The sequence below is a fragment of the Centrocercus urophasianus genome, unplaced genomic scaffold, assembly GCF_019232065.1.
Source record: "Centrocercus urophasianus isolate 14NV4802_14NV808 unplaced genomic scaffold, USGS_Curo_1.0 seq_19, whole genome shotgun sequence".
NCBI lineage: Eukaryota > Metazoa > Chordata > Aves > Galliformes > Phasianidae > Centrocercus > Centrocercus urophasianus.
The window spans coordinates 15,931,732-16,075,910 of record NW_024884744.1 but is presented as its reverse complement, the minus strand read 5'-3'; the positions used below and the strand labels follow the sequence as shown (position 1 = coordinate 16,075,910).

The 144,179-nt window shown below is 43.6% G+C and overlaps 1 protein-coding gene across 3 annotated transcripts; it reads right to left on the bottom strand.

The window, feature by feature from the left end:
* Window positions 1-80,913: 80,913 nt before the first annotated feature.
* On the bottom strand, window positions 80,914-142,839 carry PAX3 (paired box 3). 3 transcript variants are annotated; one of them, XM_042820826.1, is made up of 9 exons: window positions 142,740-142,839; window positions 142,306-142,541; window positions 141,291-141,417; window positions 140,864-140,998; window positions 103,981-104,186; window positions 95,052-95,217; window positions 93,708-93,922; window positions 81,473-81,719; window positions 80,914-80,959 (listed from the first exon to the last, which is right to left on the bottom strand). In XM_042820826.1, the coding sequence occupies exons 1-9, from the start codon at window positions 142,822-142,824 to the stop codon at window positions 80,925-80,927; spliced, it is 1,452 nt and encodes a 483-aa protein (XP_042676760.1). In that variant the 5' UTR covers window positions 142,825-142,839; the 3' UTR covers window positions 80,914-80,924. The 3 variants fall into 3 exon arrangements, with proteins under 3 accessions (XP_042676760.1, XP_042676761.1, XP_042676762.1); XM_042820827.1 differs by having other exon boundaries at window positions 141,291-141,420; window positions 142,740-142,824; XM_042820828.1 differs by having other exon boundaries at window positions 103,981-104,180; window positions 141,291-141,420; window positions 142,740-142,824.
* Between the last annotated feature and the right edge of the window lie 1,340 nt (window positions 142,840-144,179).

The window sequence follows — 144,179 nt, the reverse complement described above, 5'->3', positions numbered from 1 at the left end:
AGGACAGAGCTGCTAACAAGTTCAGTCCATAGCAGAAGACCACATGTATTGCGCCTTCTCAGTCTTGCCCCTTCCCTCCCAGGTCTCCTCCTTCTGAGATCCCACTGATCCCCAGGCCAAGGAGCTCCTTCCCATCAGGGATGCTGCCTGTCTGCACCACCAAGCTGCCAGAAACTCGAGCCAGGAGCCAGCAGAGGAGTCACAGAGCTGTGTGCCCAGTGGGGCCTTTCTGCTGCTTGCAAGCTCAGGAAGCCTCCTACCTTTTTATTACTTACAGCATTACAAGCAGTCTTGCAAGAGGGGCTTAACCTCAATACACATCATCTATCCATGCCAGAGGATTTAGTAGTCTGATTTTTTAATAACTTTATCAATATAGATGCATATTAAAGCCTTCTTGAGCATATACATTTTTATCTTGTGAAGTAAATCAGCCTTGGGAGCAGACAATAGACAAATAATTCTTTTTAATCCGCATCATTTCAAGTTCTCATAAGTTCTTATAAATAGCACAACCAAAACATCACTGTAGTTTAAGGGAATTTAATCTCTGAGTATTTCCCAAAGACACCTGGCATTTAAAGGACCCCACACATCACATCCAGAGCTCCCAGCATTACTAGCAGGTCAGAACACTTATTAGAAGGACACCCCAGACATGGCGCCCCACCCGTGGCTGTCAGGTCAGAACGAATGTCAGGGTTGCTCAACCCACTGTACCAAAGTGCTTCAGATCACTCAGCATCAGTTCGGAAGCATGTCGGTCAATTCAGCGCGTGAGGGAGTCCTACTTTTAACTAGCCTGAAATCCTTGGTTCTGAGGACTTGGTAGGAACAAAGAAAGCTTTTAGCATCATGGAACTATCCATCAGGACACCAAGGAGGTGCCCATCGCTTGCTCCTAGGCAGCACACAGCACCCCGCCACGAGGTACACAAACTGCAGAGCAGCAGGGAGAAGCAGCCTCCTGGTGCAACCGTCCTGCTCCCCGAGCAAACTGTGCCCCACCTGCCCTGGGAGGACAGGCAACGGCAGATCGTGTTTGGAGGACGACCAAAGAACACCACGTCTCTGTTCACAGCTCTTCTCTGGAGCCAGCTGTACCAAGCCAGAACTCACATTTCAATCTGTTAGGGCCATTTTTCCCTTTCTGACAATGAAAGCTAATATGAAGACTTTTATTAGCCCTTTGGAGCCAACAAGTCCAGAGATCTCAGTGTTACGACAGGCACAAGATGCATTAGTGTGTCTATATGGATTGAGAGCAGGCAGTGAGGTCTCGTGACTATCAAGAATCAGGAAACCTAGCCACAAGGGTTTCTTTAACCCTTTTTATTAAAGCCCAAATTCATTCCATACTGCATTTTCCAGTAAAGCAAGCACAATACTGCCACCAAACATGACCATAAAATGGAAAAAAGTAAAACAAATGACATTTCTCTTGTGGGTTCCCTTTCTGGACTACAGTTTCGCACAAACTCAAATTTTCGTGAACACAAAAACTAACAACAGCTTATAGAGAACAAGGCAAAACCAGAATTCATTCTGGTGATCATGTTATTGAAATAGTATGCAAATGGACCTACAACAAAACAGTGAGTACAACCTCATAACAAGAACGACATTTCCTTGGTAAGGCCTGGAACAAAAATAAAGGTACAGTATGGCAAAGATCAGAAACTCCAGAGAAAGCTGTGGCATGCACGTTTAAGTGAAAACTGATGTGCTGCATGGGGACACTGAAATAAAGCATCATACAGAGCTATTGGTGCTGCTCTCAATCAAGCCAGTAGCAATATTCCTAATTATTTTAGTGGCAACAGGTTTGTACCCATGGGGAACTCCATCCAGACTCTAAATTTCACATGTACTAAAAATAAAAATACACATATATTTGAAGAGCTCATTTTTGCCGGCGAGCTTTCAAGAGTAGCTTAATTAATCAGAACCTTACAACAGGTTCCTCATCACAAAACAGAAAAAATGAGCGTCAAATACACAATAAATTACATCAAAAAAGCAAAAAAATACAAGTCCAAGGCAGCTTCTACAAGATCAGCTCACACAGCAAAGCTACCACAGCAAATGTCTATGGAGTTTTTCTAGTAGGTTAACTCTGGGTGATAATAAAGTCTCAAAATTAGGCTGCGCAGGCAGGTGTAATCATTACCAAGACTGATAGACTGTAAAGCACCAGCGTTCGAATGTTAATTTAAATCTCTGGTAGAATTCATATTAAAAGACATATTAGGTGGTCCCAGTTAGACTGCTGTGAACTTTCCATTATATAAGTAGTCTATAAAGTATTTTCCAGCAGACTGTTTGCTGTCTTAATTATACAGCGTGATATATAATCTATATCATTGGCAGTTCATTCTCTCCCTGGCAATTTTCCAGCAGTAAAATAACAAACCCTTTGTATGTTTTCAAGTCGATAAATAGCTCAAAAATAATAAAAGATCTTTTACTTTAAAGGCCCGTTTCTCCTTTTCTGTTTGTTTTTCTTTTTTAAAAAAAAGCTTTTTAGTCCAAAAGAGATTAAATAAGCACCAAAAGTCAACAGCTTTAAGTCTATTAAACCTAGAAAAGAAAACTCCACGATTAGAAAATAGGTTTTCTAGGTTTTGTGCTTAAATTGTTCGGGTTCAAAGGACAGCGAATTCATCAAGGAAGCCACTGATAAAAATTGCTGGGGCCCTTAACACAAAAGCTGATTTGAGGTTCGCACTGCGAGCGCTGACCTCCCTCAGGGAACGGCCGTTTCTCGGCAGGCAGCGCTGAGGCACGGAGCAGAGCCCAGAGCCGGGTAGGCAGGGAGCAGAGCTGGCAACTGCAGCTCCTCTTGCAGCTGCGTTTGGATTTGCACAGTGTGTAAATACACATGCATCATCAATATTCTAATTAAATCTCCCCCCAAAATTATACTACCGCAATTCCTGGCAGATTGATGGCTAAAGTACCGCACCTGGAAAGACTACAAGATGGCTTTGATGGCTCAGTACTTTTCAGGGCCACCAGAATAACGCCATTAGTGATAATGGGATACTCGAGCCACCGCGACAGCCGGTCAGTGGCCCCATCACAGTTATCAGGTATTTACAGCCGCTCTTGTTCCACAGAGACACAGGGATGATCGGAATAAAATGACAATAGCGACAGCATTAATAATGATGGAAGAACAGAACCATGCCCCACACCAGGCCGTGCGATGGAGGGCAGCCACGCTCCTGCCACGGTGCTGAGCAGAGGATGCTCTGGTGGCCACAAATGGAGGAAGGGAGGAAGGAAGAAATGCCCCATGCCAGATCAAAAGCATACAGAATGGCAGCTCCACCTGGTTCTTGGGCCACTCTCCGTTCACAGCTCTGGGTCTGCCTGACTTCAGAGCTCTGTCAGGACGTGCCTCTCCAAAATGTCAGATGATCTGCCAGAGCAAGCTCTTGGAGAAGCAAGCACAACTCACTGTCACACAATCACTACAGAGACAGAAAACCTTGCTCCTGGTGAAGGTGCAAGTATACCCAGAACATGCAAACATGATTACTTAAAAACATTTGTGACACTCTTCTAGGGTAACATAATAATACACGCCAAATGCAAGTAGCATTTGTTCTCCATGCAGGAGGTAAGAAACACCCTGGAAGGCTTTTCAATCCTATATCCCAAAGCACCTAACAAAAAGAAAAATCACTGTTCCTCCTTTTACAGGTGAGTACACAGCAGTGTAATGGCCTTATCAAGATCCAACACAAACCTAAAGGAGAGCTGGAAATAGAACCCCATTTCCCAAGCCTAGCAAAATGTTTTCCAAAGCACACAGTTCTCTCAGATTTCATTAAGAAAGAAAAAAAAACCTGCAGAACACTATTAGAACTGTGTAAGGCTATCCCTAATTCCACATCTTCTCACATCCTTTAGAGCCTTCCCATGGGTGATAACAGTCCTAGACCAGCCACAGGAGGTGAAATACATATGCTTAATTCAGAAATTTCTTTCAGCTTAACTAACTGCACTCTGATTTCACAGGGTGTGAACAATTTTAAAGAGCTGGGGATTCTCCTTGTGTTACGTGAATTATTTACCACAGTGGTGCCACAGGCTCTATTTTTGAAGAGAAACTTCAGGTCACTGTCCTTAAATTACATCTATCAAAAAACAGGACTTAGACAAGGAGCAGAAGGGCACAGCAAGGTGTGCATATCCCTTGGCTCAGGTCAGCTCAGGGATGTACCTGCACCTCCAGGCATTAGTTACAGAAACCACAAAGCATCTCATGGAGGAAAACACTCTAAAATTATATTTTTTTCAAGAGGTTTGTAGTTTTCTCCTTTGCCTGGAAGAAAACCATACAGTGAATGACAGCAAAAAAAAGAAACAAGAAGGTTCACTAAATGCAGGACTGTCACAGTTTTTTCCACATACGCATCCAAACCATACTCATTCATCAGCAATCAGCCATCCTTCTTCAAAAGAAAACTGCTCTGTAGCTAACGTTTCCTTCTGCTGTCCTTGCTCATTAGCAGAGGTGTCCCATTTCTCCCAGTAAATTCAACAGAAGAGCCCGAGTCACAAGTACTCCCGAAGGAGTAGGATCTTCCCAAGGCACCCAAAGGAGCAGAGCAACACTGCTGAAAAGACAAACAGACACACATGGCTGCAGCCACATCCTAACTGTGAGAGGCACTTCCCATAAATGACTCGATTCCCTTCAGAGAAGCCGCTACAATGCACGTCGATGTAAACGAGACCAGAAGCGGCCTGACATTGAACAACAGAACACCCAGTTGGAATTAGTTTTTCTGGTTTCCTTCTGGGAGTATAATTTTGCATTATACATAATCGTTAAATAGCGTTTTACATCTTCTTTATCTTTTTAAAAATTCTTATACAGCTTTATAGCCAAGAAAAACAAAAAAAATAGGAAGGATATCTAGACTGAAGATACCTCTGGAATTACTTTGAAAAATATTTTTTTTATCTTTTCTGTATCACAAAAAAAACCCTTTATCTTAAAGCAAGTACATTCAGGTGATGAATCACTGCCTTAGCTGAGATTTTGCAGTCCATGATTGAGTCATAAAGGAGAATAAAGCTGAGAACTGAACCAGGGGAGCCGACAGTTGAGAGGACTGGGACATCAGCAGTCGGCTCTGGGCAAAAAAACACCAACACAGCACAAAGGATAAAAGAACAATTATCAAGGCCAAATAAAGGCAGTCAGCTCTGACAGTCCAACCCCATGAGACTGGATATAACCTTTTTTTTTTTTTTAATGCGTCATTCTAATCTGATATTGACAAAGATTTTTATGTCCTCTGATCTCTTCCCCTGAAAAAGACTGATGCTCTTTTTAAATTAAAGCTTCGTGTTTCACATCTCTATATTTTTCAGGAAACAGAAATTTTTCTTCTTCAAAAGCTTCCCACAGGTTTTGTATTGCCCCAGATTTCAACTTTCCCAGCACTTGAGCAAAGATCATGTATAACAGACTTTTTTCCTGTTTAAGTGATGTTTTAAGAATTGAAGGTCTGTCTTCTTCTTTGGGGGTTTAAATTTTATATTTATGCCTTCTCAGCCCTAGGCCTTCTCATTTCCCAATTTATTTTTCCACTTACTTCAAGCCATCAACCTATCTCTGCCATTAGCTCTGATTTATAACGCCTAGGAACACAATCCAATCATGAATCTTTCTTGGGAATGCCATCGTGGCATGAGAAAAGCACCCCATTTAGTACTCTTTCTAGGGTAGAAAACATGAAGTTTCCAGGGCTATCAAAAACATGAGAGGCTCTTTTGTCTAATATTCCCATTCCGACCCTTGCAATGCATCAGCTTGGCAGAGGGCAGGCCCATCAGGCACTTACAGGTAGGGAGGAAAGGGATTTCCTGTCTCGCAAAACTAAGATTTCAAACACTCCCTTTCCACAACCGGATTCAACTGAGACCTTGCAAACTTTTTCCCTAAAAGAAGAGAAGGACCAGTTTACAAATCAGTCAGAAGCCAAGGTAAGGGAGATCTGGAATTCAAACTCGCAGCCTGAACCAGGCAGAGCAGGTCTCAGTGTTGCAGTTCAGACACACATCTCACCTGGGTCATCCAGAGGTCTCTGTGCAGCTATCCTCTCCAATTTCCATTCTCGCATTAAGAAATCTTTCAATTTCCTATTTCTTACTGTGAGCAAATACACAAAAAAACAAACCCTAACTTTTTCACCTATACTTCTCCCATGAGGATTCTACATCATGCTTGTGGTCGGCCTATGCTTTTGTTATGTATTTCATGTGAGGGCTGTAGAGAAAAACTTTTCATCTTCCAATTTCAAACAATGCGGAGAGAGGCTGGAAAGCATTGTCCCACTTTACCTCAAAGCTTGCAAAACTGGAACTGCAAACAAAGAGAACTGGATTTATTTATTCAGTCAATTTCACGATCTCACTTGTGTTATTGCTTACTTTTTCCCATCTTTATCAGTTGTCCACTTCTGCTGTAAATCTGCTAAACAGAGTGGAGGAGGGCTGTAAAATGATCTTATGATTTATTACACTGCTTTTGCAGGATGAGGTTCTGTGATGCAGAATGCAGAAGATTCCTGTGGAAACATGAGCCCTCTTTGGTCATTTTGATCTTTTCAGCTAAAACTTTCTGAAGTTACATTAAGTGACACAGGAGCCTAACCCCTCTATCCTGCAGTGGAACTCATGCCTACTGTTGATGTTGCTTTTGAAAATAGGATATAGAGTGCAGATATATATGATGCTACATAAAGATATCAAGTACAATTCACTTAGAAGTTGTTAGAACACTTCTGCAGTGTAGTTTTATAGCCAAGAGTCACTATTTCAGTCTGAATACTTTGGCAATTTTGTATAGGAAGTGTCCTATCTTTCTGCGCAGTTTCATACTGTGTTCTCCTGAATACCAATGAAAATTCATCTTGGACACTGTAGTGCAAAGAAGAGCAGATTAATATATACTGATATGCCACTTGTCATAAAAAGTCTTGCCAGCAGTTCTCACACATCTCTCCTCTATTGTTTTGTCTAATCAATAATAAGACTTATCTCTGACTTTAACATGAAAATGGAAAAGAGGGAACACTTACCCATCTTGTAAAACACAGCGCTCTTCTGAGAAATGTTTGGCAGATACTGCTTCTTACAGTAACACTTTACTTTAATGGTACTTTAATGCTGAATTGACAGTGGAAATCCCATAGAAATGTTCAAGGCATCCACATTAATGCTAAATAAAAGTCATTATGATTTTAGAGATACGCCAGGACAGAAATATCTAACCTGGCAGACACCCTGATTGCACGAGGGGGAGATGCTTGCTAACCTCTGGAAACAGCTGCCAGCCGTAGAGATGCAATGATCTCTTACATGTATACAGAACTTTCCTCACAAAAGTCCTCAGCCCTCCCTAACAGACTGCTTTGTGTTTCCTATTAAAATCAAAGTTGCTCTTGGGTCACTTCTGGGGCGGAGGGGCAGCAGACAGGCAGGCAGCAGGAACATGATACATAAACAGCACTGGTGGTAACAGAGATGTCTTGCTGAGGACGAGCTCTGCAAAGGATCCTTCGGTCACCTCACAGCAGCCAGAAGAAATCGTGCTGTAGCAAACTAATTTCTTATCTTAAATGTGCAAGAGAGAAGCACAGCATAAAACTTACTGAGATTTGGGACGGGATGCAAACAGTGAGTTTAAATCACTGATAGCTTGAATCCCTTACTAGAACACAGAAACCCTGAGCCAGTTGCTGAACTTACTCCCCACTCCTGTCTGCCACAGCATGAGGGCAAAATGAGCCCATTCCTGCGGCTGCTGTACTCCAGCAGGGGCACGCATCTGCCCAACAATACCAAACGGAATCACTCTTTCACAGCCTTGGATACAGGAGAGATGCAGCAACATACCAGTATGGTTACTACCATTGGAAACAACAGCAACAACAACATCAAAAAAAAGCATTTTACAGACAGTGAACTAAGCCACAAAGAGCAAGTCTAGCATCACTAACTGGCAGGCTGTCTTCTATAGGCATTTTTCCCTCCCTTCCCTCCAACATCCCTTCACGTGGGACCAGACAAAAGTTGTGGTTCTCCAATTTGTATTTTCATCTCCCAAAGCCAAATGTAGTTTCCAAGATGAGAAAGTCTAAATCTAACAACATGGGCATGTAGCTATGTAGGAGAGTCCTACCTCTGGGGGCAAAGATTGGATTTGATCCTGAAGCAGGAAAGTAATCTTTCTTTCAAATGCCTATTCTTAAAAAGCTGGCTGTGTATGATCTACATTCAATTGCACTTTCAATTCTCTTCATCTCCTTTTCTTCATTTAAAGTGCTGTCTCAAGCCAACCCTCAACAAACCATCAATTTGCTGAATGAGCTGTGCCAAAATCACCAGTGAAAAGCAGAAAAGCCCCAAGTGCTCAGAGCCATCAACCTCATGTTTCAGGGCCTCGTGGGCAGAGAGCAGCTTGGTGTGGGATCTGCCACAATTTCCCTGCTCACGCAGAGCTCCTGTGTTGAGCCTGCTGGACATTCAGAGCTCAGATAAGTGAGAAAAGTTTCTATGTTGAGATGGAGAGAATTACTCAGGAAACGTGGGCATGTGTAGCCCTTACCTCAGAATCTATGCCCTCAGTATTTCTGATCATTGGCTGCTACAAAACCGGCAGGAAAATACTGCCAACTTTAAAGATTTGAGCGGCTCAATTAAGTCATTTCCATTTCACATAATAAAGCTCAAATGTAATTAATAAAAAAGATGTGGCAATCTCTGCAATAATATTTCATATTTACTGTTGGAGAAACAATCACTTAAAAAGGTTAACTGGGCTCTAAAGGTGCAATGGAAAAGAATAAATTCTGAGGCAAGTTCAAATTCAGTTATGGGCTGCAGCACAGTTCAGGCCACGTCAGTAAGGCGAGACAGCCTCCTCGTGTGCAATAACTACAGAGACAGTTTCTCCATCTGCAAAAGAGATAATGGTGTTGACCTTCTTCATGTATTCCTATGACATCTACCAAAGACTACATAACAAATAATTCCATCTCAGACTAGAATCCCATGAAGTTTCTATGCAAGAGTGCAATTGGAAAATAATCTTTTTCTCTCCCAGCATAAAGGCTATTCTTGACAGCACCACAAGAAATTCGGGGAGGAAGACATCCTAGTTGAAAACTTAGGCAATCTCTGTTAAACAACAGCAGGATCTGAAAACCAAGCAACAGCAAGGGGTGTTACCATCATCACCAGCGCTGAACTGGTTTCATTTCCCGAGATGAGCCTAACTAACATTTTACCCATTTACATAGTTAGCAAATGCTTACATTTTAAAACTGAATCTTACAGAAGAAGTTGAGTATTCTTTTCTACGACCATGGAAGCCTCTGGCAGGTAACACAAGAGCTGTGCCTCCTACCATGCAGATAAAAGAGCGGGGGCCAGAATATCTTCATTTTGCATTTTATGAGTTGAAAATTACCAGCAGAAAACTGGGACAAAGATCATTAAAAATACATCCCAAAGGCAACATGTGCAATGCATTTCTATTAGAAGTGTAGGGTGTTTAGACACTGTGAGGCAAGCTGAATCTACCTACTGGCAGCTGCACTGTTAAATCAACAGGAAACAAACCTCCCAAATCACTTTATTTTTGCTGCGTCTTCTTCCAGCCCATAAGATTTCTTCCCTAAATTTCAGACAGAGGAGGTTTAGAAGCTTAAGGAGGAAACAGATTTGCTAAGAACTTGACTACTGCTGCTTTGAGAAGAGAAGCCATGAGCAAAGAAGAAGAGGAAAATAAGGCACACTAAGTAAGCATACTTGGAATAGCGCGATCCTAAAACACAGTTCTTACATTACAGGACTGTATGACTCTCTTCCAGCTTCCTTGGATTATTTGGCCTGAATTTGATAGCTTAATAGCACAGAATACAAAAGCTCATATATAAAAGCACCGCCAATTGAAAAGTACAGAAATTCATGCCTAGTCATTCCTTTCTAACATCAGCTACATTCTTGCAGAAGGTAGCGTTAAATCTGCCACAAGAAGGTCAAAACCACACAAAGAAGATAAATCACAGCATCGCTATGTGGACCTGTCTAAAGGTTAAGGATCTAAAGGACAAGCAGATACTCTAAAATATAAACAGCCCCTAGGGGATAATTATTTAAGCAACTCCATTTGAGCAGTCCTGAACAGATGGTTTAGTAGGTATATCGACTATTGCTGTGTTTTGTGAAACTATCTATTCCCACTGAGACTGGGAACAAATGATACTGTAGACATGTAGCTGGTTATATCTCTAATCCTGTACTGCCTAGCAATATCTACTGACCCAGAAATATATTCCCAGATGTACCATCTCCCAGAGGCAGTAGCTCCTTAAAGAAACATCAGATAATGTCCTGCAGGTATGAATTCTGAGCAGATCAGCCACAAAACAGGTCGTTCAGTGGAATTTCCTAGCCACTCAAAATATTAGCAACTGCTGCACAGTTCATGCACCTGAAAAAATAGTGAAACTGCTGGCACTATATAAAAGATTCACCAAGTTTACACTTGGCTGCGAATGCAGGGCTCGCTGCTGTGGATGTTGGCTAATGGTCCGAGCTTCTTCAAGCACAAATCCTTTTGCATTTCTTCCAAACAGCACGCTTATGCAGTGTATTTCACCTGAACTCTTTCCAGGTGCCCAACAACTCACTGGCAGGGAGCGCAACTGCTCTGAAAGCACACGGGACAGCAAAGTTCTCCCTGCTAAGCCTGTGGAAGGGATGGAATCTACAGCTGTATGGCGGCCAGACCAGATCTGTGTCACTGACTTCCCACTGTCTTACATCAGCAGTGAGTAGCAAATTGGGTTACACTTATGTGCCCAGCAGAACAAGCAGTGATGCTTCCCACTAGTCAGCTGGTTAAATAGGACATGCAGTAGCTGCGCTGGGTGGGAGCTCAGAAGCTGCTGGCTCAGAGAACTCTCAGTGGAATTGCAGCTCTTTGGTGTGATCTCAAAGACAGCCTGTGGTAATCTCTGCAGTTCAGCCCTACAATACTTTCCTAGGATCAGCTCTTTTAGAGTCACTAATTCCTGTGAAGTTCCAACCATTTGCTCTTTTGCTCCTCTTCATCTATTCTTCAGGTATGCAAAAGAAGCTCCTTCCCAGCACAGCCACCAGTGATAACTTACCTCCCCTCTGTCATAATGGCATCTTTCCTAAGGGAATGTTTTGAGAAATGTTGTCCCTGTGAGATCTGAGGTTTGGACGTGCAGTGAGGACCTTTGGACATCTGGGCTGTACAGAGGACCGCCAGGAGCCGGCAAGATCTACCAGCACATGGAGAGACCAGCTGCACCAGCACACCTGATCCTTCCCAGAAGCAGTGGATTTACTGTGTGTGTCATCCAGAGGATTGATGTGAACACAGAGAGCTGGCATGCCCCAGAAGTACTGCGCAGTGCACATGGAAACCATGTGTGTGCGAGGTGGAAGCAAAGCTGTCATTCCCTAAAGGTCAGTGTGCTACATCATGCAGCACATGCTCAAGACGGCACATAGCAATGCCAGGGCTCAGCCCTGCACCTCCTCCTCACGTACCCAGCTGCGAGGCAGTCACAGATGCATATTAGTGAGGCAGAAAGCCATCCAGCCCTGAGGAGAGGCAGCAAGCTGCAGCCACCTGCCCCATAAGTCACTGGGTCAAGTTGCCAGACAGCAAAGCTGGACATCCTTCCCTCCCAAGACAAGCCTTGCTGCTACCAGCAGCTGTCACAGCCCCAGTGTGGCACTTACGACAGGCCTGGAACTGCAAGGTCCCCCCAAGCTCCTGGCAGTTTGAGGAGCCAGCAGTGGGGCCTCTGACCAAAAGGGAACATGTGTCCCCTGATGAAGCAAGGGACAGGGGAGTGAGCAGGGATGCATTTACACCTCAGCATGCCAAAATGTCACCACGGGGGGGCAAGGAAACTGAAATAGTGATATAAGAGCAATTGTCCAGACATTACTTTGGATTAGAGCAGGAGAAGAGAGAAGAATTCACAAGTGGAATTCCCAACACTGACACTGGCCGCCCAGCAGAGCTGTGCAAATGCAGTTCTCCATCCTTGCGGATCCCCAGAAGTGGCTCCGGGCCCCCTGCTCTGCTGGGGTTGGGTCAGGTGGCCTCCACAACTGTTCTGAGATCCTGTGAACATAAAGTGTCTCCAGAAGGCACCCACATAACCAACAGAAGATGAAGAGATATCTCATGTGATTTAGTGCTAGCAAACAGCAGCATGAAAGTATATCCCATTCCATATTTGGGCTCCTCGGTTTCAGATTCAGGGTATATTCAAAGCTCAAGATTTAGGTCTCAAAACACTATATCAGATACTTGGGTCTGGTATTGCAAAAACTGGGCTCCACGTGGGCTGCAATCGGTGTTCTATGCAGAGGGAATTTCACCACTCCTGTGCTTTTATCACCTTACCCCAGAGAGAGACTATCCTTCTTCTTTTCTAAGCCTAAGCAAGAAAATGGCTGCTAAAAAATTCAGAACCCCTGACAATTTGGACAATCTTCCACTAATCTTCTCTTCAGGGTGCCCACAATCCTTTAAAGCATGACAAGCTGACAGAGGGAGCTCTTTTATGGTCTCTCAGTACTGTATCTTTATAAACTGGGCTCTTCTGTATGCAGCAGAAAACCTGGGATGGCAGAAGTCGGACAAAGCAAGGTGGAAACAGGCACTTTTAACGGTGTCTGAGGAGGCCACCAGATGAAAGGAAAAGATCTGGACCCAATAATATGATTCTTTACATACAGAGGGAAAAGCAGCTACAAGAATTTATTCAAAAATGATCCCCCATGCCTCCTAATCTACCTATGCAGGGTTACAAAAAAAAATTGGCACTCAAATCATTGCTGCAAAAACAGCTCAGCAGAGAACACAGCCCTGCCTTCATCGCCAGGTTAGTTGTTATTTGCAGGGCAGCCAAACCGATGTGCCGTTGGCACGTGCGGAACGTTGCAGCTCCAGGCAGCGCTGGGTGAAGTGGGGTTGAGCAAATTGTACGGCTGCATGTGCAACAACAACTGAGTTAATTCCCCCCCCCCTTTTTTTTTTGTAATTTAATTTCATCTCTGTTTATATAATGCCACCCTGACTGCTTCCAAAGTGCTACCGGGGGGAGAACATGCTCCAACACCAGCCACCACCAAGCTCATTATAAGCTCTAACTCGGCTGGATACGCTCCACAGATCAGCAGCATACATGTCAGATGCACCTTCTAAGAAACCAGCTCTGAAACATTTCCAAATGTAAACTTTACACTGTTTAATTTTTTCTTTCTTTTTTTTTTTTTTTTTAACTGGAACATCTGATATTTAGTGAGTGTAAAGACATCACAATGGTGAATTCACTGCCTGGCACGTGGTATTCTAACTTCTAAAGATGACCAACATCCCCCAAGAAGAAAAAGGCATCCGAACCAGGAAGTTCTCTCAGCACTCTCAGTGTAAAAATGGGAATAATCATGAGAGCACTTGGAGGATCAAAAGCAAGATTTGAGATTCTATGCAAAACACGGAAGTTCAATTGTATGGCTAAAAACACATTTTTAAGTATTACTGCATACTGTACAATACATAGGAGAGCAGAGAAATTTTACAGCTTAATGAAATTGCTTTCAAATGAACTATTACATGAACACTAATAGCATTCCTATTTACCAAACTTACATATTGCATTACAATGGGCTCAAAAAAAAAAGATGTCTGAAAATGAAACCCCTCAATTAATAAAACAATTTCTAAAACTATTCAGTTATGGTTTCTTTTTAAATCATGGCAATACTTCTGAAGTCAGTCAGTGTGCACACATGCAGCTCTGCTACACTCCTGAGACAGCAGGATTGCAGGGAGCACCAATGCTTAAAGAAGGCTCCTTTTAAAAAAGACTGTCGTCCAGAAGCTGCCTACTGATGCTATTTCATCCTTCTTAACAATTATCAAAGATGAAAAGAGAAACTGACTAAACAAATAGGCTTTGAAGCACCCTTTCATCTATTTAAGAAACGGTTGCAATCCTATTGCCATCATTTTGCAGTGTTTTATAGCTTCCTGCAATTTTAAGTAAAAAATCTATCTGCTTGGAGCAAGGTATAGGTATTTCCAAATTAGAAATACCTGAAAGTTCATCTCCCTCCTTTTTGTATAGCTCTCAGCAATCACAGCAGGGTCTCATTTGCTGCACTGCAGGGTGCTTTGGGGACTGCCCGGGGCTGCAGTGCAGCAGGACAGGCCTTGGGAGCATCGATGGGGCAGTCAGTCCCAGCGCCTGCACCGCAAGTGAAACAAGGGTAAGGCCTCCTGTTCTGTGCTACAGGATGAGCAGCCACTAAAGAACTATCAATCAGACTGGCAGTACTCAGCATGCCTGCACGTGGGCAAAGACACGAGTGGATTAACCGAGCCAAACATGCTTTTGAATGGGAAAGCACACAGAGCACTGCTGCTCATCAGAGAGGAATAAAAACAGAAATACATTACTTCTGTTTGTCTTTGTCTGGGGAACTGCTTGGATGGGATTTTGGGAAATGAGTATTGCTGCACACACAAGCATTTAGTAGTGGAAAAAAGGGAAATAAAATTGGTTATATAAAAAAAATAATCTTACTGCCTTCTCCTCATCCCTATCATTGCTAAATGGAGGAAGACTCGATAGGAATCCTGATGTTTGCACTAAAGCATCTGCATGGAGCTGGGAGTGAAGAAGGGAGAAGAAACGACAGAAAGGAAAGAAAAGCCAGTGCAGACTCAGGAGCTGCTGTGCAATTGCAGCTCACAGCAGCCTGCCCGGGACATGCAAGGAGCGCCCGCTGTGACAGCTGCCCTGTGCACCTCCAAGGCAGGGTTTGGAGCCAGGCGACGATGGGCTGCGGCAGCAGCACGGCGCTCCTGTTTATGCAGCCCCATATTTAAATGCTCTGTTGAAAGGAGGCTTTTGTTTTGAATGCTCCTGTCAGTGCTTGCTTTTAACAGGAAATCAATATATCATTTGTTTTCTAGAAAGTAGACACCTGTCCTTCAGGACTCGCTCAGCTAAGTTTAGCGCTGGAGGAAAATTGAGCAGTTTTGACCTAACTTCTCTCTCTCTGTGAATGTCATTCTCTTTACCCAGGGGACGTGAGATGAGTGAAAAGCAAAAGGAATGAACATAGGGGTATAAGTTATACCTAATACTACCTATGGATGAATTACCAGCTCTTAAATTCTTGGAGTGATGCTGGCAATGCAGAAATTCCAGGGCAAGTTAAAAGCAATTAAAAAAAGATAAGAGAAACTTGATCCTTTCCTCTTGTGTTTGGCTTTTGGACCAGCAGCATGAGGAACGAGAGGGCTGGTGAGGCTGGGGCCTCACGCTTTTCCCTACAGGTGGGCACAGACCAGGTTTGGCAAGAACTTGGCAGTGGGAGGGCTGGGGGTTGACTTCTCTCTTCATATCAGTTCAGCTCTCAGTTCAGCAGGTTACATCGAAGAGATTCTTGACCTAAAAAGAGAGGGATGAAGCATCTTAATCATCCCCAGATTAAGGCAAGGAGTTTCAAGGGTTTCTGGAAGAAACCGGACCTGCAAAAACCATAGAATCATTAAGGCTGAGAAAGACCACTAAGATCACCTAGTCCAGGAGCAGTCCCTGGTCTGTCCCAAAGCAGATGCAGCAGCAACCACTTAGCACAGACTGCACCATAAAAGCAGCCTGAAGAAAACAGCTTGAATCCTCCCCTCTTCCCAAATTAAAGGCAAAAGCACTGTCTTGTTGCAAGATGTTTATTTACAGCTGCTTAGAGCACAGTGCAAACAAACATCTTGCAGCAAGGTGTCAGATGGCTTCCCGATACAGCTACAGAGTTTGCAATGCTGCAGGAAGTACCGGCAATGTCAGCGCTAGCGTGAGTCACTGTGAGGATACTCTGCATGAGATACAGTGTCATTTGCCCAGCCTCATCACTCCTCCCGTGGAAAAGTAACGTTTGAAAAGACAGAGCATCTGATTTGCAGTCCTAGCAAGAAATAAATCATGTACAGTAAGTGACAAAGGAGAAGAATTTTGAAAGCTGCAGTTTGTATTTACAGGGCAGTGGAGATGAAGGAGTAAAAATACAGTAAATAGCAGTTCCATAGGCACACTTAGGAAATCCACATGTAAAAAGATGACTTTGAAGATCAGATTCAAGCACTGGATAAATTATACTGAATCATGCATATAGAGTGTTGAATCACTCTTAATAGAATCACAGAACGGCCAGGGTCAGAAGGGACCTCAAGGATCATGAATCTCCAACCCCCCTGCTACAGGCAGGGCTACCAACTTCAACATTTAATACTAGACCAGGCTGCCCAGGGCCCCATCCAACCTGGCCTTGAACACCTTCCGGGATGGAGCACCTTCCTGAGCAGTCTATTCCAGCACCTGGCCACTCTCATAGCAAAGAACTTCCCCCTGACATCCAACCTAAATCATCCCTCCCTTGACTTAAAACCATTTCCCCTCATCCTGCTGTTATCTACCCTTTCAAAGAGTTGACTCCCCTCCTGTTTGCAAGCTCCCTTTACGTACCTGAAAGGCTGCAATGAGGTCACCCTGCAGCCTTCTTTTCTCCAGGCTGAACAAGCCCAGATTCCTCAGCCAGTCCTCTTAGGGCAGATGCTCCAGCCCTCTGATCACCTCTGTGGCTCTCCTCTGGACCCTCTCCAACAGCTCTCCGTCTTTCTGGCTCGGTTATCTCTTATTATTATTGATACTATTTAATTCATTAACTGCGATATCCTCTTTCAGTGTGTCTTCTCACCCCACATAAACTAAAGCGCGCCATCTGTGACATTAGAATGTCTCTGAGGTGAGAAAACTCAGCCTTTAATCATGAACAGCAGCCCTTACAGATAGCAGTGGCAGTACAGACATTTCCTCCCCTTGTTCACTGAACACAGCATGTCCTTTACACTGCAGATGCAAACATCTCCCCGTGTGACTGCAGCACTGAGGAGCATTCAGCATGGCATGAAGGTTATCTCATAGAAACCATTCACCATCTTTGCCTCTAACACAACAGAGGGGCAAAGAAGGGAGCCTGATGGGAGCTGAGAAAGAAGCAAGCTCCAAGTGAAATCAGTCTCTCCCAGCACAGAGACGTGTGGAGCGACAGAGGGAGCAGCACGGCCATACAGCCCTGCTGCAGCTCCACTTGCTGGGAGAGTTAGAGCACCCAGCCTGCTGCCACTGAGAGCTCGGCCCACGGGCAGCAGGGCACCACCTGAAAGCAGAGCCCATTCAGCAGTAGCACTAGATGCATCCACTCAGCACCGAGAGGAGAAAAGATGCAATACCTTGCAACGTCATAACCAGAAAAGCACCACATGGGACCAAAGGCACCTTTAAGTGGCAATAAGAAAGCAGTTCAAGCCATTGGGGGTACTTTCTTCACCTGAAGTTGGCAGAGCAGTTGCGTTTATAACACGGGCTCAACCATCAGGGCTGCATCCAGCAGCTCTGTGGTTTAAAACAATCTAGTTAACTTGGGTAAAGACAGCTGCACCTCAGTAGGGCTGAAACAAGCTTGGATTTGTTTGCCAGAACAAGCGCAATTACTTAGAAGCATTGATGTCAAGGATCCCCACCAGTTTAGCTGGATCAGCCTCCAAGCCACTTGTTAAACCAGATTATTTTTTTGTTGTTGGTTTTCATTTTTTGTTTTGCATACGTGGCATAGAACATACATTCTATACCATTCCCATCCAAGCACTTCCATCACTCCTGGCAAAAAGCTGATGAACGTGTCAGCCCTGTCATGTCTCGACAAGCCTTCTTGCATGGTCTGACTGTAGCTCTCAAGTATTTAGCTTGCTTTCACCTCACTGCTGCTTTGCTTTTGGCTGTTAATTCCCAAAGTAATAATCCCCAACCTGAACTTGCTCCCGTTTCTTTCTTATTTTCCTTCAGGTTATTCCCTTTCTACCGCTGCACAGCTTCACACGGAATACTTTCTCCTCTCAACCATCTTCAGTAACGCTGGCATGCAGCAACATCAATAGAGGAGTGGAATACAGAAGTGCCCTCAGTGCTATACACTGACATCCCAATTAATAAAGGATATAATGATTTTGGTACTCTAGAAAGCTGCCATTCAAGGCGCCTCATGTCCTTTTCAAATGACAAATCGGATTCCCTTTTATCCTCCGAAGAAAGTGTGGAGCCAAACTTTCCTTGCCCATCTTAATCATAAAGGGATTTCTGATGGGACTTACATATATATACACACAACAATCTTGCATGCTTTATTTTGAATTTCTACAAACATTGTACAATTAAGATCCAAGAGAAAAATAAAAACCCTTTTGGGGCCTATTTTGTTTGATTTGTTTCAGAAAAAAGATTTACAGCAATTAAATCCCCAGTTATCAGTAACGAGTATCTACACACTTCTCACCTCTAAAGTAGAGCTAAGTCTTCCCTATTTTACAGGGATTCCAGTTTCAGAGTAATCGTTTAGACTTGATACAGCAATCCTGTTCCATCATCTCATTTCGAGTCCCACTGCTACAAACGTGAGCAGTGAGTGATGGACTCCTATGGCAAAAAGTCAGTAGCTCCATCTTCCCACTCATGCGAAGAATCCTTTTTAATTTTGATTTTTGTAAAGGGCTACTTTGAATGGAAATTAGAAGCAAGGGACTAGGAACTCCATCCCCCAGTCTATTCTGTACTCAAAGAATAATCAAGTATTGTAAAGCAGAAACTATGTCACTGAACCTTAAAAACAAAATCCCTCTGTGTGTGAAGAACCACGGAGAGAAAAATCTCCATTGTTGGCTATTAAAATGAAAGTATTTCCAGAATTTAGTAAGAGGATATCAAAAGGAAACGGGCTTTTGTCTCCTATAGGAAAAATAAAATGTAGCAGCTACAAAACAACTCTCAGATCTTGTTTTTTGTGTACAAAACCAAGAAAACCTCAGAGGAAATTACTTCCAGAATCACCAGTAACTTCTGAAACGCGTCTCCAGTGGAGAGCAGGATACAAATCCTTATTTTTTCAGGTCACTAACGGACGCCCAAAGAGACCCTACTCCAGCATAACCCTGAGACACTGAAATCTCAAGAGCACTGCTTTCCTGTCACGGTGAAATGAAAGCCGCTGGTGGCAGCGAGCCTCCTGGTAGGTGTGGGTCCAGGTAACTGCATAACAGCTACTGTCAAGCCTGGTGCATTCATTTACTAGAAGGAGAACAAAAAAGCAAAGAGTACTTTGCCCAGAAAAACATGAAACAAAGAAAAGCTATTTTTAAGGACCTATTTCTCATTGCCACTACAACTTATGAAGCCTCAGCACTGCCTTCAACATCCCATTGCGAAACTCAGGACCAGGAATGGAGAGGCGAGAAAGGGAAAACACCCAGAATAAAGCTGAACTTCCTTAGCTGCTTAAAAAGCTAGAAAATAAAATACAAATCATTTCAAATACTTTCTTATTTATGACAGTTATTTTGCACACTTCTGCCTAATAAATTCGAGAATGCTTCAGAAAGGAAAGATTCCTTCAGTGGATGCCCAAGCAAGGAGGTAGGAAAGCACCAGGTATCCTTCATCTTCTCGACAGAGCTTCTGTGCACCACCCGTCACCACAAACTCACTGTACAGCTCATCTCTCAGAAGTACCTGTAAATGTAAGCCTTTGCTCCTGTATCCTTTCCATCCTCACCTACTGAAGTGCAGTGCAGCTAGGCACACCTGTACTTCCCATGTGTAGGCTGACACAGGTGAAGCAAAAGACAGCTGAAAGATAGCTAAATAAATCAAAGAAAAGCCATGAATATGCATCCTCTGTGTTCTGCAAGACGTGGTCAGAGCTAACAGGGTGGCTGTAAACTGACAAAATAATCCCTTTGGGTGTGCAGTCCTGTATGCAGGCAGTGACCCACAATGACATAAATACTGATTAAAAGAAACAATCCCCAACTAATTAACAGGATAATCTGCAGCTTTTAACAGAATGAAGAATGCCCAGGCAGAGGTGCAACAGTGATGCCTGGTGGCTTTGAAGAGTTATGTCATCAGATTAGCAAGTGATTCTTGTGGACTTTTTTTTTTTTTTTTTAACTCTGTATTTATTTGTTTGTGGGGGTATTTTTGCTTGTTTGTTTGTTTTTAGAAGGAAGGAATTTGTCTTAGGTGGTTTTGGTTGTTGTTTTGGGTTTTTTTTTTTGTTTGTTTTAATAGCAGTTCAGTTTTTGCAGGTCTGGAAAAGGATGAATTCAGGAAAATCTATACAGCTACAGAGGTGATGCAGGCAGGAACTTGGAGCTGCCAGCTCTGGCCATCAGCCTTCACAGCACGTTTCTGGAGAAAGGAAGATGGATGCGCAGGTGGGCTGCTGACAGACCCACAGAGAACAGAGATGCTAGACATCACCCTGCCTTCAGTTGTATTTGCACTAATCTGCACTTGTACACATACTTGTATGCATATGTGCCAACATACAGCATCCTGAAGCTCCTGCACCCAAGTGCCAGGGCACAGATTGTCATTCACATATCTCTCACAGGGAGTGTCCTTGTACCCATCCACAGCAGATGGTGGAGACTTTTGCTGGGCCTATTTCTTGCACCATGGTACACATTTAAATTTAGAGACTGAGCTACCCACAATCCCAGAGAGATTTCCTCAAGAGGAAGGGGCTCACCAACAACAGGCCAGTAATCAGCAACAAGCAGCAGCAACAGAAAGGAGAATAAGTGGAATGACAGTGGCCCTGGCTGGGGGCTCTGCTTGCAGCTCTAAGGTGCCAAGGGAGCAAGAGGCAGCTGTGACACCACCTGCACCTTCCAGCAGAGCCGGGCGCTGCTCCTGGGAGAGGGCTACATTCAGCAGCAACTGCATCAATCTGGGAACCACTCACATGTGCTGGGAAGCAAAGGGCAGGATGGGCCCTCGCAGGGGGGCATCAGCCTTCCGTCTGCACCGCGTCCTTCAGCAGGACACCAGGTCACTGCTAAGCCCTGCTGACACTTCTGCCCCAGACAAGCAGAGGCAGGAACTACAGCCTTTCCAACAGCAGTTCAGCTCATTCCTTTTTGGAGCATTGTTTTATTGCAAACAGGTCTTTCCAGACAAGCCCTGTTCTGTTCTAGACCTACTCAAGCCCTTGGCCTGTGGCATTTTGTGGCATTTAATAACCTTTGCTTAAAAAGGTATAGCCAAGCTTAGAAACACTTGAAATAATCCAGAAGACCAGTCTCAAGCTAACAGAGTAGAGGAGCAGACCAAGAAAGCATCCTTTACACATTCGCTCTGCTATGGGTCCTATAATTCCAGTGGTTTGAGAAATTTTTTTTTCTTTTTTTTTCCTCCCATCTTCCCCCACTTCTCTTTTTTCTTCCTTGTAAAGCCCTCTCTTGTCCACAAACGCTGTCATCAGATTTGCAGGAACAAAACTGCAAATTACTAACTACACAACATAGAGCAAAAAGGTGAACAAAAGTAATTATGCCAAAAAGCAACCTAGATCTCATCAGTTAACCACAAACAGGTAAAGTTTTAGTGAGGTAACCAAAATGAATAGCAAAACAGTGTTACAAATATCACAACTGATACAAAATTTAAAAGAGAAATGTGCTCAGAATTCTTCACTCATTTCTGTCGCTGACTTGTAGCCCAAATTGTGATTTATCCTACATATGCCGGGAAATATCCTACATATGTCGTTTCCTTGAGAGTACTGACAGAATAGGAGGAACCAGACCTACTCCTTCCAGGGGAGCAAAGGCAGAGCAAACTAAGAAATATGACTCAACTGTGGCACTCTAATTCCCAAGCTCACAGAGAAGAGGTCTGGGCAGCAGTTCAAGAGGTGTGCCAGCCAATCTTTGTCTGTTTTAACAGAAGCAATTATTCCGACAACATTGTGGATGAACTCTTATGAAAAGGTTAGACGCAGCTACCTCGGTGGCAGCACCAGTTTCTCTGAGCTCTTTTTCAGCCCTGCAGATGTTATGCTGATGCCAACATCATTGCTCCAAAATGGTACATGTGTCAGAATGAAGTGCCATTTGAAAAATGTAATTTCAGCTCTTGTTGAAAAGGCTCTTCATCTTTGTTTAAATGCCTACTTCTTTCTTTGTTATTCATATATGGCACGCCAGTTACATTTTATCTGAACAATTCATCTGGTTCTCAAGTCAGATTTATAGTATAAACTTGAAATTGTAATAAAAAAAATATATATATATGTGGAAGATGTCACTTAACTTGATTCCAGAGCAGCATTTTAAACATGGTAGCAAATCAGTTCTGCAATACACCCTCACACAGGCAGCCCCAGTGAGAAAAACCTGGTAAAGAGCAATGACATTGGTAAACTGTGCTGGGAACTCAGAGAGGACACATTAACTCTGACCTGCATAACCAGGAAGGTCACAACAAAAGCTTTTTTAAATGCAGCTTGGTAATTAATACACATTAAAAAAAAAAAATCAGTCAGAAAACTGCATTTAAAAAAAAATGAAGTCTGCCATGAAAAAGAGAGATAGTTGCCTTATGCCATCAGAACTGCTGAAATAGCTTTTCAACTGCTGTAAAATAGCGACTAACCTTGCGATGGTTTGCTTGTTACAGTTCCTGCCCCGCCCCCCCCCCCCCCCTTTTTTTTTTTTGCAGATTATTCAGAATATTTCAGCTTCAGGGAAACTGTCCTCATCATCTTTCTTTCCACGTGGAACCAGCTGAAAGATATTCATGAAAGATTCACTAGGGCCAATTTTCTATGAGTATAAGCAACAGCAACATCAATATTTCAATGTCTAGAAAATGTGGCTATTCTCTTGCCTCGAGTAAATTGTTAGAAATCATTGTATTTTAATGAATTCTCAATTTCTAGACAGATTCTGCAGGTACCTCGCTTATGAAAATTCACACAGAGTTTTTGTTTTCTAACAAATATTTGGGGACAACGAATCTGCTAAAGTTTTAGAATACACCGGTGGAGGTGTAGGTAAAAATGCAGTGCTGATCTTTTCTCCACAGTCCTTGCAGACTGCTAGTTTCCCAGGCAGTTTCAGCTGTCACAGTTGCTTAGAGTCCACTGAGCTGTTTTTAGTTACTCATTCAAATATTCATAAGAACCGAGGGCTGCTGTTTGCTGTCTGGTAACAACTTCATTTTCTGCTCATCCTGAGCTCGTCCTTGCGGGCTGCCTCTTCCCCCTCAGATTGGCTTGCCATTGGCACGTGGCCCTTGAAGGGTAATGGAGTTTCCCTGGGAGCAGTCGAGAGAGGCATGTTCTACCTTTTATCTCTGCATGGCTGGACAATGAAAATAATTGCAGAAGACAGTTATGGATTACAAAAGAGACACGTGAAATGATCAAACCTATATCAAGCACCAGTTTCTCTGCTAGAGAAAGCACATCCTTTAATTATTCACCTTGTGGGACGCTCGCACCTCAGGATAGTCACATTCTGGTGCAAATATTTACTTAACAATATTGTACTCGAGCACAGTAATGAAAATAGGTGTAATTTCATGCAGCGTTCTCAGGAAAGGCCGATGGACTGTGACATTTCCCCACACGGGGAAATCACTGGAGTGCAATGCTTCTATTATTTCATTAAAAGCCCCGCTAAATGACCCTTCAGGGCAGTACAATTTTGCATTTTTAGCTCAAGGAAATAGCCGAAGAGAAAGCCACAACTAGCGCCAGATAATAACAGCATGTTGTAGACTTTCTAAGACAAAATTCCAGGTGAAACACAGGAATACCAGACACGCTTCAATTAGACCCGTAATTACAGGAAGCTCTGCAGCATGCTGCGGTGAATCAGGCTGCTTCCACTCTGCCGGGCGCTTCCAGAGTCGGAAGAGAGCAGAAATCTCAGGCACTGCACCTGACCATCTGCAGAACAGGCTCTGCCCTCATGTCTGTGTGCTCCAGCCCTTCCCCACCCTAAGAGCTTTGCCCTCAGCTTACAGGTATCTATCTCCAGCATAACCTCTCTTACAGAAGACAACGTGCCCCAGCTGCTCCCCATCTCCATGCAATTGCTACTCAGAACACAGGCTTTAGAAGAGGGAGTTTTAAATGAATGTAACAGATGAGCATTTCCCCGGGTATCGTTTAAATCACTGCTGTCACTTTCGGGGTTTTTGTTTTTCGCTTGGTTTGGGTTGAATGGATTTTTGGCTTTGGTTTTTTTCACTTTCTTTTTAATGCTAGTGTTTCATGGAGAAAAGGTTTAATTTCTGTCAGTGCAACATACAGGATATATAGGAACTTTAGAGACCATCCTTTTAATTATGCTCTCACGTCATTTTCTTTAAAGATCATCTATTTCAAGGCTCAGATTGAAGGTCTTTATTTACACGCTTTCTGAACTTAAGCACATAATAGCATTGGACAGCAGTGAAGTCTTCTGGATAAGCTACGCTAAAGGACAGAACAGGTACAGCATAAATCTTTTCTATTTGTCCCGTTCTACTTCACATCCAAAGAGGAGGAGGGAAAGAAAAAACCCACTACAATCCGGCAGGTTAGGCACACAAGATGATTGTTTCCTAGCTGGTGAATGATAAAACCATCTTTGGAATTAAGTGGGGAGAGAGGAAATAAAAAGGCCTGCAGCACCATTTATTTACATTAGAGAAACACTATCACAGAGACTGTTAAGGTACTGTCAGCGTTTCTATTACGATCCCATATTTTAAAGGCTTATAACCTGGCCATGAGAAGTCACTTTCAAAATTCAATCCAGAATATAGACTGCATTTAGCTGCAGTCTGTTTATTATTGTCACTAGGTGGATACCAAAATATGTCAAATAATACAGCACAAAAAATCAAACAGCTACAGCCAAATCAAACCTAGGTGCACTGATAAGCTACTCTGTCAGCATCTCAGGCTCAAGTCACTCAAGCATCCTTCCTTCCTTTGCCTTTAACACAGACATTTAAAAAGTCTGATACATTTTATCTGTTGTTTTCTTTTTATTCCAGTTGTTACTATAGATTCCATTCAAAATCAAGAAAACATTCTGAATGAGCAAACCACGCAAAAGCACTGTAACATACAGGAAAAGAAATACGAAGAACAAGCAGCTTCTGCAGCACCTGCACAGCCCGTTTGTTTCTTGGTGGAGAAACAGAGCAGGAGCTGTTTGTCGGAGCAGAGGCTGGGCACAGAACTCTACAGATTCTGACCTTTCCTGAAACCCTCAGCTTGTCCCCCTGACTAGTTTGCCTTCCAATGCTTCTCTTTTTCGAGGCTTCTGAAGAGCAAAGGTTAATGAAGTAATCTATGACTGAATGCTAACATATGCTACGTATGTCCAGAAAAATGCACATCCCATTTTTTTTTTTTTTTTTACATTTTTCTGGAAACAACTATGGTCTCTTATAGCTGCAATTTTGAAAGAATGCAATTATGGTATAGAATTTCAGCTACCTTTGGGCCGAGGCCTCTGGAGACAGACAAAGAATTAGTGTACTGTTGTGAGATACATTTGCGAAATCACGTTCCTCCAGCTCTTCTAAAGCTGAGTAGTCCCCCTCTGCTAAAAAGCCTCTTTTCTTCTGTTTGCAAAAGTATCTGTTAGCCATCTAAAGGCTCATTTGCAGTTTCTAACAATCAAAAGTCTAGGTCAGCTAAATGGGCATTAGCTAACACAACAAAAAACTGCTCTGCCGATTACAAAAAGTGTGAACCGGAAAGCAAGCAGGGAAGGCAGCAGATGGGCGGTGCACTGCAGAGCGGGAGCTCTGTGCAAGCAGGGCTCTGCTGCCGGCTCGGTGTGCTGCGTGCCCAGCTAGGACGTGAGCTGAGAGAAAACATGAGCAGGGAGGCCGGACCAAAGGCAGCTGGGCGACTGTAGATGACAAGCATGCCTAAACATGCCTCTTCCATCTGAGCAGACTTGTGTGTTAAAATCAGTGCCGTTTGGATTCTTCCCTCAGCACACCTCTAACGGTCCGTCCATGGATTAAGCTCACTTGCAGTAAGACAGTCCAGTGTTTTGTCTCTCACTGCGGAGCCAACAGGATGACCCAGGAATGCACGTGTCGCTGAGGCCCTGCTCCAGGGTGGCTTAGACCCATCTTACAGACAGAACAAAAAGGTGAGAAGAAACCTGGGGTTCAGGGTCATCGATCATAATAGTCTGAATTTCAGCCACCAAAGCCATCCACTCCGTAGCCAAATGGTCCCTAATAACTATTTTAGCTTACCTAGAGTTTCAGCATTTATTCAAGTTTACTGACAGCACTGATGTTTCTGCTATCTAACAAAACAAAGTCAATCACTATCATTATACTGATGAAACTTCAAGCCAGATCCTTAACGATATTTTGATCACACGAGATGGCAGAGTAACTTCAGCATGAGGGGCCATCAGGCAGGAAACACACAGCCGTTACAAGCAGTGAGTTGGCTGTCCAGGAGAGGGAAACTGACTGCTGAGGGCAGTGTATCTTTGCAACGCCCCAGAGAGCAAACCCAACACCTAATAGAGAACTAAGGCAAAAAAAGAACACTAGCTATCTTTCACCAACAGCACCACAGACTGCTCGAGCACCTTGCCATGCTTCAGCCTGAAAGAGATCCAGATAAAGGCTCACCAGCTTAGCAAGGCACAACGTCCATCCCTTTCACTCACTCAAGTACAGCACAACCTATGTACAACAACAGCCCTTCCTGCGGCCTCCTCCTGCATCCCCAGGAGAATTATTTTTACCAGCAGCAGCCTGCAAAACATTCTCTTGTCCTTTTCTAATGTTTCAACTAAGAAATGCAAAATCATGCACCAGCAAGATCTCTAAAAATTTATTTGCAAGAATATTATTCGTATATAAGAATAGATTTATATGCAAATGTAAGCATCTTACAGGTCTTCTCATTGATAAAAAAAAAATTAGTATGCTATTATATATGAAGACAGGAGCTGCCATAACATTTTTTTGTTTCTTATCTTGACAAAAATTAGAGTGTATTTCTTTAATATTTCCTTTGCTCAATGCTGTTACACGTGCAGCCAAGTAGCAACACACTGGATGAGAGAAGCTTTGTATTACACAGCAAGCACAAGAAAATGAACCCATTCTGCCTTGCGAACTTTCCACCCCAAATTCACTTGAACAGTATGCTCATGGGGAAAAATATACTGGCAGTGTTTTAGTACCTAATTTGCAGGGAATAGATATATCAAAGTGTGTACACTGTGAGCAAAAACAGGGATGATTTTTTTTTTTTACTAAACAATAGGAACAGTGACAGAATAATTATCAAACCTTCCTACTTAGTAAGGATCTCTCTTTAAAGGGTGAATTACTACATCAGGAGTGAATTACTGCAGCTACATTTGGTTTTTTTTCCCCTATGTATTTCGTCTTGAACTGGGCACTACATCGGCACAGCATTACTGTGTTTAACAAAAAAGCAAACCTGCAGTATGCGGAACACTCCCAGAAACACTGCGTGGGTCGGACTGCCAGCCCTTTGCTGCCATTCAGCACAAACAGCCTCACGGAGGGCAGCACTGAGTACAACGCGCACAGTCAGGCGGGCCGGGGCCGCAGAGCTGTGTAAGGGTGCGGGGCTGAGCCCGCACCGCGCTCACATCTCCTGCAGGGATGGATTTCGATGACTGGAGCCCAGTGCACGCACTGCATTGAGCTGTGCTACAGAGCAGCCCGCAGTCCCCGCGCTCCCGGCCCGCAGCACTGAGCGCAGGCACGCAGCCACCCGCCAGCTGATTGTCTGGGCAACAAAGGGTTTGCTTAGCGGCAGAAAACGGCGCCAGAAAAAGAAACCCAACCCACTGGTTTCTCTCAGTGGTCATTAAAATAACATTCACAATAAGCACGGTTGGTTCTATTCTTGGTGTGAAAATAACCCGAGTAGAAACGTGACATTTTCCAACGTCAGTAGATCCTATGGCACTCCCTGACCCAGAGCAAACATTTCATTCTTCCTCCTGTGCAGTTTGTCAGCAGAAGATGAAGGATTTTCAACCTGATAACTCTAACTGAAATAATGCATGTCCCTTCTTCCCACACCACACACCTTTCCCACATTCAGCCCGACGCTTAAACACATCTCTCTAATGCAGAGGATGCTTTGAGTGATATCTTGTTTTCCCAGGGCTGAGCGCCTGTCCCAGGGGCCGCCTTAGCCACGAGGGCTGCTTCCCCCTGCACACCGGGTATGGGGAGGGCGAGTAGATCTCTGATCTACTTCAAGCCTAAGCACACACAGCAGCCAGCCTTGCTGAAGTCGGTTAAAGCCACTTTTTGAGGGCTGCTCATCAACTAGTCCCCGCCATTCCCCTGCAGCAGTTAATCTCCCACAAGGTGCACCTGACGCACAAGCGAACGTACCGTGGTGCTTCAGCGCCCACCTCGCAGCGCTGCCCTGCCCGCGGCTGACAGCGGGGACAGAGAGCGCCGCTGAGCTGCAGCCGGGCGCAGGACGAGCCCCCGGGCCACAGCATTAGCCCTGACGCGGCGGGACGAAACGGAGCCGGGCCGTCGCCAGGGGACAGGGCAGCCCCACACGGATGCTGTGCGGGGAACGGCTCCCCCAGCAGGAGGAGAGCTTCAGGAGGATCGATCCTGTGTGCTGTCGTCTGCCCCGGTACCTTTCCAGTTCCACCATAGCTCCTCATTTCTGGAGGACTGGAAGTTATTTCCATACTTCACAAGAACCAAAAAGCAGGTGATTTCTTCTTTAAGAAAAAAAAAAAAAAAAAAAAAAAAGCATCTAGCAGAAGCACGCCATGACCACTGTAAGTCATACACAGTATGCATGATGAGCTCTTCCACGTTTCAAAGTAGCAACAAAATTCCCAAACAAGAAATAGCAAATTACCATTGGGATCAGTTTCATTATTTCAAGAAGTGTTTTTCAACCACACTGTGGTTGGTGTGTTGTGCCCAGGTGTGATGTGCTGAGGTGAGAGGAAGAGCATCTATACGGACAGAAAAGATGTTTGCTCTGGAGCAGCAGCGACCCAGGTTTTCAGAAGCAAGGAGGATTTATGTTAAATTATCTGTTTGTTCTTAGGTTTACCTTTTGTACTTCAGTTAAATTCCACTTCCTTTAGTCCCATGCTAAGCTGTTCCACCCAGATTCAGAAGGGACTTTACTTCCCTTCATTTTGCACGTTTTGAATTATGCTGTTCTCTCACTTCTGCATTACCAAACCCAGTCGCAGTTGAACAGATGCAAGAAACCTGACAAGAGACAATCTGCAGACAGCTCACCTTAATCACACCTCTCAGGGAGCTGAACATCATAGCAGAAACTTGTTTTACACAGGAGATTCAGCACAAAATAAGTACTCTGAAAAGAGCCTTGGAGACCCTCGCTTCGGTATTTGTATGCTGCTCATTGAGTGTTTTACCACTGCTGCCCACTGTGCCAGCCTCCTAAAGCCATTACGCGGTCACCAGTTCCGTCCTTTTACAGACCAGGTCAGTCTTCATCAGAAAGCGTTCCATCAGCTGAATATTTCAAAGTTTTCATTACCATCATAAGGAAGCATTAACAGTGATAAAAAAGTCAGTCAGCAAAAATTCTATTACTTCTCTTTTAGTGAATGTGATCGTTACATCCTCACTCAAAAGACCCCCATTTCCTGAGGGATCAGAACAACTATTAGCTGAGAAGCACAGAGCAGGTACAACTGACACCCATTTAGGGCATAATCCCATTGCCATAGAGAAACCCTGCTGAAATCACACCCTGAATAGCTGTTCAGGGAGGAGGTTCAAAGCGTACTTGCTTTTGTTCAGATTAAGAATAAAAAGAAGTGTAACAAAGATGAAGCCGTATAACACAACCCTTCTCTTATGCTTTCTCTCACATTTTGTCGTTCTGTGCATTGAAAGTTTATTCTTTTAGCTGGATTACTTAAATTGCACAGCGTTCTTTAAAAATGGCTCTCCGCATTTCTCTCCATGGGTTACTTTGAAGCACAGCGTGTCTATTCTTTTAAACAGGTTCGCTCTCTTCACAGGTGTTCATTAAAACACGCTCCACTCTAATCCCCTTAGCACTGAGGTATGCAGCTTTCATAAAGAGCCGTGTGCCAAACCAGTACTGCCAAACTGTTCAGTGCTGTAAAATGCAGGCTCTCAGAAAGAATGTCTTCAGCTGTCTTAAAGACCACACGTGCTCATGCTGCAACAAATACTGACCTACTTTGTTATCCTGCTTTTAAAATGCTCTTTGTCTTCGAAGCTTGCAGAGGAAGAACAGCCACTCCAGACTGCAGTCAGTTCACATCTCTAGTTGCTGGTGAGAGCACAGGTTGGAAAACCCACTGCCCTATAAATAATAGAGGCGACGCTCTCAGCAGCTCGCTTACTGAAAAACTGACTTCACAGGCAAGAAACATTGAATGAACAACCACCTTTTTGAGTGCTTTCCTCACTATCCTTGGCACAACATGTGGCACAAAAATGTAAGCTCCCATTCATCATCCTTCCCAAACTTTCCCAGTCCCCATCAGCAAGCACAACAGAAGCGGATCAGGAGATGAAAGTAGCAGACACTTAGGGCTCCTGCATGTGCCGCTGCAGCTCTGTGCTTCCAAGTGTTCATAATTCAACAGACACTCACAGATCTTGGTGAAATGTATTCCCTGTAGTCAGCAGCAGGAGGCAACCCAGATCAGCTTCCAGAGCAACCCTCTGCAGTGCACATAGGCATGCTCTGAGCTCTTTGAAACGGGGAATTGGTCTCATTTGAAGTACTCTGGGCACACTTCTTTGAAGATGTCACTTAGCAAATATTAAATACATTCCTCTAATTTGGGGAAATAAAAATTCATTTTACCAACAGAGAGAAGGAATGCAGAGAGACTGCAAAATTGTTGGTAGGAAAGAAAAAGAGAAAGAATGCCTTCGTGCACAGGAAGAACAGCAGCGACCTGACATGGCATCTCACTGCCGGCGTGTTGTTTCTGCTCGGTGATGACTATGAAGGATTCAGAAGAAAACTTCAGTACTGAGACTAGCATTTCTCCAACCCCAGGGCTACCTACCAGTAGAGATGCTCGGGGCTTGGTGTCACAGACATGATTTCTACCTGGTCTGGTCACTGAAGCAAGTAAGATAAAACTGTGATGTAATGCTCACATACAAATGTACGTTGGACAGCATTAAATAAAATTCAGACACGAGAACTGTTCCTGTTGAAAAAATTCACCGCCAACAACTGACTCTTCACTACAGTTTCATGCAACCCAAGAAAACTTCTCAACTGAAACAGAATCATGATTCATTCTGCATTGCATTCTTTTAGATGTACGTGTAAAATAAATACAGCCAGTTACCATGTAACGCTACCAAATTCACACGAGTTGAATTCCCAGTTCTATGAGAATGCTTTAAGATGTTGCTATCTTACTACATTTACAAAATAGAGAGAATTGACTTTTTGGTCTCTTAAATGTTGCATAGTACTGCAGGTCAAGAGAAGATGAATATATTGGTTTTGAAGAGGGCTGTTGTGCTCTAGTATCTCCTATAAGAAATAAGCAATTGACATTTTAGAACTCCATGTATTTCATGGACATTTTGCCACAAGCTCCTTAAACTCAGACAAATGGGTGCACTTCTCATTATCAGTTCTGTTTTCCTTTGTGCACTGACAAACTAGTCTCCATATGACAGTGTGTACAGGGGAATAAAGCAAAACAAAAAGTGCACAAGCAAACATTGGGGGATGCAAACAAAACTTTCTGAATTCGATTAGATTAACTTCAAAAGAAGATTTTAACTACTACAACCTTTAAGAAAACAATCCAAAGCAAACAGTTCTTTTTACTCTTGTGGGAATCGTTCCAACTAAGAGAAAATATTGACTTTGCCAGGACAGCTTTGCAGCATAAAGTGCGGAACAGTACCTGCAGGCCAACAGCCTGCATCACGCACCAGCACCAATAATAATGCAGCAGGGCTCTTGTATTAAGAACTGCCCTAAGCAGGTCATGCTTTTGTACCTCACCCTTCAGTAGTGTTTTCTGATTTTGTCTGTTTAATCTGATTATTGAACCAAAAGTGTGAAACCATCATTCCAACCAGGAAAGAACAAAAGTAAAATGACTGCTCCTTAGCACTATTAGTTCACAGAGCTCACGTTCATTATTTTTTTTTCCCAGTTTCTCAGATTGTAGAAGTACATAAACATGCTAAGGTTCTTGATGCTAAGCCAAAACATAGCAAAAAATATTTGAGAACCTCTTTGCTTCATCAAAACTCACATCTTTTCTAACTTAGAAACATGCATGTTGGTTTTGCTTCTCACAAAATTATATTCAGTCTGCTTAAAGTGATCCAGAATTCATTGGAAAATTGGGTAGGAAAAGATCTCTCCACAACAATCCACTTGTTTAAAAAACAAAAAAACAAAACCAAAAAAACAACATCAGCATAGAAGAAAAATCCCCTAAATGATAGAGCTTGATAGCCTCTAATTTCTAATAAACACACAGAAAACGACTTGCCCCTCTTAGGCAATGAGTTTGAATCTATTATAAAAACTGCCGATAACACATTTTCCAGATAAATGTGCTCCAAATTAGAAGAAGTTTTCAAGTCATGGGAGAGTTTATTTATTTATTTGCACCAATTACTTCTGAAATCAAACTGCATCTACTTCTCATTCTGATGTCATTAGCACGGGGCTATCAATCACTGCAGTGTGTGCTGCTATTTGACATACGATGGCCTAAACACACAAACTTAAGCAAGATAAAATACCAAGCCTCTACCCTTCCACTGGAATTTTGTTGCTGCAGCTGTCACTTGAAATTATATCTTTTTCTTTCTTAATATCTTACTGAACAGCAAATTAAGCCATATCTCTGCTATTAGCATAAATTAAATCAACTGACCTTTATGCTCTATTCAAACAGAAAACATTGACTTAAAAATATTTAAGAAAGAAAAGCTATGGATTCTGATGTTCTGTATAATTTGATGGATTATTTTCAGAGCCTCAGGAATCAAAGAGAAGTAGCTTTATACATATCAGTTAAATGTTAAACTCCAGTTATTGACCAACTGTTTCTCATTCAGCAATAGAAGTGCAGGAAAAATGAACAGCCTTCAGTAGGATCAGACAAAAGTAATATGTACATCTTATTTACAGAGTGAGTGCAAGTCTTGTACAGCGCTCAAATTCCACGTGCACCTTGAGAGCTAACGTGGTCTGACATGGAATTTTGACTTTCTGTAAGGTCCTTCCTTCAGAGAGCAAATTTTACTAAGTACTAAGGTACAAGGTACAATCTCAAATCAAAAACAACACCTGCAGCAGATTTCTGTTTTTCCCCAAGATAAACAAAGGTGGTACTGTATGGGTCAACTTCCAGGCATATTGTGCTTACACAGGGAACCTGGTGCTTTTGTGTTCGGGGAACAACCAAGCGGGAGTCATCGCCTCCCCAAACCTGTATTTATTGGTTAAAACAAGGACAGTACACACATCAATATTGTGACTATTCATTTTGTCAGATTAAATGCCCAATTTCTAAGAAATTTTTATACCTTTACTGTCAGGTTCGTCAACAAATTTGGCAGTTCTTAAGAAGTCCCTTTGTAAACAGTAAAATCAGGGTTTAGAGAATGAATCCTTCATAAAGCAGCACCCTCGTTTCATGCCAGTGTGGAGCTGCACAGTAGAGCATGCTTGCTAGCAACCCACACCCTGGCAGTTTAGGACATCCTTCCCAAAGATATCCCATTAATTTTTATAGAGGAAATCTGCATTTTCACACCAGTGCAAGAAAACCAAAACCAGCCAACCTTTGGCTAAAGTAATTACAACTTTGCCTAAAGAAACAGAATATTCATTACATGGCATGTATGGCCAGAAAGGGAGGACAAAGGCATCTCCCCCACGGGCTGCAGAAACTTAGTAGGTTATAATGACTGTAAACCAATATATTCTCAATACACATCTTCCACAGTTTCTACTTTTTTTTTTTTTTTAATTATTATTCTCATTGACACACATGGTGGAGCAAAAGGGGGCTCCTTGGAATCTGTTCTACAGATAATTGTTTCAAGGGGCTCCAAGAGAGCCTGGAACTAATCTAAAGCTGGATACCTTCAGATTTTCTATGGACTGCTTTTCTAATTACAGTAAGAATAAACATTTTCCTCCTGGCACTTTCCCACCAAACACAATAGAACCACCAATTCTAATGTCACCGTCCACTCATTCTGCATAATCTCATTCTTGAAACAAGAGAAAATTATCAGGTGTTCCATTTAGCATAAACCAAGCTTTTCCTCCTTCTATACAGCAAGTAAGTTTGCTCATTATCTCCCCTGATCCTAAAGAATTACTGAACTTGTTTATCAAAAACGCTTGCTACCACAAGATCAGAGCTTGCATCTGGCAGGAATCAGCAAACGTTGAGCCTTTGATAGGACAATTCCCACCCATACCTCTGAAGTCAGCAACGACAGCAGCTCTGCCACCTACCACATGAAGCACCACGAAATCCGGAGTCCTTCGCTGTCTTTGTCCAAGCTGAGCTGCCTGAAGAGAACTAGATTCACCCTCCATCTTCTGAAGATAAGCAGGCAGAAAACTTGTTTTCTACAAGACAAGAAAGAATTGGAGTTAGCCTTGCTACTGAGTGGTAGCCAACTTCAGCCAGGCCGTGCAAACTCAAAAAGCAGTGTGTGTGGGAAACCAGGACAGAGGGAAACTATTAGTCAGCTCATTTCAGCAGAACGTAGTAGTGTTTTGGTAAAGATATTCTATACTCCCTGCAGCTGCTAAGACATGCTCTCCCAGAGCTCCAGCTCTGCACAGTACTAGCTGACAAGTCCCAGCTCCTCAGACTCAGTGCAGTAGGAGACCCACTCTTGCAGTCCCACTGCCTGCTGCTCCCCCGCTGCCAGCCAGCAGCAGGAATGCCCTCGCCCACAGCCCTGCAATGCTGTGCCTGGCTGTATCCCAGAGCACCCAGCTCCACTGTGTGCAGGGGGGGAAGCATTAGGAAGCGACTCTTCCCTACAGATACACCCCTCAAAAAAAAAAATATATATATATATATCACATTTTTGGATACATTTATCTTTATGCCATCAGAGCCCACAGGGGGCAGAGACTAAAATGATTGCAAGGCAGTTACTCCCCTCTCTGTGTGGCCTGCAGCCAGGAATACACTAGCCCCACACCAATATTTTGCTTCATTTGAAGCAAGCTGCAGTTCGACCAGCTCTATTCTTTAAAGGCAGGGATCTGCTGGTTTTAATCTGTTCCAGGCAGCAGATGAATTGAAAACAAACATTTATGTTCCTACATCAATTTTGCAAGTTTTCTTGGCTTGTCCTAAAAATTAACCCTCTCTCTGTGTTCCTACCAGCCTAGATCCCACACGCGTACAGCCTCACCTAAGACCTCCCACCTCCCTAATTCACCTGTCCTCTAATCCACCAGACCTCCAGCACAAAACACCCCAGCTAGAGAAAGCCTCCAGCTAACATCCTCCGAGATATGCGTGTAACTTTCAAAGTGTTAAAATTACCAGTAACAAAAGCATTTCAACAGCCATTTTAACTACTTCTTCTATATGTAGGCATATTGTATTAAATATATTAAATATTAAAATTCAAAAAGTGAAAGAGAAAGAACGCTACCAAAGAAACGATGGCTCTACTCCACTAGAGTTATACAGAATTCTCTCTGTAAGAGAATTTTTAAAGATGACCCTTATTCTCAGAAGTAGGGCTGCTAATGGGGCTTACAAAGCTGTCTGTGGCTGGAACAGACATCCTTGCCCATCCTTGTTTTCTGGCTTGATAAAGTCACGTATTTACAGAATGAGCTCTCGCTCATCCTGTGACACACTGCTGCAAAGGCTGCTAGTCAAAGGAAGAGAATAAAGTGGTGACTACACCTGCAGAAAGTAACAGCATGCAGCAAAGACAACGTCAGTCAGATGTTAGAAGAAGCTTTACAGCAGTGAGGATAACTGAGACCACCAAGAGACTGATCACCACCAAGTACCATCGCTGTCATTAGAGGTTTCTCACTGCAGCTGGAACTGCACTGCATAAGAATGCATTGCCACTCCCAATCCCACCCATCTGCAATTCCATGTACCTACATGCCATGCAGGAGCCACAGCTGTTAGCTAGTGGGTGTTATGGAGCATCAAGTACGACACCAAGCACCACTGTGTTAATATGTGGTAAGTCAGTAGTTCTGAGAAGTCCTGGCAAGATGTGGACTGAGGTGTGAGAACGAGGCAAACACACACCTGGGTGATCTATGACTCCGCTCTGTTTCTGCTTGCGCCTCACCCCAGCCTTACAGAAAGGGAAGAAAAGAGTGAACACGAAGGGCTGCACGCTAGGTTACAGCTGCTATTTAATAAAAGACTCTCCGTTTTATTTTAGTTATGTCAGCAGTCACTACAGTAAAACACTTGGATAAGCAGAGGACAGCATAGGGACATAAGCAAGAATCTGTACTCATTATACCTTCAGTCTTTGAAAGGAACGAGATTTGCTTTGCTGGAGGTTCTTAACTCCTAATTCCTTCAGAGTTTTGTCCTTCCCCTGTTTGGTCCTCACTCTGAGAAAGACAACTATGCTCCCACAGGGCTCTTCGTCCCTCTCAGCATTCACAGCAGTTATTGGAAATTTGGCTTTTTTATTACTATTATTCCATTTTAATCTCTAAAAAAAATAAATTAAAAAAAAATCTTTTAATCTCATCTTGACTCACACTCCGACCAGCAGGAGGAGGATTTAGTCTCCATTTGCCATTCGGAGATGGCATGCCAGAAAGTAGACGGCCAAAAGCAAGTAGCACAGCCTGCGTAAGAGCGTCAGCAAATACCTGCTGAAAGCCCCTGCGTCCAGCGGTTACCTCCTCTGCAAGTCACGTCAACCTAAACGGGACCGCGGAGCGAGGACGGCAATACGAGGGGTGCAGCGCTCCCAGAACAGCCCTTCACTGAACGCTAGGGAGCAGCGTTTCTCCAGCAAACTAAGAACGCCGACCGACCGCTTTGGTTTTTTGGTTTTCGGGTTTTTTTTCCCATTCTGCTTTTCACAGTACTTCACCGAGAAAAGCCACCAGGTGTCCGAGCGAGCTGGATCGAAGGGTGAGGCTGCAGGATGGCACAGCGGTCCGTGGGCAGGGCAGCTGCCAGCCCGGAGAGACCTGGATGGGACTTCGGCAACGGCAGGAAAGGACGGCGCTGCCCAGAACAAGACTGACGTACAACGTCCGTATCGAGACTTGCAGAGCAGTGCGCACAGTCAGCAGGGGGGCACAGCGCCTGTAGTGCTGCACCACGATAACTCCCCATCGCTGTTGAAGAGGACTTTGGAAGGTACAGAGAGGAAAGCTGTCTCATCATGTTAATGCAAAAGGTGTTCCGGGAGGTTATTCTTATCCATGTGCTATGAGAGCCCATTGAAAGGCAACACATGAATGCACAGCTGTAAGCCACAGCCACACACATCTTTAACACGGTATTTTCTACAGCCCTGCATGTGTCACCACTTAGACAAAGCTTCTGTGTAGATAAAATGGGTAATACTGATAACATTCATTCTTGTCTTGCCTGAAGTACCCAACAGAAAGTGGAAATTGTGCAAGTCCCAGCAAGCAGTATTCTTTACTTCAGAGTTCCTGTCATCTTCCTGGTGGCAGAACTAAATGAAACTCAACTCACATCTTTCCTGTTCCACCATACAAGGAAATGCAGAATGAAGCAAATATCTAATTTACATAATTTTACTTCTACAGTAATTACTGTATGTGAAGAAACATCTACTTGAGTGTAAATACGAGGAACCATAGCTATTTGGTTTGAAGCATGGAAGCAGAAGATAAAAATGAGGTTCAAGGAACGGGAAAGAGGCTTAATAAAATAAGCCTTGTCTCAGTTATCCCACTTGCAGAAACAGGGATGTTGGACATGCTCAGATTTTTCAAGTTTCAAATTTAAACTTTTAATTAATTCTACAACCACAAAATGCACTTCTCTCACAGTCTGTTGAATGCTTTATGCAAGTCCTCTTATGGCAAATGCAGATAGCAAAAACAACAAGCAGCTTTTCTTTTGTCATTTTCTTTCTCCTCCTGCTCAGCAATTTTTGTGCTGGATAGCAGAAACTCTGAACCAGAGCACCACTGATCTCTATTTATGTAAGTATTATTTTCTTCATTTATGATGGTGTTTCAAACATTTCAGCTAGTGCTGCTCAGAAAAGAGAGAGACAGTACACAACCATTTCCCCAGTGAATAATGAAGATTTGGTTAAAACATTCTGCAATAAATGCCTTTTCATACTTAAAAGACTGACACATGTCACATTTTGATTTTATGCAATAAGGAACAAATCACATCAGCCTTGCCAAGATGTTCTGCTAAGGGTGAAGCAAAGAGTGCTTCAGTATTTCTATTAGCAGACATCCATTTTGCTGTGATTCAGAAACGTCATTTCTCAATAACTGTTAAATTTGTTACATTCACAAGGTCTTTCATTAGCTTCAAGGCATCCTAGCCCAGGACACAGAAATACAGAAGAGCTTGGAAGAATCACGTAATATCTCAATCTTAAAGGTCTTTGTCCAGAGCTTCCACCTCTCCAATACCTGCTTAATGCAAGACTGTAAAGTACAGCTTACCCCTCTCCAATTTTACCATCAGAGCCATTCTGCAATTAATGTAGGAGTGGGTTTTGCATCTAAAATATTACAGGATGGATATAACTGATGGATAAAATCCTGGTCCTTCATTGCCCCATCACAGTATACAAGAACAGGATGCCTTGCAAGTTCTATCAAGCAATATTTGAATTCTTATTCTGACTTTCTTGATCTTCTCTTTCCTAAGAAAGCGTTTTGCTGCTCTATGCAAGACCTCTATTGGCTTGACAGTAGCAGATACATGTTGAGAAAACCTCCTCTGAAGGCAGCTGACAATCACTGAAGCTGTGAACTCCAGCAAGCCAGTATCTGCTTAATGAGGACAGTTTCTCTGCAAAGTCAGTATGAAAGGTGTTGCCTACAGCTCCTTTTACGCATGCACAGAAAATGCCAGGATAATGGAGCTTTCCACATAGACTTCCTGAAGGCAACGTAGACTTGACACACATTTAGTTTTGTACCCTTTCATTAGCCACCCAGAGAGCAAAGTCCAATGAGAGTCTTTCAACATCCCCCACAGGTTTCCTAATGTTCCAGGATATCCTATCAGCCTCAGTTATTAGGAAGAGCACCAAAGCACCCCAGCTGACAGGAAGCCCACGGCACGAACGACCCTCATCTTCCTAGCAGAACCAAGGCAAGAGCAGGTCAGGAAGGCAAGCACCTCATACAGGTGCTGTGCTCAGCTGCAGGGCCAGCTGTCCAGGAGGAGCTGGCAGCAGACACAGCCAAGAGTGCTAGAGAGCCCAGATGCAGAAATCAATGACACACCCATCACAGCAGCACCTAGCACTTATCTAGCACAAGCCCTACATCCTGTACTACTATTCCTAAACTACATGACATGAGGTTATCAAAATCATCACAGAATGCTGCATCTTGTTACATTACACATTACATGTGTAAAAACTACTACAGAATCAATGCCCAAGCATTAGCTTTTTTATTTGTAACTTCTGTTTTTTTTCCAGCACTCTTTAGGACTTGTCACTGTGGGTTTTTCTTTAGACAGAAGATACATGTGCACAGAAGAGCCCAGTCTTTCTCACATCTGAAAGATACTCTGGAGATGCTCATCTTTCTATCAGCTGCAAAAGTCCTAGAGATGCTTTCTTCATGCTGTAGGTACTTCACAATATCTAAACTAAGATGGGATCACAACACCATGCCATAATCTGATTCTGGTTAGAAGCAGAAATCATTGTATTTTGGGGATTGCTTATCACACTCCATCAATATCCAAAATCTGTGTAATAGAGCAACAACACAGGAGTAAAAAAGATGCCATCTTATCAGATGAAAAACAAACACAAGCCAACCAGATACCATTTATAAAGAATAAGCATCAAAAGTGACAACCGAAGCCAAGAGTCCTGGGGGAGAGAATGCTGCTTTGTCCTATAATTAAATTCACTCTTTCTTTGCCAACCTCCCTAATCCTTTTTCGAGTGGGAGTCATTTTCTGACAGGGAAAATAATACATATGGAATCCAACAAGTTCTTTCAGGCTGAGATGATCAGGAGGGTAGGGTGGGAAGCAGGGCTGGCTTCTCAAGGAAGCAAGAAGTGAAGCATTTTTGCAGTTGAGATGCTCAGTTGTTTGACCTAGAGTAGCCTTATCCTACACCAAAAGACATGGGAGCCTTGCAACCGTACAACCAACGCTTCTCAAGTCCCCAGAGTTTTTCAGAAGAACCCAAGTTCAGCTTTGAGATTGAACACCTTGTTTGAGTCTTAACCCCAACATTTTTTCTTCCATGGTTATGGAAAGTCTTTTCGCTCTGTTGCCCAGATGAGTCACAGAACTGATAGAATTCCCCTTCCATAAGGAATACGTACATTGTATACATACAGATACACTAAATCTTGCACGATTCTGTAGTCAGGGAAGCACATCAGTGCCTAAAACAAAGCAGCTGTCCTGTAAAAACTACTGAACTTTAACTTGGCTTATTATAAATGGACGTAGTCCAAAACTTGGGTTTAAGCTTTCACCTCTAAGTCAGCATACATGCAAACTTGGTTGTGGTATATCTGTAGTAAAGCTCATCCCTGCTGGGGAAGTGCAAACAAAACACAACACTGTGGTATGAGAGAAGTGGGTTAGACAATTCCCTGCTTTGCTGAAAGAAAGCTCAGTAAAGATCCCTGTGTCTGACTCCAAAAAATGCTGACCATTAGCTTTCTCCTGGTGATTTGTCAGAGCATAACAAATTACACCAAAATTCTACTGCAAGAGAATTTATCACTTTATCTAGAAGCACCTTGCTGAACTGAGGGCTATCTGGGGCTTTTCCTCAAGTCAAAGTAACTTGAGGGTCTTTTTGTGATGTCTTACAGCCCTCTGCCAAGTTAACAGAAGTTGTTCTTTCAAGACCATCAGATGACACAGACAGTGAGGCAGAAAGATCTAATTCAGATTTTTTTTTTACAAGTATTAACCATCTAACAAATATGAAGCAAGGAGTCAACTTGTTTTCGAGTTCCCACTGTTGCTTATTGAGTAACATCTGTTTAAGAGTTTTTTGGCATTTTTCCAATACAGTTGACAGCTAAATAATATATAATCTGGTTTTCAGCGAGACAATTACCAAGTAAAACTGAATACACCAAAGCAGTAAACGACAGGTTACAACACCTAGAACAAGATGCCACACCTGAAAAAGATAATATTACCCAAATAACTATTATCTGTAATCACCAGAATATGCTGAAATTATTGCTTTATTTAGGGAAAGATTAAGCCACCTGTTCTTAAAACCACAGCTAGGTATGTGTTTACTGCTCCTCTCAGCACCAAAGGCATTCCATAATCATTCCAGGAGCACATCACTGTTAACGATGCGTGAACCTCAAGTTCCAGGGCCAGATTGATCACAGAAACAAATAAATGCTGCAGCTAATTAAGATACTCAATTAAGTTACTCACACTTCTCAAGAAGCAGAGAATCTGACTCAGTGTCAGAGCCTATAATTAGAAGAGTGCAAAACTAGATTTTCAGAAAAAAATGATTTCCTTACTCCAAACAGAGAAGCGTTTCATATTTTACACTGAAGTGACTCCTTCAATTCCTCACTCTTGGCAGGATATTTTGAGAATCAAGGAAGGACTTGGGAGTCCTCATGGACAGAAAAACTTAACATGAGCCAGCGTGTCCTTGCAATCCCAAAAATCAAACAGCATCCTGTGCTGCATCAAAAGGGCAAGCTTGCTAAGGGTACACTCAATCCCACTGTTAAGTCATTGATAAAGATACTGATGAGCACCAGACTCAAGACAGACCCCGAGGACATCACTCATGACCAGTCTCCACCTGGACACAGAGTCATTGACAACAACCCTCTGGCTATGGCCTCCAACCAATTCTTCATCCACCAGCCTTCAAACCCATCTCTCCCTGATTTAGAGATAAGGATGTGGTGGGGGACCATGCCAAAGGCCTTGTACAAGTCCAGGAAGATGACAACAAATGCCCTTTCTTTGTCTACTGATGATATCTCTCCATCATAGAAAGCCACCACAATGTTTCCCTTTATTCTAGTTACCAGGGACTTCACCTGACAGATATAATTTTCAAATGATGGAGAGCAGATCAGCAATCACATAAGCCAGTTCCTTCAGTACCCTGGGATGTACGTTATCTGGCCCCATAGGTTTGTACACATTCAGCCTCGTGAAAAAGTCTCAGACTTGCTCTGCTCTTGCACTAGGAGGGATTTTGTTTCCCCAGCCCCTGCTAAGATGACCAGGGACACAAGAGGCAACACATCATAAAGCCATGATTATGAGAACAGAGCTGTTTGAATATGCCATATGTGCCTTGTGAAAAGAGTCTCGTTACATTATTACATTATACGCATATATCATTATATACTGTACATTTTTTCTGAAGTTCTGTATCTGCTATGAGAATTACTACTCTGTAGCAGTAAATACATCTTAAAGCAATTAAGTGCATTTGTGCAGTCTTCAAAAACAAGGTATTCTATCATCTCAGCCATAAAATAAATATCTGGAATGAATGGAAAAGGGATCTGAACCAAAACCAGATCTCAACATCCAATAAGAATAGAAGAGTTTTGAGCCAGTTTTGCACTTCCCAGCAAGCATCTTCCTCTCTACCAAGCCCAATAGCAGGTATGCATACATTTGTAGTCTTTTGCAGACAGATACAAACAGGCTTTGCTGTCACTGCAAACAGCTTGCATGTTATTCTTGTGGCATAAGCAGGACATGGTGCCAACAGCAGCACACCTTGCCCTTGGGCAGCTCTCACCTCCTCAGCACGAGCCTCATGAGAGCTAAGGCAACACAGCCTCTCACCCAGGAATTGCACACATGGCTGAACAGCTTAAGAGTCTGTTTACATGCTGCCTCCAGGCCTCCTTTGAACCTCCTCTGCCAAACAGCCCCGAACTCTCCAAAATCCCATCTTAAGACCAAAGTCATCTCTCAGCTCTTCTAAGCGGCCCTCTTCTTCTAAGCAGCAGGCAGAGCTGAGCTCAGCACACAGGTATGCTCTGTCCCTAATCCTGCACTCAATGCTGCATGCTGCTTCATTGTACTTTGCTGCAGTTCCCCAAGAAAGGCATTCCAGGCACACAAGCCTTTTAATTCAAAATCGGCAAACCTGGAAACCTTCCTTCTAGGTTGCCATCCTTTATTTGCATGTCTATCTTCTACTCGCTGCTAACAAGAGCAGAAGTGAAGTCCACACAACAGGTTTATTTGTTGAAGGTTGAGGAGGTGGTTGTTTTTGTTTTGTTTTATTATTATTATTATGTTCTATGCCCTCATGGCCAACTTTTCTATTCCGTAGGTTCCATTTCATATCCTATTTTTAGGAATGCACCTCCTAGGGATGGTTGAGCCAGCACCACTGTTGTCCAAAAGAATCACCGCTTCAAACTTCATGTGAACTATTTGCTATTTACTTGGATTTAGTCAGAACAGTTTCAAAGGCTGGATATTGCCAAAACTGTAGTATGCACTGATGCTTATCTGCAATTTGTTTCAGGGTGTGCAGACTCTCGAGTGATGACTGTATCAAAGCTTGATCATGTGTTAATAATTTCATACACTGAGGGATACTTTTACTCTGTGTTAATGTTTTACTTTATGTATTAATGTATGGATTCATTCAGGAAAGCTTTAAATACGTGAGTAAATCTATATTAACCACAGTATACTTGGAAGTCCTAATCTTTCAGATGACCAAATTTCAGGATGCCAAATGAATGCAGTTGCAATCAAAGCTTTTGAGATCTTTAACGAAGGCTCCTGAAATCAGAGCTTAACACATCCCTGTATGAGTCCTCAGAACTGCTCAGAGAGGCTTCAAGCTACCAGTGAAACAACAAACACTTGGGCAGGTGGATTCTAAGAAGAATATTCTGACCATCTCACGGCTGTCTTCACAGCCCACTTCGGGACAGTAGGTGGTGCTGTCTGATGCGCTCTGCCCCAGCATTTCCATCCTTGCTAAAATACTTTAAGGCATTTTTACAATACATATTGAGAAAAGTTACAATCGGGACCTTGTCATTAAGCATAGAATAAATATTACTTGACATTTCCTGACTATGCATCTGCTCCATTTCATGGTGCATTTCTTAGAAAACTGCCTCCTTACAAAGTGTTTGATCATTCAAGATCAGGAGGCAGTTACCAAACTGCCTGGCACAGCCAATGCCTGTCCTAACTTTGTAAAGAGAAGGACACAGTCCTCCCAAACATTTTAGGGAAAAGGAGCTCATTAAGAAATGACTGCACAGATTGCAAGATTTTTAAAAGCACGAAAACTAACTCCGATTTGCAGAATGTAGTACGCAGTCACTACAGAATGTAAGATTAGCTCTTAACCTAAATCCAACAAATCATTTGTTGAACAAGAAGCAAAAAAAGCAATCCATATGTTGAAAGAGACCCCAGATTTTACTAATCTGACTTTCAACAAGCTAATACCATATTCATAATTGAGTTTCATGCATTCATGTGTGTTTTCTTTTCCTCCTGTTGTTAATACAGCTCCAATATCTGGCTTGCTGGATGCTGCCTTCTGATCCCATCACTCTCCCTTGACTGCTTTACTCAACCACGGCAGTCTTCTTTTCCCTTTCAAGTCCTTCACAGAAGTAACCTTCTTGTGCTATCACTCCTATTATAATTACATTTTCCCTTCCCTTTAAATGATTCAGTAGTTACATTAGCTTCACAGGTAGATGGGGCACAAACCGGTCTATGAAACACCTTTCTTCTTCTGGGCTGGCTACCCACGAGGTCTGTAACATCGCTTTGATCCTTCAGAAACTTTTTGAGGTCTCTCCTTGAACAAAAAGCTTAGCCAACAACAAAAAAAAAGTTGGATAGGGCAGCCAAAATGCACCTGTTTCAAAACTGAGAATGGCTGCGTTTCTGTAGTATTTACACTTAAATGTACCATGAGCTCAAGACACAAACACATGGTTATATTCAAAAACATCCTAGCATGTCAGTGGACTATTTGCATGCTTGAGAGCAGGCGTGCAAACAAGCCTTTATAGGGCTGACTGCATGGCTTAACTGTCCTCTGCACATTCCATGCTATTTGTGCTTCCAAGGCTCAAAAACAGCTCAAGCAGTCAAAAGCAGTTGAACTTTCAGATACAAAACTTCTTTGCACCTCAACACAGAAAACAAAAAGCTCCAACCAAAAGTTTGTACGGACACAATGAAACAAATCAACCATATTACATAAGGAAACAAACAGGAACCAAGTTTTGCACGCAACTTGCTCCAAAACACAAACAGGTTTCGTTTTCAAAATATGTATTTTCCACAAAGTCTTCATGCTTTACTTCCTTATCCAAGATTGTGGACATTTGTCAGCCTCCCTCGTCTCGCTACTCAGAACGTTTCAGCAGTGGAATCACTGGTGTCAGAGCAAGGAAAACAGCCCCACTTCTCCCTCCCACTCCATGCAGAGAAACGACAGACTCAGGGATAAGCAGAAACCAGAAACAGCGGGGAGAGCAAGAGGAACCCCAGTGGAAGGACAGGGGGACGACGGGCCGCACCGCCAGGGCAGCTCGGCTGCGGCTGCCTGCAGAGGGGCTGGCATTGGGCTGGGACTCCCAGCAGCACCAGCTGGAAACCGCACGCACGGCACAGCGGTCTGAGGCGTTGCACAGCTATAGCCTTTCTTTAACAATGCTTTTCCCTTGTTTTTCACTCTCGTAAATAAAAGGGGCTATGTTCACTCTCTGAGGCAGGGACACTTTTTTCAAATCCCAGAAGCAGCTGCAAGGAGACACAGCTGTTCTTCCCAAGGGGCTTCACAGAAGGAAGCCAGCTTTAAAATTAAGCCAATCTCCAATCTTCTCTCAGGATACACACCAAATTAGCAGGGGAGGCCTGGCACCACCTCTCAGTTCCCGCAGGACCTCCTAACAGCCTGATAGATTTAGCATCTCAAGCAGCTTCAATCGGCATTTCTTCTATAGCTGCCTGGAGAGCAGCCACCTCCAACCAGCTAAACTGCAGGTGACATCTCTGCAGATAACTGTGGGAACACTGGCTGCTACTCTCAAACAGACATCCTGTTCTCATAGTCAGCCAGGCCATGCTCATGCTCTGCAGTGGTACACCCCAATGCCCCAGCAACACAGTGCCAGACAAAACTGTAACTTCTCAGCATGCTGCAGGCACACAGGCTCGCTGGCAGCATGGACACGGTCATTCACATCACCTCCACTCTCTTGGGTAGCCAACCCTCTAGTGCAGATCACTGTATGGCCTGGGAACGAGCTGCAGTATCAAAGCAGCACCTCTTATTGACACCCAGTATGCCTCGTTCCCAAGTTATGGCTGACAAGCAGAGTTCCTCATCTTCACTTTGCTGAGACAGGAGCATATGAAAGCTCCCACATTTGAGCAAGCTGCAACTACTTCATTCTGTAGCCCCACAACTCCTCGGCAGGGCAGTGTTTGTCACCCTATCATGGGAAGGGCCATTGCTGTATTAAGATGATGCTGGTCCCAGCCATGAAACCTTCCACAGCACCCCAAAAGCTTAAGCAGTCATTCCCCACAGCTTCATCTTTGTCTGTATTCCACTCCATGATTTCCTTCTACAAAATAAAGATGAAACAGACACATAAGTGTAACCAAAGGTTTTTAACTCAAGTGTTCTGTCTGGTGGCAAGCACAAAGGTTTTAAATACTTGTGTTAAAAACCAACATCAAGCCCTACAGCACAGCCTCCGCTTCCTCACCCTGGAGCACGTGCTGGGATCAGTTAGCATGCTGGCAGGAATTTCAGATGCCCCCAGAACACATCACCTTCCTTTCACCAAAGCTGCTCCCTGGAGAACAATCCCTTCTCCTCCCCAAAGGTGTCCCTCCCTCTGCTTATCCCAGATTTCACATTCCCAGCCTTTACATCTCTGCCAACTGCTTGTCCCATTCACCACTACTTCTCAATCTTCAGAGAAGACTAACTTATTTCCTTTGTTCTTTGCCATCTCCAACACACCCTTAATGACAAGGTAGATTTCTTAAAATACTAGCTTGTCACACTAGTCTGCCTACTCACCAGCAGGCAAACACAGCTCAGGAAATGCCAACTTGGAAAGCCATGTGCACAGCTCTGCCCCATTTCTGACCAGGTCACTCTGCAGCACTGCTGACCACACAGCTGCAGGACAGTGTGTGCCAGGGGATGGAAAGTGGAGAGATGGCTGCAAGGTGCTATGGGTGGCAGAGAAGCAGCACAACCCCTCTGGCAGCAGCACCCATCAGTGCTGGCTGAAATCTCTTTAATGCAAAGAATGAACAAATGCAAAGAACCCAAATGTACATTTGCACTCTACAGACAAACTCACAAAGCTAAGTTCCTTTGTGGTGCTGCTACAGATCCTCGGTGCCTGCCTACCTCTTTCAGAGAGGACTCCCACCTGCCTCCAACATTTTGCTCCAAGATGGAAGGAGGTAGTTTCTATCCTGGCCAAACTGGCAGATTCCACTTAAGAATGAGAACAAAAAAGCTTCAGGATTTTGTTGAATCCAATTACTGAGAAGCAACTTGTACATCTGATTCTTGTTAAGTGCCTTTGAGTTCTCCCCAGAAAACCATTGAAATTAAGTGGCTGTGACATTTGATCTTTATAGTGAAGGTGTAGGGTTAAATTTGCGTGTTCTGCTAACCTTTCATCTGCTGATGATTACATACCTTCTTTAGATACCAAAATGAAGACCTTGAGTTCTCATCAGACCCCTGTACTCTATCGTATCCAGGAACAATCCTGTTACACAGACTCTGATGTTGGTCTCTTCACTAAACGAAGCCAGTGTCAGTCCTGAGGTTTTCTGTAAGCTTACTGCCAGCTGTAATAGCATAGAGTAACTCGAAGGTACATTATGCATTGCATGGTTTTGCTCAGCACAGTGCTGGGGCTGACGGTGATGTGCAGCTCTTTGGACTGTGTGTGGCACCCCAGCACCTGCAATGCAAAATGCTGTAAGGAAACGCGCTGATGGGATCTTCCAGCTGGGAGGAGGAAGGCCAGGGGAATTAAAAAGAAAAAGAGTGGCAAACTTCTCATTAAGTAAACCTTAAGCCTGCCTCTAGGATGACATTTGAAGCATGAAGAACATATTGAGAGTTTTATGTAATTCCATACTGCTTATAAACAGAGCCCTTCTGCAGGATTATCCAAGTAATAACTGTGTAGTCAGTAATTAATTTGTAACTTCCACACCTTGTCATGCCAAAACACCACAGACAGAATAAAGGAAGAGTTTCTGCATCTACAAATACACAAATATTTATAACTGACCTCCCACCAATATCATTTCCTGAGAGGAATATACATTTGCTAGCATCACTGCACAGAAACCATCCCAAAGATTCACACTGTGTGGCATCCAAGTCATACACCAGATTTGTTTTTTTTCCCAGAGGTCATTTAAATACTTACAGGTGCACCTATCAACCACTGTAATACTGCTGTCCAGCAGCATCAGGGCTTTCTCACAAACAACTGAGGGAACACTGTGCCCGAGTCCCACATGGCATCTCCCTGTCAGCTTGCACAGAGTTTCTCTGAAAGCCTCTCATTCCGTCACCACAGCTCACTGCCAGCCCCTTAACACACTCCAAGAAGGAAGTGTCAAAGCACACTTCAGAGGATCTATCACAAATACAAAACCCCGTGGAAAGAGTAGTCAGTCATGCTTTTACCTTGGTACAGAGGGAATTATGACACAATCACTTGATTCCAGCAATAGCTGAATCTTGAGCTACAGTTATCGATTGTCAAGTATTACCTGATGACATGATGTGCAACTGCACACATCTCTCTACTTGTGAACGAGAACCTCCACAGAAAGCAGAAGTGGGTTAGAAAGTATTCAGCTGTGTCAACTAAATATGATTCACAAAGCATACACAAAAATGACTCAGAATATCTAGTGTACAAACCAGGACCAAGAAAGCTAGAAAAGCATAAAGTTACAAACTTCAGGTGAATTTTAGTGAAATGTTATATTAAGCCTCCAAGGAAAGAGGAGAAAGCCATACATGTATGTAGAATGACAGTCTCTAAACATGGCTATGACCTGGGGCAAACCAAGGTAACACTAAGTTCTATTACAGATATACAAGAAACTCACCTCTGTCAGCAGCTCCCATATACTGAGATTTAACCAGGAGTAATTATAACTGTTAATAACAAGGAAAAACAACCCACATTACTGCAGAAATAAACCAGAGCTGCTATTCTCCCACTGCTAAATCTAAGATTTAATCAAATGAATCTACCCAAAAGCTCTACTTTTTTTTTTTGTCTCTGCACCCTATCCTTCCCAAAGAATCTCATAAGCACATCCAAAGAAATACGGGCAAACTTGGGGAGTAATTCACATCCTCTATCCCTATCTTCAAGAAATCTTCACAAACTCTTAAGCAGTGCCTACTGCTGGTGCTGCTTTTCAGTAACTGGATCTGTCAGAATATTTGCAGACGGTTATTATACAGGCAGCAAGCCAGAAGAAAAGCAAACAACCCACCTACCACTGCTGTGTAATCCAGGAAAGAAAGAACAATGCTCAGCCTTACACAGATAAAGGAATATTTCCGTCCTGCTGAATTTTGGAGTGCCACTAAAAATCCCACTAGATTCAGAGTATGGTAATGAAAGAGCAAGAATGGAAGACTTGGGCCTAAGCATAAATGCATTCTCTTCTCATCCACCTTTCCAGGCTGAAACCTCTGAGAAACTTTGCATCCCAGTTCTGCTCCAGGACACAAAGCTGCATAAGCTTTTGCATAAGTGGCACACAAGACAGCTGAGGCCAATTGCTATAATGGATCTTCGCAGGCTAAAGCACTTACTGTGAAGTCATTCATGCAAGTCCAATTTCAACATTAGTTGTTTTTTTGTTGTTGTTTTTGTTTGTTTGTTTGTTTTAATCCTTTTAGGTTAATGGCGACTTCTGCAAAGCAAAAGACCAGGCAATGGCCGCAGATCTGCTAGTCATTTCACGCGGTAAGTGCCGACCAATAGAGCATCGCTGAAAGTCGGGGGGGAAGCTCAGTCCTCTTAGAAAAGTATCGCTTACACACGACAAGTGTCTTCAGCGGCCACCAGGAGTCAGGACAGCCATGGGAAATGTAACGAGGCTGCTCACAGCGGCATAAATGCCAACTATCGTGGAACCGCTTTACCCCGAAGAGAAGTCACTGGCTGCAGCTCAGTCTCACAGTCATTCCAGCCAGCAGACCCCATCAGCTCCAGTAAGGGTTTCCAGGGAGGTTGCACGGGAGTTTGTCCAGGGAAATACTTGTGATTATCACGTTGTGCAAGAACTGTAGGCTTCCACCCCCAAACCAGGAAGAAATCTAGATGGATGTCAAGGAGCAGGACAGGAAATATCCTTGTTCAGTACCTCCTTTTGTCAAGGCTACCTATGTGCTAAGCTATTTATTCCATCAGTGCAGGAGTGCTATTTCTCTGGCAGCCCGACTCCCAATCTACCTGGAAAGAAAGTTGCATCACTTCTTTAAGCCCATACTGGTCAGCCACCCAGGGAAAGGGCTGGGAAAGGTTTGGAGAGAAGCTCTGAACTAGGAGATACAGAAGAACTTCAGATTGTAAGCTGCAGAAATGATTAAAACTTGCACTTATCTCTTTTTTTGGCCTAAGGTGACTAACGGGATTCATTACCCTGGGCACCTCCTGTGTCATGTGAGAATGTCTGTGCCTGGGAATAACGCGGCCGCATGGGGCATGCCACCAGAGCACACCTGCTGGTGAGCCGATTAATCAGAGCACAGCTTTTTCCCTTCCCCCTGCAGTCTCTCATCCTCCTTTCCCAGAAACTCAGCACTGCTACCTAAGCCCACATTAGCTTGGCAAAGCTCATGATCATCTGTTGCAATCCCACCAACTACATCACCCACACTGTTAGAACATTTTAATACAAATTTTCCTCAGCTACTCAAATGTAAGATATTCAGTACCTTTTTGAAAGTGCCTTAGAAAGTCTTCTTTTCTGTACTCAAGGGAGACCCCGTGGGCCATTCAAATACATGCAGAAGTTTTACATACATCCATCTGTGACACAAGAGTGAACTAATCAAACTATTCTGTTTCTTTTTTTTACAGTAAATATTTCTGAGCATTTCAATATCTAATACAGCCATAGGCTTGGCTAAAATGAAATCACACAGTCTGCACAGATATTCTTCTGCAGAAATGCCATTTGAATTGAAAGGCCTTGTTGGTTCACGAATGTTACCTGCCCTTCCAGGCGACCTTGCTGTACCACTGCACCTTTCACACCGTACACTCGGTGGTAGTTTCAGGATGAAAAAAGAAGTCACAGAAACACATAATTTGTTTCAGTCACCACATTCTTCCTTTCATCTGGATAGCTGTAGCATGGCTGGAGTGAGCTGTAGACCCAGCAAGAAGCAGAACAACCATGGGGACAATTATTCTGAAAAATGTCACCAAGTTCCACGTCACATTTCAAGTGTAATCTGGAATATTAATTTAACTACTGCAATACAGTTTCAGGCATTTGCATAGGATTAGACAGGCTTTAACACAGATAGATTTCAGTGGATTTTATTTCACTTCGATGAGAGCACTTACTGTAGCCTAAATGCAGCTCAGTTCTGGAGCCTTAACAAATCATACCTTGCCAGTGAAACCGGTGTCCAAATTCCAGCAATGTTACAAAATGAATCTGTTTTACCTCATCACATAATTAAGGGAAGAGAACAAGGGATTTTTCTGGTGATGATAATTTGCTCAGCAGCCATAACTACATCCTGCGAGGCTCCAACGTCCAAGACACCAGGAAAGAAAACAAAACTGCCCAGGCTTCCAGGTGAAGTGCCTCCACCACAACCACACTGCATCTTAAAGCCACATGGTACAGCATGCACTGCAACTTGCAGATGGGCTGCTGCCTTCCACAGGCACTTCTCTACTCACAGACCTTGAAAGACAAGTGAGGTACCCAAAATCCTGCTGCTGGTTTGGAAGAGGATTTAATCACTAAAAATAAGAAGGATCTGAACTGCGTTTTACAAACATAAAGACCTATGTTTGTTTGTTGGTTGGTTTTATTTTTCCCGTTAGCAAAGCAGACCCAACAAATTTGAACCATTTTGAGCTTCATCATCAGAACAGACCCAAAAAAGAATTCTCATCAGAGCTGCTCGAATATAACCAGAGTTTGGAATGCACTCTTGATAAAGCAAACAAGATGGCAGGAAGAGCAGGTTATACTTCTGCCCTCTGAGGCAGAGCCCAGCATACACAGAATGACAGCACAGTATTTGCAAGCTCAGTTTTCAGCACAGGAGATCTTACTCCATCATCATATCCCCACAAATGCCAGTTATAACATACATAGCACTTGTTTGAATATCTTATTAAATGCCTTAAGAGTATAAATTAGTAACAAATCTTCTGGCCACACATTTGCTTTTTGTGGGCTTTTTGTTTTAAGTAGTACAGCCAGCATAGTTTAGTCTCTCAGCTCAGAATTGGTGACCAGAATTGGTAGCATTCACTCCAGTCTCAGTGTTTTGGTATCATCTTTGTTATGTATCCATGCCTTCAAACTTAATGTTAAACATCAATGCAAGTCTTCCAGACTTTAACAGAAACATGGAAGAATGGAAGTAGTGAAAAAAAAAAAAAAATGATAGAGGTAAAATGTAGTACTTAATTCATCATTTTCTGTTTTTACCTCACTTAAGTCTGACACTAAACAAAAACAAACATTCCATCAGAAGTTTTGTTCAAGGATTTGTTCAGGGTTGGTTTGTTTTTTTCCCATTTTTACAAGAATCTTTTTAAGCAAGATTTTAGTGAACACAGAAATACTCTCATTGATTTCTCTCTGCTTTTCATCAGACCCAAAGTCTATCAGTTTTCTTACACCCTGTGAAAGGCTCAGGAAAAAGCCCTCTGTGACTCTATTTTTTCAGCTTGTATCATGACAGCTTGAAGGGAAAAAAAAATATCCCAGTTACCCCTCCAATGAGGAAATAAAATAAACAGCTCATCTGAGCACCAAAGTAAGAGCTGAGATTTTGCACCTCTGTTTTGTCCTTCTAAAATCACAAAGACACCAAGATTACCTAAATCAGCAGAAGTGCTTCCATGGCAGAGGGGCAGGGGATAAACATCATCACTGACATCCAGGCAAATGGATCCACAAGGACTTCTTCTGAAAAACCCCTTACTAAACTCCAAAAGAAGCGTTGACAGCCTGCGTCACAAGAAACTCAAAGGGCATTTCTGAAAAAAGAGCCAGCTTCACTATCTAAATACACGGCAACAGCAGTTGGTCTTGTTTACAGAGAAAACACCATTTCCAATCACTTGACTTGTTCCTCTCTTCCTTTCTGAAAGCAAGCAGTGGAGCGCACACCCCACGTCCAAATGACATCAACCAAAGGCCAAGAAAACTTCAGACTCAAGGCAGCCTCTGATTTCTCAAGATAAAACGTTTGCAGCTTTTCTGCCTGATGTGGAGTCTCAAAGCTAGACAAGAAGCAATAATATTGGTACAATTATTAACAGTGCTAGTCCTTCACTTTATAATTTACTGAGTGCTAATACTTTCCTCTTCTCTTGCTTGTACAAAGAGGAGTTTATGATCAGTCGAGCACCAGAGACAAGTTTGACCTACATGCTCTAGTACATCAGGTGCCAGGACCAGATGGAGAAGGGTTAAGAAGAATACTGAAGTCATTCTCGAGTTACACTGGGGTCCATAGTCTATTCAAAAAGTTTTTGGCCTCATAGCCCACGCATTTGTTTCCAAAGCCTGCCACAACAGCAACAAAAGGGGAGGTAAGAATGAAGAACATGAGCTGTTGCAGGTCCCATTTCACAAGAACCCACAGACAGGTTCCCATGCTGGGGATCAGTGAATCTGCTTTGCTTTTTTGTCTGCGTAAAAAAACAAAACCCCTATAGAACTGATTTTTATTTTCTGTGTATCATTCCTATTACTGAAAAATCCTGTTAAGACTAAATTCAAATCCTTTTTCAAAAAGAAGTGAACCTTCTGGATTACGGTGTGACTGAAGTCAACATTTGAATATAATCTAATTGCATATAGTGTATTTGGTCTCCAGATCACATTCCTCTTGCTGCATTCGTTTCCATCTGTCACATCAGTGCTGCACTTGACATTGGATACTGCAGCTTCGGAATACATTTTTGTGGCTCTCCCTTTAGCCATAACTGGAAAATGTTTTGACTTTTTTAGTGGTCTCCAGTCCTATGTAAGGTAAAGAAAACAGACCCAGCGCTCCCACAAACATGACAAACCAAGCAGTGATCCCAGAAGCTTACGTAGAAGGTTCCACTGAAGCCCACAGAAGATAAAAATGCAGCAATGCACCTATCACTGAAAACATTTACCTTGGCTGTTATAGGGGTCAAAGAGATATATAACAGCTTTGCCTTTGTTATACACCAATTTCTAGTCACAAAAAGTGGAAAGTAAATGTATGCCAGCATCTATTTGAACAGTGCTCGTTCAGATATAACGAACCAATTCCTCCACCGTTATTGCACTCCATTACTGCTTTCCATTCTTAATATAGCCTCTGACAATTCAGGTTTCCTTTTGCAGCAACTTATTTTTTCCACTAACTTAGGACATTATAAACAAAGAGGATTGCTGGACTTTTGGCCCAAATACTACTTTTGTTTAAGTCTTATTGGAGAGAGAAAATTATGGTTGTTTTTTTTTTTTAAAGGAAAAAAACAAAGGCAAAGAAAATAATTCTTCTTGACATCTTCTCTTTTGACTTCCAGCTAACTGGAAAAGCTGTGCTGCTGACTTTTATTTATGAAAAACACCAGCAAATATTTTTCTCATCTTCTCCCATCCAATCCTAGGCTATAAGTCCCAAGGTACATTTTGGAGCATCACAGAATATTCCTGTTGCTGAAGTGATGTTTGCTCCTTGCGGGAAAGATTGTTCTTCTCTTCATGTGTCCAGACATGACAATTAGAAAATGCAATATAGCATTTGCTTTCTTTAAAGCAAATGTAGGGTTTACAGGAGAAAAATAATTTCTTTTGCCTTTGTTTTTTTATTGATCTGAGTATGTCTTCCTGAAGCCAGCAAGAGCTAAGTCCGTATTTCCAGGAATAGAGTTGATCTTCCATATAAATTCATTGTGTTTTTAGGATTGGTTCTTGCTGATATTAAGCACACAAGAGCACCATGTTACAGAGAACTGAAAACATGGAAATGACCTTGCTGACTAGATTTGGCTTACATAAACAATTGAACAACAGTTTTGTTTTAAAAGAATCGTTTTCTCTTCTTCTCCATCAAATACATGCAATTATTTATGGATGTGTTGGCACATCTTTCAGTATGATCTTCACCACTAATCTGGAGTTTCTGTACCTCTGTTTACCACACAGAGAGCCCGGTTGTTTCAAGGCTGCCAATACCTCACTTTTGTGCTTCAAGAGACAAAATGAAAATTCAGTTATCTTGTTAAAACACAGATTTAAATTAGCCAACATCACCAACTTCAACATCCCTGCACCAGGTAATTCTGTTGGCACCTAAAGCACCCTAGTGCTGGGATAAGGAATACTCCTGCTGGCTAATAGTTGTCATGAATCCATAACTGGATAGCTTCAAAACAGCTCTTTTAAGGCAGGAAGGAATCATTACTTATAAAAACATATTCTCTGCTGTCAGGCATCTGAGTCTGGTGATTGTTCCTTTTATCTCTGTTTCTTATTGACTTATATCCTAGCTAAGTCACTTATATGATTTTCTTACAAATGCAAAACACAGTGAGGACCTAGAATCCAAGAGTTGCTTTTATTGCCTGTTCTTTATTGTTGAGTTTGAGAGATAAAATAAAAGGGAGCAAGTTCATTAGAGCCATGAGGGAAAGACATCAGTTACATAGATTACATCACTGACTGATTTCATCTTCCCAAAGCCAGAATATATTCTATTGAGTTTGATGTGCCAGGACCAGAAATTGGGAAACATATCAAGACAAATATTTTAAAAAGCAAGTACGCATTGTTGCTCTGAGATAGGATTGTTTAAAATATAAACAGCTAAGCAAATAGGAAACATATTGCCTGAAATACATGAAATGCAACACACGGTAACCAGCACAAGTAAAAAGTCAAGCAGCTGGGTCCTTACTTGGATCTTGTTAGCCGAGCTACTTTGGCACAGAATCATAGGACCACTGGCATCACACAGCTATGCCCTTCACATGAGCCAAAGATTTGGCTCAGATGTGAGTACAGATATAAGGGATGATTCATCTTAGGCAGTACAGTAAAACTCCTTGTCTGCATTCACCAAGTCTTTTCCCCTGCTCCCTTCCCAACAAAGTTTCCTCAACTCCAGCTTAAACAGACTGTGATCCACAGCACAGCCACTCATCCAGCCAGAGCCAATGGGGGTTCCTGTATATCAATACATTCTCCCTGATTTAACACAACTGACACTCCTGAGTCTTTTATTCCAGAAGAGAACTGAAGCTTTGCAGAGCTGTAAGAAGGTACACAGCTCTTCCCTCTCCCTTTCTCTAGGATGCAGCACTTGTTCAATTCTTGTGCTACTGAAAAATGTCCTCCAGAAAACAGTTCCTGTGGGCTCTGTAAGTTAAGCAGAAAAAGTTACTGGTTCCTCAGCACTGTGCCTCCCTCAACCTATGGCCAGTGGGCTGGGCACACCACAAGCGACCTCAAACCTGAGCAACAGCATTGAGACCTGACCTGGCTAGATCTGCACAAAGAGCCCAGGACAGTAAATAGCTGCTAATAAGATCACCACGCTCTGTTTGCGTGCTGCCCACTGCTGTAGCTGCTCCCACTCACTGCTGAAAGGGCAGCCCTGCCAATGTGTCCAACTCAGGTTAATTCAGCAGTGAAGATTTATTGCCTTGCATACCAAAATCATCTCACAAAAAAAGAATGCAGCTTCTCTGAATGAGAACTGTACTGTATGTGCAGTAAAGGTTCACAAATGTACACCAACAAGTTGTCCTAATTTAGTCAGTGCTATAAGGAAGGCAGCATAAAATACGGGGCTGTATCCACCCTTTGGGTAGCTGAGATGTGTGAAAAACCAACATTCCGCATCCAACGTAAATAAAAGCGGTCAGTTCAAAGGAGATGTGCAGCTTATTTGTGGAAGAAATCAGAAGCTGCAGCCACCAACTGAACTTGTAAGTTCACAGTGCTGATGGATTGATGACATTTTTTCAGGGTTAATAAGGGCAGGCCTCGATGGGCCAATAAACTTCTCTCATCTTGTATACATTCTCCTGGTATGTAAACTAACAACACTAGACAGTCAAAGCAGAGGAAAAAAGCCACATGTGATGAGGCTCATTGGTTCCTCAATAGGTTGCTTCCTCTTGTCATGACATTGATGTGATGAGCTGTGGATTCTGTAGCAAAGCCTGTATTTAAAACATTTAAGGGCAACGTTCTTACTTCTGACCTAAGCATATTTGGTGTGATATAATGATGAAAGACAAGAAGCAGAAGTTGAAATTAAAAGTAAGGAGACAGAAAAACAAAAGCCTGAGGTCCTCACCTTTCTCCCTTCTTTTCTGGACATTGAAAAAACAAAAGTTGCAAAGTATTTGACACCATTCAAAGAAATGATTTCCCTGATGCACCCTGTGGGACAAGATTTCTTCTGCTGAAGACTTGCCTGACTGTAAATAGAGTGTGAAATCAAAACAGAACTGCAGCAGAAGATTCTTGAGACAGACAGAGAGAAGGCAGGTTATGTAGAAATCAGTCATCCAAGAGTAATCAGACACCCCAAAATTCAGACCTTGAGAAAGGAAGCAGATCTTTACATACTCCACACTCAGAAAGCCGATCATCAATAACTGTGAAAAGGAGACTAAGGCAAGCAGCCTGCAGGAATGGGAAAACCAGCAGAAGACACACATCTCCTGGCACAGAGAGGGAAAGAGCAGGTAGGAAAAAGTACTGACATTTCTCAGTTATAGAGAGGAGGGAAATAGCAGGTGATAAAAATCAGCTAAATGCTTGGATGATGAAAAACTAGACCCCTGGCTGATCTGTAAGGAAAGGGGCACCGTATGTGGCTCTTCAATGGCAGAATTTGCCCCTAGATAGGAGTTCAAAGCCCCTGTCAGCGTAAAGAAAACTTTCATAACTGAAACCAACTCTGCAAGTCACTGTAACATATATGGGCTATCCACATTACATGGCTCAGAGCAAGTGTGAAACAAGGAGGATTTCCAGAGGTCCATCCCCAGCTCCAGTCTATCCAGAGACCTGTCTCCCCTGTGGCTAACAGGCTCCAGAGACGTTGCTGAAAGCCTCCTCTGTTAGCTGAACTCTCTCTCAGACTGGGAACACTATCAGAACAAAATTTTATTTTTTTTTTCCTATTAAATTCAAAGCATAATAAGTTTTACACTATAAGGAGCCTATAACTTCAAAACATAATCCAGTTGCCTGATCAGCTGTATTTAAACACTCTGCATGGTAACAGAAAGCCCTCCTAAAGTCCTTAAAAAACACTCTGTGAAAAGAAGATTCGGTAACCACACTTTCACAGTTGATTCCAATGTTCTGTAACAAGGAAAGTGTTCTTGGAAATATGATTCGTGTTGTTACTTAATGTTGATGAGTTACTCAACCAAAACTAATTAGTTTGAGAATGGAAAAGTTGTACATGCGAGTTCAACACAATCTCTAGAAGAAACACTGTTGCAGGTCACCCCTTCTCAATGGGTGACTCATAGAAAAGGCAGATATTCAATTTTTGGAGTCTATAAAAATCTGTGTCCTACTGCACCTTTATCTTCTCACTTCCTAACAACAGAAAGAGGAGCATAACTGCAGTGTTTTTTTAGAAGGACAACCAGGATGGGCGAAAGAGCCAGTTCTCATTTTCAGAAGTCTTCAAAATATTTATGAAACGTAGGTCACTTCAAGTGGACTTGAATCGGCCCAAGCGCAAGACTGATATATTGAAGGGATTTATGTCACCAAGTAGGAACAGAATCTAAGCTATCTTCTGCTTTGGCTTTGATCACATCATGGAATGGATCTGGAACAAAACTAGTCCTAAGTTGAAGGAACCCTCAAATCTGCCGAATTAGATTTTGGTGAGGAGGCATGAAACTAGTCAACAGCTATTAGATATTTAGCAAACTATCCTCCCATGTTAAGAGTGCTTCATCAGTACTCAAGAGCTCAAGCAGATGCAAACCAGTGTTACAGATCTCAAAAGTAAATACACTTCTTAATTCCCCAGGTAAGCACTGCGTTTATTTGGTTTAGCATAAAAAGGATTATATTATGACTGAAGTCATTGTTGAAGAGCAGATTAATTTTCTGTTCTATATTGCTTATTTTTTCCATGTTTAGATTTCAACTTTATCAGGTTAATAAAGGAACATACAGATATGTTACAGATCTAATTAGTGGGCAGAGATCCTAGAAGCAGATTTATTAGTCTTAAAATAAGTGCCTTTAAAAGTTAGTTTATGTACTCAGAAACACTCCCATTTAACTTTACCAACCACAGAAGGTGCCTAAATTAGACTAGCATTGCCTAGACTTCTAAATGCAAAGCAGGTAGTCTCATCCTGAAGTGACTGGGGGGGGAGGATGAAAAAACCTACATCATATTCCCATTGGTATGGTGGCAAAACAGCATGGAGAACCCAGAAGCTATACGTCAGTTATCCACAAGGCAGCCAGGTCACTTCCTTCGTAGTCCCACCAATGGAGAAAATGCTGCAACTCAGATCTCTTTCCATATAAAGACATCACAGAAACAACTAGAAGGCACCTTACCATGGCAAAGCTTGCTACAGAGTCAACAACTCGCAGCCTAACCCCATCCAGGGACATCTAAACCCTAGGGGGAGATGCAACTCAAGAAATTCTGAGTTAAACTATTGTTGCATTTTTTTTTGGGTCCCAAGTTTCCAATTTGTGGGTTTTCCATTTTTCGACAGGTTTGGAAGGTCTTGTTTTCATGGCAACTCTGTGCAAGAAGAAAGGAAGAAAACAACATTTACCAGCTCTTGCTAGAAAGGAGAATAAACTCCCCCCAAAATCTGAACAAGCACAGCTAAATTTATGACACAGTTGAACTGACATTGAATCACAAAGAATTTCTCATTATTAATCAAAATAGTGTTTCCCCATAACAACCATAAGAGACAGCCAAAGCCATGGACCCATCTCTATAAATCCAAGTTTCAGTGTGAAGTATCAAAGCAGTTCAAGGCAGCAGTGAACACAAATTAAGTCCCTGAGATTAGTGTGCCATCCAATAACGAACAACGCAGGAACTTCAGCTCTTAAACACACAAGGAAGGGAAAAATCCAAGTGGAGAAAACTGATGATGAACAGGCGTTACAGAACCAAGTCCAGATGCACTAGGGAGCAATGGGGCAGAGGTATGCATTTCTGCCTGGCATTGGGGTTAGAGGAATTTGGAGACTTTAGGAAACTGCTGAAGTATCAAACCCAAACACAAAACTAATTGAAGAAATTTAACTCAAGAAGTTCAAACAAACAAAGCACAGACTCTTACAGTTTTCATTTGGACAAATGTAGAAAAACACCATGAAATTCATTTGTTCTACACTGGGTGGTACCACATCCCCAGAGCTTTAAGCACTTCATGATCTGTGAGCTACAGACACTCAGCACACAGTTGGCTGACAGGTGTCCCAATCACCGACCAAAAAAAGATTTTCAGATGTTTGTTAGAAAAATGAAAGAAAAGAATTGGGTCAGGAGAGGGAGGAAAAAAAACAAGAACAATTACATTCTAGTAATGGTGAAAAATGACCCAGACACAAGAATAAAAAAAATAAATCACAGTTTATTTTTTCCAAGATTTCTTGCAAAAGAAGAGTCACATTCTGATGCTTTCATTTTTCTTTCCTCAAAGGCCACACGGAGCTTAGGGTACTCAGCCCTATGTAAAATAAATTAAAAGGAAGCAAAGAAAATCTCTTCATATATGTACATACACATATGGAACACTGGCTGGTGTAAACCAACGAAGGAACAGCAGCTCCCAGAAAAAGAGATCAATTTACACGTGTGGCTCTGAATGCAAGACCCCAATTAAAACAATGATAATGCATACTTCTAAAAATTGATTTTAGAAGAATTCCTGTAGTAGACATTTATAAATGATGGCATTTTGGGTCTATGTGGATACAAATGCAGTGGTCGAAAAGAGATCTGGCACTGACACCAGACTCATGGATCAAATTCCTCCCTTGGTGACATGCTGTTAGTTGAGATGATGAATGTTCAGGATTCAGAAGCCCCATGCTGCCCGACACATAGAACCCCCATCTTGTCCCTCTGAGAAGTGCCACACACTTCAGAGGTACAAAAATGCAGAAGTTCTACCAGTTACTACATAAACGAAGACTCCTCCTGAGCTCACCTTGTCTATGCCATTAGAAACGTTGAAAGTTCAAGTTAGAAGTGAAAATTACTACAGAAAGTCCAAATGTACTTCAGAGTACTAAAAGCACTCAGCAACCACATAAACCTTTTTTTTTTTCCCCTTCAGATTAGAAATAAGGAGTAATTTTCCTAAACAAATGGCAAGCAGAACCCAACCAGCATTCAGAATGGATTTCCCAATTTCTTTTTTTTTTTTTATCTAGATCAGCACTGGTGTCACGCCCTGCAAAAACAGCTAAATGCCAAGTAACAGTCTGAATGTTCCTGGTACATCTTTTTTGTCCCCCTAGAAACTAACACTAACCCTGCACATTTGTTCAGGAGTATTCCAATGCTGCAGTAACGTATTTTAGCACACAGTAAAAAAAAAAAAAAAAAAAAAATAAAAAAATAAAAAAATTTTTTTTTTAATAAAAAAAAAAAAAAAAAAAAAAAGGCAGGACACTGAGACTCACCTCACATGAAATGAGAGCTCAGTAGGCAACGGGAGGAAACAGCACTCAATTTCAGGGTACTGCCATTCAGCTCATTAGACTTAACTGGATACAAACCCAGCTCTTGTTGTCTTCCAAAATCAGGAAGAGCTGGAAACTACCACTGCACACATCATAAGCCCTGTTAGCACTTGGGCACCAAGTTGTCTAATGTTCAGACAATGATTTTCTGCCCATGAGAGATCACTCCACAGACATCGTGCCAGTAACTGACAATTTACACTCCCAAAAGTCAGAGCAGAAACAGGCCCACTAGGCTGATTATATCCGGTCGGTGAACGTGAAGATTTTGGACTAGTGAAGAGATGAGGATTTTGCCAATATTTAAGCTCTGACACAGCAGTTGGGCAATTAGCAGCTTAAACCCTTGACAGCCAAGAACTATACCAATGGAACAGCCACAGTCATCTCACTTCACACAGGGCTCCACCAGCTGCAGCTGTCTCCTGGGGAGTGAGGAGCAGGGGGGAGTTAAACAGGTGATGGGAGATCAGGATAATAAAGTCCAGCTTCAACCTTGAAATGGTGAAGTGGCAGTAAGAATTGAGACTTGTAGTACAGCTACAACAGAGCTCTCCTGCCTGCTCAAGGCAGGCATGTGGGACAGACATTTCAATCCATAGCTGATTTTCATGTGTACTACATGCTATACAACCTAAATGAATAGATCTTCCACCACACAGAAAGGACATTCCTACATGACAGTGGAATATTCACAAAGCAGCAGGGCCCCAGGCAAGGCGCACACGAATGGCAGACTCACAAGTTTGCTTCCTGAGATATCCAATTGCCAGCCCAGCTCCAGGAGATTAAAAGGTTAAAAAAAAATGAAGAGGCACCCTTACACCTGTAAAACATGAGCTGCAATAGCCAGTGTAAAAAAGGAGAGGACAACCATTGAAATAAGCTTCCGTTCCAGCTTGTGCTTTACTGAGAAGCAGGTACAGGAAGCCCAGTTCCAGACCAAACCAATTCTGGACCTCAACCACAAACTCACACAGAATCATGACAAATGCACAGGGAAGCCAGAGCAGATTTCTCAGCTGCCACACATAGAACCAGTGTTTTCTGAGACCTCTGTACTCTCAGCAAAGCAGAAGACCTGAAGCAGCCTGAGAAAAAAAGAGAACTTACAGGAGAATTGTGGAGGCACAGACATGCATAGTTTGTCACAGACAGAAGGGTGTCAGAAAGGTAAGAGACACCCCATCAGAACCATAGAATTTTAACCATGTGTTATGCCAGGGCAAACAAGTGAAAGGCTTCAGTTGTCTAATGGATGTCCTTTAAACTTTTCACTGTAAGCTTTTAAGAGCGGCTGAGGACATGCTCTGAAGTGTTGCAATCTTTATGCCTTCTCCCAGTTTCATTGTATCATTGCAAACATTTCGAGTGATACCTGTGAAATGCCTTCCCCTTCACCCTGAAAAACTCCAGCTATTTCATTCTTTTAAAAAAAGATGTTCTCTCTCTATTACACACTTGTAATTCAGACTTAGCACAAGATTTTCATGATAATTTTCACTCACGAGCTTGAAACACTGACTGTGCTCCAAACAATGCTACAGTGCTTCACATGGCAGGGTCTTTTAAATGAAATGCGTTTCATTTTGCTCAGTTGGCTGCAGTCAGTTTCAAGAATGAGAATTTGGAAAACTTGAATGCCCCAAGATTCTTTCACTTCAAGGACCTTGGGTTGGTGATTTGTTGCTTTTAAATTACATTATTCACACAGATATAGAAAAACTACACAAAACAAAGAGGCTGACAGTATATCACAAAGCAGGATGCAGATCATTGTTAGAGCATCATTTCAGTTGTAAAAACATGGAAACAGTCAAAACGAGGATGCAGGATTTTAATGAAATAAATCCATACGTGCACACTAGAAGGAATACACTGAAGTTTAGGCCTCACCTAGAGATAAAAATTTGGAGTTTTTGTGTGCTCCTCATTCAGGGCCACTGAGAGAGAAATGCTTCTCTGTGGGTGGGAGCTGCAGCCCTCCCTCGCACCGCTCGCTCTGCCTGATGCCTCAAGTTGGTGGCCGTGAGCTGCCTCCCCTGCTAAGCTCCAAGGACCAACAGCCCTTCAGCGGAGCACCCAGGCAGTGTCAACATTAAGCCAGGAAAAAGAACATCGTTTTATATCCACCACACGCAGATCTTGTAGCAACAAAACCTAAGCTCTGTACACACACAAGGATGCAGGGAAGAAAAAAAAAAAAAAAAAAAAAAAAAAAAAAAGAGAAAAAGGGTTGTTTTTTTATTAAAAAAAAAAAAAAAAAATGGAAAAAGCTGAGGTGAATTGAGAGGGTAATAGATAGAGGAATACCAACCGTTTTGGTTATGATTCCAAAACAAGAACCAAGCATCACAATAGTTTGGCAGCAGTTTTGTTTAAACTACCACAAAATGAGAACTGCCATTTCTCAGAGTGCTCCTGCGAGAGCCAGGAACCCTGCCAGGCTGCTAACAGCACACACTGTGAGGTCAGCTTGTGCTCCCTCCCCTGAGCCCATCAGGATTAACAGTGATAAGCAAACACGTGAGAACTCAAGAGAAGCTCTGACAGTATCACTCCACAGCAACTAACTAATTCCCTCAAAACACGACAGTTTAATCAATCAGCAAACACCAAGGAGATGGAGGAAACACAGCAGTTAGACCAATACTTCTGGCCATATGCATGAAATGTAGCCCTGTGGTACTAACAGTCATTTATGTAATTATCTAATGATCCTGCACATCCAAAAGTTTCACAGACTTCATTAATAAATCTTCAGCTGGAAATACATTCTGCTACACTTAAAGAGGATGGGGAAAGGATAATTTCAGCATTATGCCAAAAAGGCATACAAATCTATATAAAAACAAAGAAATCACCTCCCTCTCCTCTCAAAACATACTGTGGGATTTATTGTTTTGTCAAGGTCACCAAGGACCACACCACTTCAGGCTTTGCTGAATCAGGGACAGCATTCACTACATCAGGAAGCTGGGTTCAGTTTCAGTAGCTCGTTACTCCTATCACCAAACCCTTTCCAAATCCCACACATGCATCTGTCTATAAAATGCCCTGGACTCGACTCTCTCGTAATGGCATGAGACCCTGGGCTCATACCATGTATTAAACACAGGTTTAGAAACATTAACACGTTGGAACACCTTGGGGGCCTGAAGGACAAAGCGATCACTATAAGCTTTTGATTTTCATGCCAACAGAACTGCAGCCAATATTAGCCCTCATCAGCACCCAAGCATTGCACTTGCTAATGAAAGCTTTGCTAAGGACAGAAAAGGAAGACAGCTACCCTGGCACAGCGTACAGGGCCTGACCACAGGCTTCAGAACTATTCAGAAATATTACAATTTTGTTTTGGATTACTGAACATTCATTGGGTATCTTCTGATTTATGCAAGAATACCTAGCTATATAAGAGCACTTGTCAGAATCCTTTATCTTTGTGTTAATTTTGTGACCGCTTCAGCTCTCCTTCTGCCTACGGGATGAAAGCAAATCGATGGAGGGGAGGGGTCACTGCCAAAGGCCATCTATATTTAATGCAATTTCACGTGCTGGGTCACATAGCATTCCTAGACTGAAAAGAAGGCTCTGTTGCTAGGACTTTAAAAAAAAAAAACAAAAAACAAAAAACAAGCTGAAGGCAGCATACAGTCACACTACCAGCAGCTGTCAATCAGCACTTATGAGCTTCCAATTTGTTCAGAATAACTAGAGAAGTTGGAGGGTTTTCTCCAAGCGCACCACTCTGTTAAGAGGAGAAAAGTCTTTGGAGGGTTCACATTCAATTCATCAGACACAAGCCCACAATTTGCTCATTCCCAGTAGCATGATCTCTGTTAATTCACTAAGCTTACTAACATGGCAAACGGTTTGCTATTAAACATCCCACACCAAAAGGAAAAAAACCCAGCCTATTTCAGCTGCTTACTCTAAGTTTGTACTACATACTGCCGCACTAATTGAGGTTCCAAGCTGGGGAAGCATGCTTGCTCAAGAAGACATTGCAGCATATGTTTAATTTTAAGCATGTGCTTTCCTCTCCCCACTGCACTCGATGCACACAGCTGACGAAAGACTCCAGTGTACGCTGCTGTGCTCCTCTGAACCCAGGCCAGAGGATATTTGAACAACTCCATAAAGTCATTTTAGATGGTCCTCTGATGAGAAAAAGATTTTCTTTCAAAGTAACATGCTCTGCCTACACATGCAAGTTTGTCACAGCATTGAAAGGCCACAGCATCTGTCATGCAAGGAATAAGAGACCCCTGTTTGCTAAAATATGTTCCCATATACGCACATAAAACTAGATAAACTAAGGTGCATCAGCATGGGATTGATGAGGTGGTCCCTCTCTGACAGAGTAGGCTGAGTGAGCTGCAGTATCAGCTCTCAAAGGGTAAGCAGAAACTACAACACATCTGTATGTCAGCAAAGTCTTCAGTAGAATATCTCAATCTCCAAGCTAAGTCCAAAGTGAATAACTCAAAAAAAAAAAAAAAACCACACCCCCACAAGCTGCAATTGATTAGAGGACCACAAATAGTAAAGTGGTAGTGGAGCTAAAATAGGATCTGTGGTCTACTTTGTGTTAACACGCTTCTCACTAACGAGGAGGAAGCTTCTCGTTCCTAGTAAGACCAACAGATGAACAGTGTTAATTCAGAACATTGGTAAGTAGAGAGAAAAACAGCTATACAAAACAACAATTAATGAATCTCTGTCTTCTTACAATCCTACATCTTTTAAAGATCGCAGACATATGGAGTCCTGTAGATGCAAACACAGCACTTGCCAGGACTGCCAGTGTTGAACACACCTGTACCTTCATCTGGAGCAGGCTGGACACCCCACAGGTACAATTCACAGTGCATCATGAACAGAGTGATTCTGGCTCTCCTATTCCCATTTCACATCCCACTTCCAGAAAGTCATAAGTATTTATGAAGGAGATTAACACAGTTGCAGCTTACAGGCATCTGTGAGCTCGAGCAGCACCATACAAATATCAGTTTCACGTAAGACAACAGAAAATGAGATGGACAACTCTCACATTGTACACAATACTTCAAGTGCCATGGCAGTCCCACATTGTAGCATATGCACCTCTCTGCCCTTGCCGCAGAAACAAAAACCCACATCTCCTTATGCTTTCTTCTGCTAAGAAGAAAAAAAAGAAGTGCATCTTTTACCTCTCATTCTTTCTAAGCGTCCATTAGAAGTCTTTCTTGTCCTTTCAGTTAGGCATTCAACACCCAAGGATGTGCACAGAGCTATCACCACACCTCCAGATCTAGAACTTAACTACCTAGGTTACTGTCCTAGACGTCAGGAGTTGCAGATCAACCTACCCACAGCAGTTACAGAACTGCTGTAATGGCAGAGATCACACCTGATGGGCTTCCCCTCTCATTTACTAATAACATCTCCCGGGCAGGGACAAGCAGGCTTTGACATACAGCAGAGAAGCCTAATAACATCACCAATACACCCTGTGGCTAGCGTGGACAAAGAGACATTTTTATTGATGCATGCAGATAGGATTGGAAAAAGCGTCCTCTTGTTGGCATACACACACACAGGTGTGCACTGTTCAAAACTGTTTGAAGAGCTTGTGGTCTTGTTAAATGAGTTGCGAATGTTTCCAAAGGCCTCAACGGCAACCAATGGAAGCACGGTTCTAAAGAATGTTAAAAGGGACTTTGGCTGATCTGATAATTGACAAATAAGACAAAAGCAGAAACAGCTTACAGAAATAAAGACATTGGTTTGAGAGACATTTCAAAGAAGTTGATCTTTAATTTTTAAGATGACACAGCATACACTGCAAAGAACAAAAGAAAACAAACAAGATACAAATAGGCTTTTCCAGCAGAACAGATCAGTATTTATGTACACATTCAGAGGACAGCCATCCAGAACCCTGAAGTTCAGAATAAGTCTTCCTCCTCACTCAGATCCAGTACAAGACACCTAATTGAGAGTGATTTGTTTTATACAGTCTAAACTGACAATCATGATGCAAACACAGATGACCTGAACTTTCATTTTTCCTCTCCTAGCTTTCTGCACAGAGGAGCCAGAGCACGTATAATATCGTTCTTATGCAAACCAGTGTTTCGTCTGCAACTCCAGTCTTGTTCTTATAGTCAAAACCATTTAAATTAGAACTGGATTAATCCAGCAGAAATACATCTGCGAACATTTTTTGGCCTGTTAAAATGCTTACGTCCATACACTTCCACATCAGTATTCAGCACGTCTCCCACCCTCGCAGTCAGACAAAAGGAGCGGCCTCTGGCTCAGATGGCCCCGAGCAGCAAATCCCTGGAGAATGGGGAAGTACAACTGGAAAAAATAGTACCTTATTCTTATTATCTTCCTTTGGCACAGCTGTCAGAGACAGAGCACTACATTCTGAGGCAACATGGCTATTTCTGCAAATGTTCATGCTAAGTGGGAAACAACTTTTAGATGTGAAGAGGGTTATGCATAGCATCAGGCTCCCTCCTCCTGGCTCACATACATTCACCAGAGACACTTAACACATCCCATCAGGAAACAGCAACAACATCTGATTGCCCAGCCCGAGCTGAATGCATATACAAGAACTTGCCCTAAATACCGAAAGCATTAAAAATCTACACATCCTTGAAATACTCAAGAAGCAACCAGGAACACACTTAATGCCAAATTCTTTGGCATTGCAATTCCACTAACAAAAGGAAAGCTAATATATTTGTGAAAATTTGCTCTGCTTTATTTTAAAATGCAATTAAGGAATATCAGAGTCTACCTACCACCTGAAAATGATTACCCTGCTCCGATAGCCCTCAGAGCACCAAACACATCTGTAATGCAGATACACAGCGTATCCAAGAGGTCCTATAACAAGAAAAGGCCAAACGAAGAGAACCTAGATAAGAACAAGAACTAATGAAAATCTTAGAAGAACACATGCCATCACAAACCCGTGTGGTAGCACACAGCAGTGCTTGTTGTTTTATTAGGCTTTTATATTAAGCACAGCCCCGTGTTCTATGCCATAGTTCTATTAATTAATACTTCATTAGGCAGAAAAATAAACCAGATGGAAAAAAGTCTCACGTATTCAGTGCTGCCCCAAAAGAAGCTCATGCAACATTTTAGCAACCAACTACTGATCGCAGATACAGAGAGGCAGTTTCTCAGTTTGGTTTGCAATCAGTTCTAGTTATCGTTCATTAGGACTGAATCATACATTTCAAATGAAAAACTGGAAAAAAATACATCTGCGAGATGGAAAAGGCAACAATTCCAAAGTCACTGAATTCTATTCAGTGCATTTTAAAAACATTTTGCAGGCGATTTTTTTTTCTTGTTTGGGTTTTTGGGGGCTGGGGTTTGGTGCTTTGGTTTGGTTTTTTTTTTTTTTTGGATCTTTCACCACAGCACGTGAAATTAATTTCTGAGTGGAGAGAAGCTTTATATATTCACATGTTAAAGAGTATTTGCTGGTCTAGGCATGGTAAAATGCATTCCTCTATTCCAAGGCAGCACTTTCCAGGGACACTACGCACCAATTCCCAGGTGTGAACAGCGCAGAAGTGACAGCGCGCCCCTGCTGCAGGTCCATGGGAACGTAGTTCTCTGTTTTAAGTAAGCCCAGTCTTGATGTAGGATGGATTCCCATTCTTGTTCCACCAAACTGAAAGCAAATGCTACAAATGGACACTTTTTACTGCCTTTTTTTTTTTTTTTTAAGTTTTTCTAGTATTTAGAAAAGCTGCATTTCAGCAAATAAAGGTGAAAAGAAAAAAAGAAATTGTTCTTTGATTACCTATTTCATAGAATCATAGAATCCTTAGAGTTGGAAGGAACCATCAAAAGTCAGAGCAATTTCAAGCAGTGCTTTGACTTATTGAAAAGGGGACAGACGAGCAAAATAAGCACGTAGACCTTCACTTGAAATATAAGCAGCAGAAACAGCCCAGTGCATTTCGCAGAGCAATTCACTTTAAGAAGTTCAAAGAATACTTTCTTCTTCAAAGTCAAATTTCACCACCACCGGCCGGGCCATGCTCCACTTCTTTTGATTCCTGTCCTCGATGAACTCCTGGTAAGGATCTTTCTTTGAAATAGCTTTCTTCGAGCGTACATAACCAAAAAAGACAGTTAATGCCAGGAAAGAGTAAAACAGCATGACAAAGAGGATGAAGAAATAGGCATTGTCATATGGTTTGTATTGTGGTTCTTTCTGTTCTGTAGCGTTTTTCTTCGTGTCCAGGTTCCTTTCCAGAAGTCGCAGAACACATTGAGAGATGAGAGAAGCTAGAGCTGTTTGGTTCATGTTGGTGAATTAAAAAGCATACAAGAAAACACAGAGGAGAATGAGCACAATGGGGCCCCAAGCGATGCTTCATTGAAGTGGGAACCTATCCACCAGCTTTTACAGGATTTGGATCTGGCTTGCAATCATTTCCTCTTTTGGTAAGGAATGCTGTAAAGCACTTACTGGGTCTCAGTCATTTGATAATGAGGCATTTGGCTGATAAGCCTGCCTTGCCTATGAAGTGAAGTCTATTAATAATAACAATAATATGGAACATACATCTGCCAGGCAGTTTTAAATGTGCGATTATTTTCCTCCTCCCTCACTGTATTTGAGGAGCAGATCTACTTCACTCACTAAGTGAAAGGCACCTGCTGAATGTGTTAAGGGGCTGGGAGGGAGCAAAACACCAGAGGAAGGAACTCTCTCTGGCTTGACAGAGATAAATAAAACTCACATTTTCAGAGAAGCATCTTCAGCTGCCCTTCTCAGGTGAATTCTCTCAGCATCTCAGTCAGTGTGCTGGGCCAGAAGACTGCCCAGAGCCCGACACCTTTCCACACAACCCCTACAGAACGGCCATCAAATTCCCCAGCTGTGAGTAAACCAGCATTCAGGAAGACACCCAATACATCATTTCAACTAGTTGCTACCTCCAAGCTAAGCATGACTTTTTTTTTTTTTACATTCAACTGAAATTAGACCATTTCAAAGCTCAGGTGGGAATCTGAATAATTTAATTTTACATTGGGAGTCTGGAGCTGTATGCTGCCATAAACATGGAGCACACCAAAAACACAACAAATAATATCCAGACAGAAAGGAACAGCCTAAAAAGTTGTTCTGGAAAATAAAAACCGGGACTGTCACTGACAAGCAGACTGCACTGAGTATTTTCAGGCAAGGAGGTTAAGTCTTCCTCAGTGTGGTTTACCACAGGTCACTCTGCTTGCACAATAACAGCAGAGCAGCACTCTCCGAATTCCTACTTCCTATTGTGTTTTACAGGCTAGGTCACTCCAAAGTAAATTGTTGTTTTACAAAGTAGTGAAACCTTATCTTGCTACAGAAAAAAAAAAAAAGCCAGTCCTTACTGCCACAAACGACAATGCCAGCTGTTTCTTTCTGTGATCTGAGTTCTGGGGAGTAAGCACCATGACTTTGAAGTGGAGAGCACATCACCGGACTAGCAGTTTGCCAACTCTGAACTGTTTCTTTAGGCCTGACCCCCTGAACTGATTGTATGATGACTAATTCACATGCTAAGATTGCAGTATATCGGTATCACTAAACAGCCTGCATTTGTCATTAAGGGTTTCTTGTAAAAAGAAAGATGAAAGTGAAGTCTGTAATCTTATATGAGCAGCAGTCTATGGCATAAGTACATTTAGAATATGCCACTCCTAGAAAAAAACACTCAGCTCCACATTTTAACTATTTGTTTTAAAATTAGAAAGAAAAAGAAAAAAATCCCCATAAAGAGCAATGCCAAATCCTGTTCTTAGTTACAACTAAGTTATGGGAGAGATCTTATTCACCTACTCCTGCATAGAAAGAATGAACGTGGAGGACCTGGTGGTGTTCTGAGGACACTGAAGAAAAGCTTTATCTTTAGTTTAACTTCTACTAAGATACATTTTCTAAAGTAGTATTAGACCTTCGGGGGAACTGTGCCCAGTTTATATTCATGTAACTGGAAGAGGATTTTCATTCAGGCTTTGCATCTATTCCAGAACTCTGCAGGTCCTTTTTGTTTGTTGTTATTAAAGAATTCGCTTCAGTAGAAGGAGCATGAGGTTCAACATAAATTAAATCAGACACAAGCTAATCCCTGTGAACTTCTTGCCTGCGTGAAAAACTCACCATCGCTGTTGGCCAAGTTTCTCAGGCTTTCTGGTCTTAGAAAGAAAGAAATAAACAAATAAGGTGGGGGTAAAGGGACAACAGGATACTGTACTACAGCAGAGAAATAAGCAACAGAGATCACACCTGTGAATTTACAGCAACAGTTTTGAGTACACCAGTAGCAACTGGTGCTGTACCCACCCTTTTTCATGCTTCTAGCAACACATCACAAGGCCTTGTATTTAGAAAAATAGATCCACACCAGCAACTTTGGAAGCTCAATTACAGCACTAACAGGGCCACACTTCTCAGTACATAACCTTAATCCGAGGAAGCTCACAAACTCAGAACTCAGGTACAGTAAACTCAGTTCTACATCTTCATTTTCAGACATACCATAAGATATCCACATCTATCCCTCACGAAGAGAGGGAACAAGCACCCTTCCTTTATCACGATTAATAAATCATTTTACCAGTTTCCACATGACAACTCATGGAGTAAATCTCCACATAAGGTAAGAAAAGGTGACACATAAAGGAAGCCTTGCAGCCTGAGCACTTGCCACATTAGGAAAGGCTTAAAGGCTCCACATACACGCATACAGAGAGTTACAAACCAAAGAACGCACGTACCACAGAAGACAGACTCTTCTCCCTCCAGCCGTGCTTCTGGAGAGGCCACAAACCACACTTCCCTCAGCCTTAGGAAGCATTTTGCACTGCAGCATTGATCGGAGTGGGCAGACGGGAGCAGTTTGCAAAAGGCTGATAGCAGCCAGCTGTGCTGCCCTGCCCTTCCTAAAATGCTGTTGCCCAAACACACCTGTATCAAGAGCCCAATGATATGCCCCTCCCCAGTTAAAGGGAACTGTTCATTCAGCATTCTGTTTATCTACTACAATCAAGATTTATCCTAACTTAGGGTGTTCTGTGTGGTTTTCCACACTGAGTTGAACAAATCGATGTTCTGTTAGGTTACACAAATGCTGCTTTAGAGTTGCTTTCTCTCTCCTTTCTTTCCACCCTCCCCCTAACAGCTAAAAGTACATAATGGTGCTTTGAACAAGATCCTAAACAGCTATTTCCATAAAGTGGTCCAATTCTTTTTAGAGATGTAAGTACACAAGATTCTTCAAATGTGGAGGGACAATGAGTAAAGATTAAAAAGAAAGTAGAAGATTAAAAGGAAAAGGCCATAAGAAAAACTCAAAGGGGGGGAAAAAGATCAAAAAGAGGATTAACCATGTTACTTGTTGTTTTTCAGAAATTAAAGAAGTATGGAGGATAAGGAATTTGTTTCCTTTTGGCCCTAGAAAAATGCCAATTATGGTAGCTAAATTACCAGGATCACATATCAGTATGCTTTGGAAATGTGAGAAATGGATGGGAAATATAAACACAGGGCAATAGCTTACAGTTATGTTATGAATTAAGCCACAAAAATATCAAGATTTAGATACTGAATAAGCTGCCAAAGTTAATCTTTCCTGATGAACTTCAGCAGAATCAGAATAGAGACAACAGAACTGTAGTTTCATCAAACTTGCTTGGCTTACTCACGTTTGATATCTTCAGGTCTCAAGCACCTAAAATTTCCATTGAAATCAAAGGAAGCTGCCTAAGTACACATGGACATAAGATGGAGCTCCTTATCTACTATGTATATTCATTTTAGGAGTTTTTTTTAAAAGAGGTTTAGGGATTAACAAAAAAGAAATACTTGGAGCCTTTTTTTGGCAAGTGAGCTTGCGATTCTATTGATACTAACACAGTTTTGTTTTCTTGTAAAGTGTTATGACATAACTGCAGAATAACATATTGGCAGGAGGGGGGAACAGCCTCCTCTCAGGTCCTTTTAATATAAGCCATTAACGTAGCCCTTTGCTGATGAATATGTCAAAAGAAGCAGGCGCAGATCTCAGCCACAAGCTTGTTGAGTAAAGCCCTGATGTGCCTTCCCTAGATCTACAGGGTAGTTTTACAAGTCAACTATTCTTTCTGAGGCCCTCCAGCTGGCTTTGCCATGCCCAGCTTTCAGCGAGGTGAGCCCAGCCTGCCCCCTACAGCGGCCTGGCCTGAGGCGACGCCCAGGAAGATTCGGCCACCTGGTGCAGGCCTCCAAGGTCTCAGCACCGGCGCTTGTGGGCTGCATCAAGAACTGACCCGAAAAATGCCCTGAAAGCAAAGCCAGCCTAAAGCTGATGCTCACAGGAGCAGTCTAACTAGGATCCAAAGATATTAAACAGATCATCAGAACCCACCTGCAGCCGTGCAGCCTGCAGACTGACGCTTTGCCATGGTTCTTCCCCTCAGCCACCTGTGTGGACACCAGATGCTGGAGGAAAGGCACGTTAAGCAGTACTGAGGGGGCGCTGTGTGCCTTCTCCACAGCAGACAGCAAACCACGTGTGTGAAGCTGGACCTGAGTTTCACCTTCAGGAGAAACTGCCCCATGGGTTTCTCAGTCTAGCTCCGCTTCCTCCCCTGCTCACCTACAAGCCAGGCTGGACTGCTGCGTGAGACAAGATGGCGGCCCCTCCACCCTCACTGCCACAGCTCCAGCTGGCCCTACAGCCAGGCGCTGTCCTTCCCAGCTCCACTTCTGAGCTTCCTCAGCCCCAGCAAATGACATACCCCAGCAGCTGGCATGTTGCTGCCGGGGCTGCTTCCCTCCTGAGCTGTTAGGAACTAAGTCCCTGCAGGACAGGAGCTCCACAGAAACACCCCATCCCTACTGCCATCCCACCACTGCCCCAGCCCAGGGACTCACCATGGCCTTCCAAAATCTCCACATGTGGCCCGGGAGCAGCCTCTGTGAGGAGCAGCCATGCTGCTGTATGTCACAAGTCTCCACCCTTGTCCTGGACACAAAATTACATGTTTGGGCTGCACATAGCTTGTCTCATGGTCAACATTGCTGTGCCCCATGGCCCACTGCCACCACAGCAGCACTGCTGTCTGCAGGTGTGCAGGCCCAGAGCACCAAGGCAGCCACAGCTTTTGGAAAGAGCATGTGAGAGAAAGACTCGCTAGACTGGCACAGCTGGAAAAAATGGTCCCTTGGTGGACATTGGCAGAGCAGAGGGCTGGAGGTTGCTGGAGAAGTGCTGAGGAAATGGCAGTGGAGGAGGGAGCAGTGGAGGAGCCCCAGTCCGTAACTATGCCTCATGAGACTGTGGGCAGAGCCGTGGGGGAACAAAGGAGCTGAGGGAAGCAGGGAGAATCCAGTTGGAGACAGTGATCCCCTGAAGAATTGGGTCAGTCAAATGCCAATAGCAGACCTGAAATGGGGCACAGGACATGGGAAATCTCAGCTCCCTGCAACACCTCTGAATGCCCCATGGACTCTTCACCACACAAGACCCGGGGTGACCAAAACAGCATTTCAGAAGCCTCTAGAGATTTGTACACTTTGTAATTATTCCAGTATTTATTGTGAAGACAGTTGTGTGAGGGTGGGCCACAAGGAAAGTCGTCCATAGAATCATAGAACCATAGAATGTAGAACAGTTTGGGTTGTAAGGAACCTTAAAGAGCAGCTAGTATCAGTGCCCTACCATAGCCAGGGACGCCTTCTAATAGAGCAGGTTACCCAAAGCCCTGTCCAAGCTGGCCATCTCAAAACTGAGTACATGTAATAATCACCTAAAAGAGCTGCATTTTTATAGGTATATCCACTTGAAATAATTACAAACAAATAAACATATGTGGGGAGAAAGTATTACTGAAAATGAAATTGCATCCATATGGGGAAAAAAAAAATAAAACAACAAAAAATATGGATTATTGCACAGAGACCAAAGAAAAACTGAGAACAAGATACCAGCATGAGAGCCAAGAGGAAGAGAGTGCAGGAAGAAACAAGCAGCTTAGCCTTTGGTTATGGCCTAAGGAACAACCTGCAGCAAAGATGAAGACACCAAATAGTTAATAAAGCTTCTGAACTGTTTCCAATTCTTGAACAAGGAAGCAATAGTTCTGTTCTTATCAGCAACTGCTCTTTCGTATTTGTATATCAAGCTAGCTTTATTAAATTATTCAGCAAAGGTCAGATGTGATGTGTCTTCCTAGTTTTATTATGATTTTCTATGACATTGCCTGAGAAGCTGAATAATAAATGGTGCATGTCAATACGCTGCAGTGCTGAGATATCCACAGGCACTCTGGATCACGAGACTACACCCATCAATTCTGAGGCAATGTAAGTGTATTCAACAAAGGTTTAAGCTACATATAAGCACTTCTGTGTGTTGCTTGTATAAACACAACAGTGAAACAGAACCGAGCTCCAGCACTGTGTACATACACTGATTTTGAAGCCTACTTGTGCAATATATAGTTTGTAAATATTTGAACCAGTTCCTTGCTAATAATCTAACTAGTTGAAGCCTTCAGCTCCTTACAACTGATCAGAACTTACCAGCCTGGAGTGAGCTGCCCAAAAGTGCTGGGAGAAAATAGGTAGTAAAAAACTGGCAGACATAAGTGGCTATTACCTACGGTGACAGCAGAAGCAGATTGAAAATTTGGTTATTTTACAATAGACCAAGATCTTCAAATCAGTTTGTGTGATTCTTTAAGATAACTTTATGACTCCATATGATATATGCCCAGATTCACAGTTACTGAAAGATGCATAAGGCTTTTTCAGCATTGGCAAATGACAATTACAGTGTCATCTATGTAATGTAAAGGAAATATGTATCTAATGTTAATTGAACGAAAATTTAGTGCTTTAGTTTAGTGTAGTAATTTGTGTTGTTCCAGATTAGTTTATCTGGCTCTAGGCAATATCTAGACATCATTGCAAAAGCCAACATAAATTAAAAATAGGATGTAGGTTTTCTTTCAGTTGTCAAGTAACAGAACACTGCAGTGAACGATACAAAGAGCATTATGAATTCAAGCTGTTCCTGGTTCCTGATGGTCTCATTGATATTGCCTAAAATTTATTTCTTACTTTTACAGACATATCTTTTAGCAATCCATTTCACAGACTTTAAGGTCGGAAGACTGTATGGATAGCATTGGAAACTTTCATGGTTACTGATGCAGGAAAAATGTTTGCTTTACAAATTAGCAGTAACCAACATCGCTCTGTTTTTTCTGGTTGATTTTATTTTTATTTTTTTTTAGAGAGTACGGGTTATTTTTTTATAAAAGGAAGATGTAAAATCAGTAATTTTTCTAAAAATCAATAATAAATTGAAAATCAGGATTGTACCAGACTAATAAATATTTGTTCATCAAAAGCTGTCTTTCAGAAGTTCCCAAGTCCTATACCTTGGTTTAAACAGCTGTTGTTGTTTATTTCCACCTCACAGCACATGCAACACACATATTTCTCCCCACCCCACACACAGAAAGAAAAAAAAAAAGGGAAAAAAAGGAAGAGGGAAGACTCTTGTAAGTGAGTATGTTTTGGACTCAATTGATATAACATTCCACTAAGCTTTTCCATGGCATTTATGTCAAATGAAATATCCACTGCAGTCTCATGCTCTTTTGACTTTCTGAGCACTTAGGATTTGTATTCCAGAAACACATGTGGCTCCCAAGAAGCTCTTCAGCCTTGGAAGTGATAACAAGGAGGGATCAGAGTACCCCAAGTAATCCTTTCAGCTCTGTCAACAATTCCTATGGCACATCATAAATCAGGAGAAACCTGCTTCGTCCCTCTGCCCCAGCTCCTCATTTCTTCCGAGCTCATCCCAGCTCCCTGACTGCATGGCTTGCCTGCAAGAGAACAGGATGATTTTCTCCGTATCTGTCTCGTTTCCAGGCTTGCCAACTCTTTATTAGTATCTCATGCAAGGAAAATCCTGGGAGACACTTGAAAAATAGAGGATCAAGGCAGCAAAAGTGCCTGCTTTTGAGCTTTGTGTCCAGAAAGCACCTCTCCAGCATCTCTGCAGGGACGGAGGGAGAAATGCCAGCTGTGTTCCACCCCAGCTGCTGGAATGTTAGAAGACTGATGGCAAAGTTGGAGTTAGAATCATTCCGCCTGCACTAAAGGTACAGCCCTTTGGGGAAGAAGCAATCACACCATCTAGTTCCTAACTGCAAGTGGCTTTTATCCTGTACTGTAACTGTAACTGTATCCTGTTACAGCTTATGTACTGCAAACCGGGGAAAAAGGCTCATTAGACCTTTGTGGCAAGCCTAGGACAGTGCACAAATGCCGTCAGTCAAGACCTCAGAAAGGGAAAGACAATGGAAAAAAAGATCAGAAAAATGAGAAGCTTAGAGCAGGAAATAGGTATTAATAAGAGACTTAAACTTCAATTGCCACAGAAATCAAAAGCGTACCAGAGAAACGTAACCTAGAAGGGAGAAAAGAAACCCCCTCTCTCCACATTTCAGCATTTTTAAATGTCTTCCTCTCAAAAATGTTATTCCTTCATTTTCTAACTGATAAGATAGCTATTTTTCTTCCAAACAATGAAATAAAAATAAAAACTCAATGAGTACATTAGAGCTGAAAATTTCAAGATGGCTAATTCCCTCACAAAATGGCGGGGAAATTAAATGCCCACCAATCCTCTAACAACAGTGTGCCACTGAAATGTATTCCAACCGTCTGGAGGGGTCTTTCCCCATGTTTCAGTTGCTTTTTGCTAACTGTTAACAAATTCCTGAGGCATTTAAGGATGAAAAAATAATCAGTACAGAAACTGCCCATAACCCATTACTCATTAGAGTTGTAGCACAGTGTGAAACCATCCTAGCTGACCTACTGGTGCTGAGTTCAACCTCTTCAAATGCACAGTAAAGGCATGAGGTTTTTGTTGTTGGGAAGACATACAGTACTAATAGTGCTTGGAAAAAGACAAACCCAGACCTCTGAGCAGCAAACAAGCAACACCTGCGCGCTGAGGCTGCCCAAGGCTGCTCTGGATTGTGTGCAGAAGACATTGACATAAGGAATACACCTTGAGTTGAAGATAACATGGTTTATTTCTTCATGATATTCAGATTAAAATGTATCAATGTATTTAGCACAATACTACACTTTAGGACAAAATCATCAGTGCTTTGCAAGGCTTCATAACTGTTTATTCATTATAAATAGTAAATATTTACTGAACTTTTTACATGAAAGACGTTTGTTTTTTGTTTTTGTTGTTTTGTTCATTTGTTTTTTTTTTACAACATGTTGTTGGTAGAGGCTGTAACACAAAGATTTCATTTTTCCCCCTCCCTTAAGACCAATGTGCGAACTAACCTCTGTACTGAATCTAGTCTAATGCTCTACTTCATTGTCCTTAACACTAAAAGGAATGTATTTGTGTTCTGCCTCTCTCTTTGTTCAAAGAATAGAGAGAAATAAATAACACCGCCTTCCATCTTCCTGTTCCTCTCAACATCACAAAACACAAATTTATTGACATTCTAAAATGTCACAATGCAAACTTCTTGTAAACCTTGGTTCCTATAATTAATTTCTATATTGGATATCACTGTATAATTTAAACAACTGTGTTATGTACAGGCCCATCTCTGTTCATGTCCTGTACATCACTAAAAAATGTAAACGTAATCATTTTTCATTACCGTTTCCTGAAAATGACCTTTAAATCATGATTAACAAGCTGGATTTTAGCTGTCCAGCACACTGCAACATTTCTGTATTTGATCATTAGGAATTATGCACTGCAAAAATAAAAGTACCTGCAAAAATATAGTTCTGATTCTATCTATATGACTTTGGATGATTCCAAAGTTTGTGTGAGGTACACAGTATTGCACATTGCTAGGCAGTTGTGAAAAAATCAGTCACGTCGATTTTTTTCCTCCATGTTTGTTCAAAAAGGTACAATGGACCAGGAAAACTCCACATAAAAAGATAGAATATATTTTCCATGTTACATGAGATCTTGTCTCTTGGTAAAGCAAAACTTGTGACATTTATTGACAGCATGATTACAAAAGCATAGTAAGATTACCAGTAAGTTGCTCTGGAAGTCTTTTGCATTTATCCTAGCTTCCCAAGGTCTGTGACATTTCCTCTTGATGACAATTTCCAGTGTGTAACGAAAGAGGTTCTGCTGCCCATGCTTCAGAAACTGGGCAGCTTTAACTGAAGTTTAACTGAAGTTAGACTGAAGTCAGCACTGGATGCCAGATGAGTCAGAGTATGCAGAGCTCAACTGCTAAATTTCAAAATGTTCCATTTGTCCCAATCAATGCATATTAATTTCAACAAAAAAATGGAATGTTTTCCAGGCAGCAATATTAAATTCTGCTCTGTTTTGTGTACCCACTCATAATGAACTATGTCGCATTTATTTATTCATTATTGCTTTTGGCCTTTGTCTTCTGTATAGCTTTGTTCAGTCTTCAAAAGTTTACTAAAAGCTATGACTGGAGAGAACAGAACAAGCCTACTTCTCTCACTGGGACTGCCCCAGTTTAGACTGCAGTGTGTTGAGAAGATCCCTGGTATCCAAGCTCTGGAGCGAGACCGGAAAACAACACCAGCTTTAACTTGAAGTGGACAGTTCATTTATGCAATATCTGGCTTCAGATAATGAAAGGCACCTGCAAAAAAAAACAAAAGAAGCTTTTTAAGTCATGCTGTGACAACCTCACAGCATGGGGCCATGCCAACTACAGGTTGACATTGTCATATTTAATATTGAGATATCAAAGGAAAGGGACTAATATTTTTATTCCTGGGACAAGTTTGACAAAACTCTACGTATCTGGGATTATATACTGTAATGATTCTTGAGCTGACCTCATTAAGAACATGTGTTTCTAATAATGGAATGCCAGTGGTTATTTCGATTTGGACAGCCCTTATGTTTTACCTAATGGCAATCAGGTTTCATGTCTCAACAATTAATAACATCAAGATGTTGTTGACATCACTTAAGAAAATAATTATGCAGCAGAAATCTTGCTCAAACAATCAGCTATCTCACCACTGCACTCCACTTGATTTTGGAGAGTAGTAGCAGTCAGCCATTAGTATCTATTCCTGCAATTTTCTTTGTTACAGACAAACAAATACATACAACTGATAAATGATGATTGCATCGCAGTACTCACTTTGTCCATATTGCCCATACTGGTAGCCCGTGACAGGGTCCATGCTGTAGCCGGTGGTGCTGTAGGTTGGTGGGCAGTAGGACTGGGATGTAGGCAGGCTGTCTAAACTCTTCATGTGATCTAGCCGCTGACTGCAGCTGGCTGAGACAGTGGTGGTGGGCTCCAGACCTCCAGTCAGAGGGGACAGGGCATAATCAGTTTGGGGCTGGTGAGGCACACCACCATGATTAGTCAAGAGTCCCATTACCTAAAATGAAAGGTAGAATAATTGAGTAAAAACACATGGAAGACTGTATTGTTGTAGGAGCTGTAGGAGTCCGCAAGTCTTTCATTGATTTCCTAAAACAGGTAGACTTGGCATTCAATCTACGCTTAGCTAACAAATACAAAGAGCAGAAAAAGCTGTATTACCCATCAAAATAAAAACGGATGACTAGGAACCCACAAAAAGGGCAAAGAAGGAAAAGTAATGTCAAAAACTATTGTGATCTTTGTCTGCCTGATCTTGTGCCCCAACCAGGATTTCTGCAGATGTTTATTCCTTGGGAACTCAAGCATAATGGAATAAGAAACAGATAGTGACTCTTCACCTATGCAGTTCTGCATGGTCTAGCAACGCAAAAAAGCTATGAACAAGTTTACATACTTTTTTATTTTAATCTAAGATCAGCAGCCTCTAAAATGAAATTAATTTGGAGTGAATCACAGCAATACCATTGACAGAAGTACCAAAGATCCCAGCACCAAGAACATATGAACGTAAATATGTGGGGAAGAGGCAGAGCAGCCCTAACTCCTGTCACTGGATACACTGCGTGCCGGTCTGAAGATCTGAAATGCAAAAAGGTGCTGCTCATTATACCAGTTCTCAACTTTATCCTGAGTTAGAGGAGACAACAGAAATGGTCTGGCTGTCCAGACTGACCTCAAGTCAGCTGTGCTGTGACTCCCTTAATAAGCTGCCCATACAGAGCTATAAAATCGACAACTGAATTGAGATTAAATGGAAAGAGCTAACTGGAGAATACGTGCGTGTGTCTACAAAGGCTCAGCCCTCCAAGGTGTAATTTCCAATAGAAAAGCACAAAAGATTTCAAAAGCACCATGGTTTTGAACAGGAGTCAAGGAAGCTGCAGTGCTAAGTTCTTGGTTCACAAACATCAACTCACATTATAGGCTGGTGCGTATTTGCATTCCCAGCGCATTTTGCAAGTAAGTTCTGTTGAGAGAATTGCTTGCTTCTGCTGGACAAAGTTGCACTTCAAAGCTTGAGAAACAATTTGCAGGTTAAGATAGAGAGGAAACGTTCTGCCAAAACAACATAACCTATAATTTTAAGTTGGTCTTCCTCCAAAAAAGCATTACAAATATCTGACACACACTTTTTGATAATCATTTTGCTTCACTGTACTTATTCTAACCTACCAAAAATTATTAAATTTGCAGTCTGTTTTGTGAAGAATAAAGTCATGCTCATAGAAATAGATCTGGTTCCTAAAGTTTTGGTGTCCCTTTTCAATTGTATTTATTTTCCATTTCAACAGAAGAGGGATTTTTGTTGCAGAGAGCTCATAGTCCCAACTCAGCAAGCTCTGAATTATTTGTTTTTAATCAATAAATGAAACAAGCCCCAGGGATCACAATTAGAGAGTAGGAAGGAAGACAAATCCAGGTCCTGCATGTCTAATAAGGAAAAGAGCAAAAGGCATAAGCAGAGGACTTCAAAAAGTAACGCCCAGATGCCTGCATCACACATATAAATCATGTCTTGAGATGCACTCGGCACACCTCACTGTGAAATCCTAGCACTGAAGTTAAAAACACCAAGAACTTGGATTCAGGTACAGAATGTTATATATATTTTTTTATATATTTATACTTAATTCAAATCTCTTTTTCAAGTCACAAAAACCTGTTAAAAGAATTTGAGATTAATATGATGCAATTTAAAAATCCCTTGAATGACCAGAGATTAAGAAATCATCATACTAGAAAGGCAACCTGAGTGGCATTTTGTCACAAAAAAAAAAAAAACACTAAAAGCTGAGATTACGGGACTCCCAACTTTTCCTCCTCAAACTGAATTCTGAAAAGTATTACAAATTTTCAAGATTATTTTAGTAAGTTCTGCTGTTTTAGGAAATACACATATTTTTCTTGCACTGTTGGAAAGGGACATGATTGTGAAAATGTAGCATGTTTAACGAAAGGACATTGCATCAGCAGCATACAATGTTAGATACATTATACTTTCAATGAACATAGGTTATATTAATATTCATCCTTTAAAATCAAGGTTGCGAACTTAAAAGAATAAGAAATTCCACCCAAAAAAAACCCCACATATCTTAACATAAATGTTTATATTAAAAATTACTGCTGTGAAAAATATTTACTTTGGCGCAAGCATCATGGTTTTGACTACAGTTTTAAACATCCATAGTTTATCAGAAATCTGAAATAAGCGCACAGCCCTTTCCATTCCTGTATAGCACCTATGAAATCCCAATATTTACGGCATTTTACCATGTTCTGTTCCAAGTTCAAGAGCAGGGAGAACAACCTGAGCTCGTGTTGCCCTCACAGCCCTGCTGGAGTCCTGATGCCACTCCTCTGCACTTGAGCTCTCACATCACATACCATCTCTACCAGGAGTTTTATGATGGATTGCTAAGTTGGGCAAGTAGCTATTTTGCCAACTACACACTCTAAGTAACTTAGGTCTTTTCTGTTTAATATTTTCAACAGAACAGAGCCCAAAACAATTTTTTTTTTTTTTTTTAATTAACCAGAAAATTGTACAAGCCTTTAAACATCCTTTATAAGATGCTCCTAATAGACAGTCTGGAGAAGAACTGGCACAGCACCCTGTCTTTGAGGTGGGGAAAACTGGGATAACCATCTTCGTAGAAATGTCTTCTTCAGAAGCCTTAGGAATCATGCTGTAGTTGATTAGTATCTAAATAATTAGATTTTTGGTTATGTCTGTTTTGAAAGCTACAAGGGAAGTAGCCTTAGGGCAGAAGTCTTTCATATGGTATGTGCCATGACCTTATCACCCATACAAGAAGTTACAGGAAGGGCATGGCTGACTTTCACCTAATCAATTAGATAGCCATCAATGGGCCGCGTCTGCAAGATGCTCAGCACCTTCAGCTCAGTAGCATACAAAAGACACAGGAAGGTCTGGGTTTTGCAACACAGATCTTCTGCTGGCATTAAACAGTATAATACTAAATAAGTAAACAGATCTGATCTTTTTTCATTAACCATTGCGAAACATTTATTCAGTCCACATGCCATTAAAATTACCGGAAAATGTGCACTTGCCTCTGAATTAATTGGGGAAAATTGAAGTAGTAATTGTCACCCTCACCAATCTGGATCTCAAAGAAATTAAAAGAAGGAAAATCAAGGGCAGATCTAACATTGAGAACCAAATGCTGCTGTAATTGTCCCATTTATTTTAGAAAATAACTCCTATGAATGCAAAAATTCAGGCTGGTTTACATCACATGTTTTGTTTTCCTTAGAAGCAAAAAATGTTGATCTGTAGCCTTTGAGTTTACACAATAAAAGACAGTGTATATAATTAATAAAGTTATCAGTGTATTCTGTTAGCAGAAAATGAAGGTGTATTTAGGAATATCAAAAAGAACGCTATGAATGGTAACAAGTCAACTCTATAAAAGTTTTCATGGAGCACATCCCAAACATCCGAAACATTCGTTGGAACAAGTCTCTAGCTGTTGGAGTTGACACAGCATCTCTGGGTAAAGTTATGATCCAGGAGGAAGAGAAATCGAGTGATGAAAGCTTCAACGCCACGTACACAACATCTGGTCCACTATCAGCTGGTAGAAAATACTTCTATCATTAACGAAATAAAGTCCGTTAAAGTGAGAAAAGCTCATTCCATTTAAATGAAGCACTATGTCCATTAATGTGGTTGATATTTAAGGATGTAGGACCTACCATAAGCACAATAAAATTCTCATATGTTTTAATTCATTTACGCATGCCTGCATTTAATATGCTTTGTGACCATGTCTGCAATTAATATGATTTATGAGAAAAGAACATGTGCGATATTTTTTGGGTACAGTGATACATTTTTTCCCCCTCCTGTGAATGAAAGATTTAATGAAACAGCTCAAGGAAAATGGTTGGCAGTTAACGTATTAAGTTGAACTGACAGAATCACGAGTAAACTTTAGTGGAGTTAATGATATCCTCTTATCTGACCCTGACACATTTGCAGCATGTAATTTACAGAAGCTCTGTCCAGGGAATCTTGACAAATGCTCCTAACGATGTCAGGGCAATGTTCCATTCTAATGTAAAACAGATGTGGGTCAGATACCCTCATTCATCACAAACACTGCAAATTTCAAACTCCTTCTGAGATGAATGGCATTACCTGCTGTTAACTCTTTTCACTGCAGAAAAATCTCTCACAAACAAAATACTGCACTGTAAAGCACATAAAAATGTTAGCCCTAATGCACTATAATGGCAGATTTTAGTAGATTGTATAAAATTAACTAGCTACATGGATCTATACCTATAGGATCACAGAGCTGCATTTCTGACTCATTTCTTAAACATGAATATTTCTGCTGGATATGTGAAGAAACCCAAGAGTAAGAATTCTGTGCCAACTGGCAAGCACTTGGAACCAAACACTTGGTTCATAAAAATAGGAGCAAATATATCAACTTTGAAGATCCGATGATCTGACCTTCTGTGTACTTGAATCAAACGAGGCCTCATACTGATTTCACACCACTAGACATCAGTGGTAGCTACACTGAAATCAGAGAAGGTGCAGTGGTGTTACCATTTAGGACAACTGAGAGGATAACTTGATCCTACAAGAATTATATTTTTAACTACAGGAGATTACTGATGTCCACAACATTACCCCCGTTTGTCTGTAAACTAGTGCCTATTTTCAGGCACTAGATCGCGGACTCACAGGACTAGGTAATTCTATCAAAATAATTAAGAGAAATTCTCTAGATCTTGTTGCATGGAGAAGCTTCAAAAATGTTAAGACTGAAAAGGCAAAATAGAAGGCCCAAAGATGAATATATGTTCAATTTTCTATCATATATTATTTATATATATTTTAATGTAGTTAAGTATAAATACTTAATATCCCAAAATTGTTAAGCAGTCTTAGGGATTGTAGGTACTGGCTTGTGAGTTTAGATTGTTCAATACAGCAATATTACTTAGAGTTGTTCATAGCATAGGGTTAGATTTTCCTTTCCCTGTAAACTCTTCTCTCACCTGCTGCTCAACCCAAAACACACCAGAGACAATCCAGCCATCATCAGAAAGACTGGAGGCAGCTGGACTCGCACAGGCCTTCCCTTCACAACTAGAACACACAGTTCTGTTTTCTGGAAGCTAGACAAACAAAAAACATTTTGTTTTCCTTTTCTTTTAAATTCAAACACTAGTTAATTTTGTCACTGTCAGAAGGCCTGGGGACGTGATCTGTGAAGCTTTTACAGCAAGATTCTCACGGAACTCCGTTTGGCCCTATTACAGCTATTACATGGTCTTACACGGCTGGATCAACCAAGGGGAAGTTGCTACAAAATCCCTGCCAAATAGTTAAGAGAAATATTATCCATAAATGTAAAAAAGATGACAAACAAACATTGCTGAAGTAATCCGACCTGTAAGGAAGGGTTTATTCATGAAGCTTCCATTAGTGTCTATGCCAGGGCTCTAATGCCAGGTTTAAACCATCACCAGGACAAACAAACATTTTGCTATTTTGACTAGGCAAGACTGAGCCTCTTAGCATTCTGATTCAGCACTCAGTCTTTCTTTTACAAGGAAATGATTACTGTTACTGATATCCTGGCAAAAACGAACCAAAAAATCAGGCAGTTCTCTCTTGAGGGATTGGAAATTTTGAAGCAAACTGAGCCCTACACATTTAAAGACAGAGGCATTGCTTCCTAGAGCAACTTTGCTATGGATTAAATTTTGCTCTTTCTGATCCCCACTGCAATACAGGCTTTTCACCGAATCACACTGTCATATTTTTAGTATCCTCCTTTGGAAATCTAAAATACAGAACATAGTTAAGTGATGGTTAAGTGATTACTTATAACAAAGCCCTCATTCATGTACCAGCCATTAACTGAATAAATATGCAAGTACTTACATTCCTGTAGACATTTTTATTCTGCAAATTCATTAAAGAATTAAAGTTCACCAGTGCATGCAAGTCACATGAAGAAGTAAATCATACTTTCTCTCAAGTGGTCCAAATCTAAAGTCTATGTGCAGCAAATGCAAAACACTACTTTAAGAGCTGCAGTGCAGTTAAACAGTCATCTTGTGTATATTGTAAGTGATACAAATTATTGTGGAAACAGCTGAGTCAGTCTTGTGGGAATTCTAAAACTTTCAATATCACAGAGTGCAAAATAAGGCTTATTTTGTTTCTTGTGATGTCTGTTAAAAAAAAAAAAAAAAAAAAAAAGATGTGAAACTACCATACAGATTTGTTCACAAATTTTGAAATTATTATATATCACGAAAATGCTTTATGCTAAAACATTTTTGTTTGTGTTTTAAACTTCAAGGCAAATAAACAGACTGTGTTTGTTTTAAATGGGAGTTGTTAGGGGTAGGAAAAACTCAGGCTTCATTTTTGAAAGAGATTTTTTACCTGAAGAGGATTCATCATGGAACAGCAGCCAGGTGTAAGAGCAGAGAAACATCTACCAGTCACAATCATCAACTGCTTCAAAATCTATTAATTTAAGAACTGTCAAAGCTTCTGGATAAGCATTATCTTCTTACAGTGCCTACACAAAGGCACCTTCAGAAAGAAAACCTCGAACACTGAACTCTAAATCTGCTGCAGTTTGATGGCTGTAGTGTGGAAAATAAACCGTGATTAAAAATCACAGTACTTACTGATAAGTTTCACCCATACTGTGTTCCTTTACTCTTACATTTTCAGCAGAGTCCAGAGTTCTGTTGCTGTTTTCCCTTCCCTGCCCCTTCAGATTTCTGAGCAGGAAGAACAGACCTGTTTTGGAAGGCTGCATTCTGCCCTTGAAAACGTTCTGGCAAGAGGAAGGTGAAATTGGAAAAACGCACGGGGAAGGAAGCTGTGCTGGACATTGAAAATGTAAGGTCACCAGTTTACTGTTGTAGTTATACTAATAAATGTAATTTATGCATATAATGAATATGTTTATATATTTTATATTCATAATTACAATATTTACAAAATGATGTTATTATTTTTGCAAGGTAACAATTATGGAACTATTGAATCTCATATGTTGATCTCATATTCCAGAAATAGAAATAATCCCATTGACTGAACTTTTTCATTCTTTCACCAAATCTCAAATCTAATGTATATATTTTTACTAAAAATAAAATAAAATTGCTCTCATTAAAATTGTATCATGTGAATTAAGTTTCTTCCCCACAAAGAAATCCCTGACCTGTTCTTGTTCATTAAGTAAAGAGTTCTTAAAGCCAACACCACAGTGACAAACATCACGAGTTCTGATTGGTAAGGAACGTAGAACTAAAAAGCATGTTTTCAGCTGCATAGTAAGTAGAAGGTGTTGCAAAAGGCATAATGAATTAACACCTGTTTTTTCTTCCTGCCCTGTTAATAAGAAAACTTAAGTTGATTCTTTAACAGAACGTTCTCTTTAGCAGAGTTAACAGGACAATATGAATATATCTAACTGATTCGACAGCTGCCGCCAGGTCTGCACCTCAGGCTAATGAAAACCAATGCTCACAAAGACTAACCCAGTTACCTAGGATCTATCTCATCAGGAGAAGTTACAGTTTAAGTTCATCCTTAAACTCAGGCAGTGAAATGTTTTGACAGTACAAGAAAGAAACCCTGAAACAGCTGCCGATTTTACTACTGTTCACAGAAACGCTTGGAATTTTCTTATCAAGATTAGTCTTGAGCTCCAGGTAATTGCATGAGAACTGCAAAGTATTTTCAAAAATATTGTGATCTTCTGCACATTCAACATTCCATCTTCTTTCCATTTAGAAAATACAGTCTTTAAAGCTACTAGTTAGGCTCAGTTATAGATAAAGACAATAAGGAAAAAGTAGAGCTTAGAAGTTTTCTAGAGGGCAAGGAGGAAAAGAAAATCTCATGTCCAGCAGGGAACAGGTTGCACACATTTGTTCTTTCTCTGTTAAAAATTTACCTAAAAGTTAACTGCAGGAAGCAAGTAGCCTCATGGGCAGCAATGTGAGCACAGTGTTGCTGCTCGCTCTGAACCTAAGAGCAGCCAGAAACAGCACGCTTCCAAACCTGCAAACTGTGTAGGGCAAACTGTGCTGCTTTGACATTAATAAAAAGCACATGACAAGGTCAAGGGATGCCCATGTACACCGGAAAAGACCTTTTCCTTGTCTTAAATGAAGCAGTTCAAAATATTGAAATCCTGTCTTAAAAACAATCTGCTCTCTTGTAAGGCCAAACACCTGCAGCTCTTGCAAGACAAATGTTATGGCAGTCTGTCTTCTGCTTTACAGCCAGAGAACCAGGGGTGATTGTTAATGTCGGACTCAGAAAGTGCTATGGCAGTTCAGAGGCACGCTCAACTCCTGTACACACACATTCACCTACAGATATGCTGCTCCCTAACAATTCCGAGTTAACCAATTTTTGTTAAAAGAAAATGCACTAAGCAACTGGAACCTAATTTGAAAAGGAAATACAATATCCCCAGAAATGTATGCATGAAAGCCAAGAAGCTGCATAATAGGCATAGAAAACATAAAAAATATGTGATTTACATATATTACACACTAATAATCTCTGTTCTGCCATTATATTTATAGAGCGCTGGCTGAGATGGAGTGCTTGTGGCTTGGTTGTTTCTCTATTTGATACAAACAAGGACACTCCTAGCTATCAGTTCCCCAAGACATCCATCACTAGTTTATTCCCACAGAAGCCTATCTTCGACAGGTCTGCAGGCCAGGTTCTCACCACAGCCAGGTGGTAGCAAGGAAACCAGATGCACAGTGAGAGCCATCCATCATCCAGAGGGGATCTGCAGATCCTGCTACAATGCAATAAAGGGCTGAATGTTAACCAGGTGGGACCCTTCCTATTCTCTCATTCTTATGAACAAGAATACCGTTTTATTTCCCAATAAACTACCGTCCTGCAAGACAGCTACATTAAGTTCTGCTTCTTAAAACTGAGCAAGATGTACAATCCTCTAACTTCCAAGTTCATGGCTGAAGTGATAAAAATAAAGTTACAGCACCCCAGTCATTTCCCCTTTTCTTCTGTGCTTCACCTAATTCTTGCCTTGAACAACATGTCAGTCCATCATACTCAAGAACAAAGAAAGGAAACATCCCGCGCAGCAAATAAAGCATCCCCAGAGGTCTGCATGTCAGACCCTCAATTGGAACAAACTGAAGTTGAAGGGAAGAGGAGGTTTAAGTCTGGTAAGACTTGAATCCTATGAATCTTAATATTAGATTTTGTTCTGCAAATTCTGAGGCTTTTATTTTTTACTCACAAAAGATGATTTGGGTTCAGACAAAGCCCCCACCTTCTCCCTCCCACTGAAGTCGCTGTAAATTCACTCATCCACAGTATATCCAAAGTGCTTTTCTGAGAAACACACTGATGGGTGGAAACATGATTTAATTGCTCACATACCCAGACTTACAGTGGCCAAAAATCCACCAGCTAGCAAAAAGATCCTTTCTCTAAATCTAAATTCCACACACACGGAGGGCTCTGCAACGTGCCCACTCAGCAGCAAAATTCCTGTTTCTTTCTTAATAAAATCACCAGTGCAGAACTGGCTTTAAACTTCCTGGCTACACTCAGACACCTGTAGTGCACAGGTCCCAAGGAAGCCCAGCAAGGGGATCCTCTGGGACCCTCCAAAACCAATTGAAACACATCTTACACTCAGTAGCATAGCACTGATGTGATCAATGTCTTGGGCTCATCCTTCAGGCTTAAAGTACAATCATTGTTTCTCTGGAACCGCAGTTGTTTCACATAATGAACAGTTTTATGCAACAAAGAAGGCAGAATAGTTGCAGAGACACAAACCCTGGGTATGCCATTTAATTCCAAGGTGTCTCTGTTATCACTTAGGCCCCAAAACTGTTTCAGAGGTACTATTGGTAACAATACATGAGCATTTTAGAGCTGCTTTTTGGTTTGTTTGTTTGCTGTAAGGTGATGGAAAGATATTTATCAGCCAGTCAGGTTGTCAAGAAGCTGTTTAACATCTAAGTGAATATAAGCAATCACCTGTGGACATTCAGTGATGAACACATAGCATCAATTTCTGAATGATCCGCCTCCTTCTAAACTTGTTGGTAAAGGTGCAGAATAAAGACTACAGTTCTAAAGACCAGGGCAGAAAAAGTTTTAGAGCAGAAAATCAAAGAACAGCAGAAGCTTCATAGCATAAAGACAGAGCTGGGTGTAAAGAAGCCCAGAAACTGATTAAAAGAAGTCTAATCTGCTCCAGAATCTCCTTTTGATTATATCAAACCTCAAATCAGCAAGGCTTTGGGGGGGGAGGAAGCCTGGCCTCACTGTTTTGTTCCACTTTGCCCAGACATCACAAGATTTCTTTACTGTTGTGCTCAACTTCTGTGTCACAGACAATAAAAGCTTTGTGAAAGAAAAAAAAGATCACATTTTCCATAGCCAGAACCAACATACATTTAAACTGACACTAACAACTACCTTTGATGGATTAACGCTCAATCCTAGAAGATATTTATATCCAAACTGTGGAAGCCTTGAACACTATGAAACCAACCATTTTTAAAAAGTCGTGGCTTTGTTGAAGATTGCATTTAGAAATGGGAATTCTTTAGAACAAAATCCATTCAAGTCTTGTTGGAAGTACATCCGTTTGTTTTTTCTGTTGGTATTTTTTTCTCGAGGTTTCAAGCCATAAAGTTTTGTACTCCACTCTATGCTATAGGAATCTGTGAAACTTAATTACATTTACTGTTACAAAAAAGGGTTTATGAACTTTTGCCTTTGGGCAAAAATGTTTATTTCATTGCCTTTGTTATTCATTCTTTTCAACTCCAGTGCCTTTGAACTTTTCAGCTGCACAGAGTTATCACCGTTGCACAGGAACCAGGAACTGTACTCCCAAGATGCAAACCACAAGTTGAAGAAAACGAAGGAGGCAAAGATATACGAGTCGTTATTTTGGCCACCCTTTGTGCCATTAAAATCTCATTTTCTGCCTATTAGAATGCCCTCTCCCTGCTTAGGCAGTGGTGATAGTCGGTGATTAGTGTGTAATTGAGTATAATTGTCTTTTCACTTTTCATTTGTGTCATTCTGAGCTTCTCTCTGTTTTTCTAACCACTTCGAGGAAAAAAGGGTGGAAAGCAGATAAAGCCGTTAAAACTCTCACTTTCAGCCCTGAAGAGATTCCTGATTGTAATTATAGATTGCATCCTCTTTGTGACTTCTCAGAATTTAGTGGACATCTCTTTCCGAGCACCTGGGCAAAGCTCTAGCTAATAAAATAAACTACCGTCTATTCAAGTTTAACTAATAATGTCAGCTTCAGACAGATGCCTCATGTAGGAAAATTTAACCAACCTTCTGACACTCAATTATCAAGGCAATTTATTAACGTGATTTCCTAAGAAGAGCTCATGCAAATTAGAAAAACAATTACAGCAGTCATGCATTTATACATTGCCGAAGAGCAGTAATGCTCCTAATTTATGTATTTATAACTCGATTATAGCTCATCTCAAAGTGCAGTGTTCAGCCCTCACAGCTCTCCTAGCACCACTAGCACTTTTCCCATAGTGTCTGCTACAACCTTTGTGAGGTTATCTTAAAGAGATTTTATTCACGCAAAAGCTACAAGACCTACTTTCTGTACCTAGCACTGGTTCTTCAGGAAAACAGCAGTACCTTACCAATGCCTAACAAATGAATATAAACACAAACCCTGTAGGATTACTTTATAAATCACTTGAAATTAAATATAAGCTATGACTCTTGATTCAGCCAGTAGGAAGAAAAAAATAAAAAAAGAAGGAAACTAGCAAACTGAAATCATGTGGCTTATATAAAGAATACATTATGGTTTAAATTTGGCAATTCATTATACTGTGGCCTGAGGGAATAGACTCTTTGGTTCTGGTATACAGCAAATCCTCTGTCTGAAAACACAGGACTGACCTGAGGTGAAAGGCCATTGCCAATGGCAGGGTTCATGGGATTTGAGGGCCCGGACGGAGGCACAAAGCTGTCTGTATAGCTGGAAAATCCATGCCTGGTGCTGGGTAGGCAATAGGCAGAGCTGCTCTCTGGGTTTGAAGGGAGGCTGCTTTGGTGTACAGTGCTTGGAGGGAGAGGCTGAGGTCTATGGACTGTACTGCTTGGATCAGACACGGCTGGAAGGAAAAGAAACACGTTGATCATTTCCCTCCTCTTTTTCTAGGTAATAAGTTCATTATGTGAAGCTCAATTTGATATCATTTCATCAGAACCTGCATGGAAGTACTGATTAAATAGAACAGTAAGCCTTCAACATTGCTAGATATCTAGCTGGCCAGTAAAATTACATAAAAATTCCATGAAATCGTCATTATTAAATAGACCATAAAAGCCAAAACAGACTCGCAGTTTTCAGACAATTCTCAGCAAGTGCATTGCTTAGAATTGACACCACAAAATTATATATAACATACGAAAAAACATATTTTAGATGAATGTATTTTAGTATATAATAATACATAAGCACGTACACACACACATATAAGCTTACATATAAAAGAAAAGCTTAATTTGTTTAGAAGACAGGCTTCTCCTTTCTGGTCACAGCACAGTTTCACTACAAATCACAGCAGAATTTCTAGCAAGGGATGGGAAAAGTCCTGGGCTTTCAAAAATTCCATTGCCTAGATAATCTGGCAACAACATTCAACAGCAGATAGCATAAAAATCTCACAGAGAGATCAAGGAGGATATGGTAACTTGGCTTATACAATCTCTCCTGTAAGGATTTTCCTTAACAGCAAAATCTAGTAAAGACCAGATTTAAAGATCTGTTTCCCTTGCTCCAGGCTACCAATATTCACAGAATTTCTGGTGAGGTTATGACAAATTTTTACCATGCTGAAACTTGCTACTATCCAATGCAAAACAATGGTCTGAATAGCTGATTATTTCCACTGGGAAAAGCTAGGAGTACTTACTGAAGTTTCAGTGCATTGCCATCAAAAGCAACAAAGAGGACAGGACACAACTGCTGCTCTTTCACACCACACCTCTGCAATGCGTGAGACTATTATTTCTCTGAAGACAGCACCCTTCACATGGAACCAGCTCTTTCTTGCAGCAAAACAAATTAGAATCCTTACATATTTTAAATAAGCAGACTTGCAAGGTCATCACCGAGTCAGTCCCTAAAGTAGCCAGTATCCTTTTTTCTACATTTTGAGAAGAAACTGTTTCTGCAGTAGATGAACACACGAAGCCCCCAGAAGCACCCTCTAGCCAAGTACCTGTTTGCTACTGTACCTTGCGGTATGGAGGTGGGCTGATAGGACGGCTCAGAGAGCTGGTATGTCGGCAGAGTCGGCATGGCGCTGGGTGGAAACCCTCCTGGGATCAGGTGGTTAAAAGCCATCAGTTGGTTGGCTCCTGCCTGCTTCCTCCATCTAGCACGGCGGTTGCTGAACCAGACCTACAAATGATTTAATTAGGCATGTTTGATTTCTGTACATTTAATAAAGGTGCATCGGAAATATTAGCATCATATTTAAAATGCAATCGGCGCCTCAGAAGAGAGCAAGAGAAGGTGTGCATTGGGCACATTTGCTGTCAACTCAGAGCTCCTAGACACTCAAAGAGTCACACACTTGGCACACACTTTCGTGGTTCAACAGACAGGAAGCAGGAATCCCAAAGCCCAGTTTCCTCTCAACTATGGCTTCCTGAGAAAGAAGCTGACTAATGTTTTCAAGCTTTAGTGCCTTTAATAGCTATTAATGACTGTCCTTACTGCCAGATTTAATGAGAAAGGGAAAACATCTCTCCATTTGATCTGAGTGCCAGCCAAACTATTTGGTCTGAATTGTTTTGTTTTTGCATTCAAATTGCTGACAAGTCAGCAGCATCCCTTGAAGCACTGTTGGAAGGTGCTTATATTTATATGCTGGAATTTTATATTGCCCTAATTATCAACAGAACTTCAAGCTTTTAATTTGAAAAACAAAAGCTCCGCATATAAAGGAACAAAGCCCACCCAACAAGTTTTCATGTATTCCCATACGCACAAAACATCTCTCAATAAACTCAACATTAGCACTAGATCATAATTTCAGTACTAGATCAGTATTTCAGAACTAACCACACTGAAATCTGTTCCCAGGACAGGGAATCAAGCAGATGGGTTTTGGATTAGTGGAAAAATTCAGCTATAAATCTGCTTTCTACCAACAAGTGATTCCTTCACACCATTCTCAGCTCATGCTCTAAGTTTTCCAAGCCTTCAATGGCTCTTATTACCTACAAGAAAGGGGGAGGCAAGATCTCACTGACACAGACAGTAAGATCTGCAGCATGTAGGTTAATACTGGTATCAGTGGTGACTACACGACACAAGTTTGAAGGGCAGGCAGGCACAGCAGGGGTGCCCAGACATGGCATGCATCACCACTGCCTTGCTACAGGTTTAGAGTATCTGCCAGGTTAAACCTTTTCCAAGAGCAGGACAACTGCAGGAGAGAAAGGCTTTTACGTGTTGTAAACAAGCAGACATATTATTGCTCATAACTGTAGACAGTGAAGCAGCTGCAGCTGATCAGTTAGAAAAGAGTGAGCTAAGGTCTCACACAGTATGTCTGCAGAGCCTGTAGGCAGTGCAGCCTGAAGGGCAGGAGGCACACTAGCTGCTGAACCTTGACTAGAAGTATTTGTAACAGTTAGTGAGGTCTCAGATCTGTCACCCTTCCAGTGAACAGCCCACGCCATCTTACGAATCAGCCATCACAGACTACATTTCAAGGTGTAACATTACAGGCCATAAGCTGCCTTTATATGAGGGCGTAGAACATTTTGAACTCCCTTGCTCACATTTCAGCCTGAATTTCGTATTCCTCAGACATCTTCCATACGCTTATGCCCTTCAGAGCCCACCGATCTCACATTCCTATTGCGGTGTCCTTTGAAGATGACCAAAAAGAAAGAAAGGGCAAAATACTCTGAAGAGGGAGAAAGGGGCTCTCTGAAGAGCCAAAGTGCACTTAGGAAGGATAATGGAGGTCACAGAGGGAGTGGGGAACAGTGAACACACACAGTAATTAGCCCACCCAGGTCATTAACTGTTGTTTTCTCCATGACACTCTCCCTTCTTCAGGTCAAGAGGGTTATCTGGTGATCTTCAAACACTTTGGGAACCTTGCTGAACACCACTGTGTGGTTTTCATTGAGGAAAAGGGGCAGTGAGATTTTATTTCCTCTACAGACAAGGGTCTGTCTTCTGGCTCTAGATCTTTCTTAAAAACTGAGTCAAATCTAAAACTGGAACTCAGCAGCAGCATTAATGCCAAGTGTTACGCTTTTATTTACAGATTATAGGTCTTGCCTACATTTAGCTCATTTTATAGACAAGTGCTTTCCCAGAACCACAGAGGTGCGCTGGCCGTCAGAGGCAGGGATGTGCTCGGCAGCACCCACAGGGCCCTGGCAGCCCTCAGTGAGCACATGCAGGAGCTCTGCTGCCAGCCCAGCCACCATGGGGCTGCTTTACCATTGCTGGGCCGACCAAAGTGACTACACAAAACACTCGAGTTTGGCAGAGCGAGTTTCTGCCAAACGATCCTCTGCAGAACACGGCTACGGGAGTCTGTCCCACACAGAGAACCTGCCTCAGGACTTCAGCCCTTTTGGGAACACCAAGGACTCATTGCCACAATAACCACGTGCGCTTTCTGCTACCCAGTGATAGATAAGCACAAAAACATCTTAGATGCAAGCACCAGGGGCATCATCCATGTATGCCCTTGTTTTCCTTTGATTTTAATGGGCTTTGGATCCATCTTGGTAAAAGCAAAAGGGATTTGTCATAAAAATGACCATAAGTATGGCCCCAACAGTTACCATCACACATTTTCACAAGTGAACTCACTGAAACTCTGATTTCTGGGTGTTTAACAAAACGATTTTTATTGCCTAACACGGCCCAGCCCTTCTGACATGATGGCCAGTGTCTGAAACATGGTGGGTCTGAACTACCCTATAAAGTAGAGATGTGGTTTGCCACTGTGTTTAACTCCTACTTCACACCAAGTAACTGCAGACCAAGTAACTGTGAGATGGAACACAAAGAGGAAACAGCCTAACAGTAAGAAGAAAAAGGAACATAAAGAAAGTGAAATGGGAGAGTTTAAAAGTTGAAAATGAAATTAATAAAGTCAGGACCAAGTGACTCTAAGCTAAATAATTCAAACATTTATGTTCTACGTAATATTTGTTAAAATGAGTGAGATGCCAAACTTTATGCAGAAGCAGTTATACACTTGGTAGGTTAAGTGAAATTATACCTTTTTAAAATCGTGCTATTCTACTTAGACTACATACAGCTGCCTTAATTTATTCTGAAAAGTCCAGGAAAAAAATTGAACACCACCTATGAAAAATCCGCATGCATCGTTGCCTCTATTTAAAGAAATCTTGAAAAATTTTGCCAATATTAAGACAAGGCAAAAATAATTACCACAACCCATTGTGTATACTGAAAAGCATACTGCAAATACCCAGGGAAATGCTTTGTTTTGTTTGCTCATTTCCCGCGTCATTGAAACACATTTCCATTCAGTAAATTTCATCAGAATTACAAAATCCCCACGTTATGAAGTGGACTTTTCAAATCTAGCTGATTCCCCACAGCATACTGTTCTTCTGCAGCCTCACTTCTGAGCAAAGCAATCATCACCTTTGTGCTGCAGTCACCACGAACACACTAAATTCCCTCATGGAAGCAAAGCAATAGATATTAGAGTTTTTGCCTTTCAGAGACTCAAAACACAGCATTCTTACACCAACAGACCCACGTCAGAAGAAATTTGACCTGCCTGTGCTGGGGCCTTAGCTCTAAATTAGGTCAGCATTGTGCTTGGTGTTGTGCAAACACGTGCACGGGCAGAGGAAAGGCAGCCTGCTGGGTGACCCCAGCACCCAAAGCGAGGCCGTGCTCGCAGCCAAGGCACGTTCATGTTGGTGAGACTTTGGCTCCCCAGCTTCAGTGTCACTTTCAGAGATGGAATGTAAATTACTCTGACTATTTGGAAACAAAGTTTAACCACAGAGTCTGGCTAAAATTTATATCACTGAAGGCCTTGAAAATAGAACTGAAGAAGAGTGAGAGTACAGTGCAAAAAAAAAAAAAAAAAAAAAAAAAAAGTTGTAATATTGTAATTTAAAGGAAGTAAGCATTGGAGACCTAATTTTTCACACATCTGGAACTGGACTGACAAAAAAGAAATCACTGCAATATAAAATATTAAATAAGTATAATATAATTTTGTATGTGTATATATATATATATATATATATTGCAGTCCTGTTGAATGGATAATGAATGAAACCTAATAAGTTTCTCCCATTTCTTCTTTCTTACATTCAGATCCTGCTTTTTATTATCATTTTTCCTTTAAGTAGTTTGCAAGCAACCATGCCAGCATCTTACTTTGTTAATCTCAACAGGGTAGTCCTTAAGAGATGCATTTATTCACTTGGGAACATAGCAGTGTAATCAGCCCTGACATCTCAACAGCCTGATCACAAACACAGAGTGCTCTATGTGCTTTTAAGGGAAAAACATCTCCAAACCACCAGCACAAAACATCTGAGATGTGAATTCTGCAGGAAACTCGCAGATATTTTGTTAAAACGCAGTCCTGACCATTGCAAACATAAGTGCCAAAAGCATGCAAAGTCAAAAGACTGAGGAATTGTTTGCGGCACTTCACATTTCAGCCAAAGTGCAATTTTCCCCCATTTGCCTCCTGATATTTTCCACATACCTGCCCCCTTGCCATATTCCCACCTCTTCCTTCCTCCAAAAAGCAAAAACAAACAAAAAAAAAACGAAGGGAATGAGGCCTTCCAACCGCCTCTCAACGTGATCCAACATACTCAACTCTCACACGTTACTCTGCCTCAGTCCCGCACGGCTGCTTTTCAAACACTGCAGCTGAGTGCTGTTCAGTAGTGTTGACTAATAAGCACAATAAACTGTGTAGTTTTAAATCAGAACTCCACTAATTTGAGCACACAGGCAGTAGGGACCAAAAAAAGAGAATCAAAAATAACATCCTTTCTTCTCTTTTATGTTTATAAATGTCTTTTGGGGCCTGCATGTGTTTGTTGTTGGCTGATTTATCTAATGGAATTCCTGCTTTACCTCAGGAAAAGAAAAATAATACCGCAATTGCAAAGTTATCTACTGCAAGAATGCACACAGCATTTTCTTTCTGTATCCTGTATGTGCTGCAAGAAGGATAGTCTCAAAAAGAAGCACTATAAATTTTCCACAAACCACATCAGGAATATGTGTAAAGATCTGCTGAGAGGTCTTAAATGTTTCTGAATCCATTCCACATTCCTTTCCCCCATCTCCCCTTAGAACCATGCAGCTGGAGCATGAGCTCAAACCATTCCAGAGGGGCTGAGTGCAAATAAAGGTCTTTTTTGGCACAGGTTCCTCCTCCCCTGATTTCCCAGTGAATGCTTCCCACTGTTTGCTACTGAGAAGAGAATACTAAAGCTAAGATATTGGACTTCAGATCTTTCAAATCACACCAGCAGCTTAAGAGTCATCACTGCTTCTCTCCCCTTTGCCTCCTCTATCTTCTCCAAACATTCTCTTCCTTTCCACACGTTCCTTTCCACAGTGAACAGAAAAAAAAGCCAACATGCAATCACATCTCTAAAATAGTAAAATATTCCTACAGTTTTTCTTCTGGCTGCGCAAGACCTGGGCCCTTAGAACTTCTATTTACTGAAGCCGTGATGAGGTTTTTACAAAAGCTTACCACAGGGTTGACATGAGAATGTACATCCCCATCCCCAGCCTATAGATTGAGGCCCCACGCTGCTGCCAGATTCACCCAGTTCATCCAGGACTGAAAATAAGCCTGGTGTGGGAATCCAGAAGTGGCCAGAGGAGACACTACCCACTTCATTCCTTATGCGTTGTTACAGAAACCGTAACCGTGCTCCTCTGAAGCTCAGAAGGAGCCTTTGATCTTTATCTACAGTGGGGAAAATTTCACTTTTGGAATTAGCCCCCAGGTTGATTCAGTAAGTATAGGCCAGAGACCTGAAGAGTCTACACTGCAACTTCATGATGGCTTAGTGAGTTCAATTCAAAGTATGGAAAGCTGTAACTTCATAGTAAAGAGGATCACTTTTTTTTTTTTTTTTTTTTTTTTTTACCTTTTTTTTTTCTTTTTTTAAGGGTTACTCTTCTTGTTTTAAGGGTTACTCTAGGCCTTGAGGACTTGACTCAAGTTTCTGAGCGATATACGTTGAATGCACAACACCAACCAACTTTTCCCTTCCTGATGCATCTAATGTCAGAAAAGAGCCGGGTGCCCTTGGAAGAGGGAGCAGAGGCTGTCCTGTTTCCACATGCCATCTGGGCTCAGACACGAGGGAAAGACTCCCAGGGTCCTGGAGCACAAAGGCACTGGAGGAGGAATTCTAGGGAATATTTTCACTTCTTTTTATATACAGTGCTTAAGTACTCATGATAATTACAGTTATACATCTTGTGATTCTTGCAACATGGAGCTTGTTTCAACATTTCTTACCCCAAAAGCCTTTCCTTTCCCACAATTTAAATACACAAATAACATTAACAGTGTAAAGTCTGTTTTCAGTTGCTTGTACCTTTCAAAAAATTCCCCTTAGGGGCTGAAACATTCTAAATTTGATCTCAACCCAGAGGTGGCTTTCCCCACCCCCCTCCAACCAGCCTGCTTAGAAACACGTGCCTGGCCACCCTTCAGCAGCAAGAAAGTGAGAAAAAAGACAGTTTGGAGGTTAAGACTCCTCTTTCCATGAGTGTTCAGAGCTCACCCCTTAGGAATAGAGGGAAAGAGGATGCACGGGAGTGGCAGAGAAAAAGCAAAACATGGAGGGACTGAAAGAAAAGCTCATACGTTCTGTTGTAATCAGTTAAGCATTAATTAGTTAACATCCTAAACAATGTAAAACAACTATATGAGATTTGTTACTATAGAAAATCCCATTAGAAAATAATAATGTTCGAATCTCACCCAAATTTGGGCTGCAAAGAGTACATTACACTCTTCTACAAAATATTTAATGAAGTAGCAGTCAAAGAGATCTTTGTGCATATATCCACATAAGACTTTGTATCTCTGATCTCTGTCCTACTCTTACCAAAAAAGAAATGTGACTAAGAGAGCTTGAATGCTGCATCTGTATGGCTCTCCAGCCCTCTCAGGCTCAAGTCTCTTAGGGTTATTTCCTTTCACAGGTCTTCTTTTATTTCATGCCCATCATAGGTGGCTATTTTAAGGGGCTGTAGAGAGGTGCTGAATGCTGATAAGGAAAATCCTGTATCCCTTAATCCACTACTAAAACACTCTGCCAGCCCTTCAAGGGTACCAGACAGATGGAGTGCACTACGAAACTACCCACAGGCTGGCTACTTCAACCCCAGCTCATCTCTAAGCCAGAAAGGTTTTGTTCTGGTGTTTCAATCATTGATTGACTGGAAACTTTCTTCCATGCTGGGTTAGGCAAAATATCCATATGTTAGAGGTACTGGGGAATTTGTGTGGCTATAGATCATAGGAGTGGTGTGAGACAAGATGCGTCTCAAGGGAACCAAGGAAGCCATAAGGAATGTAAAAAGTCACAGGGTTAAAGCCACATTAAGACAGCTGTTATGTTAATGAGAGTTCTGCTTTTCTTCTAGCTGTGGGTCATTGATTTAGAAAAACACGAACAAGGTCTTTTTCATTTTATCGTATCTTTCCACTGAAGCTAACATAAACCATCATATCCTACCATCAAGTTTGTCTTGCTAAGGGGACGTATATAGGAAGCTATCTTTATTATGCTTGTGCGTGGACGATTTCCAGGGCTTGATTTGGTCTTACCTGGCTCAAGTTTAGATACAAAGCTGTTTTGTAAGCATTGTACCTAATAAACATTTTAAGAAGAGAGTCATGCACCACTGAGTTTGCCCTCCAGACAAATTCATCCATACATCCGATTTTCTCTCACAGTCATAACAAACACTTGCAAGAAATTTGCTCTGAAGTCTTCTACAAAAACATTTAGCAGGTAAAACTGACAAAGTCAGGATTCTTCAAGACAGACACTCAGTAAATGCAGGCAGGCTACAAAAGGCATGCTTGCCTTACAAGGTCGGAGGGATGTTCTGAATCGCCTATTTCAGTCTGCAGAGTCTGAATGCCTCAGGCTGAGTTTCAAAGGGTCAAACCATAAAACAGCTTCACCAAAGCAGCCAAATTCACCTGGATCCTTGGGCAGCTCACAAGTTACCGCTCATTTTTCCTGTCAGCCGACCATATTTGCTTACAAACACTTGCACTTCGGATTGATTTAAACAGGACAATCTTTTTAAAATCCCTCTTGGATGTCAGTTAATAAATGAGCACCAGAGGATTCTCCCTGCATTACTAAGCATCTCACAGGACACGATTCTGTGTTGTAAACAGAGCGAGCCTTAATCTGAACCTGAACTCCTAGATCCACTTTATTCCAGAATTATTTGGCTTCTAGTTGCCAATTTTGGACATCTGAAAATCCAGGTTCAAGCTTTTTTTTTTATTTTTTTTTTTAACTTAAATCAATTCCATGATTTACTCACTCCTCCAGCACTTGTTTTAGACAATCCAGATCAACACGAAGCTGTGAAGACCTAACTGTTATTTGAGGGTTTATTTTGTTTTGAATTAAACGGACAGTGGGCATAGAAGAGTTGTTACAAGGTTTAAATCAAGTCAACTTCAAAAGTTAACCTAATAGCAAACTGTAGATACTGCACCAGTTACCACGCTCGCTTGCATGGCTCTATAAACACGTCCTTTTTAAAATGTTTTTCTCTCCTCTGTTAATGCCTGAAAGACCCAAACAACAACAGATGAAATCAGTTACATAACTATAAACTGGCACAAAAGCTGAACTGATTATATGCAGAGTGCTGTCAAATGCATAAAATAAACAAACTGGGATAACAGACCTTCTTCTGTGAAGGCTGACTAGGCTGTTGCTTTAAAAAGTTGGAAAATCATTGTCCATGCACAGATGTAAAAACCACTAAGGCTGTACATATTGTAGCTTCAAGTTTTCCTTCTAACCTAGAGCTGGATCGTGTGAGAATATTAAAGGACTGTCACATTAATAGGAATTCCCCTTTGTTAGGCAGCCTCTAAATTCATACCTGAACTCGAGCTTCTGTGAGTTTGGCTCTTTGTGCGAGTTCTTCCCGAGTATAAATGTCAGGGTAGTGTGTCCTCTCAAAAGCTCGCTCCAGCTCTTCCAGTTGCTCTGCTGTGAAGGTTGTCCTGCTGCGACGCTGCTTTCTTTTTAAAGGTAAGTCTGGTTCAGAATCGATATCAGAGCCTTCATCGGACTGGGGTGCTGATGCTCCAAATAAAGAATAAAGATAAAACATTAGCTTTAGTTGAAAGAGAAAAACAACAACAAAAAAAACCAAAAACAAACCAAAAAAAAACCATTGCTGGCATCTTATGTCGAAAAAGTGCTTTTGTCTCCATGACTCGAAACTGAGTTGGTGAACTTCAAAACAGCAAATAAACGGAGCAACAAATCAGAGTTAAATGTTATGCTGTGCAAGTGTGCTCAAACCAAAAGGATTAGCAATTCAGTTATGAGTTTAGCACGTTTTCCTGACTCAAAAATATATAAGGATCTCTAGAAACACTTTTGAGTGAATGAATTAATCAATTTCTTCATTTTAACTCCTATAATTTTCAAATTTAAAAACCTGGAGCAGTTCACAGAATCACAGATATTGGCCAGGGTTGGGAGGGACCTCAAGGATCATGAACCTCCAACCCCCTGCCACACGCAGGGCCAATCTGATCTTCGATCTGGTCACACATCAGTGCTGCCTACTTTCCTTGCCTGCTGCGCAGATGCAAACATCTGTCACACCGTGTGCACTCTGCAACTTAAACATACAGATGCAGTGCATGAGACTTTCCCTGCAGATCTGTAAGTAAATCTTCCTTGCTGAAACGGTTATGGAAGTGGCGACAAAGCTATGGGGAGCAGCAATGAAGAAATTAATTCTACGTATTCAAATATTTCCTTGTGTCTTATGTAATATTCGTTCTACACTCTGAGTAGTATTGGCGTATCTTGGCACACTTAATCATTCCTGCTCATTTGTAACTTATTTGTCTGCCTTAGGACCATCTGATAACTTTAGGACAGTCCAGGCAAGTGTTAACTAAAAAAAAAAGAAGAAAAAAAAAGTTGTACAGAGAAGTCCTGTAAAAATAGCTCAAAGCAATATTTTTTCTTCTTGATTCTTCCTGTTACTAAAGTAAGGAGATACAAGAAACAGCCAAAATGAAACACACAGATGACTTTACTTCCTTTGCCTTACAGTTCTTCATTACTCCTCCCAGGCTTGGGAGGCATCCCAGCACTGGCAGTGGCTGTAGGAAGATGCAGGTGTGTGCCAATGGTTCAGCCTTCAGGAACCATTCCAGGACGCGAGCACAGGCAGTCCAGGTGTTGGACCAGAGGTCTCTCACTGTGCCCTGAACTGGCACTTAAGGAGGGTCATGAAGAAACAGACCATGTACTGCACATCCACACCTGAGACAGGGCTTACCACCCTTGCAATCAGCCATTTACAGTGAAATCAGAACCAGTGAGCAGCTCTGATCACTATATTTCACATAAAAAGATTAGCTGTGCCCAGAAAACTCTATCTTATTAGATCCATTGATCTTTCCCCCAGTTCTTCGTTGCCTGTCCCACGGCACCATTTGCAGATCTCCAGTCTATCTATCAATCTTCCAGAAAAACTGAGAGATTCAGCTTCAGAGGCATTATTTTAGCACCTCATGTAGTTAATTTAATCTTTTGGAAATAAAGGAACACATGGAGACACAGTGAGCGTGAGCTAACACACCCATAGAAGCAAGTCCCTGGCATCACCGGAGGCTGACAGGAGATCATGGATCTCCTTGCTGACAATGGAGTGAACACCATCCACAGCCCGGTTTGGCTGAGCCCGTAGCTACAGTTGTGATGAGGGCAGCAAAGCCTCTTTTAGTACCCAACCACATTGACTTTTCCAACAAACTACCATGAACCACACACACACACAATAAAAGACTTCCAAAGCCAGTTTTCACTTGCATCTGCTGCTATCCCAGAAAACAAGCATTCTTTTCTCTCCAAGCCTTCAAGGAAAACCACCTAAAGAGGGCAGACACTCCCCAGTGATGATGAAACTGCTTGTTCTGTGGAAATGCAAGCATTGCTTCTACTCCTTCAATAATTCCAAATAAATTATTGACAGAGACATTGATTTAGAATAATCTTAATGTGATTTATTTGAAAGAAACTGAGAACACAAAGCCAGAACAGAAACTCAAGAACTCAGTTCTTCAAGCTGCAGCTCAAACCCTTTGCCTCTTTCAATTATAGCTATCTTCCATTTCCAACGGAAGCTCAAGCTGTTCAAACTAATAAATACACTTAATCTGTTTATTTAGCCTTACAGCATGGGAAAGAAAGAGTGCTTTTACAGACAAGTCCACTGAAGACTTTATGAAATTCTGCATTCAAAAAAATAAAAAAATTAAAAAAAAACCCTCTAACCAAGAGGCTCTTCTGTGAAAGCCATCTTCATTGTCCAGACATCATAAGTATTTTGGACACAACATACACAAGGCATCAGCAGAAACCCACGGAGGTGAACATAAATGCACAGTGTGAACATCCAACTCTGAGTCTTTTACTTGTGTGGAAGCTTTACTCCAAATAAGACTGAATTTAGCTGTTCTGGAGAATATTGTCCCTCAAGACATAGGGGAATGAGCACAAACATCTTATCCCAAGTAGTTCAAGCTCATTCCTTATAGAAGTTGCAAATCTAGGGCATCCCAGGATAAACAACAGACTGAGATAGTGACAAATTCCAAATCCTCAGTTGGAAACCCAACCCTAGTGAGTCAGTGAGACCTGCCTTCCTGGTTCAGAAACAAAGAAAACACAGAACTTTTTAAAGAGATCATTTCCCTGTGTTGCCTCACATACCCATGGCACCTACACGTGCCTGAGTGAGGCAAGCTAACTTAAATGGTGCAATATAGAGTGGCTACTTGTCACTCTGTATCTGCCCTGAACACCCTCAACTAACTGGGTGGGAATACCAGGAAGGCTATAATGATCTTTCTAAAAATGCTTCAGAAAGATTTAGTAAAAAATTGCAATGTTTCCCTGCACCCTCTGTTCACACAGTGATGAGAACAAGAATCTGACTTAATTTCATGTTAGCTTTACTTTACAGTAAACATTATATGTAATGCACAAAGATACTCCAGTCAGAAAAACAAAACAAAACAGCAAAAAAATACTGAACAAAGCATTCAAGAGTCCAGATTGTGTGTCTAACACAAATGGTAACATTTAGAGATAAAGTAATGAAACTCAAGCAGGGAGAAAACACATATCCATTTAAATGGCTTTCCTACTCATCTGATTTCATCAGTATTACCTCTGCTTGGCCTGGCTACTAGGAGCAGCCTTAGTGAAAACTGACTTCCTTTGTCTTGGCTGATCCGCAATATTAAAAACCAGGCAAATGTAATCTCAAAACGGTAACTATATGTCTCTGCAACAGACTACACTATTTTTATTTCCTGTGAAGTGTTTTTAAATAGCATTAGTTTTAAGGAAGCTTCTATCCTTGCTTTTTTTAATCAGTAAAATACTATTACTAAGTCTTTATATAGGCAAGAAGCCTACCAGAGCATTGGCTAAGCATACATATCAGACAAACCTCAGCCTTGCAGTATTTATTTGCCATCAGCTCCATAGCCACAGCCTACGGCCCTCTTACTGAGCTAACAGAGGCATGAACTTCCACAGCATAACACCACTCAGCGCTGGAAAAGGTGGTTGTTTTTAGCTATTTCCACCTCCACAGACCCACACTTTGGGTATTGCTAACTTTCACAGCCGTCCTAAGGATCCGAGCACTCCAAGCCTGCAGGCTGTAAGCATGACGCCTGGCCTCTCTCCTCCCCACATGGAGCACCACAGGGGCGGCAGCCCAAAGCACCACCAGTAGCTGAGCTGTGAGGTTTAATTAAGGAAGAAATAGCGGCATTAAAGGGCAATCATTTGTTCCGCAGCCCCTCATGACCTGCCTGGTAGCTGAGGAGAGGCCTCATCCTGGTTAGTGCAACAGCAAGAAGAAGGTCCTGCTCAGCTTCACAGGTCACGTGGAACTCTGCAATTATCAGCTTTGCAAACACTGTAAATAGACGTGTCGGGGCAAAAACCAGATGACAAAATAATGCACAAGAGGTCATTCCCTGGACTGTTTCTCCTCTCAGCAAGACATTTCATTTGAATAACTAAATCACAAAAACATGACAACCATTTAGAAACCAGACATGATAGATACAGCACACCGCACTCCACAGAGGTGGGCAGAGGGCCACCGTCCCACAGTCCAGCACGGCACAGCTCTTCTGGCAGCCACCTAATAAAATATTTCACCCTTTCTTCCGAGCCCCTGGCAAGTTGCCTGGCCAGGGGTCTGGCTAGAAGGCGGCACGAGCTGTGGAGGTGCTCCCAGCACCACGGCTGTGGCCCCAGCACCTCCGTGTGTCGGCCGCGCTGCCGGGTGCCGCTGGGCAGGAGGGGACGCGGGTGACCTCCGGCGTGTCGGCTCGGGTGCAGGCGAGGAGGAGCACGGCAGGGCAGCCACCCCCACACAGACCCGCGGCAAATGACAAATGACACTTTCTCTTTGTGATCTTTGGGATTTTTGTTGACTTATTTGGAGGCTTTTGTTGGGTCCTAAGAAATGGCCTGTGGCTGAGGCCCATTCTGCCGATTTCCACGCTCCATCTGTGGTATCCATCAGCAGGGCCCTCGCCCGCATTCAGGGCTCTGACACCTGCCTGGCAGGATGCGGGCGGCACAAAGGAGGCGGCCGGGCCGGCGGGCGGGGGGCCGGCAGCCGGGGGAAGGGACGTGCAGCAGGGGTTAATCCACGCTCCCCGCCCTGAAACCGGCACCTGGAGGCGGCCCCGCGAGACCTCTGCCCACGCCGGGGCCCGGCACTGTTGCAGAGGAACTGAAAAGAGAGGAAGAAGAGGAAGCCGTGGCAGGTCTGGGCTGCACAGCTCACCACAGCGCTCCCCTCAGAGAGCCCCCTGCTCACGGCCAGGCCAGATGCTCCCCCAGGACCCGCACTTGCACTGGGGCAGGCCCTCAGCAGCAGGCATGGGAACGTCCACAGACCAGCGATACTCTGCGAGCCCTTCCTTTCCTCAGAATAAAATCCACAGGAAGATAAAACAACGAAGTTACTTCCTACCACCGTGTCCCTGCCATCTTTCCCTCTCCTCCTGCTATGGGCTGGCATTTGCATACAAAACATAATGAAAGCGCTAGAGTCGAGCAAACATCTCACTGCCAGCCCTCCGCTTTCCTGCACTTTCTGGGAGAAACGCGAGGCCAGGTCCCTCTCCCCCTCCCCACCACAGCAGGGGGCCATCAGGAAGGGCACGGCCTGCCAGCTCTGCGCCTGTCAAACCCGGGCAAATGAGGCCTGACACTCAACAAATCCCCAGTGCCGCAGCCCCCATGCAGGCTGAGCAGTGGCCGTGAGCATGGCTGGCGGTGGGGACAGGTGCTGGAGATCTGTGGTTGCCACCTGTGAGCTGTTTCGGACCCTCAGCAGCCAGACGGCACCTTTAGCTGAGATCGAGCCCGAAGTTTAGAAAAGCACCCCAAAAGTGAGGGTTGTGGTGCTCTGCCAAAGCACTTGTGGAAAGTCTAGCAGGATCCCAAGCTGCAATGTTATCCAGTTTACAGGGAGACTTGGCACCCCAAATTTCACCACGCTAGAGCACAGCCCAGGGCTTGTTAGCAGTCAGACTCCTCTGCTTTGATGGAACAGCAAATTTTGAAAAACAAAGAACAACAAGAAGCCACAAAAGACTCCAGCAGGGTTAAAATAAAATATGCTAATGCTATTGCGTATTCCTGTTAAAAAAGTGAAAAAATCAGATCAGGAAGCACATGAAAAACAATTCTCAAACTTACTAGAAAGCAACAGAAAACTCAGTACCACGAAAAACACAAATATGTTGTAAAATTGCTTTTAACCCTTTTTACTGGCATTTTGACTATGGTATATTTAAAAACAAGAAACAAAACGCAAAAGCAGCCCTGTGCTCCAGACATGAATATCGCTCATCTAACAAGGATTAAGTCACACTTCAATTCCCCCTTTGAAAACTGCTGCTATTTGCAAAGGGCATACTTACAAAAACATTATAAATGGCTTTTTTAAAACTCCACAGGCACTTTACAGAAGTCTTAGCTGAGAGAATGAGAGAAATGGGAAGAAAATTTGTTGCTGTTTAACTAAACTGATTAATAAGAGTAATTAATTGGTTAATGGAATTGGCAAACAGCAGTTGCATCTCCTGTGAGCTGCAAGCTGGAAATTCAACACAAAAAGGGAAAAACAGCTGCAGCAGTGATATAAGTGAGATGCCGGAGAGGAGTGGATGGTATTTTTATTTTAGTTGGACTGATTCACATTGAGAAATGTGCTTTGTACAGCAAAGTGAAAAGGAAAACAGTAGCTGCAGTAAAAGGAAATGGCCAACAGTGACTTTTATTTACAATTACCAAGAGACGGGCTATTATTGACCATATGTGCCACAATCACCCTCCTTATCATGGGGTTGGCCATCATGTCCATTGGGAGCTGTTAATGAACTGGGTAATTGAGCTGCTGACATGTGTTACCAAAACAAAACAATAGGAAGAAGAGACAAATGAACATTTTATTTGCCAATCAGAGTAGGTTCCGCTTTTCAGGGAGCTGTGCCTAAGTAAGTGACTGAATACATAAAACAGTGCATTGAAGGCAAGCAGATGCATGCACAATAATGGTTAACTGACAGCCTACGGCCCATCTGTGCTTAACATTTTGTTAAAGAAATTACTTGACTTGCTAAAGAGACAAATCATACAGCTGCCCCAAGTGCTGCATTATAAGAGATAAATCATTAGCTAAACTGTTTCATGCTTAAAATGACAATGCATATTAACAGTCATGCAGGAACATTTTGTCAGCACAGCTTGATGCAGTTATAACTTACAAAAATGTGACAGCTCATAGCTATTCAACGATTTCAGCTTAGAAGAGAATAACAGCACTGCGAAAACAATTCACCGCACAAACAATAGATATTTTATAGTGTCTTTTTAAAAATTTATTTTGCTTAGGAATGATGAAATAATATGGAAAGGAAAGAAAAAAGTGGCCAGTATCTAACTGTTCTGCGCCATTAACCTGCTAGCATGTACTTCATTCAAAATCACAGAGCATCAAAAAGGAACACATTCCATTTTAAATATCAAAGACTGCATCGCCAGCACTAAGAATAAATGGCTAATTCTCAACAGTGCATGAAAGGATAAGGAATTTCTAGAGTGAAAAGAAGGGAAGAGGAAACAGCAAATACAACAGCTACAAAAATCTCCTCTTATTCCCCCACCTCTTCTAAAAAGAGATTTGTTTTGTTGATACAAGTAACATTAAAGTACTTGGCAGCTTTGCACGTGGACTGATCCCACTCTGAAGTTTCACAGCTGTTTATATGTGCTGGGAATTATTATTATTTTATGCTGCAAACTGAATATAAAGGCACTGCGATTAGCACTCCAGCGCTGTTGTGCGGACAGTGCATATGTGTGCGCCTAACACCTAACGCCAATCTTAACAGATCCAGGGAAAGAAGTTCACACAGAGGGCCATAACGATGCCTGCTCCAAGCATAACAAAGTGCCTGGGACAAACTGCTGTTCACACTGTCACTGGACTCTGAGTCACTCCAGACCATCCCTGAATGTCCTCTACTGATAGAGAGGAGGAACCTCTGAAAAGCACAGTCATTGCAAACGCATCTGCTGACTTTTTCCAGGAGCTCATGAGTTCCTACAGCTGGGGGCTTTCCCAGTTCTTCCCACAGGGAGCATCCATATTAACACTGAAAGCACGAGCCTCATATTTAAGTATTGCAACATCTTGTCTTGTTTTAAATATTAGTGATATCAGTTTTCAAAGAAAAATTTCCAGAGGGCTCATCACAAAAGAACACAGCTGCCTCCTAAACGTTCCAAAAAGAAAGAAAAGAAAAGAAAAAAAGGTGAAAGAAACAGAATACTCAAATCCAAATGAGGCTACATCTCTCTTTGCACAATTCACAGAACAAACTAAAAAAGGACTGGCAGCATGTCTTCAAGCCAGTATCAGCTGATGGAAGAGCTGACTGGTAATCAATTAACTAAGTGAAAACACTGAGTGTCCTGGGAGATGGAATTTGTCAGCTGAGAAGTGAAATAAAGCAAATGAAAGAGTTTCTAGGTAAATAATGAGACTGTACTTCTGAGTTAAAGCACTGCAAATAATTGAGCTGTCAGCAATCCCTCACTGCATAGGCAGTGTGGATTCTTAGGAGAAAGAAGGAAAAATAAGTTATATTTGGCCCAGTCCTTTGCAACAACATCATACAAACAAAATCCATTGTTACAGAAGGTTTTAACCAACTTTAGTATGGCTAAAACATTTTGGAAGAAAATAATTAAAGAGTACAAATATTTGCAGCAAAAAAAAAGTATTGAGACTGGTTTTATCATTCTCTATGCCTTTCAAATAGCTCTAGCACCTGTATTAAAACTGTCCTTGTTTCAAAACAGCACTGACACCGCAAGTTGTAGGTAGTCTCAGTTTCAACTCAACACTACAGTCCTCTCAAGTGAGAAATGTGAGCACATGAACCTCACAGCAGCTACCAGAGCTCACAGGTGCCACCTGGCCTTACTGTGCCATCACACACACACTGACTGGACAAAGCAAGACAGCTCCTAAGGCAGACATTGAGAAAACTGATATCTGGGAGATAAAAAGAAAACTTCTCACACATGCACAGCGCCATAAAGAGATTAACACTTCAATTTGCTAATAGTGAAGGAAGGCCCACAGTTCGCTATCTGTTCAAAAGAAACACTGAGAGCTTAATTTCCAAAGCAAACCCACAGTTCTTCTGTCCTGCCTACAGGGAAAGGGACCCATTCTCTACCACAGCCATATTTAATTGCCATACATTTGGCCTCATTTGCTACTTGTTGACAGACGCTCTTGAAAACCTACCAGAACAATGGTTGCCAATGGGTGCTTAATAGTAGAGATGTCAAGAATTGTTTGACTAAACATATTCACACTTGCCTCATCTGCTTTGAAATCCGTACAGATATGAATAATAAATTGATCACTGGCTCTCCAAATTATTAGCAGCCCCAAAAACTGAAAAGGTAACTTTTGCCCCAAATTCTGCAGGATGTACGCATCGGCTTTTTATTACTTATTTTCCCACAGACATGAACAGAAGCAGCAGGATCCCTGCAGGGACACCCTGCATTGTGCCTGGACACTAAAATTATGATTTTTTTTTTTCTCCCACCATTTATATTACTTATTTTAAAGAAATACTTGTTCAGAAATCACAGTGAGTAATTTTTTATTGACAACAAGCCAGGGGGCTGATATTAACAGAGATTTAAAATAGTGAGAACGTGTGCGTGGGGGCAAGCCAGAAATCCACAGTGTGCACAGAGCACTGCTCACTTGCGCTATCAAGCCAACATGAATTGTCCAACTGTTGCTGTCACTATATGATCTTAGAAGGCTCCACCATGGCACTTTGTTTAAAAAGAAGCATGATTTTAAGCACTTCCCAAGGAAAACAGGCTAATTATAGGTGCGAATTAAGTTAATCTGGACAAATAATGTATGAGGCAGCTCCCATTTGGGGGCTGCACTTTCCCTGTATTTTCAGACATAACTCCCAAGGTGCTCCCTAAACACCCACTGCCCCCAGTTGCTGCTGCACCCCCCAGCAGCCACACACCTACTGGTAAAGTCTGCCAGGAGGAATTTCTAGGTTTATGGGGGTTTTTTGTTTGTTTGTTTTTCCTATCAATAATTACAATTGCACAACTTGAGTTGCTGCAATTGCCCATTTTCCAGATTTTTCTGCCTCGGTGTCAAAAAGATCCAGAGATTTTCCTCAAAAATTTTAGGTAAGCTTTTAAATAAATAAAAAATTATGAGAAGTCTGAATGTAATGACAAAATATTAGGCTGGAGCTTAGCTATTGACTCCACTTCTAAATCTTACGAATTCAAAGCTATTTTGGGCCACTCAGCTAATCTGTTCTGTATTTATCAACAACTACAATGCAATACCGATGCAGTACTGCACTTGTATTACCTGTCCAGACGGTGGGCAGCTCATGCACCCCACTTGCACTCACAGCTGCCCATGCCCAGCACCCAGCACGTACAGCCCAGGCAGCCAGATCCCCAGCTCTCACTGACTTCTCCTCCCGATGGCATTCCATGATCTCCTGTTCTCACGCCATCTGACCCTTCAATCTTCCAGAGACCTAATCAGCACCTATGTGCTATACACTTTATTCTTGACATACAGCCAAATATACTAGTGGAACACCTTGCATACAAAGCACACAGCAGTGCACAATCCACATAATAATGATATGGACAAACACAACATATGCCTGTTAAGACCAATGGAGCAATCATCTAGCACAAAAACAAGGAGAGAAAAAAAAAAGAGCGGTTTTAATTTCACAAAAGCAGCAGATGTGTGCTGCAGGATCACTCACAGCTCGAGCACTCAGACCCAGCCCTCAGTCACTCACAGATACCAGGGGTTTCCACACACAGAAAGTCACAAGGTACCTTGCTTTAATCTAGTTTGTTTTTTTTTCCCAGTTGGGAACTCGGTGAAATGGCCTCTGCTTTTTCTGGATCAGGAAGAGGAGTTCACTGCTAGGTGATCTCTCGTGTGCTGAAAAAGTTATGGTTTAATTACAGCTGATGGCTCTACGAGGGCAAATTTGCCCTCCAGAAAGAAGGCAAATCCTCTTTCACAACAGTAAAAATGCCCCCACACAGATTTCCTACGTTTAAAACTAGAAAAAAAGTTGCCAAGATGCAAACACATGCATTCAGAAAAGTCATTATAATGCCCGGTTTCCTAGCTACAATCTTTGATCTCTGTGAAACTATCTTAAATTGCTAAGCTGTAGGATTAATTGATAGCATCTATCCAAAGGTTCTCTCGATTTCCCACAGGTCCTCAGTATTACAAGGGGAGGGGAGGAGATGAAAAAAGATCTGAGAAAAGCTTTGTGTTAACTATCTAGCTGTAAACATTCTGGGTCCTGCTTCATCTTGCCTTCCTGTGTTATGGCACCATGAACTCAATCCCTGCTTGTTCCACTTGCATGTGGCTACAAGCACCACCAGTCACAAAGGGTTACATACGTGACACTGAGCACCCAGTAATACCAGCAGAGAGTTTTCCTAGATGGACACACAGCTGTTCATCAGGCCTGGGTCTGGCTGTGTGAGAGCCACATCCAGTCTTGCTGACGTCACCTGGTCTTAAAATAGGTATGGGGAGCCCTCGCATACTGGTGAGCCGGGCTCCTGCTTACCAGAGCAGTGTAAACAAGTCCCCAGGAAACAGATGGCCTGGAAACACTTCTGAGGTTTTCACTGACAAATACCTTCATCACGTCAGTTAGATTTTCCAAATCCTAGTCTAAGGGCCGATACCAAATAATGCCCTTCAAACAAACTTGGGTGCAGGCTGCGCTCTGGCTGACATTCATTTGATTCTAACCCATATCCTCCCATGTGAAGAGATAAGCCAACATGTGGAGTGGGTAACTTCACAGTGCATGCTCAGGCTGCGATCTTCAAAGAAGAAACTGCACCTGCCCTTACAATCAATAACTGTCATGTTGCTCTGTTCTGCAAAATCCAAATATCTAGATTCGCTTTGTGATTTGACTGCTTAGGAAAAAAAGCTTGCAAAAGTGGCTTAACAGAACAGAATCTCACAGTAGCTCCATGGTTCACCTTTGCTTTGGTTTTTCAATCCCATACTGCACAGAATTCCTCCTATGTTGCTCTGTATAGGACACAAAACCCGTATCAGTACCACTGTGATTTTTGGTCTAAAACAAGAACATTGAACACCACAGCCTACATGAGGGAGAGCCTTGACTGTCTTCTGAGATAATACACAATGAGTGGACACCACTGCCTACCACACATTTAGCTGGATGAAAACGAACATCTTTTCCTCCAGGAATAGTATTATGTTTAAGACTAAAACTTTCGTTACAACCTGGGACCGCTGAGGTTCAGCAGAAGGTCTGTGATCTTTCTAAGCGAGCCTGGACTTTGTTTTGAATTTTAAAAATGGGCCTATTTATGGTTTTGCATCAAAGTCATGTGAAATGTGTGGTTTTGTATGGCTTCAATTAGAGCCGAGCCTGAGGCACTAAAAGTTGAGATTCTGATCTGGATCCAGACCCACCCAAAGCTGAGGGACATTTGGACAAAGGCACTTGGTTCTTGTCCACCTCCAATTCCAGCATGAAAACCAGGTGGGACCCACTGGCAGCAGACCCCTGCTTCTCCTCAGGCTTTTGCAGTTTTCCAACCTGATCTGGTGACAGCAGCAGGAGAGTCCCTACTACTTCTGTTGGGATCTGAATCCCATAAGACACTGAGTTCCCGCAAACCAAAACATGGCATCTTCCCAACTCTTACAATTAAGCTTGAAGCCATGAGGAAAAAAGAAATCCCGAATTAACAGCCATATTGACAGCTTTATAGAGCCCCGAGGGCTCTGCCTACATCCAAAGAAGACAGTGGGGCTTTTTTAAATTAAAGTGAATTAGCAATCAAGTTCCTAAGAAGGATTCATTTAATAAGCTAAAGAGCAGAATTCAAAACAATTTCAAAAGTAATCCTTTGGCCATAAATTATTCTCTGTACAGTGGAAAAATTGTCATTCTGATGCTTGTCTTAATTGGCAGCTGTTTTCCTCTTGTAAAGTAATTGTTTGTGACAATAGTGGGCATCAACTTGCAGTAAACTAATGTTGCCATTGTCTTCATTAGAAACAAGATAAGGTCCCGATTACTTTTTTTTATAAATCCCCACAACTTAATTTCTTATTTTTTACAAAGACGTTTTTTACAAAGAAGATAGAATCAGAAGCACATTCGACACTGCTGAGCACCTGAAGGACAAGTTCCCCATCCTCCTCCTCCTCAGCCTCTGAGCCCACCAACGCACTGAAGGAGCTGTCACACCAACCTGGCTGCTCGAGCTCCACGCACGCTGAAGGCATGGTTTCATGAGCCCATTCCATGGAGTTGGTGAGCTGCTGGCCAGCACTGCCCAGCACCCAGCTCCCATGCAAGCTATTCTACAGGGCTTAAACTCGTAGTTTAGCAGCATGGATACACACTCGCAAGCAAAGTTAAAGTCAATCCTGCAAGCTCTTTTGAATGTTTATATTGAACTCAACGCTGCTACCATTAAAACTGAAGACTTACAGACTCCTAAAATGCCATTCCCTTTAATATGATTTCCTATGGTAACACGCAATTCATTGGAAGGCCTTTGCACCTATTTAGGAACAGACAGACTTTCAAATTAACTTCAGTGGAGCCATGACAGATTATACCAGCAAGGTTCGGCTGCTCTGTCGTTTGGGCATGTTTCTAATTCACGTCATTTCATGCTTTCAGACCATGGCTGCAGCTTGGTGAGGACAGGAATATTTCCCCTTCTCCTCATTTCACTTTCTCATTCCTCCCCCCTTTCCTCCCCACCCTGTTCTGTGCTAGTGGAAAAATAAAATCTTGTTAAAGCCCTTCCCAAAAAATGGAAAGAGAGAGGAGCATCTGTCTGTAGGGAAACCGGCATTCATTCAGGATGCTTTGGAGCGACTGCCTGAGAGCAGAGCTGAGCTCACAACCACTCTACAGCGTCTTCTTCTCCATTCCCACTTTTGAAAAGGTTCAGCAAGTGCTTAGAAAAAATCAGAACAAAAACTCAACGCCCCAAAAACCAACAAACCCCCACTCTTCTCACAGAACCTCTGATTTTGAGCCTAGCATGGGCACATGTCCCCTCCCAGCTGAAGACAGGAAACTTCTAGCAAACATCATGTGCTCCCAAGAAAAGTCTGCTTTGTCCAGCTGCCAAGGCCAGGCAGGAAATGTATTTCATCTAAAAGAAAATTAAAGCTTGTCTGCCACAGCTCAAGCTTCTTTCTTGAGACTTTCCTCCTATACTTTAATGACATGAACTTCAGAAAGCAAGAAGCACCAAAAATTTGATTAATGGGCTGGAACCACCCTGCTCCAAACAGCAGCGGGCACATCGCCGTTCCACGAGCACATCAGGGCTCTCCATTATACTGACTGACATCTCTGGAGCTCAGAACTTTCCAGTGCACAACATTATATACAGTAACAAATCCAGAATATAATACTCACACTATAGAAGGAAAACCTAACAGGGAATCGCTTCTGTTGCTGCTTCTTGTCACACTGGTTCTTAGAAACTCCCGATTATCACTGCACATTGTATTTTAATCACTATTCACCATCAGCATAATGAGCTTTAGCAAACAGTCACAGTTATTACTCATATAGCAGGGCTTTGCTCTTCCCCCTCAAAGCATAACCAATTTGCGACCTCCAAACCAACCTCTTCAACAAGTCAAGCAAAGTGCCTCCTCACAGCAGCAGAGCAACAGCGTTTAAAAGATCCCTAGTCCACATTTTTGCCCCACTTGGTTCAGTGGGAAAGCATCTTAGCGTGGAACTAAAACGAGTCAACATCACCAAGCACAAAGGATCGCCAGGATTTTCTGCAGCAAGGGCTTGTCAAAGCAAGCAGGCAGCCTTTGTGTGCACCAGCACAGCGGGAGCATTCCTGCGGGGTTGTACTGCATCCCAGCCACCGTGCCTGGGGCGCCGGGGTTCCCACAGCCGAGGTGGTGGGAAGAGGAGAAAGCGGTGACGTTGTAAATGGGACAAACTGGTCAGCGTGCTCCCTTGGAGAGGCATCTAGGAGGAACCACGTGGGGGGATTTGCGATACCCCTGCATCAAAGGGGATGGCATGGGCTATGCCAGATCTTTCACAAGAAAGCCACATCTGTCTCCTGTAGCACCAGCTCCGGCTTAGGACAGAGTGCAAAGACAGTGCAGAGTGTCTGTCCTCTGTCTGTCCAAAAGGATGCTCTAGCTTTTGATTTTAAAAGGTAAAAACAAAAATAATTTTTAATCAACCCCCGTTTTCCTTGTCTCCATCAGGGATGTCTCAGTTTAAGTCTCAGTCCTGCAAATTGTTCCAAGAAATCATCCAGTTTCCCTGGTTCGATCTTCGTATTTCCATTTTCCCTCCACACCTTGCAGTAAGGCAGCTCTAAGGACACAACCCGCAGCCGGCGCTGAATGGGTGACCCTCCAGAACACACTGACCCAAAGATAAACTTTGACCTGATGTTTGCTAATAACACTTCTTCTTAAGATGCCTTGTTTCTTTTATGAACTACTGCTTGACTCTAGGCTCTAGGAGCTGACATGCATTAATATACATCTCTGAGTGCCCTTTGACTTGGCCATCAAGACCCTTTGACCCCAGACTTGATTCCTAAACCCCGTCAATTGTTTGCAAGTGGAAAAAACTTATTTTCTAGTAATAATTAATTTTGGTCATGTTTTATTTAGCATTTCTCTTGTCCTTTTAACTTGTTCTCATTTGAGTTTGGGTATAACAGATGCTTATTTCATTTAGTCACTTTCCAGTCTATGGAAAATACCTTGGAGTTTAGTTCTTTATTTTCAATTTTTTTAAGCCTCTGATGGTACCCCAGTGCCTCAAAACTGCAAAAAAAAAAAAAAAAAAAAAAAAAGCTCAAGAACAATAATACAACCTGAAAAGCTTCCTTTTATGCACTGCTTTTCAGATTTATCTGCGGCTACAACCTCACAACCTTTTTCAGATCGCTTCACAGCACTGGGAGCCCCAAAAGCCGCTGGCAAAACAACTGCACAGCAGCAGGATCAGCCCCTCCACACAGGCAGTCAGTGCCTGTTTCCAGCCAACGCTTGAAATTTTTACACTTACCTCTTGGAAGAAGAAATCTGTTTGTCTACACAAAGAAGAGTATATTTATTTTTGTAGCTACATATATATACACACAGATTTGTACCTTCTAGCAGATATCCACACACATCATGTGCACAGAGAGGGGCAGAGCCCGCTGCCAGCCCAGCCCCGCTGCCACTTCCCAGTGCATTCCAGGATGGAAATTTCTAATTCCTGGAATCGTGTTACATTATGGCAGGAACTGCTGCACTTCTGCCTGGTTTACATCAGGACTGAGGGATCGCACAAAGAGCGAACGCGTTCCAGCGCTCAGATGATGTATCAAGTGTACATCGCACACATCGCATTACAGCAATCAGCGGCTGGTAAGGAACACCAGCAAATGAGAGGCCTCCAGCCTTGGAAGGAGCACCGGGACACAGCAAATAAGGGGTTTTAGCAAAACGAAGCAGCTAGCCTTTATTTTTGTTTATAAAATGCAGCATAGCCTCAACAATTACGTTATATTCTTAGAGCTGCTCTGTTTTTTTTTTGCTAGGCAACAGCATTTCCCAAAAGCACCAATAAGATGCAGTTAAAATATAAGGTTTACTTAAAAAAAGTCTATGCATGTAACCAACCAACTGATCTTCAGTGAAGACAGCTAAGGGCAGAGTACATCAGGCAACTGCACATAGGGAAATGAAGGAGCTTGTGTGGGAGGGAACACTTGGGTTCTACTTCTTGGTGCAAGGGGCAAAGGAGACCCCAGTTTGGGGCAGGGGTGGTGAGAAAGCCAACTGAGAAACGCCATGCTTCCCAGCATCCATCAAGCCCTGAGGGCAGCTACAGGGGAGCAAGCAGGACTCCAGGGCCAGCTCTTCCACCAGCACTTTCAAATTTCAGATTTTTGGACTAATCTCTTCAGACTACAGAGAAAAATGAAGAAAACCTGCCTCAGGAAGCCCACCCCACAGACCCTCAGGAAATTGTCTGGTTTTAGGTCAAACACACAACTGTGATTAAGGAAGCAGCCTTCTCACCAAGTTCAGGCATGTGCCCATGGCTGGGCGACCTGCTCTGGAGCTCAGCAGGATCCACATTGGGATGGACCTGACACAGGCTGCCATCCCCATGTAGCTTCCAAAAAATGGCCCTTAGGCTTTGGAAAATGACCTAATTCCCTTACAGCCCAGCTCAAATGCCTCCATCCAGTCTTTTATTTACCCCATTCACAACATGAATAGTATTGCTTTCTTTCTCAATCCTCCACTACAAATTTTAAATCAGAGCCGACTGACCTGGTATGCTACCAAACAACACAGTAAACAGCCCCTCTGGTACGTGTACCAACATTTCCTGCAAACGGCTTCTACTGGGGATTTAGAACAGAGAACTTCCCACTTGCAGCAACAGCAAGTGGTATTTGTTAACAGCTTAAAACCAAAGCCATGAGATACTGAAGGCAGAGCAGCCAGCAAATGACACCAACCAGGGCAACCACAGCCATGTGCCCTGTGCCAAGCGGCGCTTGGCCTATGAGACAAGGCAGCTTGCATCAGTTTTATGCCCCTTCAAGAAATCTCCTCTATTTTCAGCTGATTTACTGATACTTCATCAGCCATTATATACTTAGAAGGATCCTCAGAGAGTCTCATCTTCAACAGGCTTTAACATTAATAACCTCCTCCTCTAAGGGGTCTCATCCAAATTCTTTCAAAACCAATCAAAATCAATGGGCTATGTATAAAACCCTACAGACACCAGGAGGGACCCAGGCAAAATAAGAAAGAGTTCACTGGTTCTGGACAGTTATTCCAGCTGGAATTCTTAGACAGTGAAGTGTTCATACAGTGCCATTTTTTTCTATTAATATATAGCTTTGAAACAATGCTATGGCTGATATATACAGGAATTCCTCTTCTTTTCTCCTCCTTTAATAAAAATAAAGTGGCCACCATGAAAGAAAAGTTGACATTTCTGCTTGTATGATGGGAGAGCCCTTCATACAAGCACAACCACACTAAAAACTCTTTTAGATTATTTGTTAGACTGAAGTTCAAAGGAGAGTGCAATGTAGTCAGGAAAAAAAAAAAGAAAAAAGAAAAAAGAAAAAGAAATGAAAGGAAAGGAAAAAAAAAGAAGTCCCTCTGGTTAAAATTTAGCATGCAAGATCTTAACAAAAGTGATTTTTAATTGACTGTGCCAATGCTTTTGTTTTCTCAACAACAGTGACAAAAAAAATGATTTCTTTCTCTCCCATAGTAAACCATTTCCAGCTGTTGATGAAGTTTTGTGTTGTTTTTTTTTTTAAACATGAGTTCAATCATATTGTATGTTGGCCATTTCATGCTTGCAGAGCTTTTTTGCAACCAATTCTTTACCATATCCTGCCCAATGAACCCAAGAGCACCACCCAACCTTGTAAGTTGGCTTAGGGCTTACTAATGCAAGGGGACTTCACAGAACAAGACTGTGCCAGAGACAAAAGTAACTTTCATGCAGAAGCAATGGCAGCAGCACGCCCAAACCCCAGCACAGTCTTCCAGCAGGTTTTCCCTGTACAGCTCAACAGCCGCCCTTTCCAGCTAAAATCCCCCCTGTGTTACGACAGATACAAGTAGGTAAGCAATGCTGTAAAACACGTTTCAAGATGGTTTTCTCAGCACACACTTCTTCCCATGTTTCTGTTATTACACAATTCCCTGCATCAGCTGCATCCAGACCGGAGCGCTGCTCTCACATTGCAAGGTCGGCGTTAGTTCCTTGTTTCGCTAATGACAACAATCCAGTGCAACTGTGAAGATAAACTCAGGAATCTCTTCTCATGCCAGGACCTTAAAATATGCCTGTTTATGGGCACAGCCATTTGTGCAAATAAAACTGTGTACTTGTTTTGTATGCATAAATCCAGGCCAGTGGAAAATTAAGCCCCATGGGGATAATTTAACCAACAATACAAAGAAAATTGTAAGGAAAATCTGAAACTTTGTCCTTAATTTACCCTGTTAGGGCAAAATAAGGCAGGAATCTCATACCATGTGTGCCACAGCACTTAGGTACAAGAGCATATGTTGAGTAGACAGAGCTGCAGCCTCAGCTCTTAATCTCATTGTTTATTGTGGTTTAAAGTCTGACCCTTAGCATTATATGTGGTTTAAAACTGCATTTGGGGGAAAGAGAAAGAGGCTCTCCTAGGCTCGTAAATGTGTTTGTCTTTAAGGTTTGTTCCAGAGGAAACCATGCATGCCTTCACTCACTGCATATGCAAACCCCGACAAGATTCTGAAACATGCTAATGCGCGCATTCTGCACCCCAGGTTAATCGCGAAGGGTTTTTTGTTGGTTTTCGAGGAGCAGCTTGCCTCCAATCCACCAACCCACCACTCTTTATGTATATACGCTGAATAATTATGAAGCAGTGAGTATTTATCACCTTTTCTGAGCAGTAAGCAGAAAGAAATACAATACCATTACTTCCAGCTACTGGCTTTCCCAAGATAATTAGATAACACAGTGGACTGAAGCCTTGGTTAGCCCAATGCTGTTCAAGTTAAGTGATTGACATGCCTCTGTCTGGCTGCTCTATTAACTGTTTCATTTTGTTGCTATTTGCAGTTTGCTTGGCTAATACATCGAACAAATACAGACTGTTTCTTTAGCCCCCTTTTTCTCTTTGACCTTCTCCTGCCCATTTTCTTTGAGTCACTTCAAACTGCCTTGAAAGGGCCTGTTGAATGCGCAGTCCATCAGAGTCCCAGGTTCATCCCATTCCTTGCCCTGAATGCTTTACTTCAAAGATGGGCCGCATTCTTTAATTGCCCTTTGAATTAATATCAAAGGGTCACAATGCGAGTGCCAAAAGAGAAAGAGGCTTTAATGAAGCAAAGAGCTGCCATTCATTTGCAGATAAGCACGTTTTTATGCCTGACTGGTCACCGCGGCTAAATGCCTGCCGAAGGAGGCAGGGCAGGCGCAGACTTTCACCGAGTGGCGATTAGTTCAAACAAACACGGGTAAACAAATACCAACACCCCGAAATAAGTTCGTACGGCACAAGGCGCTAACGCGGCAGCTCCCGCAGTGCGGCGGGCACCGACCCGGCGGAGCCGCGGCCCCTTCTCCCCTCCTTCCGTCTCACGGAAGAGAAACAGAGCTTTGCCTCCTCATCCCAGCCCGAACGCACAAGTTGCTGCAACGCTGCCGCTTCCGGATAGCGCTGAAAAAAAATCTATCTGCCTCCGTGAGAAGGAGCCGGCAATCGGCAAGCTGACTTCGCCATTCCATTCTGTTTGTTTCCTGCGGCCGGGCGCGTTCAGCGTTAGCATTGCGGTGCCCGTGGAATAATAAACTCTGCACCTACATTATTTATTGACGTACATTTTGCTATGCATTCAGGGCAGCGTTCAGACGGTGTTCAGCGTTATTCGCTGCCCAAAGGTCTGAGACACTTTGTTTTCAATCTCCAGCCCCGGGGATTCCGTTTGCTTGACTGCCTGGTTTTGCCCATTCGGAGCCTATGAAGCTGCACTAAGAAAACTTACTCAGCTTCTTAATCCTACCTATGGAGTCTTCTATTTTCTCTTTAAAATGCCGAGATATAAAATTAAAATGAGCAGCTTTAGCGTACATTGTAATGCAATTACAGCCACAATGCCAGTATACAGAAACAAGAAGCTCACAGGTGTCCTCTTTATAAATTCTGACTTATTATTTATAGACTCAGGCTTCTCTTTGCACAGAAATAATAACTTACTTAACAAATACAAGGTCGTTTTATTGCAGCAGAGTTATCCCCCCATGAAAGAGGATTAGCTATATTGAGCACAGTGTAAGAGTGCCTATGAGAGCATTCATGGCAGGAATCGCGCCGGCTTCTCCCACAAGTAAGAAGGCTGGAGGAGTGCAGGCACCCAGAGAAGCTCGTACCGCATTTCAGCTCCCATCCTTCAGAGAAGGGTCTCATTAATACCACACACCCCTGAGCTTCCCGCAATGCACACCCTGTTGGGAGGATTCACCCTACCCACGCTGTGCAGGGTTCCCACCGCCGACCCGCATGGCTCAGTCCTGGGCTTTGCTACTCATCAGGATGTGAAGAACTTTGACCCTGCACATCCAGCTGGAACCTCTGTCCTTCACACACTCAGACATGGCTGTCCGTTAGACTACGGGATGCTGTTACTGGCAGAGAAAGACCCGCTGCCCCGCTGGAATTCCTCTCCTACAGATCCTGCACATCCTGCTGCTCTGCAGCCCAGCCCTGCTGAATCTCACCAAGTGAAACTGCAGTACACAATGCTCAGAGCCACGAGTGGAGGTGGTACGCCTGTAGGGAGCGATGCATCGTCCATGTGAGCACATACCATGTGCACAAGCAGGGCTGAGGGATCGATGCAGTGTCAGGGCTGGGCAGAGGCTCTGGTACAAAACTAGTGCAAGCCACACGTCTCCCCATCTCCCCACACACCCACCACAATCATTACATTACTTCAACAATCACCAAAACCATGGACTATCCTGTCTTGCCCGGAAGTACAATGGTGTACACAGTTAGATAGAACTCTTCTGATGCTAACTGCTAATATTAATTAGCACTATTTAGAAATGCAGGAAAGTGTCGCAATTTTAATGCCTGACTGTAATGCATTACACAATTGACAAACGCAGACAGATCAGGAGCTGGAGCACACAGCCCAAAGATGGTCAGGCTTCATATTTGGAGTGTGCTAAGAACCAGCCCAACAAAATGAACTAAAGAGTTCAGAAGATTTCTGTCTTCTAGCTTTAGGTAATACTGCTTTACTCCTATGTGTTATTAAAAATAATAATAATAAAAACAACCCCCCTCCACCACCACCTATTAAACGGACTGCTAATTTTGATTGTCCTGTCCCTTCAGCTCCTTTGAGTAACACTCAGTGTTATGGTAACAGATGCTCTAGAACAGCCTAAATGGCAAATGGAATAAAACATTAGTAAAGCCATCTAGATATTGGCGACCATAAAAATAGCTAAGTCACGGTATTTCATAATCCATGTCATTATGGAATTATGATGAACCACCATAGAATTTGAAACATAAGAAATAGACTTCTTACACTTCATCTTACCTAAATTCTTTGTGACCTAAACCAGTGAAGCACCATTCACGGCTATGAGCCACTTCACACCTGGCAAGGACATACTCACAGCCATCCCTACACCCTGCAATTATCTGTGTTTGTTAGCACATGTTCGCCTCCACAACATTTTCCTGGAAGCTTTGTGACACACAGAACAATTTTGTGTTAACTTGGCTTAACTATTCTCCAGCTTTTGTCATGTTTTCAATATTATTTCTGGTTTTGGTTGCCATCTCGATAGCTTAATCATCAGTCTTCGAATTCCCATTATCCAGTTTCTTACATTATCTGCAGCTTCAGCAGCCGATGTTACACAAATTCAGTGCTGCCAATGGTTTTACATAATTATTATCACCACTAAACAAAATAAGAAAATACATATAATGAACAGTTAATCGAAATCATGACTTTCATCCTTAAGAGTCATCATCTAATCCCATATTCTGAGAACACAAATACCCAACTAGAACTTGGAAACTCAACACAGCCCGCTCTTTGCTGCTGATAGTGATTACCCAGCCATGTCAGTGACCAACTGAAACCCAAATCCTGAACAGCATCTGTGCCTTCCCTACATCACAACCAATGCAGAATTCCCAATGCGAACGGTACTGATGTTCAGCCAGTTTAAAGCTCATGGGCACATCATGAGAGCTCTCTTGATGGAGTTCATGCAGTTGGGAGCAACCCCATTTCCTGCCCTGCCCCTGCCTTCTGCTAGAAAAATTTACCCAAATCTAAGGATGTTTAGGAGAGTAACAAGTTACTGAGGCAGCAGTTCAGTTAAGGTACAGCCATTCTGAACAGAAGTCAGCATCCAGCTCTTAAAACTCTTAAATAATGTGGAAGCTGAAAAGCAAAGTGGATTGTAGGAAACAAAAGCTCAAAGCCAAGGCTGAATTCCTCAGACTGGAGTCTGTAGGAAAACACCCAGGTAAATGAGACAGTGCTGACTCCACTCTGACCAGAGCTGCATCCCTACAGCTTCCAAAAGACTTCAGGTACATCTCCCAAAATCTTCTGCTTCAAAGTTGCATTTATGAATTTCAGCCTTACTATTTAATTTCAAGTCATTCCAAAAGCATCACGGGAGGTAGGTTAAAAAAAAAAAAAAAAAAAAATCTTCATTTTTTTCCCTTAGTATATCTGCTTAACCTTAAATCCAAATTAACAAAAGGATTTGAAGTTTTGGTCTGGAATTGGTCACTGATAAACTTATCAGAAAATAACTCTTCAAACAGTTGCAGAAAAGAGGCTCCTGGTTTTCACACATACAACACAACCATCTCCAAGGCAAATTAAGAGCAACACAAGAGAAGAAAAAAACGACCATATGTTAATCCTCTACGATACAGAAAGCATCACTGTGACCCCAAGCCATGATGCAGTGTGCCCACAGCCTGCCCCAGCTCTGTTAAGCAGCACAGATCTTGCGGGGCCCCACCAGAATCTGCTCCTCACAACCTGCAGCCCAAAGCAGCACCTTCACTTCTTGGTCTTACCCAAACCACTGATTCTAATCAGCCCGATGTCTGTCACGGGCAGACAGGTGACAAAGCATCACTACCTTGGACAGGACTGCAGGAGGGGCAGGAAGGACCCACCTGGATCACAGCTCTGTGCTCGGCACCGCAGAACTCCACAGCACGGGTGTTCTCATGGAGCCCCGCTTCTCCTCACTTCAGGCCCCCAAACCACCCAACACCTTGGGGCCACTTCTGATGCACCACAAAGAACAAGCAGCAACTGCTGAGCAAGCCAATGGGATTTTAAGAGGAAAATAAATGGCATGCAAACAAAGCTTTCCAACGGTTATGCTGCTGAACGTCTCAATAGAAAACATTTGTTATGAAGTAATCAGAATTTGCATAATTCTGGGGGATGCTTTGTTTTCAAAGTAATTCTCTTTTTCACCTGCTTAGGACTTGCCCATGTATGGCTTCAGTTAAGTTTTGTTGATGGCGGCTCATGTTTAACCAACTGTTTTTAATTTACAAATTAAACTTGTCAGAAGTAGAAATCCTTCCCTTGGAACCCTTCCAATATGTCAAGAATTAATTCTAATGAAAACGGCATTGCCTAAATGCAGGATGGTCAGTTACTTACTTTATTTACACAAAGTCCTTCTCAGTTTCTTTGATAAAAGCAGCTAAATCTTTTTCCTCTTTCATGTTTTGTCAGCACTTGATTCCTTTTGTCCCCTGGCTATTTGCCTAGCTGTGGACAATAAGGCAGGAAGAATAGAAGCAGATTGTTGGAATGGCCCTCAATAAACCTAATTATGACATGTTGACTGCACTCACCATGACATATTCAGGAGATCCAGGCTTATTCAATTACCCTTGCCAGGTTTCTCTTTCAGACCTAAAGTTATCCTTTGACTGTTTGTATTTCTGAACAGTATTCATGTTCATTGTGAAAGAAAATCCCCCGGACTTGGAGGGGTTTCTAAGTTGGTACTGTTATTGTAGCTAATTTTTATTAACTGAATGATAACATGATAAAGAAATAGACTTTTGTTATGTAATAAGAACAAATCAGTGTGTGCTTAAAGTTACACCTTCCTTTCCTTCTTTCCCCCTGCAGATGACTGACAGCAGCGTAACTCGAGGTAATGCACAAAGCACTCTCCCAGCATCTATTTAAATTTCAGTGACACCAAGCGTAACCTCACCGAAAACTTTGGTCAGCCCCAGAAATCCTCCTGGAGCAAAAACAGCGCTGAAACACCGCTGCTCCCCCACCCCCAGCCCTACTTCGCTCCAGCAGCCGCTACTTCATCTGCTTGCAGCGCAGCAGAGGGGATTTCAGTCAAAGTCAGGCTAAGGGAGCAGTCTGCTCCACGGCCAGTCCCCGCAGTGCCACTGCAGAGGCTGTGCAGCAAGGGGATGAGAGCGCAACCAAACGAAGCAGCGCGGCAAGGAGAAAGCAGCAGCTCACACTCCACACACACAACCAGCAGCTCCTGAAGAATTAATATTCACGCCCTTACTCCAAACCACCCTTCAGCCATAGGCAGCTGCTTTGTGCCGCGCTGCCTGCCAGCTCTCCACGCGATTTTGGGGTGGTAGAGCTGCAGAGCAGACCGTGGCAGTGGGTACAGATGGGGAGAGGCGCGATGTGATGCACAGCGACAGACTGCATTCAGCCACTGCAGACCCTGTGTGGCTGGGAAGGGAACGCTGCTCCAGTAAAAAAGAGCGTAAGCTGCTTGCCTCCTTGCTGGCAGCGTCCCCACTGCGCTGACTGCTCTGTGCTAGCCGGTCCAAAAGGAAAGCGAAAGTACAACTGCCGATTTTTTCCCCAGTCAGTCCTCCAGAGGATGCTCTCAGGAGCAAGAAATGCAGGTTCCCGAGGAGCCGGCAATCTCACCATCTGAACGCGCCTCAGCAACAGAAAACCTCCGGGGGAATATTCGTTCTGAGTACATTCTGCTCGTCTCAAAAGTAACAACAACAACAACTTGCTCTTTAATCTTCTTTTGCTAGCAGTAAGAGTTGGAAAAATTACCAACAAAATTAAGAAGGTAACGAATAAAAACATTTAGTTCTGTAAAAAGTTGAGTGAGCGATTCCATGCAGACGGAGCTGCTCCTTTCCTCTCCTCAGGACCAAACGCTGCCCTCAGTGCCGCGAAGCGACAACGCTGCGCTCCTCGGCAGCAGGAAGCCGAGCCCAGGGCTCCTGATCCGCACAGCCTCCTGAGCGTGTCGGAAGAAAATAGCACCAAATATTTCAAAGCTGTAAATACATCCACTTCCCAAACAGGCAGACGACTTTCCCTCTGGCTGCCGAGCACCGCGCCCGGTAGGACGCAGCTCTGCCCCGGCTCCGCTTCACGTCTGTGTACATCTGCACAGGTGTGACAGCCCAGGCAGGAGTCAGAGCGTCACCCCGAGGCCCATCAGGGCACTGACAGTGCCATGCACAGCCCCCGCTCACGGTGCTGTACCGCCAGTCCTGAACTCTTCCCTCCCTCGGTTTCTAGGAAACGGACAGTGATTTAAATTAGGAAAAGGAATAGGACAAAAATACACGTGTTTGTCTAGCAAATGCCATTTTGTAAAAAAATAAATGCTTTGGGGATAACAATACAGAGATGATCATGTTCAGAAATGTTATACTAAAACAGCAAGAGTTGGAAAAAGTGAACTTAGTTCCTGCTTATGCAGACCATTTTGAAGGCTTCCCAAACCTGCAGGGTTCTGAGCTCTGTGCAGCTGATGCAAAAACCAACAACCAAAGGCACTGCAGGGAGAGGCTGTAAGCCCAGAGCATGACCAGAACTCAGAGTACTCCTCTTCCCTATACTCCTGAAAAACTAAAATGCTACTGACAATGCTGTACCAAATCCAAACCCAATGCCCCATTTTTTGCTCTAATCCCCATTTCTTCTTCCATCTTTTTTCCAAAATGAAAAATAAATTAATTGTAATGGATAGTTCACAGATGTGATTTTTGGAGATCTAGGTGCTATTACACTCTCCTTCCAATACAGCCAAAACAACAACAAAAAAACACAAACAGAGCAGTGTTGTACATTTTAGGCTATAATACAGCACCCATTCAGATGAGTATTATCTACAGTTGTATCTACCTTCACTCTGCAGTCCCTGCTGAATACAGGCACCGTGTTTCTCTGCTGACCTAACCTCTCTCAGCAATGAATCTGGACTCATCTGCAATCCTCAATACAGTGCTTACCCACTTTCTCATAGAAATTATCCTTAGAAATGCTGTTTGGTTGGCTTCGATTTGCTGTTCTTCACCCAGAGGGTGCCTTCCCCGTCACCAAAGGCTGTCACCTCAGAGCAGCCCATAGATGTGCTCACACACATTGCAGCTAGTGGTGCTGCAGCCGTGGCTGTGCTCAGCAGGTCATTTGCTTCCAACCCAAACTTCACAGAAGCCAATTCCTTCCAATAGCCTGGCTAATGTCAAGGACACCTAAGCATGCCTGATGAGCTTGAGATAAATGAACGCATGCAAAAAGGTCTTCCACCTCATCTTGAAGTTTTGTTCTCCATTTCTGAAGCCTAAACACACAAATCACTGAAAACCAAGGTCATGTTACCCGGTGCTGTTTTCACACCGATAACAGAGCTAACTGGGTGAGTGTCAACAGCACAAAGCTGTCCCTGACTCAGCCAGATGCCCCGGACAGGAGCACAGAGTGGGACCACGGCCCAGCACCACCACCTGTCCTCTTGGAGGGCTGAAACCAAGCCATCACCAAGAGCATTCCATGAGACAGCACAACAAACTGCTGCCTGCTACAGGATGGCGGCTCACTGCTCTGCCACCCACGTCCTTGCCAGCCATACCCTCGGAGCACCTGGCACACAGCTTCCCACCCCACACCACTTCCAGCAACAGAGAGGTGGGACTCCTCTGCCTTCAGAAACAAGCAGCACAGGGCATGTGAGATGGAACAGCCCAACAGCTTCCCATCTTCCCAGGACGCAGCGGCTCAGCTGGTTCCTCAGTGTGCACCACCCACTGCCTCCTGTGCTGCTGCCAACGCCAGCTCTCCCCTCACCTCAGGGAAACCTATCGGGATCGAGGCAGCCTGACGGCTTTTCCTTTGGCTTTTGAAGTTCTTCCGTGGCTGACTGACGCTCGCCCATACAGAACTGAAAGAAAAGCTCTCCATTGTGCCGTGCTTTCCACCAAGCGTATTATTCTCCAGACAAAAGCTCTTGAGTCCAACTTTTAAACACACCTCTCTTCAGTGCACTGGTGCTAAGCCATAAAATCATTTGTTCATTAAAAAAAAAAAAAAAAAAAGAAAAATATTACCAACTTTTTCCCTGAGGTGCCTACTCTGCCTGTAAGTTCTTTGCATCACTTTTGCAAACAGACAGCAGCGTGCAGCAGAACTGCCATTCCCATCCTGGGAAGGCTGTGCTTCCCCAGCCCAGCTGAGCATGAAGCTCCCTCCTGCTTTCAGACTGCTGCTGCTTCAGAAGTTTAAAATCAAACCAATGCAGCCCATCCCCAACCCCTGCACCAAATGCCACCACAGAAGTGCATTCTCCTCTGCAGGAAGATTTTGAAAGCTGCAGTTTGAAGACAAATGCTATCAATGTACTTGGCTTAAATGCTTTTATTGGTTTTGTTCCTTCTCTTTCGAGCTTATATTTCTGTCTTAATGGGGGCTTTAGTAAAACATCCAAATAGAAAAAAATAAAGAAGTGTTTTCAGCAGCTTTGCAGAAGTTTTACATCTTTGCTGACTGAAACCCAGTACTAGAAGCAAACAGCCTGTGCCCAGCCGTAACCACACAGATTTCAATCACCAAACACTTGCTCGAACCAAAGACCATTTGTATAGACCATTCAGTACTTTTTCCACAGCACATGTTTGCAAACAACTGCAGCAATCCACAGGCAGCCCAGCAACAAGCACATCCCGGTAATTGCTGAGCTCCGCTGATCACACGGTGGCTCAGCTCTCACACACAGTGAGTGCTTCCCCATGGAAGAGAACTCGCAGAGAGACTCGCAGTTTCAGCAGCTGATCCTGCACAACTCTTGACTTCTGCATCCCAGACACTTGGAAATACCATTCAGAGCTGAAAATATATTGTTCCAATCGCAAATGAGCGAAGATGCACAGAGCAGGATTTGCCCAAACTGGAACAGCTGACACAGCCACCATATGTCCTACACTCCAGCCCTTCCCCACCGCACACACTGCCTGGATGCACAGCAACAGAAGGAGAAAAAAAAAAATTAGTAAGATTCCAGCAAGACACAGCATTCCCTTCCTGCTGGGGGGCTGGGAGAGGGCAGGGGGAGTAGCAGGGGTCTGTGCAGACACTGCAGAGCAGCTCTCAGGCAGTGCATATACCAGCCCAGAGCTGTCCCCATGCAAACCAAACCTCACTCTCCTAGTGCTTACGCTGCTGTGACCACTCTTTTCTTGTTTGTTTCTGTTTAGGGGTATTTGCTTACGAACACAAGTCACAGGATCACTCTTTCCTATTCAGTTCCCTTGTCCCATCCCAAAGATAATCAACTGTGCTCACCACAGCCCCCTTCCCACACTTGTAGGCAGCTGTGTGAGCGGGGGGACCTGAGGCATCGGCACAGAGCAGAGTGTCCCTGGGTGTTACCACCACCTTCACAGCACGGTGGTGACCACAATGCCTCCTTCAGAGTGTGGAGAGGGCTGGGTGCATCCTGCAGAGTGCCCTATCCATGGTTGCTGTCGGATCTGCATGATCCCAGTGCTGGTTGGACTCTAGGTGTATTTGGGATTTGCTCAACACCTACTCTCTGCTTCTGCCTCTGTTATACTCTCCCAGGGCTGTTCTGATGTTGGATTGAGGGACATTTCCACCATCAGTCATCACCCCATCTTCTGCACTGCCAGTGCAGTGACTTTGAGACCCACTTTGCTTTAAGCTCTTCCCCAGCCAAGGGATCTCTGGAAGTTTGGAGCGCAGCCACTATGTACCGGCTGTATTGGCTCCCACAGCTTTTCAGATTGGAGCTCCCAGTTTCCTTCCCCAAATCCCACTGGCACAACTGGTTGGGAAAAAAGGAGGAGGGGGAGTGCAGCTGAGGACAGGGAAAGCCCCACAGCTTTCAGCCCACAAGGGGCCACACACCGACCTGAGGCATGCTCCCCACGTCCTGCCCACCCTGACAGAGTGTGGGTCACATAGTTGTGTGCAGCACGCAGCCAGATGATTTTTTTTTTTTTTTTTGCTAAATCACGTATTAGAAAACTTTTAAGCTCAGCTTGCTAGAACAGCTCTTCTCAATTTGCTCTGCTTGTCACACTATGCCCTCTCGCCGTGTCGGAGCGCTCACTGACCCACAGACAGATCTCAGCACTGCCTCACCCTGCTGGGTCTGAGCAAGCAAACAGCTCTGGGTTACAGTGAGCTCCTGTCTCCCTGTCCCACCCTTAGCAGCCACACAGCCCCATGGAAAGTAAGGGCTACATATGGGCCAGGGATCCCTGTTACACAGGTCAAGAGGGAGACAGCAAGAAGTACAAGATGTCCGCTGCGTGTGGCCATTTCACACTGCTGCCAGAAGTGGTGGCCACACACACCCCATGGCTTTCCCTGAAGTCCCACAACTCCGAGAGGTTCCTCAAAGCCTCACTGCCCAGCACACAGTCTGACAGCTCTGAGTTCTCTGGAACACTGACAGTGGGTGCTGAAGCAACAGGCGGCTGTGTGCCTTGCTGTGTGGCTGCCAACCTCTTGAGCACTTTGCCAGACCCCACCAGTACAGCAGGCAGTGGGTCTGCTCTTGTTGGTGGTTCCCTGAGGGAACCTGCAGGGCATTTCCCATCTACGGCATTCACTGCACAACCCCTGAGCAGAGGAACAGATTGCACCGATTCCTGCTGTTTTATAGCTAGCTGTTTTCTGCTAGTATTTGCCTGTTTCACAGGTCATGGCAAAGAGCGTGGTGAAGCCAAACACCACATGCATAACTGCTACCACAAGCACCCAGACTGGGAGCACGCTGTGCCCTTCTCTGCACCGCACATGCTACAAAACCCTGCAGACCTCCTTCCCAAGCAGCACGCTGAGAAGGTTCAGTGCCCACCCACATGAACAGCCCACTGGTTGTGAGGGCAGTCCTTCCTCAAACAGCTCTCCTGCCAGCAGAGCTGCTCAGCATGCACTGAAGCTACCCAGGGGGTGCCACTGCCGTGCCAGCACCATGGCTGCACTTGCATGTCAGAAGCAGCACTCCAGCTGCAGGAGTTTCCCTGTTCCACAGCATGGAAAGGGACACCCACATCACAGCCACTTCCAAGAGGGAACCTCTGCACACTGCACTGGCTGAGAAGCACTGCTCATTAAATAAGGTGAGTGAGGTCTGATGGGGCAGGACAAGTGCCTGCAAAATGCCAGCTCAGAGCAGCAATCTGTGTGGTACTACTGGTCTGCTGACAAAGAGATCGCTACTCGGGCACTTCCAAAGCCTCATCCAATGTGAGCATATCGTGAATGCAAGCATCCTTAAGGCGGGACCTTATATGGACACATGCACGACAAATGTTGGTCACACTTGGCAGCCAGTTTGCATCCAGGCACATATCCACACCAACAAAAGAGCAGAAAGCGGAACAGAGCGTGCATCGCTGCCCTCCTCACAGCTCCTGCTGAAACCAGAGAGCTGCGTCTGTGTGCTGTACAGAAACATGAACCTAAAATACTTTCAGAGAAAAGTAACTGCTGCTCTGGGGCTACCTGCCTTCTTAAGGAGCAGAGCACTCACAAAGCACACAGGCTGACACTTTGTGCAGACAAAAGAATAACAGTGTGTTTAAGAAATAATGAGAAACCAATGACTAAAAGTAACTTTTTTCAGCTCTTACTCTGCTGATTCTCTCCACAGCACTGGAGGCTCAGGCACGCATACCAGATAATGACCAGAAGGGGCTCTCTGGCCCTGCCTGACCACTGTGCACGGAGCTCCACTTGTGCCTGGGGTGGCAGCAGCAGCACCTCCTGCTCACAGATCACCCAGCTGAGATCCCACAGCATCAGCACAGGCCGGCACATCACATCCAAGCTGCACAGCCTTCTCTGCTGTGGGGCTGGTGGGACATTTTGTTATCTGAAGCAAGCACAGCTTGCTTAGTCAGGTGAGAAGACGCGGATCCCATGTGCTCCTGCCTGCCCTGCGGCACGAACTCGGCTCTCCCTGCAGTCTGGGAAGCAACCGTGCAGCCATCACTGCTGCAAAGGAAGTGCACACAGATGCTGCAGCTTGCTGGGACACTTTTGTGCTGAGCACCCAGCTCCAGCAGCTCCTCCAACCCAAACTCCCTTCCTTTCAACAGCAGTGGCCGTTTATCTTACCAATTTAGTACAGAAAAACCCAATTTTCTTTCAGACAACATCCATCCGAAAAATTACATGCAACCCAATCAGCTTCATTAAGACTCAAGGAGGTACCGTGTGTTTCACCCACTGTTTTAGCAAAGTTTCAGCGCACTCTGTACTAAAAACAGATTCACACAAATGCAAATCCAACAGTATTCAAGAAAAGCCTCGCACAAAACTGCGTACAGTGTGTACACCGAGCAGACCATGCAGAATAAGGACTCCATCCAAATTTCACATGTCATTAAAGACAACTTGGCCATTAATCCAAGTTTAGGAGCAAAGAAGGATTTTCCAGAACAGATAAACTGCAACAATCCCTTTGATCCCAGAGGTTAAGCTTTGCTCACAATGGGAGATGAACCACGCGGGGCAGAACGGTGCCCTTTCTGTCTGTAACAATGGCATCGCAAACACCACTTAATCAATATTTGGCCAGCGACACCGCAAATCACCTTTTCAGATTTTAATTCCTGGTTGTAAAACAACTGTAGGGCAACCAGCGAGATAAGACATTGCACCGACAGCTTAATTGCCTCTTACTGTCCCACTCGTTATATATGCACACTGTTAATCGCTCCGAACCTTTATTTACCAGTGAACAAATGAGCTGTCAGCAGCACATCAAACCCTGCTAACCAAACAATCTCGGCACATGACACACAGTGGCCCTAATGTGCCCACGGTGAGTTTTAATTTCATTACGTTTTGCTCATTTTCTAGGGGGAGTGACTGGAGGTGAATTAGCACAGCAGCATGGGGCAGGAGCACTGCAGGGAAGGGGAGCAGAGCAGGGTCTGTGCTGAGCTCAGATCCCATTTAGTAGCCAGAGCTCAGCAATCAGGTCCTGCATCCTTATTTATATGTTCTCCTCTGCCTGTAGCCACACGTGTGTGTCACATAGGATTTAAAGTGACATTTACATGGAGAAATCCGCACTGAGCACAGCGCTGTGATTTACTGCTTCACGTTTCACTCAATTTCTCCTTAAATTAACCAGAGAGCACTTTGTAGTTCTGCTCCATTTCCCAACGCAGTTTTACTACACAGCCCTGGGGACCCGCCATAATTTATCACTATCAACTTTATGGGCTCCTCTCGTTTCAACCCTTATCAATAAGTGAAACTAACGCAAAAGCCATCAGAACTGAACCCTCCCCTAGTCAAAGTCAGATAAAAGCATCAGCTTGACCTGACATAACAGAAGAGTACCACTTGGAATTAGACCCCCAAAAGAATCTCATAAGGATTTAATCAGCAGCAACTTTTAATTTCAGCATTAATCTCTAATTAATTTTGTATCTAATTAAAATCTCTGTCTGCTGATGCCATCACCACCGCTGCACAAGCAGCTGCTGACATCCCTGCTTCAGCAAGCCCTGCCGGTGCAACACACACAACCTGAGCCTGGCACAGTGGCTCTGAGCAGAACGGGGTGGATTTGGGCACCAGTCCTGCCCTGCCCATGGAAACGTGCACATGTGAATGGGCCCTTTCACTGGGGCTCCTCACACCTAGCAGGGTGCACACAGCCACCCCAAACCCCACCTCACAGCCTGAGCTCGGCTAGGATGCATTCCTGCTGATGGCCACAATTTGGCAATCACAGGAAAGTCACAAAGCCAGGGACAAAAACCACAGTTCGGGAGCGAGCCCTTCAGACTCTAACCCCAGTCCTTTCAGAATTACACTAAGTTTAACCAACTATTAGTTAAGAGTTTTGGAGCAATCCAATCAGATGCAAGCTTAAGTACAAACTCAGGTAAACGCATAGGAAGCGATCCCAATATTTGCTGCAGCAAGGTTTGCCCTCACTCTCGGTGCCTGAGCTCAGAGAACTGTGGCAGGATGTGCTCAGCAGTTCTGCTCCAACATTTTAGGAACTATTTCTGAGTCGGTCAAGTGCCCAAACACGGGTCAGATCCCCACATCGGGGCGACAGGTGCAGCTGGGCATCACTTCAGGGGCTGCAGCCGGGACAAGGAGCACCAGGGGCTGGGGGCAGCACCCCACAGGGCAGAGATAGAGGGCAGTCCCTCCCTCCATCAGCTGTCATAGCAGTGTAGCAGTATTACTAACCCCAAGGGGCAGCAGGCACTGAGCAGCCCTCCTCACAGCACGCGCCAGCCCTGTGCGCCCTCCGGAGCGCATGGCACCGCGTCACAGCCCGCAGATCAAGCTGCTGATTGTAACACTGCATCTAAATATTTAAGCTGGGGCCGGTGGTCGCGTGTCCCACGCACAGACAGCATCTGTCCTCTAATTCCATTACAGTGCACAGCAGAAATGCTTTTCCCCAAACTCACGAACAGGAACAGCATCGCTCAGCGAAGCAGAGCAACGGCTGAGCTGCTGAGCAGCGCTTTGTGCTGAGGCCCTTTCTAACCCCCCCCACCCCCCCAAGCTTCCCACATACACACAAAAATAGGGATGGTGCCGAAATTGTATTAATGTGAGCCTCGGGCACAGAGAAGAAAAAAAAAAAAAAAAAGAAAAGAAAAGAAAAGAAAAGGAGGAAGGGGAGGGCGAGGGGGGAGGGTTTGGTGCGAGATGAAAGTGGAAGGAAAGAAAGAAGTCAATTTAGCCTGCTGCAGCCTGAATCGCTCCCGGAGCAGAGCTGGGGATGAGTAGGGCCCTTTCTGCGGGCGCATGACTGGGGGAGGATCCGCGGGACGGGGCCCGGGGGCCAATTCCGGCCGCGAACAGAGCCCCTTTGAGGCCGGGCCCGGCGCGGCGCTCCCAGCAGCGGGCACATAGCGGCCGTGGGATGCGAGCTCCGGGCGCTCCCTCCCCGCAGCCCTCGTTCTAAAAATAGGCCCCCTGTGCCATATAAAGGCGCTGAGGTTTCTCCTTCATGTGCTGTCTTTACGGTTTGGGCAGTTAAGAAAAATGCATCGTGTCCACAGGAAAAACAGATAGGCTGTGAAAGAGCCACTATCGGGCAGATAGGTGCCGTGGCAGCCAGGTTGCGTTCTAAATCCATGCCCCAGACCAGGGCAGAGGACAGCATCAGCAGCAGAGCAGCGGTGCAGCATGTGTGGCATCTGCCAGGGGTACGAGAGAGCGGGGTTAAGTGCCTGTAAAGAGCATGTTATCTAAAAGGCTGTTTTTCTCTTCTGTCTGATTCCACTGCTACAAGAACGCCTCAAATCCTATACAGGGAATCAGCAGCCTTTAAAGTCAGCACAACTCTGCTTCATTTTCTTCCAGCCAAGCCAACACCTGCGTTGTCATGCCCCACAGCCCCTGTGCCACTCCAGCCACAGGCACAGCCCAGCTCACAGAGCACCCTAGCGCACTGCACTCTCCCCACCCTGCAGCACTGCACACTGCTGCTGAGGGCACACAGCTCCGAGTACCTTGCTGGATTGTCCCACACCATCCTGTGGATGCAGTGCTGTCACCCAGCTCTGCACACAGCCACCACCACCACAGAACCACAGCCATGGGGCTCTGCAGCCACCGCAATGAGAAGCGCCGGGCCAGGTGCTTGTGTGAGCAGAGTGGAGCCTTCACTCCTCTGTTGGCAATGGGAGTTGAAGCAGAACTTCTCTTTTCTCATGACTTTGCAAGGAGGGGCAAACCCATTTTGGGGCTGTTTTGCTCCCACAATGAGCTCTCTGCTGTGTTTTCCTGTAGCATCCCATAAGAGCAAGGCACAAGCACAGTAACAAGTTCTCTCTATCAACAGCACTCTCGCTGTAGCACACTGGCCACGCCGTAACAAAATGAAGCACCAGGATAATATGGGTAAGCAGGAGTGGTTGTGGAGGGAGCTGATCCTCCCTCCCATTGCCATTCTCTGTCAAACTGGTACCCAGCCCACAAGCACACACAGACATAGCACAGGGTGGTACGGCCCATTGCGTTCAAGAGAATCCTGCCACTAACTGAATGCAAAGGAATCAAAACTGGGCACACATGCCAGCAGGAGGCCAGGAAAGAGGTACACGACTGCAGAAGCAGCCCAGGCACAAGTCCCCTCCTTCCTTCAGCACAGCTCTCCATCAGAGGAGGCACCAGGAAAACAGCCACGTGCACATAGGGGCACAGAGAGGCACTCAGACACTTCTGGCCCTCACAGAGTTCCCGTCAGCACCTCCTGTGTGTGCATTACACACACACTCACAGACACAAGATGGGGTTTTAAGAACAGAGCCACAGAGTAACTTTGGGGAGCGCACTCAGGTTTGTTGCTACAATACAAGGGTTTAGCCTGCTTTAAATAAAGCGTTTTTTGCTGTCCTTCCTGATCGGTTCTCAGCACCTCCAGATGTCTGGAATTACCACAAACATTCTGGAGATACGAACAGCACTTTTTCCACGGTGGAGAGTCCATAAAACTGTGTGGAGCATCAGCTATTAGGGGCTCATTGAATAATTCATCCCTCATTGCAAGCCCATAATGTCTTTTCTCAGCCTTTTGTGGGGCTGTTTTCTCTTCTTTTCTCCTTGAATTATAAAAAGGTTGCCTTCCTTTGTTCACATCAAGCTGCTGCTAGCTGGAGCTTTGTCTACGCAAAGCCAAAGTGTGAGTTTCAATGGACTCTCCCCTCTTTGTTTTCCAAGTTCATCTCCAAGTGTAGATTGTGTATAGAAGGCCTTCTTTGTAAAAGCTGCAGAAGTTGTACAAATGTTTGACCAGCTCATTTGGTACTTTTGTCTCGCCTTCCCCAGCGCCGTGCCTGTGCCGGGCCGCCACTTCCAGCCCTAGCCCGGCCCGACCCGGCCGCCCCTCCGGCAGCCCCGACGAAGCCGGCCCGGCAGTGTCCCTCAGCCCCCGGCCCGGCCCGGCCCAGCACACGCCAACACAGCGCAAAGTTTCCGCAGCCTTTACTTTAGAGAAGCACCGCACTGTGTGACCGCGGCCGCCAGGCTGAAGGCGGTCCCCCCGATTGAGGCCCCGCGGCACAGAGGCTTCCCCCGGCGGCCCGACCGCCCCTCGCGCGTTTCCCGGCTCGGACCGGGTCCGGTCCCGGCCCGGCCTCCCCGCCGAGCCCCCCCCCCCCCATCTCCCGCCGCAGTTCCCGGGTGCGGGCATTACCTCTCTCGCTGAGGATGCCGTCGATGCTGTGCTTCGCCTTCTTGTCTCCTTCCTCCGCCTCCTTCCTCTCCAGCTCGGCCTCCTCCTCCTCGCCTTTCCCAAACTTGCTCCGCAGAATGCGGCTGATGGAGCTCACTTCGGGGGGAGTGCGGATCTGTGACCGCCGCTCCTCCGGGCCGAGCCCTGCTTCCGGCCGCTGCCGTCGGAGGCCTCGCTGTCCTCCCGCGGGGTTGGCACCGCCCCGAGCAATTCCCCCCCCGAGGTGACGGGAGCCCCCCGACACCGCCCGGACTCGGTCCCGCCGCCCCCTCCCGCCGGTACCCTCCGCTCGTAGCGTAATTGAACCCTCCGCGAAGCGACCCCGGCTCCCGGCGCGGCCGCCACCGGCCTCGTTCCCCCGGCACGGAGCATCCCGCAGTGCCCCTACCTGAGGGCACGGTGTTGCGGTCGCAGACGCCGTCCTTGAGCAGCCTGTCGCGGATCTCCCAGCTGAACATCCCCGCGTTCTCCCGTTTGTACTCCTCGATTTTTTTCTCCACGTCCGGCGTCGTCACCTGCTTCAGAGCACACGGGGCGAGCGGGAGCTGTGCGGCGGCGGAGCCCGGACTGCCCCGGCCCCGCACGGACCTCCCGGAGAGGCCGCACGGCCCCGCGGGCAGGGACTGCCCGAGGCTATGGAGGCGGCGGCGTTACCCCGCGCAGACAGAACGGCCCGAACCCGCAGGGAGGGGATGGAGCTCCGCGGGGACAGCGCCGAATTGTGCGGGGACAGCGCGGGGTGCGAGCAGAGCTGTGCGTAGGGAGAGACTGAGCGGAACGAAGTCCGCAGCACTGAACGGAGAGTAGAGCTGTGGCGTTGTGAGGGGACCGGGAAGGACCCGGGGGGGTTTCTTCGGTGCTCTAAAGTGGAGCCGAACTGAAATAAATGCAGGTTGAGGGCCTGTGCTCCGTCACGCGCCTGTAGAAAAATCTGTCGTTTTAACACGAGAACCGAAAGTTCGGGAGCCGCCACTTTGGGAACAACAAAGGAAAAAATCCGGCCAGCGGCTTTGAACGAAAACTCAAAAAGTTCACTTCTCTTTGTGAGGAAAACAAAAGATATAAGGAAGGGAGAGGCAAAACTCGAGAGGAGGATCTATATCGCTCTGCACTGTTGTGACCGCGAACTTTTTAGCGCTTTGCAAAAAGCACGGAAGGAGCCGAGCAGCTGAAAGGGCGGCGGGCGGAGCAGGGCCGAGCGGGCAGCACAGCTCCCAGAGCTGCCCTTTCTCCCTCACTTCGTTTCGGATAATTTCTTTTTTTTTTTTTTAAACGCGATTTTCTTTTCACACAAATAATAAATCTTTCCCACAATCGTTTCAAGACGCGGACCCGCCAGGAGCAGCGCGCAGGACCGTGCCCGTGCTCGGCCCCTCGCCCCCTCTCGCGCCCGCCGGGCTCACCTTGGGTTTGCTGCCGCCGATGGCCCCCGGGCGGATGGAGCCCGTCTCCTGGTAGCGGCAGAGGATCTTGGAGACGCAGCCGTGGGACACGCGCAGCTGCCGGGAGATGACACAGGGCCGGATGCCGTGGTGCGCCATCTCCACGATCTTGTGGCGGATATGGTTGGGCAGCGGCCGTCCGTTGATGAACACTCCTCCGAGCTGATTGACTCTGCCCTGGCCGAGAGGTGTAGAGACTGGACAAGAGGAGGAAAAACAGCGTTAACGTCTCCTTCGGACCCCGCGGAGTGCCGGCACCTGTTGCGCCCAACCGGGGAGTGCCGCCGGGCAGGGACCCGGGTCCGAAGTTCCCGCGGCCCCTTCCGACCTCCGCACGCGCTCCGTCCCCCAACTTTTCCCCGCTTTCTGACCGCCGCCCCTCCTCCCGCCCTCACCTTCCAACGGGAAGCCGCCGCGCGGGTAGCTCTGCCCGGCTCCGGGCCGCATCATCCTGGGCACGGCCCCGGCCAGCGTGGTCATCGCGGCGGCGTGGCGCGCTCCTGCCCAGGTGCAGCTGCGGGAGAGAGCGCCGTCAGAGCCGCCACGCGGGGAGGGGACGCCGCCGGGGGCGGGGAAGGGCCGCTCCCCGCTGCCCCTTCGTCGGTGACCCGCGCTGCCCCGCGCCGGGAGGGCCGGACCGGACCCCGCGGATCCAGGAGCGGGGCGGGCGGGGCCGGGCGGGCGGCGGCGGCGTTGTCCCGGGAGTGGGGGCCGCGGGGCCGCCTCCATTTATCGGCTCCGGACCCGGCGCGGCTCCGCTGCGGCGCCGCCGCGATTGGCCGCCGCCGCCCGGCCCGGCCGCGCCGCCCCCGCTGATTGGGCGGGGAACGGGGACTCTCCCGCACCGCCACTGCCCGGGGCGGCCCGGCCCGGCCGAGAGCCGCCGGCCCCGGGGGGCTCCGCGCCCCGACGGCTCCGGGAGAGCGGCCGAGGGGCCCGCGCGTCGCTCCTCGTCCTCGGGATCCCGCTCCCGACCCGGGGCTCGCAGCGCGCTTTGTCCGCGTAGAAGACGCGGGGGAGCGACCGCCCTTCTCTTCTCCGACACCGCTACAACCTCCTCCCTCCCTTCTGTTTCTGTAGTTCGCGCCGCCCGGGAGCAGCACCTCCGGCCCCAGTGTCGCGGACGGGCTGGAAGCACCGCCGCGGACCTCCGCTTTCACGGACCGACGGACGGACGGGGCGGCCCCGCGCACCCCCGCGGCTGTGCCGTACGCGAGGCGCCCGCTCGGCCCCACCAACCGACGGGCGGTTGTTCCCAGGAATTTATTGTAGCATTCAGCCCGAAGTGCCGCAAAAAGAAAGGAGGTGACGTCCGCCCGGAGCCGGGCTGACCGCAGCAGGACATGACGCCAGGAGTGTTGTAAAGGCCGTCTGTCCTCAGAGAGGTACCATTGTGCGCGGCCCTTTATTTACAGCTCGGGAAGTGCCAGCGAACTCGGCTCTGCGCTGTGAAGTGCCAGCCCGGCTTCCACTGCGCTCTTTATTTGCAATCCTCTATTCAGCGACTGTCACTCCCGAGCCTCGAGTTATTCAGGCCCTTAATCAATCAAAGGGATGAGAGTCGCTCAGGTTCCCCCCTTTGAAATAAAGGAAACAATGTTTTGTGCCGGGCCCGCGGCCGCTTCCCCGCGCGGTTCGGGCGCTCCTTTCGGGGCCGTGGGGCCCAGCGGCGGTGCGGCGCTGCCCGGCCCGGCCCTGCGGGGAGCGGATCGGAGAGGGACGCGGCCCCGTGCAACCCGGGACTCAGCCGCCCCGGCCGCTGCTCGGAGCGGAGTCGGTCTCTTTTCCCGAGCATCAGAGCCGAGCAGGGAGGGGAGAAAAGTTTTACCGTGGCC

Coding starts and splice junctions, on each gene's coding strand:
- PAX3 (XM_042820827.1), bottom strand. CDS start 142,824: ATGACCACGCTGGCCGGGGCCGTGCCCAGGATGATGCGGCCCGGAGCC. Junction 140,999..141,290: donor CCGCAACACCGTGCCCTCAG/GTAGGGGCACTG, acceptor CTCCCCCCGAAG/TGAGCTCCATCAGCCGCATT. Junction 95,218..103,980: donor TCACAGAAGCTCGAGTTCAG/GTATGAATTTAG, acceptor AATCATTTGTAG/GTCTGGTTCAGCAACCGCCG.